Source organism: Elaeis guineensis, chromosome 12 (assembly GCF_000442705.2).
Source record: "Elaeis guineensis isolate ETL-2024a chromosome 12, EG11, whole genome shotgun sequence".
Taxonomy (NCBI): domain Eukaryota; kingdom Viridiplantae; phylum Streptophyta; class Magnoliopsida; order Arecales; family Arecaceae; genus Elaeis; species Elaeis guineensis.
In genome coordinates this window covers 2,254,859-2,397,350 of record NC_026004.2, presented here as the reverse complement: position 1 = coordinate 2,397,350, position 142,492 = coordinate 2,254,859, and the positions used below count along the sequence as shown (strand labels likewise).

Sequence of the window (142,492 nt, the reverse complement as noted above, 5' to 3'; positions counted from 1 at the left end):
ATTGGATCATTCGGATCTGGTCGGATCCATATATAATCCAGTCCCAATCCATGAAATGCGGATCCGGTTCGGATCTAATTTGGGTCGAATCGGATCATAAGTTTAAAAATCTACATAAAGTGGAATTAGAGGTCACATCGACAGCAAAATAGTATGGCCATATCTATCTTTTCATATAGATATTCTCTCATCTCCTCTATTCCCACATCTTCTCACTTCATCATTGATAGTGGATATTGTATACCATCCCTAAGGCAATAGTAATGTACAACAGTAAACAAGTAACTGGATATTTTAATTATGAACAATTATTGGTATGTCCCCAGTTTACTTTGTATTTGTGGAAGGACTTTTAGAAAAGTTTCAAGATTAGCTATAAGAATGATATTTCTTGTGCAGTGCATTAATGATCTTGTGATAGTGTGACAGTATTAAAGATTTTAGTAAGAGATTTAAGAAAGAATTGGGTGAGTCACTCTTTTGGCCCAAGTTCAAATTCTTATTTGGATGAGTCATTCTAACTGAGTTTGGGTCTTATATTTGGATTCGATTCGGACCGAATCGGATCGGATTATATATCTTGAGATTCAAATTAACCCAAAAGCCTCCACGGATCGGATCGGATCCAAATTTAAAAAATTCAAACCCGATCCGAAAAGATGAACGGATCTAATTTTTGAACCCGATCTGGCTCTATGAGTCTTTTAAATAGATTCGGATCGGATCTAATCGAATCAGATTGGGTTACATCATGGATCAATCCGATCTATTTTCAGTCTTAATTATTGATTAGAATAAATATATATAATGAGGAGGAGAAGAGGAACTACACAAAGTCTCAGCGCAACTCGATGAAGTGGAATTAATAGGGGATCCTGATGAGGTACCATGGCGTTGGAAATGGATGAGTTGGTCCATACTGGGGGAACGGTTACTTTGGGAGTTAAATAAAACAATCCAAAAACCTGCCATGTGATATACAACGGAACAAGAGTGGGGGGAGGCAATAAAGACACAAAATTTCTCTCCCAGAAGGCCATCCAAAGATCTCTTTCATCTTTTGATAAACTTAGCATTTAGATTGTAAAAATTAAATATTTTTCAGCTGAGTAATCACACTTAAATCCTGTGGAAGTACGTGATTTAATCTCGATAAATTTCAGTCCAGAAATTTTACTTGAGGTAATCCTAAACTCATCTATTTCATATTCTTCGCATTGAAATGGAGAAGAACCTTCTCAATAATTAAATCACAGCTACATGTTTTTTAGTCATGGAGGTGTGCTTTCTCAATTTGCTAAAATTTAACTGGAAGCTTCCCCTTCTCGAGAAAGTTAAGGTATTCAACAGGCTCTCCTACAACAACAAAATTCCCACAGCAGAAAATCCAAGATAAAAACATTGTCCAGCTCTACATCGTTGCATCGGAGAATAGCGCACAAATCATCTCGTCTGAAAATTTGTGTACACCCCTCTTCCGGAAAGAAATCTGGCAAAGCTTATCACTACCCCCTATCCCATCGTCAATTAAAGAGCTAGTGGTCAACCAGGAGAAAATAGTTACCCAGATCTTTTTCTATAAAAGGCAGCGTGGGACCTGTGCCTCATACGTATTAGCTGCTGCACAACGAGCTCCTGTTATTATATTTTCTTCTATTTTGGTCCACTCATTCACTATCTCAGAATTGCAAGATTACTGCAGTCCTGTGGCTTCGTTTGGGCTGGTTTCTTTTGCCCCTTCTGCTATTCACTCTTCATGTTTCTGTACGCAGGGTACCCTAGTTCTGATGTGCCTCTGTATATATGTGCCTTTATTTTGGGCGGGCGTGTGTATGCGGCATCATGTAAATAGCTACTGTATCACTTTTAAGTACAGCTATTTGCTCCTCACTTTACCTATAAAAAAAAAAAAAAAAGGTGGGAGGAGGGTGGGGGGGGAGGGGTGCTGCATGGGATTGATTAGTTCTGTTGGTGTCCTGGAGCCCTCAAGAACTCCGATGTGTATAATCTGAAGAGCCCTACAGTTAGTTAAAGTGAACCTCGACTTCTACTTTGGGTGCCATTGTTACGGATAAAAATTCGACCGTCACGTAAAATATTGTCTGCTCTAATTTATGAACCTCATGATTTTACCATTTAAAAGATGTCTCACATAGAAATTTTTTTTTTCTTTTTATAAACATGAATTTTTTTTTACTTACAATCAATGTGAAACTATTGGTACTCTCCATATTATTAGAATCACAGTAATTTTCATGAGACAGCTGCAGCAAAGCCTAGCATTAGTAAAAAGCTGGATCCCAGATAACGTATGCAACTTGCATGCATTCCTATAAACAATTGGATATCAGAGAGAGCCCATGAGCCTTTGGAAACGACGAAAGGTCCGTAGGAGACCAGCCATAACATCACAGGAGGCCGAGTCACCAACGTAGATGTTGATTGGGGGAACGCTAAGCTCTCATGTGGTCTGAGGAATTTGTTCATAATCGAGAGTAGTCAAGTCAAACTACATACGCTCTGCCATAAATAGATTGCGCATTTCACTGACTAATGAAGTTTGGGTGGCCAAACCCCATGTCACATCAAAATATAAACACGCGAGGAGGCGGAGAAGAAGGAACACATACTACAATTTATATGCAAGCCCAAGACTCCAAGAGTGACACTACAGGAACTCTTAGAATTGGTGAAGATTGTATGGCAACTACAACAAAAATTCTCGCCTATGATGCCATATACGGCAAGAATACAATCAAATCCTTGCCAAATATTTCCGACCCATGCACAAGAGAAAATTAAAACACACTCATCATCCGGAACACAAACTTAGACAGCACCACAGCCATCCCCCATCTGCACCGAGGCTTCTCCTCCATCGAACCACCTTGCTACAATAGCTGCGAGAATACGGACTGATGCAACAAGACAATTGGATAGCGATTGCGATCGTCTTCGAAACAATGGTATCGCTGGGATCATGCAGATAATATAGGCAAACCACCGGAAATGCTCATCATGGATAAGGACCGAAACAAGTGAAGCAAAGGCCGAACCCAAGAAGACAACGGGAAGATCCTCGAGGACATGAGCAATTGCTGGCAGGCTCGGGCGGAACGTGAAACTAGAAAGAGCAGAAGCAAAGGCACCAACCATGGAGAAGGCAAAGACGTCCATATGGATGAAATGACGGGATGCATTCTTTATCACCACCCGGTCACTCTCGATGGTGATGCATGGCGAAACTATCGTCAACACAAAACTGAAAACGACTGTTGGCATGCAATCGATCAAGCTACGGAGCACCGGTGAGTTGCTTTCTCTCCCATGTGCATCTCTAGTATTACTTGGACTTGTCTGATCACATTCCATCGACGGTGTTGAAAGAAAAAAAAAGGGAAAAAAAAAATCACAGGAGAAGAAGTAGGAGGAGTCTGATTGGAACTCAGCGGGGCCCAGCGACCTGCAATCTTAAGGAGGGGGGAGAACACCTTGTTTATAATATATATATGTACAAGGGGGTGGGCTCTTCCACATTGTAAGAGGAAAGCGAGGAGAAGAAATTATATATTAGCTGACAAAAAAAAAGGGAGATAAAGCAAAGCTGCTCCCGTTCCCCAAGGGAGGAGGAAGGGTGGAAAGAAAGGGGAAGGCTTACATCGTCCCTTTTGGTACAAACAAAACGAGCCACCTCAAGATCCTCCCCTTCCCTCTGTTGTTGGTTGAAAGAAAAGGATGCTTATCCACCACGAAAGAGAACAGAGGATGCTTTTGGGGTTCTGCTGGAGGCGGTACGATGACTTGGGGGAAGCAGGGAGGGCAGGGGAAGGCTTCGGGTCGGCTGTCTTATTTCATACAGGATACAGCTTTCAGAGCTCACATGGCAGGATTCCGTGACCTTGAGCCCAAGGGCCACAAGAGGTAGGGAATAAGCTTTCTTGATGCGTCAATATTTTGCTGTCTCGTAAAGTTGTATGCTGTAGGAGTGGGCACACAAAAAAAATGGCAACCGGCGTGCCCCGTCCTCGGGAGAAGGGTGACGCCAAAAAGTGATCAGTATGGAGAAAAAAAAAAAAAACTTCCAGGTCTCTTATCGTCTCCTCACTCGTTGGGCATCCCCTTCAAATGTGCCCAGAAAGGAAAGAGAATGAATTTATTCTCTCTCCTAATCTTTCTACCAAAAACACAAAAAGGTTTTTGGAGAACATCTCCCCTCTCATACTAGCATACTTCTTCACAACAAAACCAAAATCACATCAAAACAAAGTAAACATTCGGTTGATGAGGGAGTGAACAAAATTTGGAAGTAAAGAAAATAAACATAACTAGGACATGTGGATATTTGTTATTAGAGTAAATTTTAAAAAAAAATCTTGAGATTAGAGATAATTTACACTAATATCCAATAATTTTAAAAATTTAAACTTATCTTTTTTTAAGATTTATTTTTATGTAATACTTTAATCCATAAATTAACAAAATATTAATCAAATCGTTAACTATAAATAAAATCCAAATACGTTCACAACAACAAAACAAGTTATTAGCGATGAAAATTTTTCATCGTTAATAACCTATTTTCGTCGCTAATAGTTATTAGCGATTGAATTTTCGTCGCTAATTTTTCATCGCAAATAATCGCATTGTTGATAATATTTTATGATAAAAAAATTATTTTATCGCTAATAATATTTATTTATGATGAATAATTTTTATTATTAAAATTTTTTTAATGAAATATTTTAATCGTAAAAAAAATATTTACGATGAATTATAATATCGCTAATAAATAAAAAATTAATAGTGATAAAAATTTTTCATCGCTATTAATTTAATTAAATTTTTTTTTAAAATAAAATATTTAAAAACTTTTAGCGATAAAAAATTTATATCACAAATAATTTTTTTTGCAATGAAAATTTTTCATCATTATTAATTTAATAATAAATTTTTTAAAAATTAAATTTAAATAATATTAGCAATGAAAAATTTACGTTGTAAATACGATAATTTCTGATGAAAATTTTTGTCGCTAATAATTATTTACGATGAATAATTTTTTATCGTTATTAATTATATATAAAATTTCAATAATTTTATATTTATTAAAAAATTAAATTATCGTACTAAAATATTTTTGGCAATGAATATTTCATCAAGAATAATTCCATCGCTAATAATTTAAATATATTTTTTAAAAAAAATAATTTATGAATATATATTTTTAATTTATAACTATAATATTTTTATTAATTAAAAAAATTAAAATAAAAAATTTACACAATAAATTGATAAATAAATTTTATTATTTTATTATATTAAATTAAATTTATAAAAAATTTGAAATAAGAATAAAAAAGTACATGAAGAAGCCGTCAAGTGTCGACATTTGGAGAACGATTTGGAGAAGAAAAGCACTCGAAAGAGCTCGAACCAGCAATCTGCTGCCTCATCAGTTGTATCGTCTGCTCTATCTGCGCCATCCGCTCTATCATCTGGATCTGAAGTTGCTAATACTCATCGACGCATGCAGCCAACTCCTGAGCTCGCTGTTCAGCCTGCTGTCAATCCACGGCAGCTTATTGTCAATCCTCGATAGCCTGCTTCTGCACCTCCGTCAGCCGAGCCTCGCATGCAGAATGGATGCTAGCTATAAATGAGCATGAGAGAGCAATGATCCCATACCCTAGACCCCTAACATAACAGGATCTCGTACCAAACATCTTATCACAGATCTCATCATCTGTGGGTGCGGTCGAGCCCTCAGAGGTACGTTGGGATCTCATGTCTGTCATATGGTCCTGAAAATTAAAGTTATAGCTATTTTAATTTTGTAATAAAAATCATACTGCGAATGAAAAAATAATTAAAAAAACTTACAAAGAGCTCCTGGCTCCTTGTCGTCCACTCTTCTGACTGTCGCTGGTGGGTCCACTGGTAGATATCGATCCTATCAGGAAGTTCGTCACTCTCAGCATCTCTCTATAATTTAAAAGTTAATTAAAAAAATTTTAAATAACTAAAAAATTATATATTAATTAAAAATTAAAAATTACATACCATGTGCTCTATGTGATGAGCGAACGACCTCAACTCCTATAATGCGGTACGGTTTATCTCATCTGATTCGCGGTATTCTGGGCACATCTTTTCTATACAATTATTAATCAAATTAGTAGATAATAAATTTAATTTAAGAATAAATGATTCAATCATTAGATTCTAAAAAAAGAAAAAGTGGATGTGTAACTTGATATGCCGGATTTTCGTAATGCCGGCATATGACAGTCCAATTATCCATAGTGATGCTGTCATAGGGCTGCTGCCGCGCTGCCTCCTCTCCATGATCCTACACCACATGGAACCAATGGTGATGCATGTGATGGCGATAATTCTTGAAATGCAATGATAAATGAGTGTCCACGGCTCGCCTGACATGATCCTTCTCAAAATCAATGATGTCGAATATACCTTGCCAATAACAAATATTAGAAGAATACTATGTAAATTAAATATTCATAATATAATTTATTTTACTTGTAAGTGGGTGTAGAAAATCTCTCTCTTAGCTGGTAGAACATGACGCCAAACGAAGAGCATCACAGGGGCATAGCTGCAGCATATGATGCCCAGCTCAGTTGCCATGGCTCGCACCATCTCCTAATGGGCCTGGTATAGCCGACTGGTATCTCGATACGGAGATGCCGTCCTGGATGCTCACGTCTCCAATATTTTAGAGTGAGGTTCTTCGATGAACCTCACCCTCGCCTCATTATCGATGAAGACTGGCCTGAAACAACAATAAATAAATCATTAGTATGATAGCTATCCAAATAAAAAAATTAAATTTTATTATATAAAAAATATAATAATACCACTCAGACTCGTCTCACTCAGATCTGCCTCACTGAGACCCACCTCACAAAGACCTGCCAGTGCAGGATCCTCTGACAATAGAGCCGGTGCGACAATGAAGATCGGTGAAGGCACCTCAACCTTCGGGATAGACTGTGAATGCGAACGTCGTCGTCTGTCTCCTGGTGCTATATCTGCAATAATTGACATATAAATAAATATAATATTAAATAATAATAATAATAAATAAATTACATTCTAATCAATACAATTATACCGCATACCATTATTGCAAGAGAAGATTGAACGAAGAATATAGATCTACTCATCAATATTTGTATCTTTCTCAATGTGTAGATCCTCCTCCGAATCACAATAATCGATATATGTGTCGTCTTCTATCTCATCGTCATTTATCAACTGATCGTCGCCCTCGACTCATCAAGATTAAATACAAAATCAGCTTCAACTTCATTGGACGGCAGATCAGCCCTATTCAAAGATGCCATTACAAGTTCTTTATCAACAAAAAGCTCGGCTAATGTTTGTTCTTCTTACTGAAAAGCTTTCTCTTCATGTAAATCTAAATTTTCATCCATCTCTAATTAGGTTGGTATGTCATATACACTTTTAGGTATTATTTTTTGTACAACATATCAATTATCTCGATACTTTAGATCCTTCAAATATATTATTTATTTCACTTGAATTACTAATAATACGGCTCATTCTGGTACCATATTCGTGCAAAATTTATACTGATAAAGTGTGAATCGATATGAATATCGATCTTTTTATTACTAAGATCCCACCATTCACACTGAAATAAAAATACAGAATTACTGAATCCATATTTCAGTTCTATAATATCTACCAGTACACCATAATATTCAATCTCTTCTTCTCCTTCATATCCTATTGTAGCAATCCTACTATTCTGGGTCCATCGTTGTATCTCAAGCTCCCTTATATGAAATCTCATTCCTCCAATGATACAGAATGCATAGTGATTAACTCTTCAATCGAAACCACATGCTAAATCATATAACTTATCAGTCGCACCCACTTCTTTATTGAAATACTTATGTTTTATCTACATCATAACATAAAAAATTATGTTGGTTTAAATAATATTATTTATAATTAAATAAATAATATATCACTAATGTAACTTACAAGATCACCAAATTATTTTATAAATTTTCTCTTATGTCGATATCAGCATCCATATTATTCTCTCTACATAGTATACTCTTGTACTTACTATAACAAGTTATGATTTTTGCAGTTACATCGACATGAAAAAATTACTTAAAATATTAAATAGTATGCTAAGATGGTACTTACTCAATGAAATCTTCAATTTTTTCACAATTATTTAGAACGTAAAAGTGTGCCTTAGATAGCTCGTTCAAGTTCATAAATTCATATCTCCTTGCACCAATAGGTCGAACCGTTTGTTTAAATATAGACAATGTCAGTTCATTGTCACGCCATTCATGGTCTGTATTACGATCTATATGATTGAATCTTATTTCGATATCATCAAGATATATCGAGCAGAATGTGACACATTCCGTAGCTACATATACTTCCACTATAGATCCTTCAGGCTTTACTTTATTACGTACATATTTTTTTAAGGTACATAAAAATCTATAAATAAAAATAAATTTAAATTTTAGAAATATATTCACATCTTATAATTGATATGACAAAGTGCATATAATTTTTTTATCTTTTAATAGGATACATCCATCGATAATGTACCGGTCTGGTCAAAAAAACTTCTTTTGGAACATAAACAGCCAGATGCACCATAACATTGAAACATGGTGGTGAAAAAAATTTTTTTAACTTACAAAGAATAAGTACGATATTCTTCACAGATCTCTCAAGTAAGTTAATCTTCAATTTTTGATAACACAGTTCTCGAAAGAATACTTCCAGCACAATCAATACAGTTAGAACATCACTACCCAAATAGCCACGCATGACCATAGGAAGTAAATATTGCATCATCACATGGGAGTCATGACTTTTCATGCCAAAGATATTACCATCGTTGTTCCAAACACACCGTGATACGTTTGAAGCGTATGCATCAGAAAATTTTATGATTTTGAACCATCGACAGAAATTCTTCTTTTTCTCACCAAACAATGAATAACATGCAGGTGGCATAAAAAATCTCTCACCTCGACGAACTAAATGTAACTCCGATCAGATTCTCATTTTCTGTAAATCAAGATGAGTTTTTGTACCATCTTTTATTTTTTCTGAAATGTTCAATATAGTACCGATGATATTATCACAAATAATTTTTTTAATGTGCATTACATCCAGATTATGATGTAGTAGCTGCTTCCAATATAGGAGTTCGAAAAAGATGCTTCGCTTCGTCTAATTCAGCTCAGCTTCAGTACACTTCTACTTGTGAGTATCCGATGTTTTTTCAAATTGGACGTTTTCAATGATTTCAAGTTGTTCTAAAATTTCTGCTCAACTTAACTCTTTAGGTGGCAGACGTCGGTCGGACTTACCATCAAAATATTGATTATAACCGGTCATCCAAGAATGATTACTAGGGAGAAACAGTCGATGACCCATGAAATATATTTTTCGTCCGTGCTTTAAATGTAAGGAGGATGCATCCCTATTGTATATTGGATATGTAAGATATCTTTTGGTGCTCCATTCAGATAAGTTTTCATATACAGAAAAATTATTTACAATCCATAGAATCGAAACATACAACTTAAAATTACTTCGACTCACAGAATCATATGTCTATACCCCATTTTTTCATAGCTCCTTCAGATCATCAATTAAAGGTCGTAGATATATATCATTTCATTACCTAATACTTTCGGACCCAGAATCAACAGTGACATAAAAATAAATGGTCCTTTCATATACTTCCAAGGTGACACATTATATACAACTAACATCACAGGCCACATGCTGTAAGAGGTACTCAGATTGCCAAAGGGATTAAATCCATCTGACATTAGACCAAGCCGGATATTGCGTGGGTCACTCACAAAATACGGATGCTTTGCATTGAAGTCTTTTCATACTAAAGGGTCGGTCGGGTGGCTAAGTATGTTCTCCTCTGGAACCCGCTGCTCATAATGCCATCTCATTTTTTCAGCTGTCCTTGTAGATATATACAACCTTTGAAGTTTTGGAATCAATGAAAAATATCTCAAAATCTTTTGAGGTATCTTCTTTGCTTTCCTATTATCGATTTTATATCTAGGCTCACCGTATTTCGGACATTCAGTTGCCTGTTCGTTATCCTTATAAAATAATATACAGTTATTTTTCCAGGCATGTATAGGAATATAGTCAAGTTTCAATTCTCGCATGTATATTTTTGCTTCAAAATATGATTTCAAAAGTCTCTCTCCATCGAGAAGACCTGCTCAGTGTCAAAATTTGATCAAATAACTTCTGACTCCATCGGTTCACGGTCTTAATATGAAGTAATTTTATCAAAAATTCTAACTTGAAAAACTTTATACAATTTGTATAGAGTGGCTCTTGTGCTTTCCTTACAAGCTTTGCAAACTGTTCAGAAATTTCTTTCACTTAAAGTCGGATATGATGTTCACGATCAGAATTGCTTTCAGATGCAGTAGTACTCATACGTATATTTGAACAAGCATCCTGATATAAATTATCTAATAATTCTCCTAGATCACTATGTTCGACAAGTCCAGCAGCATCACTATCATCTTCAGTATCATCATCGTCGTGCATCACTTTATTCGAATCACCCTCCTCATACCATATCTAACAAGTATACTTCTTATCTATACTATAATGTAGCAGATGCTCCTCAACAAGTATTATGTAACGATATACCATATTGACACATCTCTTGCATGGACATTTTATCCGATTAGCATTGTCAGCCTTATGCCGTGCAAACTCAATAAAATCTCGAACTTCTTTTCAATATTCAGATAAAAAAATATCTCTAGCATTCATCTAATTTTTGTTGATATCCATCTAACAATAAACAAAAAATTAATAATAATAAAAAAAAGATTCAGTGGTATTCTGGATCCTGATCCGAATTTCGGATTGAATCACGATCCAAATTTCGATCAAAATCTCGATCCAGATCCAGACACATATCACTTTATACAAAACAACACAAATTAAAAAATACAGATTGAAAAATAACACAAAAAATATCCTTCCATCAATTTAATGAAGTAAAAATGCATGATCCTATCGATTTCAAATTATTAATAACAGGTATGGCCCTATCCCTTTCAAAAAAATAATAATCTTATTATTATTAGTAGTAGATATTTTATCTCATTATTATAAAAATTTCGACAGCATCTTTCCATGATTCTCCAAGTACACGATGTGAAAATGGTGCCTACGCACCCTATCCACCGTATACCCAGAGAATAATAGACAGATAACTACTGAATACTACATAATGAAATAAAATATCAACTATTAACAATAATAAGATTATTTTTTTTCAATAAATCTGAATACAGGACATCCAAGAGTCGATCTCGATGAAAATTGACTCTTGAACGAGAATCTACGACTCAATACAATTTAACTACCATCTTGAAACATACATTCGAAGAAAGATTTCTAATTTATCAAAAAAGTATAACTCTGCATTAAAATTTTTTCATCAAAAATTTTAATAGAGTTTTCTCTAAAATAAAAATACTTTTTATATTTAATTATAATAAATAAAAGCATACAAAATAACACATAAAATAATTAAATCATAATAAATAACAGCAATGTGCATTGTGTTAGTGGAATAAAAAAATAATTAATCAAATAATTAAATAATTTCAACGATAATATTAAAAAATTTATGCAACAAATATAATTAATCAAATAATTTTTTCGACTCCGTCTCCACTGGCCGACACCCTCTCCGACACCATCTCCTCCGGCCGTGCCCTCCCCGATCCCATCTCCACCGACCGACACCCTCTCTAGCCCCATCTCCCCTGACCGCCCCCTCCCCCACCCCGTCTTCACCGGCCGACACCCTCCCCGACCCCGTCTCCCCCAACCGCCAGCGGCCCGCTCTCCGGCCCCATCTCCTTCGGTCGTCGGCAGGCCCCCTCCCCCGCCCTGTCTCCCCCAACCGCCGGCCACCCCCTCCCCAACCCCATCTCCACCGGCCGACACCCTCCCCGATCCCGTCTCTCCCGACCACCAGCGGTCCTGTCCCCGACCTTGTCTCCTTCGGCCGCCGGCAGGCCCCCTCCCCGGCTCCGTCTCCCCCGGCCGCCAGCCGCCCCCTCTCCGACCTCGTCTCCGCCGGCCGACACCCTCCTCGGCCCCGTCTCCCCCGACCGCCAGTAGCCCTATCCCCGGCCCCATCTCCTTCGACCACCGGCAGGCCCCTTCCCTAGCCCGTCTCCCCCGACCGTCGGCCGCCCCCTCCCCGACCCCATCTCCGCCAGCCGACATCCTCTCTGATCCCATCTCCGTCGCCGCCGGCAGCCCCCTCCCCGGCCTCGTCTTCTCTTTTTCTTTTTTTTTTCTTTTTTTTTTCTCCTTTTTTTCTTGCTTTTTTTCTTTTTTTTCTTTTTTTTTCTTTTCTTTTTTTCTTTTCTCCCTCCTTTCTCTCTTCCCTTCCTCCCTCCCCGCCGCCCCCTCCCTAGCCTTGTCTCCCCCGATCGCCGACCGCCCCCTCCCCGGCCCCGTCTCCGCCGACCGACACCCTCCCCAGTGATGGAGACAAGGCTGCCGACTGCCCCCTCCCTGGCCCATCCCCCACCGGCCACATCTCGCCCCAAACCCTCCCCGGCCCCCATCTCCAGCCCCAGACCCCATCCCCGCCGGTCCAGTCTCAGTCACCGCCAGCCCATCCCCGCCGGTCCATCTCCAACCCCATCCCCGCTGACTCCCCAGTGGCCTAAGAAAACACCCAAAAAAAAAGAAAAAGAAATCGTTACCTCCAACGACGGACGAGAAGCGACGGGACAGCGGATGGTGATGGACTGTGACGGCGAATGGTGGATGGATGCAGACAGCGGCGGATAAAGTGGTGGGAAGTTACGGAGGGGAGAGGGGGGAGAGCAAAGAGGGGGAGGGGGAAAAAATTGATTTTGCATGAAATGGGGGGAAGAAGAAGGGTTTCGCGCGATGGGACGTGATGGGATATGAACTATTAGCGACGAAAATTTTTATCGCTAATAATTAATTTTCGTCGCTAATAATTCAGAAAAAAAATTCAATAAAAAAAATTTGGCACCAAAAAAATTATTTACAATGAAAAAAAATATTTCATCGTTAATAACTCTATTAACGATAAAAAATAATTTTTATCGTTAATAATTTCTACTAAAAAAACTTATTTTTCTGCTAAAAAATTTTTTTCACCAAAAAAAATTATTTACGATGAAAATCTTTGCATCGTTAATTAGGTTATTAGCGATGGAAAAAGATTTTCGTCGCTAATAATTCCTGATGAAAAAAATTGCTCTAATTTTTTAAAAAATTTACAATGAAAATAAAATATTTCATCATTAATTATCTTATTAGCAACAAAAAATAATTTTCATCGCTAATTATTTTCATAAAAAAAATTGAATAGATATTATTTTACTATTTATATTTTTATATATATATATAATAATCTATTATATGATCTAGAACCCACACACAATGCAAGGGCTCAAAATTAGTTAATAAATATATTGGATCTCAATCAAGTTTTCTCCAATCTCTATTCTTGAAACTTTTTAAAATAAATGGTAATGATAAATAATATTTATTGTAGTTGGACATATACAGAGAAGGTATTATTTTTGTAATTTGAAAAAATTACGTGATTTCATGGGATACAAGCTTTTTTTTCCTAAGTTATACAACACATATCCACCCCATACAGTCATATTCTATTACTTTTATTTTTTTATTACTGAAATTTGTTCCATTTAATACTATAAAAAATATGCTTTAGTAGTATTAATTATAGTTTGAGTTAAGAGTATTTGATTACTTGAGTAGAACTCATTTCAGTTCTTATCAGTCCAAGTCATTATAAATATTTTTGAATCTGGATCCTCAGGTTGAGAACTGACTTTGATCCTTTGAGATAACCAAATGCGCAAAATTACTTTTCATGCCTTCTAATTAAACTTAAAATAATTTATGGATAACTAAATATTTTAAAAAATATTAATTTATTATGAAAAATTATGATAAATATTATTATTTTGTATGATATTAATTATGCTCTATTTTTTTCTTTATTAAAGTAATTTAGATAGAGACACCATAATTAATATGATTTATCATAAAAGATATTTTGCTATTTAGACATGATCAATCAATATTATAAAATTTGAACTTGATGAATATTACACCTATTATGCATGACTTAATTACATCATCATGCAAATGACTTATACAACTACTAAAAAATTTAGAAGAACTTTTATTTAAAAAAGTTTAGAAGTTTGGTATACATTCGAGAATCTTCGAATAATTTTTTTGTGGATCATGTTTTAATATATAAAGATCCAGTATCATCTCCTTTCTATGTTCTTGGGCAGATACAAGGCCTTTGTACTTTATGACATTTGATCAGTCCATGGAACCAACAACCTATGCAAAATTGAGTAATGAGACAGATTCAAAGAAACTTAAAAATAAAAATTATTATCATAAATAATTTTAATATTTTTTAAATTTTTTCTAAAATATTGACGACGAAAATATTTTTATCTCAAATAATCAACTATTTATGATGAAAAAAATCTTTTGTCACTAATAACCCAAAATTTTAAAATTTTTTATTTTTTAATATATTAGTGATAAATTTTTTTATCATAAATAGATGACTATTTATGACGAAAAGCAAATTTTCGTCGCAAATATCTATTATTTATGACATAATTTTTTATCGCAACTACTTTATAACTTTTAATTTTCTTTAAAAATATTAACGATGAAAATTTTTCATCATAAATATTAGAGTATTAGCGACGGAACGTTGATATTCGTCGTAAATACATAATTATTTACAATAAAAAAATTTTGATCGCTAATAATCTATAGTTTTTGAATTTTTAAATTTTTTTATTTTTTCACATATTAGTGACGAAAAATTTTCATCGTAAATTATTTTCTATTTTACGATAGAAATCAACATTCCATCATAAATACTTGATTATTTATGACATAATATTTTCATCATAAATAATCTATAATTTTTAAATTTTTAAATTTTTTTAAATATTAGCGATAAAAATTTTTCATCATAAATATTAGAGTATTAACGACAGAAAATTAGTATTCATCCTAAATATATAATTATTTATGATGAAAAAATTTTCATCACTAGTAAAATATAATTTTTGAATTTTTAAATTTTTTTATTTTTTTCACATATTAACAACGAAAAATTTTCATCATAAATTATCTCATATTTTGCAATGAAAATCAGCATTCCATTGTAAATACTCGATTATTTACGACGTAATATTTTTATCATAAATAATCTATAATTTTTAAATTTTTAAATTTTTTATTTTTTTTAAATATTAGTGACAAAAATTTTTCATCGTAAATATTAGAGTATTGACGACGAAAAATTGATATTCATCACAAATACATAATTATTTATGATGAAAAAATTTTCATCGCTAATAAGATATAATTTTTAAATTTTTAAAATTTTTTATTTTTTTCACGTATTAGCGATAAAAAATTTTCGTCATAAATCATCTCATACTTTATGATGAAAATTAAAATTTCATCGTAAATACTCAATTATTTATAATATAATATTTTCATCATAAATAATCTATAATTTTTTAATTTTTTTAAATATTAGCGATGAAAATTTTTATCATCAATAATCAAGTATTTGAAATGAAAAATTTATTTTCATCGTCAATACTTTAGTATTTATGATGTAACTTTTGCATCACGAATAATTTATAATTTTTAAATTTTTTAAATTTTTTATTTTTCTTCAAATATTAGTGATGAAAATTTTTGATCGTAAATAACAAATATTTGCGATGAAAAGTGGGTTTTCGTCGCAAATACTTATATTATTTATGACGAAACTATTTTTATTGCTAATATTTAAAAATTTAAAATTAAAATAAATATTTTATTATTTATGATAAAAATAATCATCGTAAATAATTCATATTTGCGACGAAATTTTTTTCATCACTAATATGATTTATTTATATGAAAAAAAATTATTGTAAATATTTTATTATTAGCGACGAAAATAATTTTTCATCATAAATAATCTTATTTACGATGAAAATACAATCCGTCGTAAATAAATTCATCGTAAAAACTCTCTTTTCTTGTAATGGTTGTAGAAAAAAATTCAAAAATATGTTCAATTACTAAGTAAGTTACATAATTTGTGACCAATGAGTAATTGGATATTGCTTGGGAGAATCTATCCTCGGCACCTACTTAGCTTCGGGATAACTTATACTCAAGCATTTACTCACATCATCTTTGATCATCTCATATCAAATACCCCTTTAAGGTAATAGTTTTATAGATCATAGTTCAAATTCCTAACACTTTATTTCAATCTAAATTTAATTATCTCTTACTAAAATTAGGCAAGCTTGACATACATATGGCACCATTCAAAATTCTTAAGGCTTATTACATTGCATTTTAAAATTTAGATACCATAATATCAATGTTAATTATTTCTTACCAATACTGGCACATACAATAACGCGTCAGATGGGGATGAATAGATGTAATTTCTTTTCCATAGGATTTTTTATATGCATACCCTCCCAAATATTCAAATTTACACAAATATCTTTGTAAAATTGATATCTATATGTATACCCTCATAAAATATTTTTTTTGTATATGTACCCATATCATCTAATATCATTAAAAATTAACGGTTTAAAATTAAAATGACTAAAATATCTTCATGGATAGATGTGTAAAAGAAAAATTTATAAGGATATATATGTAAATAGTAATTTTATCAGGATATTCATATAAATTTGAATATTTGAAAGGGTGTATATGTAAAAAATTCTTAAATATATCTCTCTTAGTTTGTTAATTTTTTTCTTATTCTAATAGAGAAAAAATTAACATATACAACTAAAATAATAAATTTACTTAATTTATTAACTTGCATAGATAAAATGATCTTTTTATCAAATGATAGATTAAAATTATTTTACCTAAAAAATAAATAAATCGTAACCATACATGTTTTCTCTAATATATAGTCATATACTTTTACGAAAAGTATCTAAACCTGATATTAGATGAATAGCTTGTACATTTGTATAGAATTGACATAATTATGAATTTGTACATTATGTAATAATAAAAATTTATAATCTTATTATATTTTATTTTAAAAATTTTTATCAAAAATATCTTTATGAAGTGTATAAAGTATATCATATTGTTATAAAATAGACATAATCATTCCATCTTACATAAAAATAAAATATAATATAGTATTCTAATATATAAAATATTATATAATATCATCGTCGTATTGTTATATTATGTAATATGTTACTACATTGTAGAGTAAGAGGGTCTGAATCCATCCAGATGAAATAGATAACAATTAAATTATAATTTTTTACTTATATATCCTTCTAAATATTCAAATTTACATGAATATCCTTATGGAATTGCTATTTATATATATACCCTTATAATTTTTTTTTTTATACATTTATCCATAAAGATATTTTAGTCATTTAAATTTTAAATCATTAATTTTTTAACGACGTTAAATGATGTAGGTACATATGTAAAAATATAAGAAAAAAAAGATATACATGCAAAATAAGTATTTTATAAGAATATACATATAAATATCAATTTTGAAAAGATATTCACGTAAATTTGAATATTTAGAAAGATATATATACAGAAAATCTATATTGATAAGCATGTATTTATTTCTTTTGCATTACATTTTAGAGCGAGAAAGAACTGACCAAAGGAAAGCATGCCTAATAAATTGAGAAGCCTTAGGGCTTATCTTACCATGCGTGAGACAATGGAAATTCAGTAATCATCGTATCAATGACAAATGTACCATACCAGTCCTGCTACAAGCTATGCACATAGAGCAGCGAGATGATAGATGGATTTTTCTTTATTGATACATGCAATGTGCGTACGCTCTCTATTTTACATCTCAATAAGATATCTGTCTAGATTTACTTGATCGATTTTTTTATTACATAATTTCTGAGAAATAATGTTTTTAAGTAATTCACGTCAACAGAAATATCACTCATGGTATGTACAAAAATAGAACGGTAAGACTTGTTAATCTATATATCAAACAAGGGGCGGCCAACGTACGATTAGAGTTTTTAAGTTTTAGATTTAGTGTTTCCACTCCCACTTTCTTCTTTTTATTTTTCATAAGAGTTTATGATGCGCGACGCAAGCGCATGCGCAGATAATTAATATGATTAAAAAAAAAAAAAAGTTTATGATAGGTTCCATTTTGCCGAGCCAAGGAGTAAGGTTCCTTTTCTGTTAGCATGGAACTTAGCAAGCAAGCTCCTTTTCATGTGGGAGTAGATAAAGTATTTTTAGGGTTTCCACTCGTTTTTTTTTAGAAAAAAAAAATCATTAGAGTTTAGCATGCATGATACACATGTGTATACAGATGATTAACATTATACAAAAAGGAATATTTATGATAGGTTCCAGATGGGTGATAAAAGAAGTAAGATTTTTTTCTTACCAAAAAAAAAAAAGTAAGATTTCTTTTTTCTCAGAATGAGACTCAATGAGCAGTTTTCACATGGGCATAGATAGGTGTATTTAGGGTTTCTGCTCTCACTTTTCTTCTTCTTATTTTTCATCATGGTTTAGCATGCATGATGCACATACGATGATCATCATTATATAGAAAAGGAAGATATATGATAAATTACATGTGGAGGGTCTACGAAAGTGAAAGGTTTTGATGTGGGAGTAGGTAAACAAAACATATTTCAAGGGCTAAGCATGTTAGGTTAATTTTATAGGATCTATCTAAGATGCTTGTGATCTGGGATGTAGGGTGGCCAAAGATTGATATATGCATGCTTGTGCAAAATTCAATTTTATGTTTAAAAAAAAAATGTTCCAATGAAGTTGATGTAGACCAAGTAGACTAATAAATAGTATAAATTGTTCCAACTAGTAATTAGAATTCATGCTCAAAACTCTAACGATGAACAATGAAATTTGTTCATCATTGAACTTGAGAATTTTGTTCTCTAACCAATCTCACAAAATAAAATGCTAATGTCAACTTATGAAAGCCAAAATTTAAACCTTAATCCTGATTTAAAAAATGATTTTTAATAAACGACATATACATGATAGAATTTAAGAGGGATCGAACCGTGGCCCTCAGATAGCTGTGGGTAATATAGTTGCTAGTTAAAAGAATTATTGAAAAATAATTGGAGAGATAAGTCACTACAAGAAATTTGATTTTTTGCGACAAAATTTTAGCGACGAAATATTTTTCGTCGCAAAAAAGTAGGCTTTTGCAACGAAATTTAAATTTCGTCCCCAAAAATTAGGTATTTGCGACGAAAAAAATTGCGTTGCAAAAAGTTATATCTTTTGCAACGAAATTTTTTTTTTTGTTGCTAGAAGTTCATTTTTAGCGACGAAATTTTTTTTCGTTGCAAAAAATAGTTTTTTTGGCGACGAAATTTTTTTTTCGTAGTTAAAAATTTATTTTTTACGACGAAATTTATTTTTCGTTTCTAAAAAAAAGACTTTTGTGACCAATTTTATTTATATTTAGCGACGAAACTATTGCGTTGCTAAATTTTATTTTATTAAAAAAATTTTAAATATTTTGCGACGAAAATTTAAATTTCGTTGCTAGAATTGATTTTTAGCGACGAAAGTTTTTTCATCGCAAAAAAATTTTTTTTTTGGCGACGGAAAAATTTTTCGTTGCTAAAATTTTTTTTTGCGACGAAAATAATTACGTCGCCAAAAATTTAATTTTTAGCGACGAAATATTTGTTTCGTTGCGAGAAACTTGATTTCCCGATCATTTGCGACGAAATTAAATTTTCGTTGCCAAAAATTAATCATTTGCGACGAAAAATTTTTCGTTGCTAAAATTTTTTTTTGCGACGAAAATAATTACGTCGCCAAAAATTTAATTTGTAGCGACGAAATATTTGTTTCGTTGCGAGAAACTTGATTCCCCGATCATTTGCGACGAAATTAAATTTTCGTTGCCAAAAATTAATCATTTGCAACGAAAATATTTTTGTTGCAAAAAATTAAATTTTTTGGCGACAGAAAATTTATTTTTTGCAACGAATTTAATTCGTCGCTAAATATGCATTGCTTAAAAATAAAACTGAAGGTATATTCTGCCCTAATTTGATTTTTTGCGTTATCTCCCTCCCGGCCCGATCTCCGCCGCGCTCATCCAAATCTGCTCCCTCCCCGATCTCCGGCGACAGTCGTCGTTCCCCGGTCGCCGGTCGTCTTCCCGGTAAGTCCTCTCCCTCCCCGCCACCATCCTCTCTCTCTCTCCCTCCCCACCGCCGTCGAGCCCTTCCTCCCCGCCACCGTCGTCGCTCGAGCCCACCTCCCAGCTTGCCGGCCATCTCCCTCCCGCCTCGCCACCCTCTCTCCCGCCTCCCTCCAATCCCTCTTCTCTGGCCTCTCCCTCCCTTTCTCAGTCTGTGTTTTTTTTTTTCGTAGGGCCACCGCAGCCGCCGCACCGTCGCCGCCGGGGCGCCACCGCCGCGTCGCCGCCGGGCCGGCACCGCCGCGCGATCGCGAGGGTTCTGGACGAGTGCCGGCTCTCCCACGCCGTGCACACCCGGAAGCTGAGAGAGCTCTCCGCCCTCCGCCCCTCCCGGCCTCTTCTTCCCTTCCTTCGCCCGAGCCCTGACCCCTGTCTTCGACTGCGCCCGCCGCTCCCTCGCCGCCGAGCGCACCATCTGATTCGTCTCTGCCTTCGCCGCCCTTCCCGACGCCAAGGACGCGGCCGCCTCTGGTGCCTTCCTGGAGGAGTTCCTCCTGTTCCTCCTCGTCGCCTCCGGTGCTGCGAACCGGACCGCCAGGTTCCGATCGTTCCAGATCATCTCCGAGGTTTTGTGCCCTTCCACGATTCTGGATCTAGGGTTTTAAATTTTTTTTAAAATATTTTGATCCTTCATAGTTTATCTTCTTATCTTGTGGGATTGGGATTAATTCGGTAGATAGTTTATCACTAGCACATGATAGTCGGAAGCTTGAGCTGAAGGGGTTGCAAAGCACTCAGGCATGGGATCTAATGAGACGTTGGAAATTTCCTTAAGACCGTTATCAGGGAAAGTAGAAAAGGGAATAAAAAAAGATAACTTGGACTTTTTTTTTTTTTTTTTTGATGGAAATGTTGGGAGGTTGAGAGTAACCACCCAAAGTTTATTGATAAAAGCAGCTCAGTACAGAGGTTTTCAGATTTTGGTGAGGTTCACAGCTGACGATGCCTGTTCGTCCCCACAATCGACTGCCTCACGGAGACCATAACCCATTGTTAAATCTAAAGTGGTAAGTACAGTAATTTGGAGAAGAGAGAGATTGGAATATATGGTGGGTTTGTGAGGCTGTTACTGTAAAGGTTCGTCATTGAAGCTTCATGTTGTTTTGTTAATTGCTGAGCGTCTGAGTAAGTTTCTGAATGTTTAGTTTCAGTTCTCCATTATGAGCTTCAGTCCAGCTTTCCAATAGGTTGATTGCTTTCTTCAGAATTTGCCAAGGCGAATTTGCTTCCCATCTAAAAATTCTGACGTTTCTTTCCTTCCATATCAACCATATCAATGTTGTAAATAAGCAGTCCAATTCATTCGGTCTTGTGGTGTTCTTTCTTGATCTCCATGAATTCCACATGTGAAGCATGGTGTCTGGTAGTGTATGAATAGATAACTGCCTTTGTATTTGAGACCATATTATTTTCGTGTAAGCACATGTAAAGAAGATATGGTCTGCTGTCTCATCCGCTTCTCCACACATCACACATGCCGTTGATTGAACCCAGTTCTTCTTTCTCATGTTTACTTTTGTTAGTAATTTAGTATTCTGTCGTGAACAGCTAACCAGTTGAAGACTTTGGTTTTTTCTGGGAAAGAGAAAGTGAGAGAATGTCCTAAAGAGCTGGAGGAGTTGGGGGAGAAAATTGTATCAAAATGTCAAGGGTTGCCACTAGCTGTCGTCTCTTTAGGCAGCCTGCTGTCCCTGAGAGAGAAAACCAAGTCAGAATGGGGGAAAGTTTATGATCGGCTGAGCTGGGAGTTGAATAACAACCCAAATTTGGACAATGTGAAGCATGTTTTGAAACTCAGCTACAACTATCTACCGAGATATCTTAAGAACTGCTTCTTGCATTGCAGCATGTTCCCGGAGGATCATGTGCTTCGGAGAATCTTTATCTACCTTGTTTTATTTTATTTATATATATATATATTTTTGTTCATGTTGGTAGTGTAACTGTAGAAATTAGCTGTTTTTAAACTGTGTTGCATCCTCTGTCTGCAAGCTTGTTATCTTCCTTGCCATATGTGCACGATATACACCTATACTTCTTTTCTATACGGTTTACTACATTTACAGCGCTACCTGATACTAAAGCTTGTCTTTCTTTCAAAGCTCTCTAAATTTATAAGCCTTAGAATTTTCGTTCGAGGATAGCGTGCAAAAACCAATATTTTTTTTTATGAAAAAAATATTGGTGCTTTACACACTATTCTCGAATTGTCCTCGTGGACAGTTTGGGCACGTGAATGAATTTAATATTGCAACACATGTGCTTGTATATCGCAGAGTTTTGTCGGTATTTTCGATCATGTTCTCTGGATACATAGCACAATTTTAATGCTTGTGTATCTGGAGAACTGCGTCGAAATGCTGCCGAAATTTTTTTGGTATACAAGACATGTATTGCAATATTAAATTCTTACGTTCCTGAATGGAATAGGACCATCACCCTATAGGTAGGAGATATAAGGCATTAGTCAACTATTATTACATAAAATTGATTGTATAGTTTGCATCATAAATATGTAGGTATGGATCGTGGTTGGATGTCTTTGCGTGATAAGTTCTGTCCCGAGTATATTACGGGTGTGACGACTTTTATGAATGTGGCGTCCAATCATACTAGAGAAGATGGGAAAGCTCGTTGTCCATGTCGTCGATGTAAGAATTTATTTTGGTGTACCTTATCGGACATTCAGAATCATTTATACGAACACGGTATAGATGTGACTTACAAGAGATGGACTTGTCATGGTGAAGATTTGCCGACTAGCTCGAACATGTTGTCCAGGAGTCCCATAAATCCGTCGTCAGTCGGTGGATCATGCAGTCGTGAAAGACAAACACTTGGTGAAGAAGATAGAGAAATTTTAGAGGATCTTCATCCGGAATTATTTGAAGTAAATGTAGAAGCGAGAGCAGAACATCAGCATTCCATTCCGAGACAAGAAGCTGAAGAGGACATTAATATATCTATAAATGATAGATTCGAGCGTCTATTAAGAGATGCACAAAGTGATGTTTATCCTGGTTGTAAGAAGTACTCTCTGTTGTCCGCCGTAATAAAGTTATTACACATGAAGACACTTGGTAAGTGGTCAAACAACTCGTTTAATTGGTTGCTCAAATTTTTGAAGGACTTACTGCCAGAGGGAGAGTTACTTCCGTCAAGTCATTATGAAGCCAAAAAATTATTGAAAGGACTCGGTTTGGGAGTCGATGACTTGGGCCTACGCTGTGAAAAGATACATGCATGTCCGAATGATTGTGTTCTATTTCGGAAGGATAAACAAGATCTACAAGCATGTCCAATTTGTCATTCAAGCAGATGGAAAGAAAGTCGTGGTAAGGATAAGAAGAAAAAGAAAATACCATGTAAGATTCTGCGGTACTTTCCGATTACACCACGATTGCGTCGATTGTTCATGTCGAGGCATACTGCTTGTGACATGCGGTGGCATAAGGAGGTAAATAATATGGACAATGATGTCATGAGACATCCATCAGATGGAGATGCATGGAAACATTTTGATCGTGAACATCCATGGTTTGCAGCTGATTCACGAAATGTCAGGCTAGGGTTGGCAACAGACGGATTTAATCCATATGGTAATCTTAGTACTGCTTATAGTATGTGGCCTGTTATGGTATTTCCTTATAATTTACCACCATGGAAGTGCATGAAATCACCTTTTAATCTATTGGCCTTGTTGATCCCGGGTCCCCGTGCCCCTGGAAGAGACATAGACATATTTTTAGAGCCATTGATCGAAGAGTTACAATATTTGTGGGAAGAAGGATGCGAAACATATGATCATGTTGTAGGAGGCATCTTTCGTATGCATGCAGCATTGCTTTGGACAGTTAACGATTTTCCTGCATATGGCGATATTTCTGGATGGTGTACAAAAGGGTATAAAGCATGCCCAACTTGTAACGATGATATTACATCGGACCGTATTCGCGGAAAGATTTGTTTTACCGGCCATCGACGTTTCTTGCCAGATGATCATAGATGGAGGAGAAGTCTTAAGTTCAATGGCAAGCATGAACGACGTGCGCAGCCAAGATTCTGGTCTACGGACAATATTTTAAATCAGTTACCAAACCCACAGGATGTCATATTTGGTAAGGGTCTGGCCAGCCAAGTAGGGGTGCGAACAAGTATCGAAAATTGGAGAAAAAAGAGCAAGTTGTTTGATCTTCCATATTGGAAAACGCTTCTTCTTCGACATAATCTTGACGTCATGCATATTGAAAAGAATATATTTGATAATGTATTTTATACCATTCTCAATATCGAAGGAAGAACAAAGGATACCGTGAAGGCTCGTCTTGACTTAGAGGATATGCGGATTAGAAAGGAATTACATTTGATTCGACGAGGGAATAGGCTGGTGAAGCCATTGGCATGTTATACACTGAATCGAAGAGAGAGAAATCAATTTCTTTCATATTTGAGATCGGTGAGGTTTCCTGATGGATATGCCTCAAACTTGAAACGGTGCATCAAGTCGAAAGATGGGAAGATCGTCGGGATGAAAAGTCATGATTGTCATGTACTTCTACAGCATGTGCTCCCAGTTGGTTTGCGCGGATTGTTGCCGGATAATGTGTGTGATGCGTTACTTGATCTGGGAACTTATTTTTGAGACTTATGTGCGAAGACATTGAGACGAAGTCAGATCGACATATTGGAGAAGAAGATTATCATTACTCTCTGTAAGCTCGAGATGATATTCCCTCCCGCCTTCTTTGATATCATGGTGCATCTTTCTGTTCATCTTCCACATGAGGCTAGATTGGGTGGGCCAGTACATACAAGATGGATGTACCCAATTGAAAGGTAATTGCATGATATTGTAATATTTATTATTCATTATTGTATTCTTATTATATGTGATATCAATTGATAATTTATTGAATAGGGAGATGCGTGAATACAAGAGTGCCGTCACTAACAAAGCACGGCCTGAAGGTTCAATAGCAGAGGCACATGTTATGAATGAATGTCTGACGTTCTGCTCTATGTACCTTCGACGAGTGGAGACCAAATTTACAAGGCCACAGCGGAATATTGATGTTGACGAGATTCTGACCGATGGATTGTCTGTGTTCTCCAATGTTGCCCGACCATATGGTAAAAAAGATTTTCGAATGTTGACACCACAAGAAACGGATGACATGCATTGGTATGTGCTAAACAATTGCGAGGAGGTAGAAGCCTACATGATGTGAGTATATACATTTAATTTTTATTTGTTGATATATCAATGAATGCACGTGGACTCTAAATTAAAATATACATGGTATTACTGTATCACTTCAGAGAACACGAAAGTGAGCTCAGAAGAAGTAATCCTACATTAGCAGCGGCACGACATAGGAATCAATTCGCATCATGGTTTGACGAACGGGTAAGTTATGTTCATGTTCATCCATGATTAAAAGTTTGTTTATATAGTATTTATCTTATCAAATTTAACCTGCTTATTGTTCTTTTAATTGTAGATAGCTCAGCTACGTATAGACAATCCTAACTGTATCAGTAATGACTTAGCTGCACTTGCACGAAAACCTGACAGACGTGTATCAGTATATTCAGCATGCATAGTCAATGGTGTGCGATTCTTAACGGAAGATCGCGATCGTGATCGAACCACACAGAATTGTGGAATAAGCGTGGAGGGCGAGCACAAGGGTGAAATAATAGATTTTTTTGGTGTTCTGCATGAGGTTATAGAGTTGAGATATAGTGGTCTTCGACGGATTGTGTTATTCAAGTGTCGATGGTATGACTTAGGACGACACAGGCCAATTGTTATAGATCCTCAACTCGTCAGTGTCCACACTGGTCATGTATGGTATGAAAGTGATCCTTATATTTTTGCAAAGCAAGCAAGACTAGTGTGGTATATTGATGATAACAAAATGAAAGAGCCTTGGCGAGTTGCAATAAGGGCTCAGCATAGGCATTTGTTTGATCCTGCACTATTCACATGCCCGAACGATGAACATCTTGAGAATGAAGTCTGTGCAATTATTGAAAACGAAGCATATCAAATGCAAGCACCAGATAACATATTAGTGCCAGATGATACGATTGACATAGGACAATTACAAAGAGACGACTATGAACCTGAGGATGTTTCTGTTGTTGGATCGTCCATAAGGGCACGGACACGAGCACGATCCAATAATGACTTCGTTAACGACAATGATGATAGTACTTTAGGGTCGAAGTCTTCTATGACTCCCGTCGAAGATGACTATATGGACACGAGTTCAGAATCTGAGAACAATAATTAATATGAATAAGTAATTCAATTTATTTTTTTTATTATATCATGTAATACTTTTATTTTGTTGATTACTTACTGATTTAAATTATTTTAATCATTGCAGCATCATGACTGGTCCTGGACGTAGACATTCACGGGGTAGGCAGCAGGCTCCGCTTGATGATACACATCCTCACTTTAGCATTTTGCATGATGACTCAGAGGATTTAGATGAGACTCAGTTGCCCGAGTCCACAGAGCCGCCTAGTGCTCAGCCAGAGCTTGCCCAGCCGGAGGCCATGGTACCGCAGCATCATCCCCTTACAGGTACATCTCTATCAATTTATAAACCATATATATTTTTTTGTTATATGCATTTAGTGATACATGATATATGTTCATTTCATCAATTTTTACATGTAGGAACACAGCATCGACGTGCAGTGCGTGGTCCTAGCAGGGGTCTTGTTTTGGAAAAATATGTGCATACACACAATGAAAAACCGAAGGTACATATATTTCGAGATCATCCGGTTGGCACAGAGGCCAGTATTGTCGCAAATGAGATCAGTTTGTATATGTGAAATCATTTTCCGTGGGCTGCTGAAAGTTTCAAGCATGTAGCTCTTCGATACCGTGATGCTCTAGTCTCTCACATCAGGGTAAGAATTAAATTTGGATGTCTTGCATATCATTACATGATCCATATTATTTTTGGTTATATAAATAAATTTTTTATTATATGAATAATTTCATGTATTTGCCTTTTGGTATGATTACTGTGTAGGATAATATTGACTTCGAGGATTGCACTGACGAAGAAGTGACGGCATGTATTCTCAAAATGGCTGCAAATAGATACAGAGATCGGCGATGTAGGCTTCATAAATACTGCAATGAGCTGCAGGCGAAGGGGATTGATCCTGTGACCCAGCCATACAGAAATTGGGCTGGGTCTAGTGACGATTGGCAGTGGTTATGTGAGCATTTTGGAACTGAGGCATTTCAGGTATGTCTAGTGTTCCAAGTTTTTTAATTATGTTATGTCCTTTATTGGTTATAATTGTATGTATTTTGTAGCGACGATCGGAGGCGAATAAGGTGAATAGGAGCAAGATTGATTCTATTCACACGCAAGGAAGTGCCTCTTTTGCACAGGGAATGAAGAGGATGGTATGTAACTACATTTGCAATCATACTTTGTAACTTTTTATTAAATATTTACATTATTTTGATTTCTTTTTTTTTGTTTGAACAGGGACTATCCGGAGTCGATGCCTATGCTAAATTCTATCAAAACAAGAGTGGCGAGTTCGTGACCGAGGAGGCGAGGCAGCGTCATGTAAGTATCATTACTCTACATTTTGAATACTTTTAAAGAGTTTGAAAAAAATTTATGATTTTATTTTGTTTATTGTGAAGGAAAAAATGTTAGAATTGAGAGAGCAGGCGACGAGGGAGGTGGGATCTGATGGTGATACTGGATCGCAGCAGGTTTGTTTGATGACAGATGATACGATTTTGGATACCGTCCTCGGGCGGCAGTTAGGATCTGGTCATAGCATGCGGTCCAAAAAATCACGCAGTTCGTCATCCGGCCGGTCTGATGATACATCGGTGCCAGAGGCAGTTAGGACATCCATGAGCATGATGCAAGATCAGATTAGTTACTGGATGAATCGTAGTCAGACGCTCGAGAGGATCGTAGCTGCGGTGGCGGGACGGCTCGGTATTGATGCTTCTGAGTTAGCACCTCTACAGCCACATGATGCCGCCTCTGCACCACCATCGCGACACGTATCGGGTCAGGGATCGACGCCTGGAGGAGGGAACGAGGCCAATGAGTCAGATCATACTTAGTTTGTACTTATTTTAAATTTAAAATGGTGTATGGACTTATATTTTTGTATATGACAAAGATGGTTATGAAACTTTTTGTTATTTGAAATTGGTCTTTTGACTTAGAATATTTTTATTGTGTTAACATACTGTTTATTTAAAATATGGTTGATCAGATAATTTGTATTTGAGCAGATTTTTTTGAAAAATTAATAAAAATTTTATTTTTTATCCAAAATTTATTTTAGCGACGAAATATTAATTTCGTCGCAAAAAATTTGTGAACCCAAAAAATAAAACATTTATTATTCATAGCGACGAAATTTTTTATTTCGTTGCTATTTTTGCGACGAAAGTCTTAGTTTCGTCGCTAAAAATTATAACTTTTGCGACGAAATTTTTATTTCGTCGCAATTATGCCAGAGAATATTTTTATTTCGTCATCCTTATAGCGACGAAATTATTATTTCGTCGCCATTATAGCGATGAAATTTTTTTTTCGTCGCAACTTTTGCGACGAAATTATTTCGTTGCTATTTTAGCGACGAAAAAAAATTTCGTCGCTAAAAATTTAAATTTTTTGCGACGAAAAAAAATTTCGTCGCTAAAAATTTAAACTTTTTGCGACGAAATTTTTATTTCGTCGCCATTTTAGCGACGAAATTATTATTTCGTCGCCATTATAGCGACGAAATTTTTTATTTTCGTCGCCATTTTAGCGACGAAAATTTTATTTCGTTGCCATTATAGCGACGAAATTTTTTTTCGTCGCAATTATAGCGACGAAAATTTTTTTTTCGTCGCAATTTTTGCGACGAATTTTTTGCGACAAAATATTTTGCGACGAAATCCGTCGCTAAGTTTTGCGACGAAACTAATTTTCGTCGCAAAAAATAAGAAAAAATTTTTTTTAATCAAAATAGCGACGAAATTTTTTTTCGTTGCAATTTTAGCGACAAAAATTTAAGCTCTTGCGACAAAATATTTTTGTCGCTAATACAGTATATAACTTCGTCGTCTGGGTTTACTATTTTTTGCGACGAAATAAAATATTTTCGTTGCTAAGGTCTTTTGCTACGAGGCTTTCTCTACAAATTTTTAGCGACGATATATTTCGTTGCAAATATTATTAGCGACGAAAATAAGATTTTTAGCGACGAAAAAATTTCGTCGCAAAAAATCAAATTTTTTGTAGTGAGTTAAAAAAAGAATATAGAAATATATTAATAAAAAAAAAGGACAATAATGATTTGTTTTCGTGTACGTGTTTGTGTCTAGCCATGGAAACGTATGAATCAAAATATGCCTTGATATGTTTCAAGAGGTAGAACAAGAGAGAGAAGACAAAATCATATATAAAACTATATCATCTTTTATCTGGATCTGGGTGCAGGAACATACATAGCCAAAAGGTTTTAAAAGTTGCGTGAGACAGAGAAATGAAAATAAAAGTGTTGTTCCGTTTCCCACAAAAACTTCCGGAAAACGAATAGAACTGGCCAATTAGGGTGTTAATTCTGGACCACAAGGCCGATTTTGCCTGTAATGTAACTGTTCAGGGGTTCACAATCTTTTCAAGGAGCTTTTGGGAGTGACATATTATTTTCCAAATCACAGATTTAGATGTGGATTATTGCGAAAGATTTCCGACCGCACATAGATATGGTTGAAATAGGTGTGTGCCCATCATACATATCATGCAGGTGTCCTTTTATAATTTTCTCTCTTTCTCCTCGATTACGTTAGATTTCAGATTTGATCGTTGGAGAATTCTCATCGGAACCAATTTTGATTTGAACTTGTTTTATAAAAAATCTGCTCCGATGGTCCCCAACCAATTTCCAATCAATCCCAGTCATGTCCGTACATGATCGAAAATCTTTCATAATACAAATATTATATATATCTGTACATGATTGAAAATTTTTCATAATACGAATAATTATAATATATATCCTGTATCTACCTTTAGATATGATAATTATAATATATGTCCTATATCTACCTCTAGATATGCAAGTGTCAACGGACCTCTAGATATGCAAGTGTCAACGGATAATGCTTTTGCAAAGTAGAGAAAAAGAGAAATGATAGAATTTCATCAATCCCTCCATCTATTCATTTGTGAATCGTGGATCCTATAATCCTCTAATTGAATCATGATCCTCACCAAATTGCACATTTCATCCTTGTGTGCAATTTATCATGCAATTCGCAAGGACTATTAAACCATAATTTATGGACATCAATTAAAGTTACAATCAAAGCTAACTGTGATCAAAACTGTACCTTCAATTTAAAACTTATTTTGGCTTTTATAGACGCAAGTCTTATTCTTTTTTTTTTAATAAATTTTATTATTCTCTTTCACTTTTTTTTTTTTTTTTGTCCTTCCTTTGCATGAAAGGAAATTTTTTTTTTTTTTTTTTTTTTTTGTAATCTTCGAATGCGCAACATGACAGCTTATAAATTACCAAACCCAACAATGAAATTCTTGATCAATATTTTTTTTTTTTTTGTAATCTTCGAATGCGCAACATGACAGCTTATAAATTACCAAACCCAACAATGAAATTCTTGATCAATATTCCAATATCAGATTGCAAAATAGTAATGTAGCACTCTACCAAATTATACACCTAAATCATACCAAAAAAGTAACACCCCAAAAAGAACTCTACAACTTAGAGTAGAAATTAAATAATAAATTAGCAGAGCAGAATAAGAGGTCATGGATTGAAGTACTAGGGTTTCTGGCGCTCGGGCCCAAGAATTCCATTGACGACGGAGACGCCCACCAGAACTCCGACGGCCTCCGCCCCCGCCACCGCCCCAGCCTGGAGCAGATCCCCAGCGACCCCGACCCCGGCCTCCGCGGCGATCCCCTCCTCCGCCGCTTGGATCTCCTTCTCCGCCGCAACGAAGCCCTCCTCCACCGCCTTCTCCCCCTCCTTCACGATCTCCTCTGCCTCCTCCTCGATCTTCTTCAACCTCTTCCGCAGCCCGAAGAGGGGGATGTCCTGCGCCCTCGCGGGGGCGGTTCCGGCCAGAAGGGGGGCAGGCGAGGAGAGGACGAGGAGGAGGAGGCACCGCCGCCGGCCGGTGAAAGGCTGCGGCGAAGAGGCGGGACCGGCGAGGCAGCGGACAGTGGCAGGGCGAGGGGCGCGGACGAGGGGGTGGAGGAGCGAGGTTGCTGACGAAGCCATGTCGGGAGGATTGGGTTTGTGGTCGTAATGGGATTAGGGTAGCGGAAAACAATCGATGGTGGTTGACGGATGTACCCTCATCTCCTCATTGTCATGTGCACCAACCATAACCAACGGCCATAGAAAATTAAAAATTAAATATAAAATTTTAGTAGAAATAAAATGTGCAGTGGCAATCACCCCAGGGGGCAGATCTTAGTGACACCCTCTGGTGAATTGGATTCTCGTTTGTCTTTTACAAAGGCAAGAATCTCCACCATAACCTTCGAATCTGATACGTTGTAACCGCTTTGCCAGGTTTTTTCAGTTTCGTTTAAAGATGCAGCCATGAGGGGTTCGCCATTGACTTGCAACATTTCTAGCTCTGTTTCTCACGCAATTAAACAAATCTCATATGCATGCTAATCTCTACTCGGAAAACCAAACACATCTTGGAATTACCACTTCCTTCCAACCTTTCACTAGTCCACAAGGGCATATCATGGATAAATCTAGCATAGTATGTTTTACGAAACAAGTTAAAATCAGTTATTTAGCATTCCATGGGTCTGATGCGTACTCCCTCTCCAACCAACGCTAGTTCTCTTGAGCTGGTGGTATATCTTCAGTGCACCTTCCTTCTTCTATATCTTCTGTTCTGCGAAGATCCCGAAGGAAAGTTATCATACTGTAACTGCTTGTGTGATCTTGCTAGGAATTACTGCTCGATAAACTTACTGCTAATCTTCCCAAACTTAACATTTCCACTTCAAGAAAAGGCACCGATACAAACATAATGAGGTCTTCAGGCCTACCCATCTCTCTTCGCAAAACAACCAGAATAAATATCATATATCCGCTCAAAATCTACTGCACTCACGGTCCAAACATGACCCGGCGATGCCGATGGAAGTCCTGTTTGAACCTCCTCGCACCTCTCCTCCACCAATGCCGCCTCCCGAAGCTTCCCTTCCTTCCACAAGCTCTTGACAAGCAAAGCTTTGGTATGACCATCCGGCAACATACGCGAGCTCCTCATTTCCTCGAACATCCTCAGCGCAAGCGCCGCCCTCTCCTGCTTGCAGTACGCCCGAATCAACACCCGATACATATAAGAATCCGGCTCGAGTCTGCACTGCCTCACCATCCCAAACAGCCTATGGACGCTCTTCAAATCCCCATTGCCGGCGAAATACTGCATCAAACCCGTAAATGTTTGTATATCCGGAAGCACTCCCTCTAACATCATCTCTTCCAACAGCTCCATAGCCTCATTTCTCCTCCTACACTTAGCCATCGTCCGCAGCAAAGAAGAACATAACAGCAAGCGGTTAGATTCCGACAGCGAGCCGCATATCGAATTGGCATCGCGAAAGACCTTCACGGCGGCATCAGCTTTCTTCGAGAGACCGTAGAAGTCGACAACCAATCGAACAGTGTCAAAGGGGAGCAGAATCCCCTCGGACTTGACCTTGGAGAGAAGGCGTTCGACCAATTCAACATGCCCGTTTCGAGCGAGGATGGCAATCATTCTCGCAACTGTGTCGCGGTCATGGGCGAACCCTCCAGGTTGGTATGCCACCCAGCAGAAGAACTCCCACGCCGTCTCGGCCTTCTTGAAGGCCCTCAGTAGCTTGCACACCAGCCGGGAGGTCCACACAAGCTTCGCCGCCTCCAATTCAGATACCTCTGCCGGATCCCAGTCCTCCAAAGCTTTGGCCAGAGCGATTGGGTCCAGCCATGGCTTCAATTTGACCTGATCACTGCCGTCATTCTTGGGATTATCGTCGCTGTCTTCCTCTTTATCCGGCTCCTCGTCCGTCTCCTCCTCGCTCTCTTCTTCCTCGACAGCGATCCCAATTCGAGCATCAGGGAATAATATCTTCACGAACTCCTCGGTCCCTGTAGTGTGCCCAGCCTCCCTCATTCTTGATATCGCCTCCCTCATCGATCGCCCCGGGAGAATTCCATCAGAATTCATTGCTTTGATTAGCTTTTCCAGGTCAACGAACCGGCCAGATGACGAGAGGGCCTCGGCAAGCACATTGTACTGTTTTGATGTTCGGCGAATCCTCATGGAAGGGAGTAGATGGAAGACTTCAATGGCATGATCGAGGTTTCCGGATCGAATGAGGTGGTCTATGATGATGGTGTATGTCCGAGAGTTGGGATTCGCACCTTCCTGGATCATCTGGTTGAAGGTGGCAACGGCGGCGGAGTGGTCGCAGGTGGAGGCGTAGAGGTTCATGATGAGGTTGTAGGCTTCGGTGCAGGGGTGGCTTCGGCCACGGCGGCCGGAGGAGGAGGCGGAGGATCGAAGGGAGGCCCAGGCGTGGAGAGCCGAGGGGAGGTCGCCGGCAGCAGCGAGCCAGCGGAGGCGGTCCATGGGGGAAGGGGGGAGGGCGGAGGGGAAGACGCCAGCATCTAGGTCGGCGAGGAGTTGATGGAGGTCCGGGAGGCGGCGGGCGAGAGCGAGGCGCTTGGCGAGGGCGTGGAGAGCGGGCGCGGGGCGACGGGCGACGGCGGGGTGGGAGAGGAAGGAGTGGAAAAGGGCGAGGGCGTGGGCCGGGGAGGGGGCGGCACGGAGGGCATTGGCAGCGACAAAGGGGTCGAGGGCGGGGGAGGAGGGGAGGGGGAAGGAGGCGGAGGGATCGTGGGAGCGGAGGCGGAGGCGGAGGCGGAGCGTGTCGATGAGGCGGGCGCGACGGAAGTAGAGGGAGACGCGGGTTTCGCCGGCGGCAGCGGAGGGTTTCGCCGAGTAGGAGAAGGAGCGGAGGAGCGCGGCGGAGATGCTTAGGGTTAGGGTTTGGCGCTTGGCAATGGACGAGAGGAAGGGATGGAGGGACGGCATCTCGGCTTTCTCATTGCCGGCGATGGTCCGTTTAGTTTGGGAGTGCGGATATGGAGGAAGGACTGCTTGAGCAAATTGAAACGGAGTCCAAAGACTAGCTTTTGCTAGCGCTGCCCTGTTTTGAGTTGGACAAAAGAGAAAAAGGAGATGATGGGGGGAAATGGATCCAATATTTGGAGATTTTCCAATAGAAAATGCCTTTTACTGCATTTCCTCTTATCTTCCCTGATTCTACCAATCAAGGATCATCCCTCATATTGTGACAGAATTTTTGCTCGCGCAATCGTTTCTTCCCAGAATTACAGGAAATTAAACGCCATGACATCGAGGGGCACGTGTTTCCAAGAGCCGTAGCATGTTTGAATCAAAACCAGTCCAATCCCTAAGTAATGCAGAGATAAGCCATACCGAGAAATATTTAGCAAGCTACGAATGGAGTTAACTCTAGAAGACGTAGAGAGACTAAACATAATATACGGTTTAGAATAATTAATCATCTAATTAGAAAAATGGCAATAAACATCTATCAGGACGGTCGCACATCTTACACTAACATAATCATTGATATAGAAAATATGAGATATAATGGGACCATGATGAAAAAGATAAGTTTGAAAAAGATGATTTTGAACAGTGCAATGTAAAATGATTGAAACATATTCCAAACATATACAGAAAAAATAAAGGGATAAAAAGCAACCTTGATGAAGCCCATGAAAAATAGAAAATCAAGTAGTTGGAAAATCATTAAGAAGCAAAAAATATTATGGATTTACAAAGCAAGTCTATATCCATTTCACAAATAAAAGATGAAATCCATGATAAGAGAGAATAAGGGACAAGGAATGCGAATTTAATCAATTATAAATTTTTTTCATATCAAGTTTAAGCATCATAAGACATTTAGATCTAGAGGCCTTAGAAAGAGAATGAGTAAGCTCACGAGCTAATAGAATGTTGGTAGAGATACTATGTCTATGTATAAACGCTCTTGCCCATCAAAGATTACTCTAGGTAATACCATTTTTAGTTTGTTGAGTAGAATCTTGGCAATCAACTTATAGGCAGTATTACATAGATTAATTGGACAATAATCATTTGGAGAGGATGGATTTGATTTCTTGGATAACAACATGATGAAAATTTATTTCCAATCATTAGGCATACAAGAGGTTGAAAAGAAATAATGAACAGCTTGAAAGACTTTAGCCTTAATATGTAGCCAATAATATTAAAAGAAGAAAGCAGAAAAACCATCTGAAATTTTGATGTAACCACAAGGTCTTAGAATTTTGATGCCAAAATATTTCCTATCCATAAAGAGTCCTCTAATATTCAGCAAAAAGAGAGAGTAAGATTTGATGCAAGTGAAAAGACAAGCTACCCATTCATGTTATTATTAAGCTCCCAACAACTAAGTGGGATTTGTGAAATAAATGACAAATGCAAATTTGAAAACAAATGATCTGCCTTCCAATGCTTTTGAGCATATCCAACCTCCCCTACATGTGAATGTTGTAAGCTTGTTTCAAATATCGACTCAATCTTTCCTTCTAAGATTCCTTGCCTAGAGCCAAGCTAATTCCCATCGATCGGCCTCGTAACTCCTGCAAATTAGTGAGTAATCCATCATCAACTTTGAGTTGCATTTGATACACTAAGCATTAAAACACGTACCAAAATAATTTTCTCTCAGATCCTGACAAGATCATAAAGAACCAGATGACGCGTGAGTATATATGTTTGTATTGCATTTTGTGTACTCAAGCTGTAAAAGGATGATTTTATACTTATGGATACAGAATCTTGCGCTAGCAAGAAAGGTCGATACGCATATTGCTCCATTGAGATATTATGGAGCAGCATCTATCTCTTCCTTGGTTGAGCAGCATATAAAGTCAAAATCATGAGATTGACCAGTGTCTCCATAATAAAGAACCAGAGATCCTAACACATCACCAAATCCCCGAAACACTTGGGTCAGGTTTTCAAATGCATCTGGCCAAAATAGATTATTCATGGGGAGCTTGTAGTCGCCTCCAGGGTACAAGGGCTCTCTGGCCTTGGGTTTGTCTAAAAAGTTTGTCCTGATGCATCGTCCACAATATAACTGACATAGGAATTTATTTTTATGACAAGATGGATCAAAAGAACCAAGTACTTATCATTCATTGCAACAGGTACATTCATTTGAGGCTAAATCTAAATTTTCACGTAAAATAACGCAATATAGGCATGATATTTGAAAATGCATTGTATCTCTTACTTCAAAATGTGCCTGTGCGCTTGTGCGTGTTGGAAATTATATCTTAGGCTGAGCTCCTCTGAGCCGGTCCGGTCCCGCCCGTGAATTGATCTAGTTTTGCCTTTCGTTTGATGTGGTACCTTCAAATAGGATATTTTTCCAGGCCCCCATGGAATAGATCGCATTTGGTTCATTAAAACGTTTAACCATTTTCTGTACCAGAGGAAAAAATAAACCATTTCCTTGCGTGAAAATCGATTGCGATAATTTTAAGTTGTCTTGGATGTTTCCTTTGCGGCCAACGAGGCCTCTTGCCTGCCTGCCACGTCTCTGTGTCCCTAGTCAAGCGACATGTTCCTTTTTTTGGTCCTTTATTATGGATTCAAGATTAAGATACCATCCTGTTTTTAATAATGAAAAATTTGCACATATCCCACCCGGAAGTAGTTAAAAATTAGGATGAAGCTTCCCATCAAAATTTATTGTTCAGGAGTTCATGCGAGAAGAAAAACATTTTCTTTTTCTTAAGAGTAGTAGTCCAATATAAAAATTGATAAATATGCTACTAAACGACCGTGACCATAGTAAGAATTGATTATTTTATGATACGGGAATAAAATTGACGGTTACTACCTTAGAGAGGCATGATTCTAAAATTATTTTTAAAAAAATTATTTTTAATAAAATAATCAATGGGCCAATAAACTTTGCGCAAGAGGCCCATTTAATGATTCTTCGATGTTGTTAATTAATGCTATCATAAGATATTTTATTTTTTAATTTGTTAGACTGTATTTATATTAAAATGATGTGTTTATCTATTTATATCAAAAAAAATTAATTTTTTTTTTTAAGCTGAAGATATATACATATTTTCTGAAGGTGCCCGATGAATTTTAGGCTACGAAGATGTCACCATGGTAAAATTACGTCCCTGACTTCAGTTTTCGTCCGGCGCAGAGGACGGGATCTGAAGGCGCCGTCCGTGGTCCCGATGTGTGATGTCACCATGGTAAAATTACGTCCCTGACTTCAGTTTTCGTCCGGGATCTGAAGGCGCCGTCCGTGGTCCAGACCACATCTGTTTGACCTCCTCCGTAATCAAGTCCACTGACCCTATATACCCACAGTAAATTCTGAACAAGACGGACGGTCCAGATTCGTCGCACTTTGCTTTCCACTTATCTCAGTCTTCCGACGAAAGCTCCACTGTCCTCCGCCCCCGATATCTCAGGCCACGCCAGACTTCCAGAAGGGGTGACGACCTCATCAATCAGACGGCGGAGATCGCTTGCGGCGCTATCAGGGTATCCTTTTTTGAACCCCGCCGAGAGAGAGAGAGAGAGAGAGAGAGAGAGAGAAGGGATAAATAGGAAAGGGAGCGCTCCAAAAGCAGGAGAGGAGAACAGAAAGGGAAGGAGCTGGGGAGAGATCTTTTGGAGAGATCCTAGGTTTCTTCAAGGCTCGCATCTCCTCTCTTTCGATCTCTTTCTCTTCTTTGCTCGCCGCCTCGGAAATCCAAGATCGGAACTCGAGCGGCGAATCTCTCGACGGATCCTGGTTCTTGATCGCGAGGTTTCACCCTTGCCCTTCTCTCTCTTTCTCCCCGATACTCGGTCTCTGCAGATCTAGGGTTTCGCGGGGAAGTTTTCTAGGTTTAAGGTTTTGGAATCCTAGACGCTGTATGCTCGTCGAGACCAGCAATGGCGACCGCATTTCCGGGTCAAGTCAGTGCCATCCAGGTAATCTAATCGAGAAAAGAAATGCAGTGCGTAACAAGGTTTCGTTCTAATTAGCTTTGTCTATAACCATTTTTACCTTGATTTTTGCATTATTTTTCTTTCCTGTTTGGACCTTTTCTATGACTCAATAGAACTAACTATGTTTTTCATCATTTTATGTTAGATTTTTGTTTTCTTGGTTGCAGGTTGGGTCCTTTTTCGTGGGGCAGTACTATCATATTCTGCAGCAGCAGCCAAATCTGGTCTACCAGTTCTATAATGATGCAAGCACTGTGATGCGGGTCGATGGTGACAGAACCGAGACTGCCACCACAATGATGGTAGTTTCAATTAACGTCTAAATTAGCCAAATGTTCTTGATAGTTATTCTTAAGGTTTTCTTTGTCTCAGATGGTGATTTGGAATTGTAGGAAACAAATGTTTGTTTTTTGCCCTTCTCAACAGCTGAGGTTTGCTGAATGTTTGAGTGGTAACAATGCCTGTCTTTTTGTCAGGCTTTTTGGTTTCTCTGAAAGAAGTGATTCACCTTGTCTCCGTTCATGATATGTGAAGGAAACCTAAAGTTTAGTAATATCTTTGTTTTTTATGTAGTGATTACTGCTATAGGCCACATTAGGTCTTGGTATTGTACTTTCTGTTCTGCTTTGTTTGCTGTGTTCTGGGAGGTGATTAGACAACGTATGTTAGGAGTGGGGGGCGGGGTCCAGATTATGGTCAGTTAATATATGTCACAAGCTGTGTGTTGGTCAACATGTAGCACATTGGATAAGACACCATCTGTTTGGCTGTTCCACAAAGAATCTGCTGCAATTCATCAGATTTCCTTATTAAGTTAAGGTAGTCTAAATTTTTAAATTGATGATCCATTGTCTTTTGTATAACGGTTTTGTTTAAGTAGCTGCATAGTTTGAACTACTAAGCCCTCTTTGACTTCATTTTGAAATCCATCTTTCCGATTTGTATATACGTACATGTGTTGCACTATTGGGAAGAGCTATTTAAATTAAGTCAAAGGGGGGAGGTTTTTCTTTTTGTTTCTTTCCTCTTCTTCTTTTCCTTTATTTATTTTTACTTTCTTGACTTAACTGATTTATTTATGCTGGAATCATCATATGTCACGTTTATATGGTCTAAAGCATGACCTCTTGATTAAGTGGAAAGTCAAGAATCCGTACCAAGCTTTCCATATGGGTTCCCATGCATCAAAATCCACCTGTTCCAGTTCCTAAATTGTAGTGATTTGATATCTCACAACTGCTTGCTTATAATAATTATCCATCTCTTCCTACCCTCTATTCCTTTCTCTAGAACCATGTTGATGGCTAGACTTCTTTGCTTATCCTCTGCCATGTATCCCTTTGTTTCTTCACTGGGCAAATGGGCCACTGCAAATCTGTACCCCTTCCGCTTCTTGCTATTTATCTCCTAACCTTGTTTTGCTCTTTATCACTAAACCCTTCTTTGTTCTTTCTGTAATTCTTCCGTTTTTCTTTGCTAACTCTTTTATACTTGTAACAACCAATTCCTACCATTCTGTCAAACCTTTTCTAATTAAAAGAATAAATTTTATCATTTTATGAGAGGATGAAGAGATATGGGATGTAGATATAAGAATGGGAAGAATGGGTTCTTGGCAAGGGAAGCAATGTGAAAATAGAATGGGAGTGGGGACAGGGTCTAGGTTGCTGTGGTCAAACAGGCAGAAACAAAGAAGAGAAGGGTATAAGGAGACCACAGGACAATGAAGGTCAAGATTTTGAAAACTTAATTATAAAATGGATGTGTTAAAGGGGCTGGGGACTTGAGAGATATGGAAAAACAGAGAAGGCAGTGGGAGAGAATGAGAGCTCAGATGTAGAACTAATGGGAGAGGAGATGAGTGAGGGGCATTGTTTGGGATGTGGGCTTTAGATATATTTTGAATAATATTGTTTTATTGCCTCGAAGTTAGAATGGTTGGTTTCAACTCAATCTCACTCGACTTTCATGTGTACATCCACCTATCATAGGGCATAGGGAGGAGTGGCAAAACTAGGTGTTGCTTCCTAGTTTCATCCTAGGTATATTTGGAATAATATTGTTTTGTTGCCTAGGAGTTGGAATAGCTAGTTCTGTCTCAATTGCTTCCAACTTTCATGTGGATATTGACCTATCACAAGGAACGAGGAGAAGTGGCAAAACGAGGCATGACTTTCTAGTTTCGCCTGTTGACTAATGTAGGTCTACAACTTAATAAGAGCATGTGCTGGCAAGGGGGAAAAATGATTGAACAAATTACAGTACTTATCTTAATACTTTTTAATGAAATATGACCATTTTAATGTGAATCTTTCTAGCACAAGCTCTACAAGTCTTGCAAAGAAGGAAAATTTTTGCTAGCTATAAATGTTTAAACTAATAGATGCTGATTCATAATTTTATGAAAGTACCATCCGCTTGTGACAAAGATTGAAATAGGCCAAGGTGGAGAATGAAGTAAATGATTTATTTCTTTAACATGTGGTTTATTACAGAGAAGGTCTTGAAACTGCTTTACAAAGCCTGAAAATTTTTCTAGAGGAAGTTCTTTCAACATCCAAGATTCTTGTCGATTGAGGAAGGAACCTAATTGAAGGCCATTGTTTTGATACTGTGATCACTCATACTGGATCCAATGATGATGAGTGAACTAAGATTGCATCTACATCATCTTTGCCCCAAGGGCATGTTTGGTTGGGGGAAGTGGTGGAAGTTGAAGTGACCCACCTTGGGTGATTTCGGTTCGTCCCTTTTAAGTCATTGAAGTGGGTTTATAATTACAATTTATTGAAAGAAAGAGACTTCTCAAACATTCCAAACTACACTGCAACAACCATTTCAGGCAACCAAACAACATGAATTTCTGGCTTCTGGGGAAACCTACTTCGAGATGCCCACTTCTAGGGGTTACACATGCCCAAGTAGAAATATGTTTTTTGAGAGTTTTAAACACATGCCCAAGTAGAAATATGTTTTTTGAGAGTTTTACATTGTATAATCACACATAATATTTGAATTGTCATCCTGCCACATTTTCCATCCTATTCACCTGTAGAGGTAGTATTAGTGTATCAATAAATTAATTATAGATTGATCATCTTTGTGCTTTATGCACTTGGATTACAATGGATCAAACTAATTTGTTCGAGTCAACACAAATGTTTTAAAAGCTTGTAAGCGACAAAGGAATGATCGAGGGGCCACCCAATGCCAAGGTGTTTGCGTAGAAGTCAAGGTGGCCTGAGATCATTTTTTTAACTAATGAATAAAAATGAAAAAAATTGCATTTATCTTCCAACAAATGGAAAATAATGTTTGGTAAGTCATTAGGAAATATCAATGAACAACTTCTGGTGCTAATTTATGTAACTCATTCTTATCCTTGGTACTTAAACATGATACAAAATGTTAAGGCAGGTGCCTAGGCGGCTTGTCTAGACAATCAAGATAGGCCCACCTAGGAGTAGGGGTGAAAATGAGCCAAGCCAAGTATGAGGCTGCTTGGGCTTTGCCTGCTATATAAAAAGGATGCTTAAGCTTGGTTCAAGCTCAAGATGAGCTTCACACAAGTTGTTCAAGCTCACTCATAAAAGTTTTGACATGAATATTTATTGAGCCAAGCCAACCTTCTTTCCATTTTTTGCAAGCTATTTAATTAACTCTTGCCTAGAATAACACAAATAAAGGGTTACATTGCCACAAAAGGGAGGTGCTCCTATTAAGACTATAGAGAGAATCTTTAATTAAGATTTTTCTCCTTTGGTCTCCTCCCTTTGCCCCTCTCTTGCTGTCCATCTTCAACTCTCATCTATTGGAGCCTGGTTCCTACAAATTTTCTTTCTTTCACAGTTCAGATTTTGGAGCAAGTTTTTTGAAAGAAATACATTGGTTTTCCAATTCTAATTCTCGGGAAGCTCTTACTAAACTGGGAAACCTATCCTAGTAACTACATAGGGACATAAAGGATTTGAGCTATTTGTGAATATCTTAAAATTAGCTCGGTAATGGGCTTACTTGTCCTATCTAGGAAATTAGTCGATCCTGAACAGAGATTAGAGCTAGGTTCAAAAATGAGCAAAGCTTAAAAAGCAGCGGCTTGCGAAATAATAGAGGGAAGCTTGATCGGCTTGGTAAGAAGCTTAGCTTATATGAGGCTAGTTTGAATTGCTGATTTTTAGTTTGGCTTGAGCTTGAGTGAATCTTGAATAGCTCTCTTCTATGGTGAACCAAGCCTAAGTGGTTGAGTACTTGAGTCGAGCCAGTTTGGCTCAGCTCATCGGCATGCCTATAGCTGTTTGTGTATTTTAGGTATATTTGTGAAGTTAGAAACTAATTTAATGCTTTATAATTTGGCAATTTATGAAATTTGTTGTCTAATACCAGAGTTTACGGTCATCAAGAGTCAATTATGAGCACATGGTTTAGCATGTCAAATATTGTCATAAGCCCAGTCAGGGAATTTTTTTTTAAAAAAAATTTTAACGTTTTATGATTTTGAAGTTGCTTAGGTGTTTCTGAATGTGGGCTATGTGGGTTAATATAAATGGAAAAAAAGATGTGGAAAATCTTTTGAATTATTTTTTCTTGCATTGCATGTGACTGTACTTAGGCTTGATGAGAGTCAACCTCATGAACTGTCCCTATGATATCTAGGGCATCAAATATTGCTATTATTTACTTCTTCCATGAAAATCAGGTCTGACATCAAATGAGGTTTTAATTATAGAGTTCAATTTTTTGTCCTTTGAATCACATCAATTGTAAACCAAAATGCGGTAAAATTTGGAACTTGGGTAAGCAAGACATGCCCACATGTATTGTATGTGTTAGAATAAAATTTAACTAAAAATTAGCAAACTTAAGTGGATTTCACATAGTTGAAAGTTTTCATTTTCAATTTATTAAAAATTGAAACAAGTTTCTCTTGTCTCCGAAAGCCAAAAATTTGCAACTTTTCTGGTGATACGGTGACAGTGGTGGAGATGGTGGTTGTGTGGCAATTGGTGGTACTAGGAGGTGGGCTGTGGTGATGGCTGATGGTGATTGGTGCCGGTGGCTGTGGGCAGGATGTGGTGGGGATGTGCAGCCAGTGGTGGCAAGCGATGGCTTGCAGCAGTGGCTGTTGGTGACTGCGATGGCCTTTGGCAAGCATAGGTGGCGCCAGCGATGGTGGTGGTGAGTGGTGGGGTTGTTGGTAGGCTGTTGCAGTTTTGAAGAAAGTTAAAACCATATTTTCTGGTTTCCACAATTCCCAGAAACTTGCTGCTAGTTTTGAAAAACTGAAAATGGAATCCGGGTTACCAAACACCTGTTCTGCCATGGTTTCTATGTCTTAGAAAAAGAAAATGAAAATTGGAATTAGGCAGCCATGCAAAACAGAGCCTTAGTTCGAGATGGATGTATAATTGGATTTGGAAAATGATCAAACCTAGTTACCTTACTGAGCTTGCCTCTTTAGAAATGATCTCGAGATTTGAGTTTTAATATTAGTAATCTAATGGAACACAAGGAAATTATAAGTAGTTGATGTAGAGGTGGTAACTAGTAATATATCTTTATGACACCACTTTCTCATTAAAGAAATGAAGACGCATGCTCTTTATTGGAGTTTCTAAAATCCTTATGTTGTTATTTAATAAGGAAAAAGAAACTTAGGCTATTGGCTTGTATAGTTCAAAATATTCTTAAATGCTCACAACTTCACAATATGGGCTCTTTTAAGTTCAATACTTATCAAGAGCTTCTGATCTACTCTGAAATGGTGTATGGATATATAGAATGTTCTATCATATGGAAAACAGTAAGGACCATGTTAGATAAGTTAATACTAAAGAGTTGCAACTGTATGGATCAGACTTTTTTTCTTTTGTAATGAAAATGTGCTAACACAGCCTCAATGAGCCAGGTATAAGAAAATCGAGGTCGATTATGTTAGAATTATAGGTGTTGTGCAAATTTGGTAAGCATCTAAATCACCAAAACCTGATATGCTATATGTCAATTCGAACTTGCTCGATCTGTGCAACTGCGAAGTATCACGGTATCATATCTGCTTGCTGATGCCTGAGGGTCTGTTCAAGATGTCTTTATTAATATAGTTTTCATAGTTTTCATTGTGACTAGAAGCTTTATCTCCAACTTCAAGAAGAGTGATAGAAACATTGAGAGCAGAATTGCTGAAATGTGAAGAGATGCCACTGACAAAACCAAGAAGTTGGATCAATTTATAGGGCAGCCCAATGGGCTTGTGAAGATCTTGAGATATGTCAAGAATCATCTTCTTCCTCTGTTCTGGAAAGTAAACGAATTGTTTGTTGCCACCATGTTTGAATAGTTAAACTGAAGATCCTGGTAGACCAAGTGATCAATTAGTTCAGCACAATAAAAGATGATGACTATTTGCTTCTGGTTTTCTGAATCCTTGTCAATGGGTCGCTGATTTGAGACTTCCAGATGACTTGCTAACTTGTTTGTCAAGGTTATGTTGCCTTGATGGTTTTGGCATTAGAATATATCCTAAGCTGATCTTTGGTTTATGGGATAAGCTGATCTTTGGTTTATGGGTTAACTATTGCTGGTTCATATACACCATATGACAACTAAAAGAAAATTGTAGGTAGAAAACAGCAACATTCTTCTGACAATGCTTATATAGGACATCCTGAGGACCAAGACGATTATATAGCTTAATTTTGTTGGCTAAAACTTCCTGACATGGCAACCATTATTAAACTGTTGCGAAAAGTGCAAGGCTAGAAAAACCAGACTGATTTTGGGCATTAGTTGGATGTTTCCTACTCTGTTATTGGTTTGTCACCTATTAACATAGAATTTGAAATGGGTTACTAGCTTGCATAAATATGATTGGCTTTATGCGAAATGTACGCTCACTTTTGGTGGAACATACAAAAGTTAGATAACAGGTGCTAAATCAACATTGGTGCATTGCTTTGTTTTTAAAAAATTCTCCAAGACCAAGAGATTCTTGGATAGGATAATCATCTAATATGATTAGGTTAATCGCTGCTTATGTCTTGAGGTGCCTTGGTGCTGAAAGTCTGAGATTGATTCTTTAAGGAGAAGGAAATTGAGTTGGTTGTTCATCAGAGCAGAGTGTATTGTTTGAACTTTTTTTTTTTATTAAAGATCCGGAATGGCAATTTTATAAAAAATTGGTCATATGCTCTGAGCTGCATATGCCTACAAATACTACTAAGAGGTGTCTTGCTATTTCCAGAATTAATTTTGCGGTTCTTTGTTTTCTGGTAAGCTTCGTATGTGCATTCTTTCTTATCTGCTCTAGTTAATAATGCTTTTATGTTTCAGACTAGGGCATTACTTGGTGGTGTAAATATTTATATTCTTGATTGCACTGATGGTTAATTGATAGCATCAGCATCGCTTTTTTTGCCTTTTCCTTTTTAAATGTAATGGTTGCCCATGTGAATAACTGTGTTAGAACATTTTTTAGCGTTTATTATGTTAGCAACATCTGCAACATCAACATTATGTAGGCTGGCATGTAACTATGCATCTGTCTGTCAGCAAAATCTGCTATTTCCCCCACAATACATGTGGGGGTCATTTCCTCCAAATTTTAACCTTAAAGCCTGGTTAACGTGAGTTTGTTTTGATTAATGGTGTCTTCACATAGGCACATGCATGTACATACATATATTTGTAAAATTATTAATATATGTTCATTCATATGTATATAGGTGTATATGTTAAAATTTCACCGAGCAGTATCTGCATTTGCATTACCAATTTGTATAATGTGACATTATCTTGTGCAGCAAATCCATTCTCTAATCATGTCTTTGAAGTTTACTGGGATTGAGATCAAGACAGCCAATTCTCTGAATTCTTGGAATGGAGGTGTCCTCTTGATGGTTTCTGGTTTTGTACAAACTGGGGCCTATAATGCTAGAAGGGAATTCGTTCAGACATTTTTCCTTGCTCCACAGGAGAAAGGATATTTTGTTCTGAATGACATCTTTCACTTCCTTGATGAGGAACAATTGCATCAGCATCCATCAGCCATATTAGCCCCTAACAATTATGAGAAGAATTCAAATATGTCCAGTTCAGTTCCTGAGGCAGGTATGGTTCCATGATAGAACATTGTCTCATTGTTTAATTTTGGATCTATCTTATTTTAGTTTGCTATATGACAGTGGATGCATTATTAATATAACCTGTGTTGAACTGAAAATTAACAATTGACTTGGAACCCATTTTTTTTGGCCTACCTATGAAAGTACTGTTTACTTCGAGGTGTTGTTAGTTTGTTCTCTCCTGTATCTTTAGTCTAAAGCTTGAGGGTTATATTTCTTGATCATTCTTTGGATTGAATTGCAACATTTTTTTGTACTTAACTTTTAGATATTTTCTGTACCATTTATTTGATATATCAATAGGTTTTGTTTATTTATTCACTTCAATGATTCATAATTTGATCCAGCATATCCTCAAAGAGGAATCAGTTTTTAATTTATGCATTTTTATTTGTACTCCAGCTTAGCACTGTTTAAGTCTTTTTGCAATTAACACCATCAAAGTTTTTGCAGATCAATACTGTAAATATATTATTTATCAATTGTATAAGATTTTCTTTTCCATGCAAATGCTGCATGCTTTCACTACCTATAAGGTTCCTGCAGTTGCTTGGATGCTATTTCAGTTTGGGCTTTTGTGATCAACTGGTAATTTTTTAGGCATCACTGGTGAAATTATTCTGTTGGAGGATTGCTTATAAATTGCTTTGAGCCTAACAACCTATAAGTTCCTAAAATACTGAAGGGTCAGTAATCAGTGCAAAGGCCTGATAGCGAAATAGTCTTGGCATGCAATAAACAAGGATTTAGGTTATCTCTTGTTGATGGTGCTGGACCTGTCATTGGCATGGTACAAACCATGCCGTGCCTTTGCTTTGCCCTAACTGGCATGGCAGCATACCAAGCACTTTTTTAAAGCTAATATCGTGGCATTGCCATATGCCAACGAGGCATTGGCATGGTATGTACTGTGCATGCTGCACTGTGCCATGCCTTGCCTGCTGTTATAGATGCATGACACTCAAAATTCATACTACTAGAAAATTGAATCTTTAATTATTTCAATATTGGCAAGACATTCAGAATCTTCTCCTACTTATATTGATGAGATTGGTTTCTGCTGTCATTACACCACTCAATTTGTTGTCTTTGACATTTCATTTGCAAGCCAGTCTCTTAGACACTAGAAAATGATGGCTTTTGCAGTTTCTGACTTCATGTTGGGAGGAGAAATTCAAAGCAAGGAATTTGTGGCTCCAGTTCAGGCAGGAGAAGCTGATATAATTGATAACTACAGCATCGTTGATTCACAGCACCAAGTTGGTTCGCCTGATGACCGAGTAGACGATACACCTGCGGAAGACCCTGTTCTTTCATTACCAAATGCAATGAACGTTGTGCGTGACCCATCTCCTGCCTCTGCAGCGGAGCATGTGGGAGAATTACGAAAGCATACCTATGCTTCTATTGTACTTAGTTCTCCTCTTATTATATTACTATTATTTCTATATTATTTCTCAGGGTTGATTTTGCTTACATCTCTTTATTGTTTGGCATTTATAATGCTGTGATATTGGCAGCTGCGAATTTCAAAACACCAACCCAGCAACTCTGCATCTCAACGGGCTTCTTTAAGCAAGCCTACTGTGGTGGCTTCCGAGTGGCATCAAACACCTCAAGCAACTCCCCAACAAGCCCATCCTTCACTGTCAACAGGACCTGAGAAGTCCAGTCCAGAGATAGTGGATGAAGCTATTACACCAGAAGGTGCTGGTTCCTTTTCCCCTAGACACTCGTATCTTCGTACCAAGCACATGTATGGTGGTATTAAATTTTCCTATGTTGGGTGTGTCCTTCTTCATCACAGGTGAAGAGAAGTCTGTTTATGTCGGAAACCTGCCCTCTTCTGTATCTGCATTTGATCTTGAGAATGAATTCAAGAACTTCGGTAGACTCAAGCCTGATGGTGTTGCTGTCAGGAGCCGCAAGGTACTTGATGATTGCTTTATTTACTCTACTTCTGTCTTACCTAGAAAGGAATCTATCATCCAGTTGACTGCATTTATGTGAGATTACCAGGATTCGGGTGGTCACTATGCCTTTGTCGAATTTGAGGATGCTGCAGCTGTTCAAAATGCACTCAAGGTTGGTCGCATGTATTTCTAATGGGATTGGAGGCACATACTTTTCACCAAGTGCATAATATTCCTGGGATTAATTCCCCATGAAAAACCTTGCAGATATTTGCTCTATTCCATGCATGACCTAAAAATAGTTATTTTTTAAAACAATCAAGTTAATTGAAGGGTGTTTACTGGAGATATTCTGTAGTTAATATCGTTGCCTTTGTGAAGATTCCTATAGTTGGGTAATACTGCATGTTGGTTGTTGTGTGCTAGGAGTCTGATGTAAATGCCTTGGACCTCATGCTGAATGGACTTTCTCAATGTTTTCTTTTATATTTCAAAAACTTTATTATTGTTTGTTTCAAATAATGGGCATCCATGTGTGATTTTTCATTAAATATGTAGCTAAGATCCTGATGTTTCCAACAATTTTTTTTGGCACATGTGTCAGGAGAATATGAAATTCCACTGTATACCTTCATCTGTTATAGATTTGTCTTCAGCCTAAATGTCCATATTCATTATCTTTTGACTTCAGTCTGTCATCATCCAGGCATCTCCAATACAGTTAAATGGGTGGCAAATATATGTGGAGGAGCGGAGACCCAACAGTGGAATATCGCGGGGAAGTAAGTAACTTTTTATCTGATCCATTTTACTCTTGCTGTTCAAAAAAATCTGTTTAGGCTATCATCATTAGTGCTATCTCACAGGGTTTTATAATGAAAATTATTTTAGTTCTGGGACATCAACTTTGATCTGTCTTCACCAAAATGCAATTTTAGGTGATGGAATACCTTTCCTTTCATCCTTTTTGACATTTCCACAGTTTTTTCTGGAATCCCACTTGATTGGGAATACTAAGAAATAATTTCTTATGGTTTTGTTTCACCAAAAAAATTGTTGTGACATCATAAAATATATTTGTGAAGCTGTGCAGATCAACATGTTGAAATACGGCAAGATAGTGCAAGTTTCAAAAGCTTTGTAGCATGAACTGCAAATACATGGGATTCTAGTTTATCTACTGCTGATCACTGATAAATGTTATATATTTTTTGTATCATGCAAGAAGTATTTTATGCCATAAAAACACTAAAGCGCACTTTGTACGTATGAATAATGGATGCTTTTAAATTTCTGTATATCAATTATGATCAACTCGGTTTGATGGTTCCTTTGTTGTTATTTGTCACTTTTGGGCAGGAAGGGGTAGAGGTAGGGGTGGATACCAGTCGGGTGCTCCAAGGGGACGCTTTGGTGCTAGGAGCTTGGGGAGGAAGGGTGGAGCAGACAACAATGAGAGGGACTACATTGGTAGGCCGAGGGGAAATGGGTTCCATCAGCGAGGTCCACGCCAAGAAAGGGGCATATTGGGAAGTCAAGATATGAGGAATGGGCAGCAGCAATCATCAGTTGCGGCAGCTTAGATATCAAGAGTTCTTGGGTACCTGTAAGATGTTGAAGCTTGGCCTCTTTTCCCTGCATGCTCGTGGTTGTCCTTGGCTTGCAAGATGTGATCCTCATTTTTCGTATCACATTTACTTCCCTGCAAAAGGCCCCAGTCACTTATTCCTGTTTTTCTTATTTTATTTTGGATGGATAGAAATTCATGAGTAAAGTTGGAAATATATGGTTTAAATTTTGACTTTGAGATGTTCTTTTAAATTTGTTTCGGGTTTTTGAAAGCTATAGAAAAAATTCATTTGGTTACTTTAGTTTTGTTGCTGCCTTCTTGATGCATGATGTTCTGTTTGATCGAGCGGAAAAATGGGAGATTGATCTGTTTTTACGATAACCAGTATTATTTGCTGATCGTTGGGCTAGGAGCCCATCATCTTTTTTTGCATCTAATGTCATAATCATGGATTCTTAACTAGCGAACCTAGAGGACATTCACTGGGGGACTTCCTGGGTGGACATGGGGGCATCTTCCCTGGTGGTGTAAGTTTTGGTGCCGGGTTAAAAATGATCGGCCTGTGCATATTATTTCTACGCCCTTGTATGCCCATTCAAGCTGATGGCTATGGTTTAGTCTTGGTATCCGATTGATGTGTATAGCATGTGCGGACGCTCTCGGTCTTCATCCTACCAGGGTGAGAAGCGATAAGAGTTGCGCGTCCATCAACTGACTGAAAAACGAACTAGGAAACGATTTTTAAGGTATCTCGAGAATCATTCCGTCGACAGCGGGATCCCAAACGACAACAGTAATTGTGCAATTTTGCTGACGAAATGTATTGTGGAACTGCAGGAAAATTATGGACCGCTCAAAAACGGAGAGGGGCGTCAGGGAGCTGCAACAGCTTAAACCACCTTACCAGCCCGACCAAAATTTAGCCCATCATTTTGGAGGGTGAATAAAGGGAGAGAGGGAAAATCCCAGCTCCGTCCTTGGCTGTAAAATCCCTCAGCTTTCCACGCCCAAAGCCCCCGAATGATATCCTCCTCTTCGTTTCGCTCTCTCCTCCGCGAAGGGGTCTCCAAGGTCCCCCACAGCCACCATGCCTTGGGGCGGTAGCAGCGAGGTTCACGAGGAACCCTCCGCTTCCGCCGTCCCGTGCCACCTCCTTGAGCTGACGGTGATCTCGGCCCAGGACCTTTTCCCTGCGACGGCCCGGGCCATGCGGGCCTACGCGACTGCGTGGGTCCACCCGGACAAAAAGTTGTCGACGCGGACGGACCGGGCCGGCCACACCGAGCCCACCTGGAACGACAAGCTCGTCTTCCGCGTGGACGACGCCTTCCTCCTCTCAGTCACCTCCGCCATCACCGTCGACATCTTCGCCGTCCGCCACCGGCTCAGCCCCCGCCTCCAAGACCCCCACCTCGGCACCGTCCGCGTCCTCCTCTCCGCACTCCGCCCCGACCCCGGCGCCCGCCGCTTCGCCGCCCTCCAGGTTCGACGCCCGAACTCGCTCCGCCCGCAGGGCATCCTCAACGTCGGCGTCGCCCTCCTCGACGACTTCGCCTACGTCGACCGGATGGTTCCCCTCCACGACGACATCGGCGAGCCCTACGCCTTCGCCTACAAGGACCTCGAGGCCCTCTCCATGGAGCGCCGGGGATGGGAGGGAAGCTGCCCAAGGCGGTCGATTTCGACGTATGTCGGCGGCGGCGGCGACGGAGCCGAAGAGTGGATGGTGGAGAAGAGCGGGTCGGTGGAGAGCTGGGTAGGGGAGAAGGAGCAGGAGGCGCTGGAGTCGAAGCTGGAGTTATGGAAGTCGGAGCTGTCACCGGACCACCACGAGATCGGCGACCGGTCCCTCAGAGGCCGGAGGAAGAGGCGGCGACGGGGGTCGGGCGGCTTCCGGAGCCTGTCCTGCTTTTGCGGTGGGTGGGCATAACAATAATGACGACCAATAGCAAGAGAGGAAGGAGAGGTGAAGCCGCCTGCACTCGGTTTGACCTATGGATCTTCATGTTAAGCGTAACTCGATCAACGGGTCATAGAATCATATAAATCAACCTCAGCTTCAGAGCTCCGGGTTTTCATGAACTTCTGAATGAAAAGAGGATCGATACCTCCAACCTCACCTGCTCATCTTATTCTCCTGAACACTCCATTCCAAGTGATATCATCCTAGTATTCGTTTTTCTTTCCCCCCCCTGAATTAGCAACCAGATTTTAGTGTTACTAGCTTTCTTATAGTTGTAATTAACATGAAATTTTTTATTCCTACAATCTTGATCTCCTACCTACAATATCAGCTTTTCAATATCCGGTTTGCGTTCCGGCTTATGTGCTAATTTTCAGCAAGGTCCTCTAAATCCATTTCATTTTTTGAGATGCAATGCCATGTATTCCCCTGTTTGATGCTATGAATTAAATTTTCGTTTACTTCCATGGCTTTGATCTAATCTTCTTTATCTCATAAGCACAAGTTGATGAAGATCAACCAGTAACGATTACCATCTTAGCAAATATATGCGGTAAATTTATGATTGTGCGGCATATCGTGCTGTAAATAGCTTCTACTAATTGATGTATCGTTGGAGGAAGTTAGCTGGCGGCCAGTGTAGTGTCATTATTTGATGATATCAACCACTAATTTGGCATCTAGATGGATTCTGAAATTGTGAGTAAAATGTCCTGCGCTTGATTGGCCTGAAAGCAACCAATCATATGCGACAATTGTTATATTGATCCTAAGATATTAAGTATATGCTGCAAAGGAGGCCATTTTCCTTTATTTCTTTCTGTCTTTGAGCAGAATAGATTTAATAATCCTCATGCTGAGTCATGGCATGGGAATGGAAGCACAGAATTTTAAGCTCGCCAGCCCAACAAATCCAGTTTTCGCTTCCTAGGTGAATCGCATTGAGATCTTGATCTTAGAAGCCCGAGCGGCAACAGGAACTTGTGCGAGCCGGCAATCTTTGCTCGCGGTGCAGAGTGGCATGAAGAGTAGTTGGAGTGTGGTTTGGTACCATATTGAGTGCATTTATCTGTCTGGTACCTTAATTTAGCAAAACATGCTTTCCTTGTATTGGATATCACAAAATCATAGGCATGAATGTAGATTATGCCTGAGCGTCTCACAGGTGTACTAAATTTGTAGTCTAATCAACAGGAAAAAAATAATAAGAAAGGACAACCATGGAATAAAAGTATAATTTAGTAATAAATAAAGAGTTATTTATTATGCGTATTATAATGCTTAAAGTTAAAGGTAGTTTTTAGGATCTAGATTTGGTAGAATTATGGGATATTACCATCTTAAATAATTTCTAACAGAATATTTGAAAAGATATATATTTCTTTAATATTCAGAAGATTTTTTTTTAGAAAAAATATGAGATTATGTTGTTGAGATCTGGCTGGAGAAAAAAAGTCATCTCTGTAGTGAATTATATCGAAGGTAAAACTTAATAGACCCAAAGAATCCTTAGTGCTCTTTTTATTATAATACAAATTATCAAGTTGTTTTGAAGGTTTATCTGGTGTCATCAATTGGTTCAGGAACTTGTGTGCTGGGTCGGCCCACAAGCATTGCCTCCATGAGAAAGCTCAATGTGCCAGCCGAGCCCACATCTTATTTGTTTCAGATCACCCGGTTCGAAATTAGAGCGGGCCCCCGTCTGGCTAACCGAACGTCGACATATCCGTAACCGAGAGGCCGCCAGCACTACAGACGGTGTCGCGATCTCGGGCCCCAGCACGAAGCCGTTCAAAAAGAGCTCGTTTCAACTGTTCCTTCTGACCTCATTTTTATCAAGTTTCCCGCAACGGGATGCTCTTGAATGCTCCCGTTGTCGTCTTCTCATTATGGAGCACCGTTTATTAAAAGTATTCACCAAGAACACCAAAGAATGCCAATGGAGCACGGCGAGAGAGAGAAAAAAGACCCCCCCTTTTTTTTTGCTTTGTGTTGAAGACAAGAAAGAAAGATGAGTGCATTTCGATTCGATCCTCTTCTCTGTTCCACTGTGGTGCGATTCCTTGGCTTGGGTTTGACTCCAAAAGCGATCGAAACCCATCGGCCATCTCTCTTTTAATGTTTCCCATTCGGTTCTTCCTCCTCTCCATTTCATTGACTTTGGAACACGGGCGTGCCCCCCATATCCTCGAAGGAGACCAAGGAAAGAGGTTACGAACGAGCTCCATCGCCTCAAAACAGTATCTTTCAATCTCCTCCTCTGTTTCTCTCAATAGAATTGGATGTCGGGTCCTGTTTTGATGGTCTTCAAAGTGTTTTTGGGTGACCTTTTTATGGTCGGAATTGTTATGGCTTGTTTATGATTTAGGTTTTGTGGATTCATGGATTGTTTTTGATAAATCTGAACGGGTTTAAACGTTTGCATATTGGTAGCTGACGAAACAGTTAGAAGTTATTCTTTCATAGATTTTTTTTTTTTTTTTTTAAAGCTTTGTGTTGCATATGGTGATAAGGATAGGTTTCTGTTTGTCTATATTTTGTTGGATTTTTTAAGAATCAAAGCCACTGGAATTTTGTGAACTGAAAGCAGACGTGTTTTGCTTTTTGGTTTAATAAATCTCCACCCTACACAGAGAAAATCTTATTGAGGCCCCAACAATAAAAAAGGAAAGAATCTTTGCAGCTATTATGAGCTTTTCTAATGCTTCGCTACTATTTTTAGATCAAAATGGTTTCAGCCAATTGTTAAGCCTAAATTCCAATCACAAGTCATCTGACTCCAACTGACTACTCCTTTAGACATCTACTCTTTGTAAAACTATTATTAGGTACGAGATTTTATTCAGAATTTCGGGTTTGTATTCTGGAGTTGTTGCTGGAGAACTCTTACGTAAATAGTGCAGGAATGATACAGAGTACCAGGAATGTCCAAGGCAAGCAGAAAACCGGACACAGTCGCTAAAAGTTAAGAGTTGGTTTTTACTTATTATAAACATTCCTCAGAGCTCCAACACTTGGACAGCCCCAACTTTTATTCGTTTTACAATTTTAAATTAAACTGGTTTCTCTTGGATGAAACTTATCAGGGGAAAGCAATATGTTTGCTGAAGTGAGATTTTAATATAAGGACTTGAACAAAAGAAATTGACAAAATTAGTAGAGATAAGAACTTATAATAGATCATTACATGCAAATTGCAAAGCACAAATATGATTGCAAAGTCATGTGCGCTAGGATATACATGCTACATGAGATTTTCTTTTTTCCTCTTTTATCTGTTGCATGTTAATGACAACATATTCATGCTTGCTATAAGCCTGACAAATCAAATGGTAAGTCTTATGCATAATAATTATTTTACTTGTAAAATAAATTTGTGGGAAATGTGCATCTATGATGGTACAATTAGATGAGCATGATCTGGATACATGAAGAAGACACGTTATGATCTTAATGTTGTCTATTTTAGGTTATAAAGTGTAACTAGGTCAAAAGGCAAAGTAGACTTTATGTTTATATGATGATTCATTTTTTGTTTTATGATCACAAGTGTACCCTCAGTTAAAAGTGAGAGAGCAAGAAGATACAAATACGATGCAAGAAGACAGACAGCAAGAAGATACAAATACGATGCAAGAAGAGGCAACATCCTATCTACCAAGAGTTATTGAATCTTTTTCTGTAGAAGTTCTTTCTTTGTCTAGAGCTCCGACTTCAAATCATGGTAAATCTATTTGTTTGGATTGACTGCATTAATGATTAAGCACTTTATCAGCACTATCTGATTGAAATGTTATTTTGAACGTTAAATTTATAAGTAGTATTTCCTTCTGGATTCTTTATTTAGCATGTACAGTGTTTAAATTTTTTCCTTAGAAAATTATCAACCTTTCCTTGTTTTGTCTTTTTATTTCTAGCACTATGCTCATGAGATCTTTACCTGGATATTTGTACATGTTCAGTATCTTCACCCAGACACTTATATCAGCGCCTACACTTTGTAGATATTGTTTAGCAGATCCATTTTTATGTGCTCTACTTTTTCAAAGAAAACTTGTGCATCTGCAGGTTCAGCCTATGCATGTATTAATTAATATAGGAGATTTTATATAATATAAACAAACCACTGAGAAATAAACTTTTGGGTTATATACTAGTATATTATCGTGTTGCATTGGATGCCCTAATCAGTATTTGTGTCCTTACTGTTGAAGAAGCTTTTGCTGCATCCCTCATAATCTAAACAGTTGCCACATGTCATTTGTGAGGGGTGAGCTTTTCGGTTTGCTCAGTGACTTGGAAGATTTACTCTGTTGATGCTCTTGATTAATAACCATCTATCCATACTAATCAGGAATATCTGTTCTTGCATCACTTGGTCCCATGGAACAAGAATTTCTTCTGAGTTGAGGTCCTGCAAAATTCATCTTGCACTTCTGTTTTGTTTATGGAACATATGTAAATCATCTTGGCAAAAGCAAGAGATAAATGCTGCCTCCAGAAACATGCCGCCTTAAAGCAACATCAATTTCTTAAAAACACTACCGCTGAGTGGATTTTAGTCACGTGAATTGCAGTTGCAACTTAAAGTTTTCATTTTAGCAATAAAATTTTTTTGGTGGGTTTGCATCCTCCTTGAACCCTAAACAAAAAGGTTTTCCTTGTAGCATGTTAAATATCTTGGACAACCTTTTCACGTTGACCACTTGAACCGTTTGGTCTCATACAAGGGCATTTCCTCTAGTAATATTCAAGGTTCTGGAGCCCATTCCACTTACCTTGGGGCCCAAACCAATGCATCTCAGCAGAAGTGAAAATTTGTCTGAAACTTGTAATGCTTGTTTAGAGAGACTTAATATTAGATTATGGAAAATCCAAACATCATTTTTTGTAAAATTGAACTGTGCACTGCATCCATTTATAGGTTTATTCTCAAATGAGTGTAAGTTCTGAAGAATTCTCATCTTTCATTTTTGAACTTTTATGGATCATTGAAGGTCTCTATTAGTTCTATCATGCTATGAAAAATGAAAATAATGTTCTATATACTGCAATTTCTTAGAAATTGAAAACTGGAAGTTTATATTGTTTGTATTTTTTGACGACACGTTTGCTAGGTTTTAAGTCAATGTTGTTCATGTGGTATTATCTTGCTATGCTGCTTTAACAAGCTCTGGCAGATCAGAATCTGTAGAGCACAACAACAAAGGAGAAAGCATACCTAAATACTAAAAGACCATTATATGACAAAGGCAATTTCTTATTAGTTTTGTATGGCAACAGAAGGGTTGACTAAAAGGAAAAATAGAGATCTCAAACCTCTGTTCTTTCAAAAGAATTGGCCTCATTTTTTTCTTTGAATGGTGCCTAATGGAAATGCATAAGCACTGACAAATCTATCTTTGTCTGACCATCAGAACAAGACTAATTTTGAAGAATAATGTTACTCAATAATCAAGAAAACCTAGTAATTCATAGTATTTTGGGAAGATCTAAAATTGGAAACAATTTGAAGACTGGACCATTGACTCAACAGGAGCAACAAAAATCCAAAAAAAAAAAAAAATCTTATTACAAAAGAACAGTAGGACAAATTAAAGTGATGTGAGATTCTTGGATCCAATAAGTCTGCTAAGAACCGGTTTCACTCCACTCTTCTTGCTGATTACGCCAAAAGAAAGTTGTGGTATGCTAAATGATCAATAAACATCTAAAAACAAGTTATCAAGAAAACACTGGTATAAATTAATGTGATGTGACATTTTTGGCGATCCAATGTGGTTCCAGTCCACTCTTAAAAATCTTTTTGAGGCACACCAAAAGGGAACTGTACCATACTATATAGACCTGCTTATCTCAGGCAAAAGCCCTTAATAATTGAACTTAAATAATTTTTTTTAATCTACTTTTGATTCTGTAGTCAATCATGCCAAAACTCCTCAATCCAAATCCAGCAGGCCTTAGACTTGGGTTTTACCTAGGTGCTCCTCTTTTTACACACACAGTGATAACATAGTCTTGTGACCACTTTTGGGAGCTCAATTTGATCGTTGATAGGATGGCAAAATTTATGGGCCGCCTATGTGCTTTTGCAACAAAGGTTTGTACAGGAGTTCCCTTTGTAAGCATTATTTTTACCAAATATATGTACTTAACATTGGTCAACAAGATATCATGTAAGCTCCATCCTGCAATTCCTTTGTGTTGCAAAAGCATGGAGTAAAAGACTTTGAAAATTATTATTCTTCCTTGATGATATTTATGTTTAGCTTTGATAACTAGACATGGAGTTTCATTACTACAAGTGCTCATGTAGATCTTATCCCCACCAAATGATGACTTTGAAGATCTGCTTATTTCCTCTGTAACTCTTAAATTATATCTCTATGGATCTTATCCATTAAGTTTTGCTATTAAGTGAATACAATAATTACATATCATCTATATTCTCTTATTGGCATATTTTCTACCCTCACCAAAAATTATTATCTTTCAGGAAAAATGTCTGAGAATGATCATTCTTTATCACATGCAAAGATTTCCAAGTCTCAACCTAAGAATTTGCCAGCATCTTCTAGATATACATCCAAAGGTTAGATAGTATTTCAAGTTTGCTCAGGTTACAATATTTGCATTACTATAGCAAATTTTAGTCATATATAAGATAAGTTTACATTACAGGGAAGAACAGCCAAAGCGCCGTTGAGGATAATAGAACCAACATTAGAGCTAGTTCTATTCCACGGCCTCGAGCAGTCTTGTCAAGTCCAGGTGTCCATTTTATCTGTTATATTTATTAGTTTATTTTAAAGTTCATATACTTTGTTCTTGTTATATGGGTCAATGCTGCAAGCTGTTTGGTTTCTTGTGTTATGGGCAAGTTGATTGGTCATTTCCATATTACGTTGATAGTAGAGTTCTACTGATATATATTAAAGGTTTCAAAAGCTTTCACACAGTTTATAATAGATGTCAACTATTCACCAAAGAATAATAGGAATATAAAATATAACGAATTGTTTTTTTTCCTCCCTTATGGGCATGATTCCATGAAGAACACCTTAAAGTCAACTGGTCACCTTCTCTTTGTATGAATGCTTTAATTTATTTAAGAACCATGTGTGCCTGTTCAAACCCAATCTGTATACTTCCGACATATAAGACCAAACCCTCAGTTCTATCTCCTTGTATTGGCTTTGGCAAGAGATCTTATGTGTACTTTCACTACTGTGATGGCAACACTGTGAAGTCTTCCCCCCTCCGTGGCTGCATATGGAAAGTTGCATTTTAAAAATGCATCAAACATGATTTTCATGTCTTTGTGTCCATGTCATAGCATGTATCACCCTTATTTGAATTGCCATTTTCAGAAAACCAAACACCTTAAACAAAAAACAATGAAAGCCTAATGCATTCAAGTACACTCAGTAAACAAGTGATGTTCTCAAAGTGAGTGCAGTGAAAAATCATAAAAAAATTCTTTCATACACTACACAGAAGTTTATATTTACTTTTGAACGTTGTTTTATGTTAACAATCTTCTGTATATGTGTGCATTTGTTGTGTTTGGTTTCACCGGCTTTCCAACAGTATCTGCAGCACCTCGCAGAAAATTGAATTCCACCTGCTTCTCCCAAGGGCGCTTCTATATGTGCCTCAGCCATTGTGCTTAGAAGCTGGGGCCCATACATAATAATGATAAATACAAGTAGCTAATAAAGTCTTATGTATCATTCATCAATTGAATACCCCACTACTCTAAGGAGGTGTTTGGTTCACGACCAGAATCAGAATCGGATTTGGAATGAAAATTTGAATCCTTAGGGTGGGGGGAGAGGGGATTGGTTTTAGGGACATTGGGCCATTGTTATTCCGTCCTGAAATCAAAATCGGAGTTTGACTCCCCCTAACTAAATAGTTGGAATGAGAGTCGTCCATTCCCATTTCCATTCTAGACCCCAATTCCCCCCAACCAAACACCTCCTAAGACTAATGATTCCCAATCCTACAGCATTTTAGTGTAGTTTGTTATATAAAAAAGATCTATGAGCTCTACATCCCTATAATATGACCATTTGCAGAGTTGCTTTGAGAAAGCTAATGTACATGACAAGAAAAATATCTTCAGGTGAGTTTTCATTGAAGATCATCTCACTGAATGCACTATAGCTTGATTTGTGGAGCTGAATGTAGATCTCTCTCGATCATTCTTCATTTAAGAATTACAGCTTGAGCAAATATGAAATGGTTATGTATTTGCTTTCAGATAATGATGATATAATTGGAAACCAGAATCGGCTGATTAAAGAGAGGCATACACTTCTGAAAAGGCAGAGCCTGTACCAAAACATTCAAGCCCAGGGAAAGCTCGGTCACAGGAACGCTAGAGTTGCAAGTCCCCTTGGCACAAGAAAAGTCGCCAAGGAATCTGGTGACAATAGTCATACAAAGGAAAGGAAGCTTGGGTCTGAGGTAGATGCACCGAAGCAGAGATCAACTATTAGAAGAGGATAATCAAACACGGCATATATGGAGCCTGATGTCAGAGGTGGTCTGCACTTTATTAGTTATTTTGCAATCATATGGCGATGTTTGAACTCCCTCAATGCTTTTAAGCTCAATAGGTTCTGGTTTGGATTCATTGAATTTGCTCCCTGTAATTTTCTTTGATAAGAGAGCATATTCTCTTACTCTACCACAAGTTTCAGAGATGGCCTCCATAATTTTCTGTCCTGGCATTAAGAAAAAATTTCCTTGTATATCACATGTACCGACAATCTGCTGCTCGGTGTTCCGGCGTTTACTTAAATGCGGGCCAGTATCTGAGAGAGAAATCATCTTTTAACTCAAGCTGGGTGTGGCAATTGATCTGAAATCTGGACATTGTGTTTTGGGAATAATTAAAACTAGCGTGCAACCTACACGATGTGAGGGGTACAGTAATAATTAGAACTCATCTATATGCGAAGGATATATAGATCACCTGTTCAATCCCAATCCAACCAAAACCCATACGACCGTGTTCAACCTTCTGGTTGCTAAAGAACATCACAAAAATTAGCCAATAAAAAACTAGACCAAGCTACAAAAACAGATCCGCCATATCAAGCAGCTGTCCAGTTTCCAATGTCGCAGTGATAGTTCTTCAAGGGACATGACATAAACCCTCGTACATTCCAATACATGTTGTTTCGCTCCAAAATTATAGTTCCCTAAGCACCGACATTGTCACCGATGCCAATAAAAAGGTAATTGGTAGCGACCCCTCTTACTGATATCATGTTCATATAGAAATTACAAGATCAGGCCCTTATAGAAACCCCCGGCACTCTCAATTAATCATACTAATATATCAAGCATAAAGGGGCCATCGTATTCCTGAACTCTGAACTCTTGGCCACTCGACATTAGAGAGCTTCGCTATTGTGTTAAAGATACACACGAGAAAAAGTGGAACCTTGAACTTTCTGAAGAAGCAAACAAAAATAAAACAGCATCTAAAAGACCTAAATTGAAAATCTATAAATTTAGATAACGCAAACAAAAACAAATCCTTCTTGATGCTTGTCCCAAATTAACGCAGTTTTCTACCCAGGCGGCAGCAGCGGAAGCGAAGCAATCTGACAACCCGGCGGTTACATTACTTGAAACAGTGTGTACGGAGGGCGAAGTGGCATGAGTTACGCAGTGATCCAAGTCCGGCATCTAAACACCAATTTGTTTCCCAATATTACCCTTTTAACAATGAACGGCCAGGATTATCACTTGATTTCCATTTAAAACATTATAGAGAAACACCACTGCGAGACCTTCCTCCCCGACCGCTGCCTCTGTTCTTCGATTCCCTTTGGAAGCTTCCGCCTCTCCCTTCTCATCTCTAATCTCTCGCTCCTACCTATTTCATCAGATCCCTCCAAGAGCCTAATTAAGCTCCTGCCTCCCGGCCTTGTTCGAGGACCAGCAAGAAAGAAGAGGAGGACATCGAAAGCTTGCATCCTTTTGGGAAGGGAAGTTTCTCCGATCAATCCAAGAAGGTACGCTTGATCCAGAACACCTGATACTAGGGTTTCGAACTGCATATTGGAGAACCAATGTCGTGATCTTTTCTTTGGTACCAGGATCTGAGCATGGATTCGTTCGTTGATGTTCCTCTTCCCATGGATAAGCTTTCTTTGGGGGCTTTAGGTGAAGCCGGCGCCTCTGAAACCGGGAAAAGGTGCGCCCGAACAGATTGCTATTGCTTTGCGATAAAGAATGTCTTGATATTATTATTATTATTTGATACATAACGTCCTTGATATTATTTTTTTAAGCGCGTTAGAATTCAAGAAAAGGCATATCTAGGGTTATTATCTTTACTGTAATAACATGTACTCTTCTAAGCTACTCGTCTGTAACGTGTTGATGTCTTGAGTTCTGTCACTTGATTCTTTTTTTCCAAAAAAATGTAAGCCCTTATCATGAAATTATGTAAATTATATAAAAACGGATCCTCTTTTGCAGTTGAAGGTAGTTGATAATTTGTTTTGATTTAAGATCAAGGGACTTATTAGTCGCTATCTGATGTGCTGCTAATTCTAAGTGACCTACATAGGTGAGCTCCACTTTGAATATGGGTGCATGTTAGACTGTGCGATTACTCATTGCCATGTTGTCAATGTTGTTGGACATCCAGGACTGCATATGCTGGACTTGTTATAGTATTTTGCTACATATGTTATCAGCAAGAAAAAGGCTTTTTGGAGTTTTTTTTTTTTCAGGTTTATGTGTAATACCCATGATAAACTCAAATATAGTAGTGGAACTGCTTTATTTTGTATATGTGTAAGTGTTGTTCATGTTTTGGAGTTTGCCCTACTTGGTTCTTTTGTATTTTGACCTTGAGTATCTGATTGACTAACCTTTTGCACTGCACGTAGTTGTTATCTTGCATATCTCTTGAAAATGAATGATTATGGACTTCCCAGAAACTAAAAAACTTATGATTACTTTCTATGTCTTGTGCCTGCTACTTTCAGGAATCAGATTTTTGTTGTTCTGGTAGCAACAGGAAGCTTCAATCCTCCAACTTATATGCACTTACGCATGTTTGGTATGTTTCAGCACAATGTTATTGTATCCATTTCTATAGTTATTGAAACTCTATTTGATTGTGTTTGTGGCTTCTTATAATTTTACACAGAATTATCTTATTGGATCAAATGCACCTTGGACATTTAAACATCATTTACTATTATTAATAGTTATCAGAACATGAGGATGGTACTGAGCTATATTGTCATAACTTTAATTGACTAGTTGTATTAAATGAAAGTAGAGAAGCTTCACATCTGAATTGGAGGACATAACTGATTTTATTATTGTTTGTTTGTACTTGCGAGTTCCTCTGATACAAGATGTATGCTTTTGATGCTTTTCAAACAAGTGATGACCATTTTTGCTAGTAGGTCTCTCAAGTTAAAAGCTGAAGAAATATCTAGGTGTGCTAGCGAGTCTAATTTTTGTATGTGAATCAACATATTTGGGTATGCATGAGAAACAGTGGAGATCCTGATTAGGCACCTTCCTTTTGATTCTGGCCCAAGACTACCATTTTCCTTTATTTTTAAGGACATAGCAGGTGCTTCCTCTTGGTTTATCATGATAAGTAATACAAAAGTATATAAACATGATAAATAATGGGGATTATATGCTTTTTCTTGCAAAGTACATTCTTCAGTATTACTTTGCATGGTAAGTTCATTGGCATATCGTATGTGTTGTTAAAATTTGCAACTGCCATCTAACAAATAGTGAAATTTGATCATATATAAGAGCTAGCAAAAGATGCATTGAAGGCACAAGGCTGTTCTGTCATAGGAGGCTATATGTCACCTGCAAATGATGCATACAGGAAAAAGGTTTGTAGCTTTTTACAGTATCTCATGAGCATATATAGATGGTGAAAATAATTGATTGTTTGAATGCATAGCAACACAAATTTCATTATAAATCAAAAATAGTACCCAAGGCTTAATGAATTCTTCATGAGTTTACTTATATATATTTCTGGTAGGGTATTACAGGAAGTGGACATACTTTAAGGTGAACTAGAAATTGATTAGGGACATCTATTCCCTATGTACATGTGCAGGTATTTTCTATATGCTTAATGGCCAAGACTTGATTGGTCTGAGAATGACATGCTATTTTTGATAAAAAGTTAGAGATTGATAGCTCGTTATCACTAATGAGAGATTCTTCTTGAAAACACAAGCATTTTAAGTTTCAAAAATGTTGATTTAGCAGGATCCAAACTAATTACAGCTGCTGTGTAGAAATAATATGCTACCATATAATATAGAGAAAATCCTTTTAATCACTAGTCTTTACATATACAACTCTTTTGACAGCAGTTTAATGAATTGATTTGTGTTTGTTTGTCTTCTGAAGGTTTTTTGGCTTGTATGCTGCCACACAATTTGGTGATTCATCCTTTAAGACGTATATAATGTTCATGTAGACAACTCTTATTTTTAGGTTACATAAAAGGATTTTTTTTTTAATTAAATCTTAATATTGTTATACTTGTATCCTTTCCTCAAAAGCACATCATCTCCATATATTTATGCATAAACAAGCTTTCTTCTCTCGAAAAGAAATAGTTCTTTAATTCTTGTATTGTATTTAAGAGTAATAAAATAATGGCTACATATCAAATAGTTACTAATAGTTTAGTTGTTGTGGATGATTGTCGCATATGTCAGTGCTTTATATGATTTTGGCATCGTACAATAATCATAGCATGTTATCTTTTTCCTAGGACCTTTTGTCAGCCAACCATCGAATTCAGTTGTGTGAGCTAGCTTGCAAAAGCTCGTCCTTCGTGATGGTAGATCCATGGGAGGTAATTCAAATTGGAATATAGACTCCACATTTTGTTTATTTTATCTGTTGTCTTCTTTTTTCTTTTTTATTTGCCACACTTGGTTGAGTGATTGTTTTCAACATTTTCCATATTTTATTTTCTGTTAGTAAATAACATTCATAGCAGTAGAAAACTTGTGTATTGCATAAACCATACATTTCAAGCTTTCCCTATACTAGTAGCGCAACAATGAACTAATAAACAAAGACTTATAAGTGAAGCTGTAACAACTCAATATGGAGCATTCTTCAAAGATATTCTTCTTGACTAGTATGCAGGTTTATACCTACAGCCAAATTCTAGTTGCCTTCAGTTGTAATGTTCTTTTAATACAATTAGTACTCCCTTCATGTATGCTTGCTCTTGCCAAATTACTGTGAGAAATTTATTTTGATTGTTTGGAATTTCTATTTGTTGGACTTGAGGCTACTTAGCTCTTCAGGATTCATTTGTATGCAGTCATGTTTTTGTATTATCCACATCATTGTGGGGGAAGTCTGCATTTCGACTTCTGGTATCTTTGCACTGCTGGCTAGAATGTAACCAGAGATCATATGGAACCCTGTTTCACTCAATTTCAGAAGCATTCTCTCATGATCATAAGAGATGATTAATACCCCCATATAAGGGAAAACAAAATTCTTTCCCAAATGCCAAAAGTTGACTTTTTAATAATATCTTTGCTGTAAATAGACCTATAGTTAGTGTCTTACACCTTGCTTTGATGGATCAACATAATCTCCATACAATGGTAAAAGTTATTGTTGACTAATGATTATAAACTTCATTCACCTTTTTATGCTTGGCCTTGTGCATCATGTACATGATATGAAGCTCTGTTATATGCTTTCTTGGTATTAGTAGTTACCAAGTAGTGTCTGTAGATGTTCTTGTTAAGAATGCACTATAATATTCTATGAGATGGAAGGCACAAACCACATTGAATCATGAGATAGTACCCAATCATATGAACTGGCTTTTGATATGAAGATGATAGGTGGTATATATTCATGCGGGCAATGTCAATAGACAACATACGTGCTGCATTAGGTATTTGATGGTTGAAAAGGTGTACCTTTTTCTTTAAAAATTCCAACAACCAGTTGAATCCAGATCCTAGGGCATAGAAGCTCCAATAGTTTTGAGAGTCAGAGTGCACATTATAGTGGTTCGCCGAATCGGACAATTTGGGCATGCCAAACCATATCGGCGGCTAATTGATGATGTTCGGGCATCCGATTTGGAATGTCGGCGAAAACGGAGCAAGAAAAAAGGAAAAAGATGAAGAGAGAGAGGGGAGGGAAGGAGAAGGGAAGGCCGACGGTGGCCCGTCAAGGCTGTCGGAGCACCGTTAAGCCTTCAGATCTCTATAGTCTTTCACAAGATGCGAGAAGAGAGAGAGATACAGAGGGAGAGGGGAAGGAAGGGGAGAGGAGGGAGGGGAAGATGGTGAGGAGGCCGCTGGAGGGCTATAGGGTGGCTGCCGAGCGGCCCAAAATATCCCCATGGCCGTCGCTGTTCGAAACAAGGGCTTCATCCCTATTTTGTCGGATTTTTTAAAAAAATTCGATATACAGGGAAGCCGGCAATGGGTCTACGTATCGGAATTTTTAAAAAATCCACAGTCATGGGGGTGTTTTGAGCTCTCCAGCAGTCTTTCGGCGGCCTTCCCGCTGCCTCCCCCTCCCTTTCCCTCTCTCTTTTCTCGTTTCTCTCGCGGAGGACCACGGAGTCCGGGAGGCCTCGGCGGCCTTCGTAGCTCTCCAGTGGCCTCCATCGGCCTCTCTTTCTTTCCCTCCCCCCTCTCTCTTTCTCTCTTTTTCTTTCCGATTCGCCTCTTTTTTCCGTGTCGGTCGGGCTTGGTATGGGGGTGTACCACTGGCCAACACGGTGTCTGCTTTCGAGTCGGCGATCCTCGCATTATACTTTCAGTCATCCCTCATTTTGGATGATTAGTTGAAAATTATTGAAGAGCATTTTTCATGTTGCTTTCTTCAGCTATGGAGCAAACTATTTCAAAAATTTTGTTGTTGTTTGCTCATCCTTGGCAAGCTACATTGGTATGTCACAATTCTACAATACATGCTCATTTACAACAGTGTTTTGGAAAGCCTTTATAGAACGTGTGACTCAAATTCCTCCTTTGTATCAATTACATCTTGGAAAGAACATAAACTTTGAGTATTGAAAAAAGAAATATACACACACATACACATACATATATATGACAATATCTAGTGCTGCTCCTTGTTGCTAAAGTTCTTTCCGTCTCTTCACCTGTCTGTTGGGAATCAATTCAAATCTTCACTCTGCAGTGATTTCCTAAGATTTTGTTTTTGTCCATGTGGTGCATCTTAGACAATCTTTATTCACTTGTATATGCTTATCTTTATCTCTTTAAACCATTCGATGATCAATTAATTTTTGTTGAGCTCTTACTATAGGCAAAGCAAAACAGCTACCAGCGTACACTAACTGTTTTGTCTAGAATTAAGAGCTCCTTGTGCAAGACTGGATTGGTCAGTGAAGGTAAATAATGGAAAGTTTTTCCTTGCGCAGTTAGTTCCATATTTATAGCAATTTTTGATTCTTTAGACCATCCATCTGGACATCTACAGCTTCTTCAGGTTTTTGTAGTTTAGGATGTCTTTTGAATTTCATGTTCAAATTTGTGTTTTCAAATGAACTGTAGTGCTGTACTTTCTTGGTGGTAAGTTAATCAAAGTGTTTGTCTTTTTCAATGCTGTACAACTTTTTAGTCTTCTATTTATCATCTGCAATTTCCGATTTGTAATATCATGCTAGTAAGTCCAACTTAAAAATGCAAAATCATATCTTATATGCATGTTTACTGTTGTCATCATACATTCATATAGGTTAATGGATATTTATGTTGAGACCATTTTTTCTGTACATGAATTGTGTTATTATTTTTCACCATTTTTTTCTTTTTGAGGAGATTTTTATTCTTTTTTTTTTTTTATGTAGAATCACTCAAAATAATGCTTTTATGCGGTTCTGATCTGCTTGAATCTTTCAGCATTCCTGGATTCTGGAAACTTGATCAGGTATATTTCCTGCATCAGCTTTGTGATTTAATTTTCTTGGAAGAAACAAAAGGAAATTACAGCAGATTAGCTTCATGATTGTTCAATTGGGCTTATTCATGATGTGCTTAACCATGATTACAACATGAGAATGTTTGACTTCTATAAAGGATGTGATTATGAAATAGAAATGCTGGTTATGATGTAGAGGAAGAACGGACAACAACTGGACTGACTTAAAAGATGATATAAAAAGTTATGGCCACAAGGATGGTGTAACCATCATGGCTGGCAGTTCTAAGAATGGAATTCCAGAGTTATTAGGTGTCATCACTAATGACTAGTGTGCATGGGTGTTGAATAGCCCGATATTCCAGCATCTGACAGGGAAACCTTACAGTTGGACATTTCCACATGGTACAACTTCATAAAAATCTAACACACTAATTTGTCAAAATGCATGGTTTTTTAGAATGAGTTGACTTTTCAATAACACTTCTTATCTAAAATTGCCTGCCATGTCATATAACACTAGAAAGATGAAGAAAAATAGGTGGGTACTTCATTAGAAATATCTTGATACTCTTAGCCATTTGTGTTTAGCACTTAAAACAGCTGAGATAGAGGTGTTGTTACTTGCTTAACATGGACTCTTCCCAAGTAAACAACATTCAATAGATAAATAAGTTTCAGTTCTACTTTTAAACTGGAAATGAAAAAATGAAGCTGGCTCTTGTGGTACCATGCTATCCATGCAGAGAATTACCCTTGAGACACATCATGGAAGTATGATCCTTGTTCTTCATTTCTTTAGCATAAAACATAATGTACTTAGGGGTGTCGATAAAGTTGAGGTTACAGACGTCCTGCATATAGAATAATTTAGCTTTACTCTTGATAAACATGAAGAGGAGAGAGTAGCATGCACTTAGACTATGAAGTGTTGTTATGTAAGGAATATTTGCAGCAGACTGAAATGTCAAATTTTGGCCGTATCTGCTCTCTTTGATAGACAACGACTGAGCAATTAAAAGGTTGGCTTCAAATATTCAGGAACAAAATTTTATCTCTTTAGTTGTTCTGTGTTGAAGTTGGAAAGCTTATTGAAGCACAGAAAGCAAGAGAAATTAATTTTTCCTACCAAAATGTAAACTTGATTGCACGCTTTTTTTTTCAGTTTTTGAAAGGAAACACCATGTACTGATGTTCTTGCTAATGTTCGTTTGATCACAGTTTGCAAAAAGAGAAAAATGCTAATGATACTTAACATTACTTTCCAGGTCAGGACAATATGTAGAGACTTTGGTGTCGTCTGCGTACGCAGAGAAGGGAAGGACATTGAGAAAATAATATCCAGTAATGAAATATTAAATGAAAATATGGTATATAGCGATTCAAAATTTTCACTCTGATTGTGCTTATTATTTTACTTGGTTTATCAGTTCTTATAAACATTTGAAACATAATATATATATATATATATATATATATATAGAGAGAGAGAGAGAGAGAGAGACTTGGGTAAGATCGACTGGATCTAGGTTTGGATCTAGTCAGGTAAAAACTGGACAATGGAGGTCCTATATTGATGATTCAAGCCGTTGGATGTGACTTACTACTTCAAAACTGCTTACACACAAAAAATCATATGATTTGAAGATCCCTAGGCTGTGCATCAAGTGATTAAAAAATATATTTAATTCAATTTTATTTAGACTGTCCAATTTTTGACTACTTGATGAATAGACTAGGGGTTTCCAAATCATATAATTTTTTGTGTGCAAGCAGATTTGAGGTAATAGATCATATTCAACGGCTTGGATCATTGATATAGGATCCCTATTATAGAGTTTTGATCTGATCGAATTTGAGTCCAAATTCGATCGATCTGATTCTAGCCTGGCGCTCTCTCTCTATATATATATATATGTATATATATATATATATATATATATATATACAAAATTTTCACTCTGGCTGTGCTTATTATTTTACTTGGTTTATCAATTCTTGTAAACATTTGAAACATAATACACACACACACACACACATATATACACATATATATATACACACACATATATATAGACACACACACACACACACACACACATATATATTCTTAATACTGTCCCTTTAATATTTGCAGAGTAATATCATCTCATACTGTCCCTTTAATATTTGCAGAGTAATATCATCTCAGTGGATGAGATAGTACCAAACCAGATCAGCGCAACAAGAGTGAGGTAATGATTTTGGTGTATTCCCTCCCAAGTGGCATGGCCCTTTGGAATTGAGGGGTCAATATGTTAATTCCATTTGGCCCCTAGCGTACAGTTCATGTGACCTGACGACCCAACCTAGTCTCTTTAATGCTTGAGCCCATACGTAAGAGCTCATATGAGATTCAGTTGTTTGTAGTCTTTGCCTATGTTGTCTTGATCCCCAGTTAACCACCAGAATACCAAAACACTGCAGGTTTTTATTAGCAAATGTTCTTGAAGATTTCATAAATCTTTGCTTTTCAACTCTTTTACTTGCAAATAAAAGAGAAATAAAGGATTGTTAAATAAAGGTATAGGGGGAATGTGAAAAGCATTGGTGAGTTATCCAAAAAATTTCAAATAATCAAGCATCACCATGATATCATTGTAATATGGTAAACAAATCCTTTTCATTCCATTACTGTGACAAGATATCATGGTGATAATGCGGTAGCATTCACAACAAATATGATGCAAATTTTTTTCAGAAATCCTTTTCCATGAAACCCCAGAAGATGTCAAATGAACTTGAGATGAGCAAAGAAATCTCTGATGATGATAATCACATGCTTATGTAAGCTCAACCAAACAGAACCTACTGTTGGCCTGATGATCATCTTGAACACAAGAGAGCACGAAAACGAGCAACTTTTGTCCATAGTCTTGAGCTTTACCTGACCCATTCACAGGTGGGTGTGGAGTGGTTGCAAGCTTTAAGTTCCTGGCTACTTGACAGCCTTGTTTTATCCTGTTTTCTCTAATTATAACTTCAGACTTAGCCTTTTATTTTGCTTTATATTTCAGGGAATGCATAAGGAGGGGGTTGTCAATTAAATATCTGACGCCCGACGAAGTCATTGAGTACATCGAGGATCAAAAACTCTACCTGAAGTCAAATGATGATTGATGCTGTTAGATCGACGTGATTCAAATGTTAGGTGGGGTTTATCCCCTTCCTTTCAGTCAAAAAAAAAAAAAAGAGTTAAATTTTATTAAAAGACAAACTGTGAAAAATATTTATGTTTCCAGCGCCTGGATGCATTCTATTCTCTCTTTTTCTGTATCATATCGTTCTACCAGTGGCATAGACTTTAATAAGTTAATTTTCGTTTATGAGCGTAGATATGAGCTTTGTGTTGCCATGAATGGGTGACGGGGGTAGACACTGATAATTGGAGCCGTTGGTCATCAACTATTTTTGAACTGCTTGTTATTAAAAGAATTATGTAATTTGGAAGTTCAAAAAAAAAAAAAAAAGCCTATTAAAAGGACAACATGAGAAAAGAAAAATATCAATATTTTGGCATGTGGCCCTTCAATTCTTAGCACAGTGCTCTAACCAAGTGAACTAATTGGTCATTTTATATATTTATGAAAGTTATCAAATTCTATTGTTAGTTTATGTGGTTCAGCTGTTTTATGTTAAAACTCAATGTCCGGCCTATAGAAAAAGAAACGAAACAAAGTAAAAGAAGTATTAAATTCCTTGGTTAGCTTTGTTACGGACGGCTAGTTAGATCCAGCCGTACGATAACATTGAACTATATGCTGATGTTGGATCATGTTAAAGCTCCTTTTATAACCCATTATTATTGAAAGTTTCATCTGGATAAAGCTTTGTTAGACGATTTGTGCATGCCAGACCATTGGACAGGGCAATGTTTTGAGTGGTATTTGGTCATTCGCGTTGCTTGTGCATCAAGCTCAGATTTCTTGAATGGGAAAGGGTGAATCAGCAGTTGGTATTGAAACTTATCTTTAGTGCATGTCGGCTTGTGGAATCTCTGTTGTATTTGAGTTGCTTGTGCACGCGAATCTTTTCAAAGGATGCCAAAAAGAAAGTGTTCCTGGTTTACCAAAACACATAATTGATTTGCATTTGATCACTGCCCACTTGAAACTCTGACGGGCACCTACGTACACCAACAGTCCTGCAATTGTCCTTCGTTGATCTCAATTTGGCATCGATGCCATCATGTGAAAGTATGTCTTAATTGCACGCAAGAGGCCAAGAAAAATTTTGCCCTGATCTCAGATCACGTCATCCTGATCGAATATGTCCCCAGCCAAGAACATATCCAAAGTTCAAAGGGGAAGGATTTTGTGTCTCTGATCGATCAACTCCCTATGATGGCTCCTGTGGTTAACCATAAGAGAAAGGTAGCGGCTTACTGAAGAATGGGAATTTGTGACAGTTTTAGGCACTCCAACACACACAGATTTGGACCATGCAAGGAGCGGGAAAGGCCTAAACTTTGCAAGATCTTGAAACTTAAAGATGATGTTCTTGTAAGCAGAGAGGGCATCTGGGTTATCGCTGGGGCAAGACAAGACGGAGAAGATTTTTGTCGCGTTCGGCTTTTGACTTTTTCGGTATTTGGGGGTCACATGTATTAGATCGCAAAGAAATAGCAGTGATATGGTCAGATTCTAATCATCGACTGTTGATGGTCAAGTTGTGCAAACAAAGGCCAGGGTTTAAGATCCTTTCGAGGGATTGACGGGCATTGGTTCCTCATGTGGGAGCTGCATTGGCTTGCGTTTGGGCTCCTGGACCTGGAGTTCGGTGCAAGAGCTTTCGAAAAGCATGAAAAGATCAGCTTTGGCCTTAGATAAGAATAAGGGCATTCTTGGTAAGTTCTGCCGCGGTCTAGCCTTGGAAACTTTCACCTTGGTGCATAAGGTTTTATGCATTACAAGCTTGATAGATTTTCTTGTCTCAAAAAGGATTTAGCAGGACCGTGCTGCTATGCTCTATGCTGTCGCAAGATTCGTCCAATGAGAATCTTCTCGCATTCAAGAGAGAGGAGGGGAAAAAAGAAAAACCAAGAGAGAGGAGTGAAAAAAAAAAAATTAAAAAAAAAAAAAAAGACCTTCCATGCATGGTCGGAAACGTTGGAGGAATAATTAAGGCTTGATTAGTCCGTGAAAGGTTGTTTCGGATTCTTCTTGACTAGAAACATGCGGTCGTGCTCATCATATATATATATTTTTAATACGTAATATTGAATGAAAAATACTTTATGTTGGCAAATCAGCGTCGGATACGTGGATACTTGACAGAAACGGTGGTCAAGCCAAGCCAAGGACCAATGGTACAACGGTCGCTCCAACGCTGGGCCGGCGCGGCGCGGCGCTGCCGTTGGAAACCAACTGCGGTCCGAAAAAGGAAATGCATTTAGGACGCGAAACGGAACGAGAAACGTTCCCATGAGTATTTCTAGCATTGGGAAACGTAGTTCCAGAAAGATCGTCGCTGCCACGTCGGATATATGACGCGCGGCAAACGGCCGTGGGAACCCTCACGCCGAGCTGGACGAGGATTGAGCGGTTCCCCTTCAACCGCGGGGCTTAACGGCTGACGGCGAGGCCCCGTTTGTTGGACAGACGACTGTTTACTGTCTTCCTTCCCCGAACCTGAGGGGTTATATATAGGGGTCCAACACTCGACAGCTTTCTCCACGAGGCTTTTAAGCGTTTTTTTTTTTTTTTTTTTCTAATTTCTCTGTCTTTGGCTTGGATTAGTGAATTTAGAGAGTGGTATTTAGAGAATTAGGTTTGTCTTCTTTCCCATCTGAATTTCGATTTGTCAGAGCTCGAAGAAAGAGATGCTGCAGGCCATGTTCCAACCGCAGGAAGAGCTTGCAATGGTAATCCTCTGAATCTCTTTTCTCTAATCTTGCTTTTATGTCTTTAATTCTTCATCATCATGGATTTAGAACTTACTTCGTTCTGCAATGTGAGGGAAGGCTTCTCTCAAAATATTTCATAAAGTTAATTCTCAGAAGTTTGTTCTTTTATGAGCTTCCATAAAACAGCATTTGGATCATATTGTCCTTTAGAATTGTCTTAATTTAAAAGCTTGCATAAGCCGCATTCTTTGATAGTATTAATCAAAAGGTCTCTGCTTTGGATTAGTTCTATGAAGCATGAGCTACTACTCCCTGGAAGCTCGTTCAAAGTTATTGAGGAAAATGCAAGGTTTTATTAGGATGCACTGGCTTTTTATTAAAAAAATGATCCGTGCTTCAAGTTCACCAAGTACCTGCATTTTTAACATTATATATTCATATATTTTTCTTTAGCAGACCACAGCATTCATCAGAATCCATTAAATTTCAGTATGAGAAACATATTTTTCTTCTTTTGATCAATTCAACGATTATGATTTTAGAAATTTACTAATCCCAGAATGTCATCATTTATTTCTGAACATCTTTCTCGGGCATTATAACCATCTAATTTGTTACTCAGGACGTTCTCAGTAGTAAATAACTGCTTGGACCATTAACCATTTTGATGTGTTTGCTAGAAAATTAATTCCAAGATGTCCAGCTTTTCAATACTACTTTTTTGAGTTTTTTTTTTTTTTCTTATTTGAGGTAAAGTTCTTGCCACTCAAAATCCTTCTCGAAGAGATTTCTTCCACCAGCATCATGTGCATTTGGTAGATTTTTTTTTTTTCCTTTTCAAATTACTGTCGTTCTCCACTAGTGGATATGAGATATAAAAAAAGTACTTCATAAAAACAATTTTTTTCCACATGAGACTAAGACTTCTATTTTAATGTTTTCTCAGTTGTTTCTCAACAGCTAAACATGATGCACCATGTGAGAATTTGAACGATCTCAAATACCGATTAACATACAAAGCATGTCTACATCCGCTCTGTAAACTTAAACATGCATGCTGATGGTAGCCAAATGAATCCTCCTAGAATCAGACAAGATTTTGTTTGTTTGTTTTTCTTTTTTTTTTTTTTTTTTTTTTTTGAGAAAAGAAATGATACACCACATTCCATCATGCTTCCCTTTCAAGCATTGGACTTCTCCCATGCTCATCATTTCTGAGTTGATTCATAGAAATACCAACTTCTTTCATTTTCTATTATTAAAAAAATAAGTTCTACCGCATGTGAAGTTTCTCCTGCTATCACTTTAGTGTCAGACATTAACCTTATGTTTGCTATAAATCTACCCTAAATTTTTTGTAGAAGAAAAGATTTTTATGATATTAACTTTATTTTACAGGAAATTTGTTTTATCTAAGAAATAAGTATCTTTACTCAAATTTGAACAATTAGCAACCATATTGTAGACAGAGCATGGTAGGTTTTACTGGATCCCACTTCGGCTGTCCCAGGCCCACCCAGCCAAATCCCACAATCTCAACCCCACCGACCACCGCCCTCAGAAAGAAGAAGATAACGTCAATCCTGTGGTTGACTTTTTAAAATCACAAGTCAACGCGCCCAAACAGTGAGGCCCTTCCAACCCTTCATGCATCCACCTCATCATACTCAAACTAGCCTTCAAATTTCTTTTGTTTTTTATATAAAATAAGCTTGTTCTGTCCTACTTATAAATCTATACAGCTGCGCCCTTAAAAATACTCATTCCAAATTAATGTTTCGTCTCCAAACCTACAGGAGGGCCTCTGCTGCTCCATTGCCTTCCAAATCCTTGACTTCGACGACGATGTCACCAAGCTGTTTCCTGACACCCTGAGGACCTCTGAAGTTTCTTCCGGCTCTGCCGCTGGCGGTGGCAGCTGCATCGACCCCTCCCCCTGCTACGACGACGACAACTCGTTCGTTGCCCCCGCTGCCTTCTCCCCCCTACCTTCCATGGACCCTTCCACCTTCTCTGCCCTTCTCGACTCTTCCCAACCACCACCTGACGATATTGCCGCCGTCATCTCCAGCTACGCGCCCCCTCCGCCGTTCCCTGTGCCGCCGACAAAGCTCGCAGACCAGCCCGACCAATGCGACATGTCAGTGACATCGCAGAACTCCGCTTTCCAGCTTCTGGAAGGGCCGCTGCTACAGCCGCCACCGCCATTGGTGTACGAGGAGGAGTGCTTGCCATCAGCCATGTCAACGGCGTCGGCCTATGTGGGGTGGAACCCGTCACCGTTTATGGATGCCGGCGTCATAGAGGGTGGCGGCGGGCTTTACTCGGGAGGAGGTATGAGGCTTTGGGAGGGTCAGCAAAGCTTGTATCAAGGAGGGATGAATCTGGGCCCGGAGGAGACAGGGATGGCTCCAATGGAAATGGTCGCGGGAAGGGGAGGCATAGGGTTCTACGGACAGTGCCACCGCTCTACCGATCTCCAGGTATCTTGGAATTTACTGGCACCAGTGAATTTATTAAATTAAAAGAAGCTCACGCGGAGGCTGGCTTGTCGAGAAAATAAAATAAGGTTTTTGCTGTCGCAATTAGGACAGATTTTATGCAATCACATTAATAAATAAAAAAGAAACCACACCATATTATGTATCCGTCTCCCGGTGATGGAACATGGGCTACTACCGACTGGAATGTTCCAGAGATCTTTGGCCAAATACTGGCTCGGAATTTATTGCCTCCCGTTCGACAACATGATAAATCCTAGTTTGATGAATCTCTACAGACTACCACCAACTTCCTCTGAAAGTACCGATTTCTTGATACTGTCATTCGACATCATACGCTCAAAATAACAGTTAAAGATTTATTGCTCAATGTGAAAGCAAGCTATATAGGTTTTTATGAGAAATTTGATTGCGGAGGCTCTTTAATTTGATTATTTGTGTCTTGTTCTCTCTCAAGGTGCTCGGAGATAGCCACCAACATCTGGTGGGCAGTTGTAGCAGCACCAAGCCACTGGTAGTGTCTGACGTATCTGCTGCATTGGACGAGTCCTGCTACAGAGTAGGCCGCCTCTCTGTTGAGGAAAGGAAGGAAAAGATCCACAGATACATGAAGAAAAGGAACGAGAGAAACTTCCATAAGAAGATCAAGGTAAGAAAGACCTGATGGTCCCTTCTCTGTTAACCGCCTCTCTCTCATGGAAGGGGGAAGATTGGGGAGGGGGCAGGGGGAGGTCTGATTTTTATGTAACCTTGTTGCAAAAGTATCCGTTCGATTTCTCTCTATCTCCCCGCGAAGCAAAAAGAAGTAATCCATTTGATAAATCATCTTTGATGCGTTTATTAGAGTTTTTCAAATTGTTTATGCTAATGGTAATATATTGACGAACAAATAATGCAGTATGCATGCCGGAAGACATTGGCGGACAACCGACCTCGGGTCCGAGGAAGATTTGCAAAGAATGATGAGTTTGGAGAGGCAGCAAGACCAAGTAGCTCCACCAATCATGAATATGATGACCATGAAGAAGTGAGTTCCTTGATCTTGCTCTTTCCTTGTCCCTTAGTTTAATATGCTTGCACTCCAAATTCAGCGTTGCTTTACCGCATAAAATGCAAAGACATTTGAGAGATGGAGACAAGATAAGCAACCAGAACTAACATAAGAGACAGATAATGATCTTTCGGATGAGGGCAAATAAAACTTAGAATCAACAAAGAATAAGGTTGCTAAATTTAATCAATATTCACACATTTCACACATTTGAGACATCCTGAGATTTGAGTGTACAGAGAATTAACAAAACTCATAATAACCGAGTTCAGAAAATTATATCAGGTTGGCAAGCCCAAAATGAATCATGCATATATAAATCTAGGGGGTGTTTGATCCGTAACCGAAATCGAAATAGGAATGGAAATTGGAATGGTTTGGAATTAAAATCGGAATAGCTAAATTCTTTGAAGCATTTGGTTCGTGATCGAAATCGAAATCGGAATAAAAATTTGAATCCATAGAGAAGAGTAGGGATTGAGTACTATATAAATTGAGCCATTTCTATTTCATTTTGGAATCGAAATCGGAATGGGACTCCTTCCAATCAAATGGTTGGAATGGGAGCCATCTATTCTGATTTTGATTTCAGACCTCCACTCTCTCCAATTAAGCATCTTTTTACTTCTTTGACGTATTCTGCACTTGAATAGTTGCGATTGCTGTAATTTATCGTGATCAATCAAAAATTATAAAAAAATCACCGGGCATATACCCAAAATTTTAAAGTAGCTGCCTAGGTTAGATGGGTACTAATAACAATGTTCCCATCAACCGTTCCTCATTTAATTTTCATAATCATTAAAAAAACAAAAAGAAAAAAGAATTGTCTTATGGCTAGTCATTCACCATTTCCCTCTTTTAATTTTTGCTTTCTCCATGATCGGTGCATACACTGGCATTGATACCTTTATCCAGTCAGGGACAGGTTTGACCCTGATGAGGTTTGACTTGTACCACACAATGTGAGATTAAGCCACGATAGCAAGCAGACAAACAAATCGCAATTTCCTCTCAGCATTCAAAACCATCCACTTTCAGCCGGGATCATCACTAGTGTCACTTGTTTGCTGCTTTCTTCTGGCCCATATGGTTCTCGCCAACAGAGTATAACTTGCTGCATTCAAGAGAAAGGAGAGATGGTACTAGAATATGAAAATGGTTCACCAGTTTAAGAACAAAATTAATTAATAAAACCTACAGTGATAAAGATGCATTGTTTTGAGTACATTTACAGTATATGAATATGCTATGCCGACATGTACCAAATATATCATACCATTTTATATTATCTGGCTACTCTTTTTTGCAGGAAATGGTGAAGGACAATGTCACATTTGACCCCTCGGATATTATCGCAAATATCAGTGATGTTAATTCCTTTCAATATAACTACACAATAGGGTCATGGAAATGACCATCTTCGTGATAATTTAAAGTCAGTGTAATAATTTTTTTGCAAGGTCATTTGCTAACATATGGGACCAATGGCATGTCTGACAAGTTGAATGGCATCATAATTTATTTTCGATGTAGTGCCTATTATATATTTTGGAACTAATAATTTAGTTGTTTTTTTTACTTCTCTTTTTCTTCATATTTGAACCAAGTCCCTCCAGCTGATTTAGACATCTTATTGAGCAATGTAAAACTGTAGGTGGGATTATACTAAGAATGATGGCAAGGTTAAGAACATTAAACAAATATAACCAGCAAACAAGCCGTGTACTTTTCAATTTTATCCAATGCACGTTTATTTTAATTTGCATATAATTTCATCAAACATTTGATGCTTTGGGAAGTTATCAAATGCAACTGGACTTCTCCAAAGAATGGTATGGAATTTACGTACAATTTTATCAAACACTTGATGTTTTTGGAACGTATCAAATTCAACTGGGCTTCTCAAAAGAATGGTGAGTGTGGAGGCCGTTGTGAGATGGGATGGTACAGAGAAAACTATACAATCCAATGAAGTACATGGATATATAAGTATCCAATATTTTTTTGACAGACAAATTCATACTTATATATAAGCTTATCATGAGTTGAACATAACAGTTCGCTCAAGCAGCTGCCAATTTTATCGAACACGTGATGTTTTCGGAACGCATCAAATGCAAGTGGGCTTCTCAAAAAAATGATGGAGAAAGTTTCGTGCACCGCATACTCCATCCGTAACGATTGGCTCATGCATGAAACCGAAAGAAAATTTTTTTTTTTCATATACTGTATCTTGACCAAAGTGTGAGTCAATCACTGTGGATGTAGGCGTATCATGAGTTCAACATAGCAGTTCTCTCAAGCAGCTGCGAAATCCAAAGCCCAAGGTGAACATTTGATACGGAAGAGCGGGAAATATGTTGATGATGCCAAAGATCTTGTACTTTTCTAGTGCAAAGGTTCATCGTCTGACTAAGTTTTAACTAATTTAATCAAACAGAAATTAACTCAAATATAGCTAAGCAATGTAAAGGATACCGAAAAATTTAAAGGGAAAAGTCTACATATCTTTTCCATCAAAAACTAGAGATACCAGACCAATATTCTATTTTTTTCCATCTAGAAACAGCCATAGATCGTGTAGAACTATAAACACTACAAATGTATATAATGAAAGTTCTAGAGTTAGACAAGAAAATCAACCTGCGGTGGCTGTTCATATGAACCAATATCAGGAAAAAAAAAATCCAGAAAACCCTTAGATTTTTCAACATGCGGAACCCTAAAAACACCCAAAAACATTCTTTTATTAAGAACGAAGGAGAAATGTAAAGAAACTCCATATCTCGAATCAATGGCATTAACAGATGCTAGACCAAAAAGGCCTTTTTTCCAATCTCTGCTCACAGTCGAATGTCTTAGCTCTCTCTCTCTCTCATTGCGAACCTAACCTTAATAAAAAATTCAATACATCCAGGCCGATCCAGAGTGCAGAATCCAACCGAATTCTTGACAAATCCTCTCAAAACTCTCAAGAAAATTCTCTAGAACTTGTAACCTCAAGCCATAAACCATCGCCCCAACCCAATCCATAGCATCTCGAAGGCACAGGAGAGGGGTGAGGTCTATAGTGTTGAAGTTGTTGAGAGTGAGTGGGGATTTGTAGGAGAGGGATGGGAGGGAGGGCCGGCGAAGGTATCTTTGAGATTCTAGATATCGATGGAGAAGTGGACGGTGATGGCAGGAGCTCTGATGGTCATCACCAAGGGATGCGCTTGGCCACAGAACAAAGCTCCACAGTCGAGTGGAGTCTTGTCAAAGCTAAGAACTTTGATGCTGATAGTACAGTGCTTTACCTAATTAAATTTTTAAAAAAATTATTTATAAAAATAATTTAATTTTTAATTTATCTATTAGATTGATGCAAACAGAATAAAATGTTATTTTGAAAATTTTTTTATGATGGCCACGTCACCCATCTTTTTTCTCATTTTCCACGTAGATGATTAAAAAAAATTAAAATCACCAAATCAAATGGCATTTTTGAAAACGCCATTCCAAATGGCATTTTAAAAAATATCATTTTATTTGACGATTTTAATTTTTTCTCAAAAAAAATAAAAAAATAAAAATTTTAATTTTAAATTTATAAAAAATAAAACTTATAATTTTGATTAAAATAAAAATTATCATTTCAAATTAGTATCCTCATTTAAAAATACCATAAAAAAGAATTGAAAAAAATAAAAATTATAATTTTAAATTTTAAAAAAATAAAAATTTTAATTTTAATTCAAATAAAAATCATGATTTTAAATTACAATCTTTTTTTCAAATTAATTTTTTTAAAAAATATCATAAAAAAATAAAAAAAATAAAAATTATAATTCTGAATGAATTTTAAAAAATAAAAATTTTAATTTTAATTCAAATAAAAAAATTATTTTAAATATTTTTTTTCCATTTAAAATTTATTTTTATAAAAAAATCTTAAAAAATTAAAAAAATAAAAAAATACCATAAAAAAAAAAAATGAGAAAAAAATAAAAAAAATAAAAATCATAATTTTGAATGAATTTTAAAAAATAAAAATTTTAATTTTAATTCGAATAAAAAACATCATTCCAAATTACTTTTCCCAATTCAAATTAATTTTTTTTAAAAAAATATAAAAAAAATAAAAAGTACCATAAAAAATAAAAATTTAACAAAATAAAAAATAAAAATTATAATTTTAAATTTAAAAAAATAAAATTTTTAATTTTAATTAAAATAAAAAATATCGTTTCAAATTACTTTCCTCATTTCAAATTAATTTATTTAAAAAATATTCCAAACAAATGAAAAAAATACCTAAAAAAATTTAATAAAAATATACAAAAATGGTAAAAATAGGAAAAAATTAAAATTAAAATTTTAAATTATAAAAAAAATTAAAATTTTAATTTAAATTCAAAAAAATAAAAGATATAAAAAATGCCATAAAAAAGAAAAAAAAGGGAAAAAAATAAAAATTATAAATTAAAATTTAAAAAAATAAAAATTTTAACTTTAATTCAAATAAAAAATATCATTTCAAATTACTTTCCTCATTTCAAATTATTTTTTAAAAAAATATTAGAGAAAAAGAAAAAAATTGGTGTAAAAAATAAAAAACACCATAAAAAAAAGAAAAAAGAGAAAAGAATTGAATTGAAAAAAATAAAAATTCTAATTCTAATTCAAAAATAAAAATTATAATTTTAAATTTAAAAAAATAAAAATTTTAATTATAATTCAAATAAAAAACATCATTTCAAATTACTAAATTAATTTAAATTTAATTTTTTAAAAAATATTCTAAACAAAGGAAAAAAATACCTAAAAAAATACCAAAAAGGATAAAAATAGAAGAAAATTATAATTATAATTTTAAATTATAAAATTTTTAATTTGAATTCTAAAAATAAAAAAAATGCATTAAAAGAAGTGAATAAAAGGAGAAAAAATGGTAAAAAATAAAAATTATAATTATAAATTTAAAAAAAAATTAACTTTAATTCAAATAAAAAATTTATCATTTCAAATTACTATCTTTATTTTAAATTAATTTTTTTATTAAAAACTTAAATAAAAATAACTAAAAAAATTAAAAATATCATTAAAAAAAAATTAAAAGAAAATGCCAAAGGGAACGGCGTTTTTGAAAACATCATCTTTTTGGCATTTTTGAACCATAAAATCCCAAAAAAAAACCCCTCTCTCCCTCTTCTCCCTCTTCTCCGACGTTTTTCCGACATTTTCTCTTCTCCGGTGGCACTGCATATAATTTCTTTTAAATTTAAAATTATAATTTTTATTTTTCAATTTTTTTACTTTTTTATGATTTTTTTTATTTTTTTGACATATTTTTTAAAAAAATTAATTTAAAATGGGGAAAGTAATTTGAAATGATGTTTTTTATTTCAATTAAAATTAAAATTTTTATTTTTTAAATTTAAAATTATAATTTTTATTTTTTTTCCTCATTTCTTTCTCATTTTTTCTTTTTTATGGTATTTTTTATTTTTTTTAATTTTTTAAGATTTTTTTGAGATATTTTTTAAAAAAATTAATTTTAAATGAAGAAAATAATTTAAAATGATATTTTTTATTTAAATTAAAATTAAATTTTTTTTAAAAAAATTCATTCAAAATTATAATTTTTATTTTTTTCTCTTTTTTTTTTCTTTTATAATAATTTTTAAAAAAAAAATAATTTGAAAAGGAGATTGTAATTTGAAATGATGATTTTTATTTGAATTAAAATTAAAATTTTTATTTTCTTAAAATTTAGAATTATAATTTCTATTTTTTTTTCAATTTTTTTTTTATGATATTTTTTATTTTTTTACACCAATTTTTTTCAGATATTTCTTTAAAAAGATAATTTAAAATGATAATTTTTATTTTAATCAAAAAATTATAATTTTTATTTTTTTATAAATTTAAAATTATAATTTTTATTTTTTTTTATTTTTTTGAGAGAAAAATTAAAATCGTCAAATAAAATGATGTTTTTTAAAACGTCATTTGGAATGATATTTTCAAAAATACCATTTCAAATGGTGTTTTAAAAAATGTCATTTGATTTGGTGATTTTAATTTTTTTTTCGTCGTTTATATGGAAAATGGAGAAAAAAAGTGAGTGACGTGGTCATCATAAAACATCATTCAAAATGGTATTTTATTCTGTTTGCATCAATTTGATAAATAAATTAAAAATTAAATTATTTTTATAAATAATTTTTTTTAAAATTAATTAGGTAAAGCACTCGCTGACAGTAGGTCCTATGAAAAATTGCTCTGTAATCCCATCATGCCGCATGGCATGATTTGTTGAACTTGCTCTAAATTTATAATTAATTTTTTTAATAAAATAAAATATTTATATATATTTTATGTGAATATATCTAAAAAAGTCGGGAAGCAAAATATCTTAAGTGGTCTAAGACCAAGAACCTTCCCCACATCCATCCATAAGATATCCTCGTGTAGTTCACAATATAGACGGCCACCAAAACGGCTTCAATGTTCATCTTTCGAAAGACGTTCATGATGGTAAGATTGTTGACAATCCGTCCAATGTCAATAAATATTCAATTTGTATGTATATCATTTATAAATGAAAGTATATATCAGGCTTATACGAACTGTTAAAAAAATAAAATCATAGCAACTTGTATGTATATCATTTATAAGATTTTTCTCATGTGTGTGGAGCCACGTGTACATACTAATTGCACATTTATCCTCCTATATACAGCTTTTCATATAAAAATAAAATAATTATTGCAAATGAGAATTATACACAATGATTGTTGTATGGAATTGTTCACATTTTTCTCATGCAACAGTAACATCAATAGAGAAGTTAAATCATCTAATGATAATAAAAATTACACAACTAACTATAAAAAATATAAGAAAAATAAATATCATGAGTGACCAAAGCTCTTATTTATTCAGTGACTGGTTCATTCTCTGTAAGCAGAGAGAATTGATAGGCATAGCATCTATGACTGTACATCTTCTCGAAGGCATTGGAAGTCATGGTGCTGACCTTCTTTCCAAACAGAAGGACCATATTTAGCTGGCTGCAATTCAGCTTATTTTATCGTGCTTTCTATTGTTTTTTTTTTTTTTGGAGTTCAAAAAACTCCTCTCTTGATGCGAGCAATCCACATGTAGGCAGTTATTCCGCGAGTTGTTCACGCGCATACGGTTGTTTATCCTATAAAAAGATCTCTATCTTTAGCTTTTTAAAAGCACCCTTGAAAGTTTTTTTTTTTTTTCTTTCTAAAATCTCTCAACACACATTCTTTCTCACTCATCTTTTTTTCTTCTTCATTTGTTCATTTGGGCTGAAGATGAGTTTGATCGGCCTCCAATCAAGATCATGCCACCGATGGATGTTGGAGTTCTTAGCTTTCAAATTGCACCTTGGAGGAGGATGTGCGTTCCAAATCTTTGCATGAGAAGGGACCGAAATTTTCTTTAGAACAGTAATTTAATCGCCTCCCAAGCCGGGCTCTATTTTTTTTTATTTATCATATCAATATATATTGTTTCACACACATCACGAGAAAAAAAAATCAATATATATATATATATATATATATATATATATATATATATATATATATTATTTCATATAAATTCTACATTAGTCTAAAGGAGACTTTGGAGATATTTTTATAGTGCATGCATATAATTTTATATTAAATATAATTATTTACATATAATTATAGTTTATATTCCTTATATATTTTATATTTATATAATTTTTTTAATTAACTATAGCATCATTTCTATAGTTTTGTGCTGTGTAAAATTAATCAAAGATCCTCACAAAATTTATATTGATGCATGCTAGATTATTTCAATTCAACTTTAATAAATGTTATTAAGTGACACTAGTTAATTAAGCAAAGCACTAATAAATTTTCTTCAAATTCCAGTTTTCTCTTCTGAATCATACTTGGAACAAATGGCTACCCTTAAAGATGAAACCATTAGTTTTAAACCCGATAAATTTGATAGAATCAACTTTAGAAGGTGGCAAAGTCAAATAAAATTTTGACTAACCACATTGGGGCTTTAGCCGATTATTGACCAATCCTCTACCTCCTCTAATTCAACTACTCCTGCCACCCCTGAAGAAGACTATCTTTATAAAGATAGAATTCTAAATGCCCTTTCTTATTCACTCTATGATGTTTATTTATTTGCAAAGAATGCAAAAAAATTATGGGATAACCTAGAGTCTGAATATGACCTTGATGATGCTAGGGTTGAATGGTTCAACATCGCATCATTTCTTAGATATGTTATGGTAGACGACAAACCTATAAATGACCAACTCTATCAATTCCAAGAATACCTTAAGAAGCTTCAAACCAATGGAACCATTTTCGCTGAAGAATTTAAGATCTCAAACCTTCTTAATAAGATGCCTCTTTCTTGGGATGGTTTTGTCAAAGGTCAGCTCGATAAGCAAGGAGAGCTAATCCTAACTTAACTTCTAAATTCAATCACGATAGAAGACTAACATAGGTTCAAAATCCAGCAAACCAGAATCCTAGATGCCCAAGCTAACTTGACCCTTACCAAATCCAAATCAAAATCTAGACTTCAACCAAACTAACAACACCAGTCAAACCAACCTAACCAATCTAACTCAAATAAGTTCAAACCTAATGGTAAAAACTTCAAGATCAATAACACTAGATCCAACAAGCCTGCCTAAGGTCCAAGTGATAAGTTCTGCTTTATATGCGGAAGAACAAACCATCTTGTGAGAGACTATTTTTATTGGAAGAAGAAACTCTTTCGCAAACCTTCTGGTTCCTCTGGACCTCAAGCTCATATATCTGAAGGTCCAGAAGACACCACTTTTAGGTCAGTAAGTTTTGATCCTGAAGTTAATGTTACTTCTTCTAACCTTGATTGATGGTTGGATTCAGGAGCTAATATTTATATTTGTTTTGACCGCTCTTGGTTCACTACTATTCAGGATTCAAGCGGAGGAGGTATAATCTTTGGAAACAATACAGCCGCCAGAATCAAGGAACAAGGACGAATTAATTTGAAGATGACTTTTGAAAAAGTTCTTATCCTGACGGATGTATTGTATGTTCCAAACCTTAAAATGAATCTAGTTAGTGGATCTCAGCTGGTTCAGAGAGGATATAAAATTATCTTTGATTGTAATAAAGTTATAATAACTAAGTATAATACTTTCATATGAAGAAGATATGTAAGTGAAGGCTTATTCAAATTGAATATAATAAATTATTTTATTAATAAAATTGAGAATCAAGTTTATTTTGTGAATAAATCTAATTAAAATTTGTGGCATGATAGATTGGGTCATGTACACTTAGGAAAAATCAAACATATGATAGATTTAAAGCTAATTTTCAAATCAATCTTAGATATGTCTAAGTGTAAAATATGTGTTGAATCTAAACAACTAAGAAAACTATTTAAATCAGTTGAAAGAAATTCTTAATCTTGGAGTTAATATATAGTGATATATGTGACTCTATCAAAACTGTAACTCGTGATGGTAATAGGTATATAGTAACTTTTATAGATAATTTTTCAGATACTATTATTGTTACCTAATTAAGTCTAAGGATGAAACCTTCAATAAATTCAAAATTTATAAGAGTGAAATAGAAAATCAACAAGAAAAGAAAATTAAGATTCTTAGGACTGATAGAGAAGGAAAGTATACTTCAAATGATTTTTTTCATATTCTATCAAAAATATAGAATAATTCATGAAGTAACTGCTCCTTACTTTCTATAGTCCAATGGTGTGACTGAGCATAAAAATCATATCCTCTTGGATATGGTGAATGCTATGTTGATTAGTTCAGGCCTACCTGAGAATTTATGGGGAGAAGCTCTTCTATTTTCTTGTTTTATCCTAAATAGGATTCTTGTTAAGGATAATAGTATGACCCCTTATGAATTTGGAAAAGCAGAGCTTCTAACTTGAATTTGCTCAAAGTATGGAAGTGTGTAGCTAAGATGAATATTCCTGAATCCAAAAAGAGAAAGCTAGGATCTAAAACTATAGATACTATCTTTATAGGCTATATCCAAAATAGTAATGCCTATAGATTCTTAGTGATTAAATTAGATATTAGTGATATAAGTTATAATTTAATCCTTGAAGCTAGAGATGCTTCTTTCTTTGAGGACATATTTCTTTTTAAGACTAAAATTTTTAGATCCCTAGAACGTAAACCATCTTTTTCTAGATCTATAGAACTAGAATTTGAAACTAAAACTGAATTAAGGAGAAGTAAGAGAAACAGAATTGAAAGAAATTTTAGAGAAAATTTCTTTATATACCTTATAGAGGGTGATCTTTGCACATATGATGAAGCTATATCATCATCAGATTCATCATATTGGAAGGAATTCATAAATAGTGAAATTCAATCAATCCTAGAGAATAAAACATAGATTTTATTAAATTTACTTCCAAGAAATAAAGTAATAGAAACTAAATGAGTTTTAAAAAAAATTAAGACCAGATAGAATAGTAGAGAGATATAAAACTAGGTTAGTAGCTAAAAGATGCAGTCAAAGAAAAGACAGATTATTTTGATACCTATACTCTTGTAGCTAAGATAACCATCTTAAGAACCTTAATAACATTAGCATCAGTTCGTAAATTAATGATTCATCAAATGGATGCAAAAACTATATTCTTAAATAGAGAATTAGAAAAAAAAATCTATATAAACCAGTCTCACGATTTTATAGTCAAAAGACAAGAACATAAGATATGTAAACTAATTAAATCACTTTATGGAATAAAATAAGTTCTTAGACAATGGCATATTAAATTTGATAAAATTATCCTAGGTGATAACTTTAGGATTAACGAACATGATGAATGTGTGTATTATAAAAGGAATAACTCATATTTTATCATTTTATACCTATATATACGTAGATGATATTCTATTATTTGAAACATCACTAAAAATAATATAAGAAATCAAAGATTATTTGTCAAGTAATTTGATATGAAAGACTTAGGAGAAGCTGATATAATCTTAAGAATGAAACTTAAAAGAACAAATAATGAAATAGTAATAAATCTAATAAATTCAATAAAAAAAATACTTAAAAAATTTAAATATTTTGATCTAAATCCTGTCTCTATCCCATATGATCATAGTTCTCACTTAACTAAGAATTTATGAGAACCTATAAGACAATTAGAGTATTTTCAGAGGATAGGACCGCTGTTATATGTAGCAAATAGAATCCGTCCTGATATAGCTTATGCAGTAGACAGACTAAGTCGGTATACTAGCAATCCTAGTAAAGAATATTGGAAAGCTCTTGAAAGAGTCTTTAGATATCTGAAAGAAACTTTAGATTATTCTCTTTTGTTCTCTAATTATCCAGAAGTACTAGCAGAATATAGTGATGCTAATTGGGTGACAGATAATTTAGATGTTAAGTCCACCATAGGATATTTCTTCATATTTGGAGGAGGTACAGTATCTTAGGGATCATATAAACAAACAATAATAACAAGAAGCACGTTAGAATCTGAATTAACTGCTCTTGACTCCACTTGCATTGAAGCATAGTGGTTAAAAGACTTAATTAATGATATTGAAATTCTTCCATTCAAAATATCTGTAATACCAACAAATTATGATTGTAGAGTTCTAATAGATCTGTTAAATCAACAGACATCAAATAAAAAGATGAACAATCATATCTTGATTAAATATAAAACTGTGAGAAATAAAATAAAAGATGTGATATCACTTCAATTTATAAGATCAAAAAATAATCTGTCTGATCTTTTAATCAAAGGTCTTTCACAAGCTTCGGTATTTGAGACATCGAGGAGATGGGGCTTAAGCCCATATATTAGTTACCAGAGTGGATCTCTACCTTTACGATTAGAGATCCCAGGGTCAAGGTTCAAAGGAAAACGATATCTAAGGTGATGTTTGGGAGCATCATTTCTTGGAGTTCGTCTCCAACCCATCCCTGTAGTGTAGTACTCTATGTGTAACAATTAGGTTGAGCATAGCTCTTAATAGATCCAAGACTGAAAGTTCAGCGAAATACGATTCCATTACATATACCCTTAGAGGATCTATCTTAGCGAGAGTAGTCGTGAGGCTGCGACTATGGGATTAGGGCGAATCCCAAGCTTATGAAAATCAAGCCAAGCATGTAGTCTAAATGGCACTACCCCGTGTTACCATCAGTTCGTCTTTATATTGTGTATATTTTTATTCTAAATGCAAGTTCAAACTTAGAAGGTACTTCTACTAAGCATAGTAAATCCCCTAATTTTTTTTTTAATATTTACTGAATTTAAATATTTTATCATGAGTTTTTGAAACTTATGGGGGATTATTGTTTTTCTTTTTGGAGTTTCAAAAACTCCTCTCTGAACTTGTGCAGCCGTTCTGCAAGAGCTTTGCGCACGAGTGGCCATTCCGTGAGTCGTTCTTGCACACGAAGATTCCACACATGACCGTTTTGAGCCTATAAAAAGGCCTATATCCTTAGCTTTTTAAAATCACCCTCGAATGTTCTTCTTTTCCTCTTTCTAAAATCTCTTAACACACACTTTTGCTCTCACTCTTTTTTTTCTTCTTCATTTGATCATATGGATTGAGGATGAGTTTGATCGACATCCGATCGAGATCATACCACCAATGAGCATTGAAGTACTTGGTTTTCGGGTTGTATCTTGGAGAAGGATGTGCGGTCCAAATTTTTGCACGAGAATGAGCCGAAGTCTCCTTAGGGCAGTGGTTTCACCACCTCCTAAGTCAGGTTCTATTTTTTTTATTTGTCACATCAATATATATTATTTTACGTATATCACGAGAAAAAAAAATGATTATATATATATATAATTTCATATAAATTCTATATCACTTCCTTCTTGGATGCCGAGAGTCATTTTTGAGATGACAACGAAGAATTTTCATAGCTGTGAACTCTGTGATTACTTGTTGCATCTATGCCCAACGATTTCTTCTGAGTCTATTTTTGACTTTTTCTTTCTAAATGTTTTTTCTCCTAAACTGTAGCAATCCTCTCTTTCGAAGTCTTTGTATAACTTTATCTTTAGTCTCCTTTGTTACATTGCACAGTTACATTAGTCGAATAAATTTCTGATGGTTAATAGAATCCTTTCAGCCTCCAGCTTCCTAAAAAAAAAAAAAATAAAGAAGAAAAGAAAGATGATCAAAGCTCTTCTCTCTCTCGCGCACGTGCATTATAGATTGGGTAGTAAAATTAAAATATTTGCTGCTAGTAATTGTCCATGATACTTTTTTCACGTCGGACATCTGTCTCATTTTTTGATGATGTACAACCACCAATTTCTTGCTTTCCAATGACCGCCATATTAACATGACAAACCAATTAATAACCGATAGACATGTCATAGGGCCAACCTAAGCAGCAAACCTACTGCCCTGCATCGAACCGGGCTATTTCATCCTTTAGTAACTGATGGCTTCAACCAAGTTGTTTAGGCTAATAACTTCTTACGAACAGAGATATGAAAACTTGTCAATATGGAATTAAGGGAAAAAAATGTGACTTCTATTTTGCAATGTTTCTACCAAGAGCGTGAGATCTACTAATTCATATGATCTTTGGCCAAGAAAAATATTTAGATAAATGAGTTGGTGGAATTTTTCTTTATTTTCGCTTTCCTCTTTTCCACTAGCTGGCAAAGCAACACCAAGTGCCTATCTTTATGATAGCTCCAAGATCTCTCTGCTTGGAAACTTTGGACTCCACGTGAACAACAAAAGGTGCGGATGGGATTGGCGAGGGACAACACGAAGCCATGGCAGCAGCTGTGACGTGCCGATTGCACTGTTTCTATTCCATCCATTGTCCACTTATTCAATTATTTTTGGCCATATCCAGAAATGACTAAATTCCAAATGAAAATATGGATTTTTTCGATCAAATGTATGTTAGAGTTTTTGCTTTCAAAGGGACCAGCTAAGATACATGATGCAATAAAATAGCTTGATCTTTGTGGATAATTTTGTCTCCTCCATGGGTCAGATAAACAATTAGCCTTCTTTTCGGTGGTGCAACCTTTAACATTCATCCCGGTACAAGCGAACAAATAGTGGACGAAAGTCTATAATATGGACCACTTTTTCATAGGATGTAGTCAAATTTGCTAGCCCATCAATTGATTTATTCTGAAGATAGATATCGGAGGACAGGAATTCTTTGCGAGCTCCTTGTATTATTGGGCTGCTCAGATCCCGGATTCACCATTATAACATAAGCAATCTCAATGGTCGGTAGAATTCTCGGAAACCCCTTTTGTGCTGCAGTCAATGGGTTTTATCAGTGAAAGACTACCACTACAAAAGGCTGCACATTTTCGCATCAAACGTCGAGTAACTTTTCAAATCTATAATAAAATCATCAAAGGCTAATTGAGTATGTACAACATACCATTCCCGTTCATTAGTGCAATAATAATATAATTTCTTTTTTTGGTAAAATAATAATAATAATATAATTTCTGATGACAACGACAACAAGAAGTTCTCCTTCGTGCTACCTAGTGGGTCATAAATCATGGAGAGCAGAGACCACGAGTGGATGGATGCTCCCCAAACTCGCACGGATTGATCGGATTGGATGACTGAGCTAGCTTGATTACTTTCATAAAACTCATCAAAAGATCCACGGATCATAGTAATCATGTGCTTCTATGAAGTGGAAACTGGCATAGTAGATCTTGAGTACTTTTCCTGGCACATCGAAGATGAGGATTTTTTTTAGCAGCTACTTCCCTGTGAATGGAAAGTAAGTTGTGGTCTCTCAACAATTAGGTTCTCCATTAAAGAAGTATTTTAATCGCTTGCATAGCCATGGAGTCAGTTGTCAACATGATTGCTGGTTTTCCACCGCAACTGCTACGAGTTTGTGTTCAAAAGGAACACCACTGGCTCGGGTCAACTGACAGAACCGGATGGACCTTGCAAGGCTTTGCCCCCTCGTTTCCACGTTAGGTGGTTCCACGAGCCCAAGATTTTGACCAGAAGTGGATGGAGGAAAGCGTGGAGCCCACCACCAATCTCTCCCCGAAGAGGCGGCACCGTGGTCCGGGCAACGACGAAGCCCAAAGAGAGAGATAGAGGGACGTCAGGGAGACCGGAGACCCACTCCTTTCTCTTTTTTTTTTGCTCTTTAAATTTTTTCAGTAACAAAGAGAAATCAAGGGGGTCGGTTTTCGATTGCCGAACACACACTCTCTCTCCTCCGTTCTTCGATTCACATGGGCGACGAGCACATGTAATACGACGCGGTCTCGTTTGTTTGCTTCTCTCCCGTCTTCCCTCCTCTTCTGCTGCTGCCACTGCCAACAGTGGGAGTGAGACGACGTTTTCTGCTGGGATGCTTAAAGGCAGCTCTGGTCACGCTTCTGTGAGAATCCCGAGAGAGAAACAACGGGGAACGGCGACGAAGGAAGAGGAAAGGACTCGTCTTTCCTTATAACAGCGAAGGAAGAAGAGGAAAGATATCGCCTTTCCCTTCGTTTAATGTTTAATCCCCTGTTCCTGCCTGCCACTGTGAAATAAATCAAGAAGGAAGGAAGAACAACCAGAGGAAAAGAAAGGTGTCTCCATCCGTCTCCTTCTCCCTTCTGTATCTCTCCTGTCGTACACAAAGTCACTTCTTCCCTTCCTTCCTCTTCCCTGCCGATTTAGGAAGAAAAGATCTCTTCTTTTTCTTCATCGCTTTTCTCGCTTGGTCGTTGGTGTTGTTGACGGTTCCTTTCTTAATACCAGGAACTCGTATGACCTCTCTATCGGATGGTTGCAGAATTGGGGGAGCTTTGGAGCGGAGGTAAGGAGTACGGTTCCTTTTGTTTTAATTCTGCTTTTAATTTGCCCCACTTTTTCTTTAACAAGTTTTCACTCATGCTTTCTTCTTCTTCTAAATAGAGAAATAATAATTTAAAAAAAAAACTCTAAGTATCCAATTTTGCAGCAGGAATTCACGTTTTTTTTAAAAAAATTTTAGTCGGACCATATCTTGTTATATTGAAGTCTTATGCTGTTTTTCTCTTCGACCTTTTTTCTTTTTGGCTATGTTATATCTCCTTTTCCCGTTTCAAGGGAAGAAATGATAGTAGAATTTGGAAGAAGAATAATTGATATGCAGAATTTCTTGACTATTGATTTATTTGCCTAACGACTAAATTAGCTTCAAATTATTTTGAAGGAAAAAAAAAAGCTATTATTTAAGTTAAATTCTAGGACAGTACACTGAATAATCTGTATTGAGTTAATGAAAGGGGTGGACCACCGAAACAGGATAGCAATGGCATAACATACCTAATCTGTTCAATTTTAAGTTAGTGCCAGCCTAAGAGGCGGCACAGTGCAATAATTTCATGTTTTTATTACCAAAAAGCCTCCAAGTTGGACGTTGGGTGAAGGCCTTGGATATACGTGCATTTTACTAGAGAAAGTTATGGCGTTTTTCATTATTGTTTTATAATAGGCATGCTGTTTGGGGTGATGGGTGGGATCAATGAACCAAAATTTATTCATATGTGTTGTCTGATGTAAAGAGCATTTTTGTCTGTGGAGCACTGGGCCACCAGTCTTCCATGTGGATTGCAAAGCATAAAATAAGGCCAACAGGCACAGGCAATGGCATATTCTTTGTTCTATGGTGATGAAGATTTTTGGTTTCTTTGGTATCATAATCCCTGTCAAATGGCCCTATGCAGCTTTTCAAGCCTTGTTTTTATATTCTCTATAGACAATCCTATAGGGTCTGGTTGGTGGGGCATGCACCTCAGGAATCTTCATTTAGGTATGCTTGCTAGCCTCCAATACTGTTCTCCAATAAATAATCCAAAATTTAAGTTTCTGAAGCAGTTGCCTTGTTGAAATCCTTGATTTCTGTACTTTGTAGTTCTTCGAAGTTTGATCAAATGCCAATGAAATTCTGGTTTTATTTTTTAAATGTAATGCCCTGTAGCTCGATGTTGTACACATGCACACAAACCATGTGTTAAGTTTCTTGATTATGTCATGAGGGATACTTAGTTTCCATGTGATCCTATGCAGATCCATGTCATGAGATGAAAGGGAAGGGAAGAAGTTCATCACGCATGGATTGCAATTGAGAGTACCCCATTGGAGTGTGACAATGGGCCAGATATATATGGATGATCAGGATGTGCTTCAAGATGAAAAAGCTACACCTGTTAACTCAAATAATGATGTTGGACTCGAAGAAGATGATCTTTCAGGTACCACAGCATCAAAGCACAAGGAGTTTGAGAAGGTGATTGGTAAGCATTCTTTGATTCTTGATGTAAGAAGGCCAGATAATAGTCGAAGATGCAGCCAAAATGCACGTTCATGCAGCAACGAACTGACCATTCTAGATCATATCAATTTTTCTAGTCTTGATACGGACCTCACCCAATATTGTGGTGCCACCGAGTATGGAGCATCTGATTCACCAAATATTTTCCATAGGACAGCATCCTTTTTTAAGATCCCTGTTAATCTGAGGTCCATGGAGTTTTTCATAAAAAGCTTAAAACGCCATAGAAGAATAAAAAGTGCAAATTATACGGTAGAATGCACATTGGAACCTGGGACAGGAAATCTAATCGTTAGTCCTTTGGGACAATGGGTATCTGATTCAATGGAGAGGACAGGCGAGACAAGGTCCCTAATGAAAAGCTCACATGTTTCCCATTTGGGTGCTGCAGTTTGTAGCACAAGCACAGGTAGAGCAATTTCATTCAATCTCACACAGACCAATTCTTCAGAATTGACTAGCTCTCCTTCTGGCCTCTGTAGAAATTTAGCCCAAGAGCCTGAAACCAATATAATACACCTTGAAAAATGGAACTCTGAGTTGAAAATTTCTGATAAAATACTTGTTTCTTGCGCACATACAAAGCCGGCATGTTCCCACGAGTATACTTCAGCTGCAAAGCATTTTGGTTCCAAAGCGCAACTACAATGTAAATGGAAGAATGAGACTCCTCATTTTGTATTCACAGTGGGTGATGATTTCTGCGAGATATATATGGCCAATCCTCATAAGATAAAATCTTCTATTGGTGAGGCCTTGGATTACATCTACTTGTTTCATTCAATGGCAGGTAGCAAAACTGAATTCAGAAACTGTGGGGCTAATGCATCGGACTTTGTTGGTAAGATGAAAGTATCAAGCTCTCTAATTCTTAATGCGAATTGGTCTAAAATCATGGAGACAAAGTTTGTTTTATTTGCTGCCAACAGTGACCATTCTAGGGAAATGCAAAATTCAGCTTCTGCTCTCATGAAGCACAAGGGGTTGCCTAAGAAGGAGGGAGGCATATTTAGACCGAGTCATTCGCCCAAACATAAATCTACCTGCAGTAATGAAATCAGGCCTCAGTCTAAGGGCTTGTCAGGGGAACTATGTCCTAATGAAGTTAGCAATTATGACAAATCAGATCTGGTCAATCACCTTGAAAGTAACTGCACACCTGATCTTGAGTTGGCTGCAATCATCATAAAAGATTATCTGCATGATAACAGTATAGAGACTGCAACTGGTGGGTGGGGCCTTAAATTTCTTGAGAAGGCTACAGTCAGTCATGCTGACGCATCTCTGGAGCCCTCACTTTCATTTCAAAGCAGCGAAGAAAACCATGGCAGGAATGGAGGGGAACCTGCAAAACGTTTGAATGTTCTAGTCCCAGCAGGTTTTCATGGTGGTCCAATCACCAGAATTGGTGGCCCATCTAGTCTTATTGAAAGATGGAGATCTGGTGGGCATTGTGATTGTGGTGGGTGGGATATTGGCTGTCCTCTCACAATACTTAACAATAACAGCAACAGCAACAACTCCATCCATTCGAAATCTTTGCCCTTGGAGGAGCAACAAGAGGACTGCAACTCAGTCAATCTATTCATAGAGGTGAGTTTAAACCTTTTAGTTTTTTCCTTTTGGTTCCCGACTTTAAATGTCTTCTTTCTTCCTCGACAAATTGATTCAATGACAAAAATGATTACACAAACATCATATTTTTCCTACCAGCTCATGCTTGCAGACTGAATATTTCTCATCCTGTCAGATTCTTGATGTCTTGAATTTGTAAAGGCTTTGTAGCATTTTAGCTTGTACTGTTACTAAGCCTAGGGCAATCTCAAAGGATTGCTTAAAAGAAAAGGCTGCACATTCTGTTCTCCCTTTGTCTGTTTTATTTCATTTTGATTCTCTACAGAAATCTTTATCGTGAGAAAAGGAGGAAGACCTAGCCGGAACTCAAATTACCCAGGTCCAGATTTTTGGGATGCATCGCCCAAGAATCGAAACCAGAACTTCCGGTTGCTAAGCAAAGGAGCGTGACGTTTCATAAATAAAGAAGAACTAGTTTGCAATTTAACTTTCACATTAGAGACTTATTCTAATTGATTAATATGATGAAGACAATTATTCTGCCGATGTTCTTTTCTTGCACCTTTTACATTGCTATACACAACAATCTCGAATCTGGATCTAATTAATGCTCTAATACATACAACTGTGAAATCTAAGATGTTGTCATAATATCTAACCGAGATTGATTGAATATGTTTTTTCATTTTCATAGAGATAACAAGTCAATGTTGAATCACGTTATGTTATATCTCAGATATTTCGATGCCATTTTTCTGCTTATCCTTTTTGCTTGCTGACTGATGGATAATTGGAAGGCCACCTGGTAATGATTAGACTAGTGGTGGTAGTTTCAAGATGATGTATCCTACTGGTATTTCTGTTCGCTTTTTGTCGAAATATCGTATAGAATTGCTCAAAATTTTCCGGCATTACTTTGATTTTCTCAATATATTTGATCTGCCATTTGTTTAGCTGACTTTGATTTTGCTTTATTGGTTCTTAAAGAAAGTGATAGTTTGTATCATAAATTGAAGAAACACTTACGATTACCCTTGAATGATAAAAATAGCACTTCCCTGACCAAAGACATCCATGCTACACTCATAGTCCTACAGCAATCCTATAGCGGTTGTTGTTCAGTCTCATTTCCTTCAACATATCTTTTTTACTTTCCATTGGATCCGGTCATCTGATGTGAAATGTGATGGAGCAAAGGGCACCTCTGAATGACCTTAGGAGATATCTAGACCTCGAGCAAGTTCACTTCCAATGACATGCCTCATGTTTTCACATATTGTGTTATCAGACAGACAATTGATGCTTCTTTTTGGGAAAATTAATGCTTTTCCTTAGAAAGCCACATCTTAATGTTCTAGTGTGAATCAGTTGATTTATGAAAGGCACTCTAGTGGAAATATCTCATAATGGCAGATATACAGACTGAGTATGCACACCAGTGGATAAATAATCAATTACATGTGTGTGTACAATCTTTGGTGGAAACTTTGGTGGACCAACAAAGGGAGAAAGAGATGATGTGGAGTATGTAATCATGAGAAACATTATATCTCCAACTTCTCCACTCAAATGGCAATACAACATGATGCCTCAGAATTTACCTTAAACTTTGTAACTCACCTGCACCTTGGACTTATTCTAAGAATAAACTAAGAAACAGTTGTGGTGGGGGGTCCCATATTGGTGATATGGAGACATTTTGCCCTTTTTCTTTTGGTTATTGTAGTTTCATACAATGAAAACAAATGAAATAGTGTCTCTAAGATGTGGACTTATGTGCTGCATCAGACTGAACTGATACTAATGTTACTAAAGATCTGCTTGTAAATTTTCAGGGCACAAGACAGAGAAAACCAGTTTTGAAGATGGTGGATATGAACAATGGCCAGTACTTTATCTACTTCCAGTCTACTCTTTCGGCTTTGCAATCTTTCTCCATTGCATTGTCAATCATCCACTCTCAGATACCTGCTCTCTATCAATAACCGTAAACATCATCTTGGCTGAGGTTTATGCATTTTTACCCATCCAATCTTTTGGTTTAGCTGTTACTATACTAAATGGAAGAAAATCTACAATATACATACTTCAATGTATATGTGTACCATTCTTCATTCTCTTTTTTTTTTTTTTTTTTAGCGGTTGCTATATGCTTGATGTATAGAGGGACTAATCTGTTGTCCCTTGCTTGGACGTCTCTTACAATTTTTTTGATCTTATTTAGTAAATTGAGACAGGCTCATCTGCATACAGTAACTGCTTTCAAATAATTGGACTCGTGTGCACTGTGTTCTGCGGTTTTAGCCATATTATGATATTCCTGAGCTTGTGCACTATTTTTGTATGAGATGAACCTATGTTAGAGGTAAATTGGAGCACAAAATTGTTAAGAGCGAGTCTATCATCAATATGTTTTTCAGTTTTGAAGTTGTTATCACTTGGCTTCCTTTCAATGTTGCCTGTTACGTTTGTGTCGCACTCAGGTTCTCCTAATTTGTGGCCAAAGCAAGCCTCTCGAAAGCCACACCATTTATTCATGTTGATGCACACAGATTCTACTGATGGAAGGGGTCGTGTTCGATTCACAATCGAAATTCAAATGAATTAAAATTAAAATTAAAATAATTAAATTTTTTAAAATATTTGATTCTTGATCGAAATCAGAATAAAAATTTAAATTTTTATAAAAAATTAAAAATTAATTTTTAAATAAATTTGATCATTCTCATCTCATTAAATCAAAATCAGAATAAAAATATTTTCAATCAATTAATTAAAATAAAAATTATTTATTTTTATTTTGATTTCAGATTTCAACTCTTTTCAATTAAATATTTTTAAAAAATATATTTACATGATAAAATATGGGTGTTAAAAATCTCTTAAAGAGGAAACTCTTGTATAAATTGTTGCTTTGTAATTTATATGTTTGTGTGCTTTTCCATCATGAATTTCACTTCACTTGCTGTGCATGAAAAAAAAAAAAACAATCTGATAACTCTTGAGGACAATTCTATCGTCTAAAATTAATGAAAAAATTATTTTAATAAAAATTTTTGTGCACCACACGATTTTGCACCGCTCACAATATTTGACTCGTATGTAAAATTAAAAAAAATAAAATAAAAATAAATTTTCGTATGTCATATTTTATTTCTGCACGTGAACCAATCAACGGGGCGGTGCGTGCATTTTGCACCGCCCGCGGTGCACAAAGAATTTCTGGTTGTTTTAATGCCTGTCGACGACGTCCGGGCTTCCCGGAGGTCAGCTTGGTTTCAAGAGCGGTTCTGATGCTCCTGAGGAACAGTTAAAGGTGGAAAGAATAACTGATTATAAACCTCAAGAATGTTCCGGAATCTCGAGTCGCGAAGCGGCTACTTAAACCAAACCGCGAGGCACTAGAATCGAAGGGCGACACGTAACCCGTCTTCTTTTTCCCGTTTCCCTCCTTCGTTCAGGACGCTCCCACAGCGTGGAGAGAGAGAACACGACGGAGGGGTTGAGGGGGACTTGGAGCCCTCTTCTCCCAAACCCTAACCCTCGATCGATCTCTGAGTAGCATGCAAATGTGGCCAAGATTCCCTTGGGATCGAGGTTAGGGAGAGGGTTTCGAGCTCGCCCTAGGGTTTATCGAGCGAAATCGCTTCAAGAATCGCAGGCTTTTCTTTGTTTCCACTTCGAATCGCTCGAGGTAAATTGCAGAAGTCCGAGATCTCGATTTCGTTTTCCTTCCTAAGTTATTAGATGCTTGGGGTCCCCCACCAGGGTCCCTGCTTCTTTTCTTGAATCTTTCTCCCCTTATCCCTTATCTTTATGCTTCGATCGGAGAATCTTTACTTTTTTCTTGATTTATTGCGTCATTGAAGTCGAATCTTGAATCTGCATGTGTTAATCTATTGGAAGCTATGATTTCTGATCTCTTTCTTGAATACGTTTCCTGTTGGTGTATTTAGTTGCGGTATCGCCAAATTTGTGCTGCTTGTTTGAGGTTTGATATCGCTGATTTAAAAATGGCCCCAATTCCGGAAAGAGCGCTCGTGGCATTGAAGGCGATGAAAGCCATTGGGTTTCCGATGCATGTAGCGAAGCCCGTGCTAAAAAATCTTCTCAAGTTGTATGATAACAACTGGGAATACATTGAAGCCGAGAATTATAGAGTCCTCGCGGATGCCATACTTGATGCGCAGGAATCTAAGGTGCATATTTCATTATCAGTATGAGTTTCAACTCTGATGTATAAGGTTCTATCTTGTTTATTTGATGGCGTTTTTAAATTGATTTTATCTTTTCAGGATGTTGCTCCGAAGAACAAGATAATTGACGATGTATGAAACCCATCTTTTGCTTTTTGTCCTTTGAGTTTTTATCATGATACTTAGTGTTAGAGTAATGATCAATTGAACCAGGACTCGAGTGGTAGGCACAATGATGTTTTGGCAAGTGATGAGCCTGGGCCTTACAGAACGAGTCTAAGGATTAGACAAGATGACGACCAGCTAACGCCATCGATGTATCATTCTGATGTGACTGGTGAAAGTTTGCTCAAAAGACAGAAGTTAGAAGCATATGCTTCGCCAGAAATACATTCTGAACGGAGAAGAGCAGAGCTCTGTTCTTCTCAAAGTAATCTTAGAAGCAAGGCAGTTCAACCTATATCACCTCAACCTTCTTTAAGACAGGATATGACTGAGGACATATCACCTCAGCCTTCTCATCCGTCTGAAAGAGGTGGACCAATTTCACCTCAAATAAATTGCAGAGAAACAAGAGTGTCCAGTCATGCTCATCAAGCTGCTCCCGTGCAAGCTGATTCTGGTTCACTTTTGAAGACCTATCGATTAGGTAGACAGCCAGCTCATGAGAATCCAGGAAATGCTGTCCATTTCAAAGAGCCAAAGATTGAACCAGGCACTGAGGTTCTGCAGAAGAATGACACGGCTGACCAATGCATGGCTTTTATCAGGCCCAAAGATGAGCCATATGATGATGATTCTGTTGGGTTTGAGACTCCTATTGCAATGATATATCCCTCTCACCCGATTTCTAACCCAATTCCTACCGAAAACAAAGGTAAATCTTTCTTCTTGGTGTTTTTTATATATTAATTCAAATTTATGCAGATCTGGAGGTTGATTTTTACTGATGTACTGGTAAGTTTATGCACTTGCAAGTGCAAGCCTTGAGATGGGCTGGTTCTTGTTCAAGAGCTTTTTTCCCTTGGGAATAAATAAGACTCAGCCACTCCCATAATTCCAAAATGTGTGCTTGGGGTGCATAATGGCATTTTTCAGCTTGTATGGTTTGTCACGACCAGTGATAAAACTCTTCTCAATGGGATTTTTACCGGTGAAATTTCAAGTTGGATTACCTTAACTTCTATAGCCGATCAGAAGATTTATTTGTATTTATTGATTCGGGATTATAGGAGAACCACACTTCTTACTATCGCATTGATTAGTCTTCAGCACTGACTCTTTTCTAATCGAGTTTGCTTGGCCTTTTTTAACTGACCAAGATGAGACTAGCCAAGAAGATTCTACGATGAATGCCTCTACTTCGCAAGCAAATGTGGCTGAAGCCTCTGCAGTACAGCATGATGATAGGGAGCATGGAAAAGAACAACTTCCAGTTGCTGCACATGAAAATGGGAAAACATCTGAGCTTGTAAGTGTTCAGGAAGCATCTTCTCCTAGCATCGATATAGCTTCCTCAGCTTCAGGAGAAGTGAAACTTTCATTGACCTGCAGTCCTGATCATCCAGATTTCCGAATGCCGAGCCTAGAAGCTCTTTTTAAAATGGTAGAGGATAGATGTCTAAAGTCCTACAAGATTCTACAACCCGACTTTTCTCTTATGAATGTCATGAAAGAAATGTGTCAATGTGCTTTGGAATTGGGTTCAGAATCTGCTGAAGATAAACAGGAAAACTTTGTAAAGATTACTCCTGCACTGGAATCATTGAAAAAATGTGGTGTGCATGACATACTTGGTGGCATGCCATGCTCTTCTAGTGCTTCACTGAATTTGATGAGACCAGAGGGTTCAGGGTTCACAGCCATGAATGGTATTTATCCTAATCAAAACCTTGGTGGAAATAATGAAAGTGGGAGAAGCAAGAAAATAGAGGGGCACAAAGTTCCAGAAGCCTCAGATATCACACCTCATAGCCTGGTGGTTGTTCGGCAGCCACAACTTGTGCTTGGTGATATTAGGCCACTTCATGATATCAATGACATATCAAAAGGTGAAGAAAGAGTAAGAATCTCAGTAGTAAATGAATTCAGCAGTGAGAAGTACCCATCATCTTTTCAGTACATACCACGGAATATTGTTTACCAGAATGCATTTGTTGATGTTTCACTCGCTAGAATCGGTGATGAAGACTGTTGTGCAGATTGTTTTGGTGATTGTGTGGCTGCAGCAATACCTTGTGCCTGTGCACGAGAAACTGGAGGCGAATTTGCCTATACATCAGATGGCCTGCTTAAGAAGAAACTTTTGGATGAGTGTATTTCGATGAACCGTGATCCACAAAAGCATCACCATTTTTATTGTAAACATTGCCCCATTGAGAGGTCAAAGAATGAAGTTACGCCTGATCCATGCAAGGGTCATCTGGTCAGAAAATTTGTTAAGGAGTGCTGGAGTAAATGTGGGTGCAGTAAGCAATGTGGAAATCGTGTGGTGCAGCGAGGCATAACATGCCATTTGCAGGTTAGTTCCTCCCTTAAATGTGAGTGAATAATATTATAGTGTTTTTGCAGTTTGCAGATACCATAGAATTCTTTCATGTTTTAGTATGCATACATCCTATGAAACCACTCTTAAATGCAATTTCTTTCACCATGTGGACCTTGAACCTTTCAGTCATCAAGAGGATAGTTTCAATCATCTACCTTATTATCAGGCTCTCTATCTTCTTTAAATTGCAGGGTTTTTTTTTTTTTCATGGTGTGTTTGTGTGTTCCAGGTGTTTTTTACTGCTGAAGGAAAGGGGTGGGGATTGCGCACGCTTGAGGAATTACCTAGAGGTGCTTTTGTGTGTGAATATGTTGGGGAGATTTTGACAAACATGGAACTATATGATCGCACAATGCAAACAACGGGCAATGCGAAGCATACGTACCCAGTGCTACTTGATGCTGATTGGGGTTCAGAAGGGGTCTTGAAGGATGAAGAAGCCCTGTGTTTGGATGCAACATTTTATGGGAATGTCGCACGGTTTATTAACCATAGGTAATGTACTTTAAAAGAATTTTTCCATGGTATCTAGTGGTGATATATGATCATGATATCTAGTGGTGGTGAAGAAGCCCTGTGTTTGGATGCAACATTTTATAAGAATGTCGCACGGTTTATTAACCATAGGTAATGTACTTTAAAAGAATTTTTCCATGATATATAGTGGTGATATGTGATCATGATATGTTGTTGTTTTAATTATAATATACCACTATGATCATGATATGTTGTTGTTTTAATTATAATATATATTATAATTAAAACACCAATATATCCTGACCATATATCACCACTAGATATCATGTAAAACGTCTTATTATAGTGTGTTTGACTCCAGCTGTGAAAACAGCCTCTCTGCATACGGGGGTAAGGCTGCATACATCGGGCCCTCTCTAGACCGTGCAATGGCAAGAGCCTCGCACACCGGGATGCCCTTTTATATTTGACTCCTGCAACTTCCCTATGTCATGAAAGATTTATGGCTTATTAGTCTCTAGGTTGCTAGGAAGCATTGGAGGTTCTAGTGGTTTAAAAGAAAAAGTCTTTTATGACCAGCAATACTTGTATTGACTTGTATTACTAGGATAATATATGATACTTGTAGGTAGATCTGCATGATGTTGATTTTTTTTTTTTCCAGTCTTTGGGGTTGTTGATCATGCACTAAACATTCGAAAATAATGCATTTTGGTAAAAATCCAAACATGATGTCAATTGTTTTTTAGTTTTTGGAGTTGTCAATTGTGCGTTAATTTTACATGTATGTGTTGGCTCTAGATATGAAAGTTATGTGTTGAGCTTAGATTTTGTAACTACATCTAAAGAAATAACCACTTGGAACTTTCTGAACCACAACTTACTGAAAATGAGGCTCGTAGAATGTTGAAGCTTTGGATGGTGAGACCTGAGAGTGTACTAGTTTGGTATGTCTTTCACCTGATACTATGGGGACACTTTGAAAGGTCTATGCACTTGTACCTGGTACAAAAGGGTTTCCTTTGTTGTGAAAACTAAATCAATGATTAAGGTAAGGTTCCTAACGGCCAAATTCACTATAAAAGCTTTTCATGAATTTCATCGAGATATTTAGAACCACTTTTCCTGACTGCATGTTTGCGTGTCTAAATGACTCATGTACAACCTTTTCCTCATTGGAATATTCACTGGTTCATCTTATGACAGGAGAAATGAACTTCTTGTCTACTCTCTTTATATTATTTGGAGTCTATTTGACACAAACTGACCTTTTATGTACCTGCTTTATCTGTTGCCGAGAGTTCTCTAATGTGGTCTCCATTGTTTTCTTTATTGTGTTATAATTTTTCATTCTTCTTGCAAACCATTGGAGTATAATTGCTGTTATGCTATTTGGGTATAAATGATACCTCCCATTCTTCACAATCTTTAAGTTTTGGCCTATGCATCCTATATTGCAACTGCTACAAAGTATTGGAATTTAATTCTTTGTTTCATTTTCTAGATGCTTTGATGCAAATTTGGTTGAGGTTCCAGTTGAAGTGGAGACGCCGGACCATCACTACTATCATGTGCGCAACATGAACTAAAGCAGAATTTATATGCTTTTATATTCAGAAGTAGCAGCAAAGTGTTGTGCATATTGGACTCATATCTTCCTGTTTATTGTGATATGCAGCTTGCCTTTTTTACAACTAGAAAAATAGAAGCTTTAGAGGAACTGACATGGGTAAGCAGCCTTGCTGTGATTGATGCTCATATTTGTGAAATGGCAAATGTTGTTTTCCATCTAATATCTCAAGTACAGGTTTTTGAGCTTTGGTTCATTGTTTATTTGCAACTACACTATGCTTCATTGTCATGTTTTTTTAAGGCAAACTTAGCAGTATTACATGAACACATCAAGTATGTCATTGCATTTTATCTTCTGGTCTTTTTTGTTTTCTTGTTTTCTGCTAGCTTTCATAAATATGTTTTTGTTTGCCCTCTCCTATGGTGGATGGAAGTGATATGCTGACTTTCTGGATTTATTCACTTATTCTGAAGAAGGTGATAAATACAACCCGGGAAGTCAACTTAAATTTTAACTGGTCTGACTCTATGTGGACTCGATGAGGTAGAATTTTATAGATTCTTTCTGTTGAAACTCGCGTAGTCTTGGCCAATCATGGTCATCCACTATGACTGTGTCTATTAATCCTTATGCAGAACTTTTTGCATATATTTATGTCATAATCAGTACAAATAGAATAGAGAAAGCATAATGTGTAACATTTGAAATAGAATTGAATGTGAGGGCTCTTTCAGAATTGATGGCTAAATGCATGATTTGGAGACAATTGTGTTGAGAAGGTGAACATATTGCATTATTTAAAAATGATCCCTTTCAGCAAATCATCTCGTGATTTTGCATTTGGTGAAGTTGCTCAGGCTTTTGAGTAGTAGAGTCATTACCATGTTTAGTGGGTGTCTGTGGCATGTGCAAGATTGCTTCTGCTTCTTCAAAAGGACTTATAATTAAGCACTTTCAGTGAAATTGGTTTAAAGGAAGGCACTTGTTTATTTTTTCTGATATGTGGTAACCATTAATGTGGTAGCACATTCTAATTCTTCGTTTTAGTGGGGTTGGATCTAACTTTGTTAGTCTCTCTTGCTGCTGCTTAGTTTGTTTCTTTATTTTTTTTTTTTCTGATATAAGAATTAGTACTGAAGGAAGCCCCACCAAAACTGGACTTTAGGCGGGATGAAACCCAGTAGGTATTCAACATCTGACTTTACAACTTAACCAGTTGGCAACCTCCTAATTCTGGGAGACTTAAACCCAACTTTGTTGAGATTCATTTAAATTATGGACCACCAAAAGACCCTCAAAATCATATTAACTTTGGACCGAGTCTATGATGAGCAGACTAATTTCAAGTCTGCGCAAGACATTTGGACTTTCAGTTTGTCAGTTTTTAAATGAGGCAAACTCTCTGTCCTTTGTTTCTTTTTTTTTTTTTTTGAGTGGATGCTTCGTTTAAGCGTTAAGTCCTAAAATAGTTTCTTTAGATTATCGTAAAAGCAGCCTTTTGACTTATATGAGAGGCACTCTATTTGGAGCAATTGCAAATACTTTGTCTTCATCATCAGGAAGTGCTTATTTTACTCTAAAGCCGTAGTATTGGTTTCTTTAAGCAACTCCATTCACTCCTGTGGCATTTTAACCATTAACCACAAGATATTTGGAATCAAAACTGATTAAAATACAAGGCATGGTTATGTTCTGTAAGCATACGTATTAACCTCAGCACAAAGATTAACCTGGGATGTCTTTTGCCATGTTCAGCAATGTGTTTTGCTTTACCAGAAGTTGTTCATTTGGCATTCTTCGGTTGCAGGATTATGGTATTGATTTTGATGATCATGCCCACCCAATCAAGGCATTTCAATGTCGATGTGGAAGTAGGTTGTGCCGAAACATGAAGCGCACCAGTATGTGTTTCTTTCTTCCTTGAGCCACTAGAAGATCTCTGACTTCTTAATTATAAATGGCTGGAAATGACCTCCTCGAATTTTTCTTTTTACAAATCTTCATGCTAAACTATTGTTTATTGTCTCAGAAACCAGAGCAAGATCTTCAGTTTCAAAATGACCTTCCAGAGAATTTCAGGTGGAGGAAGAATGCCAGCTAGAAGTTGCTTTTATGAAGCTGCACGGGTAATCTTGAGGATTTTCACATGTCATCTGGTCAGAAGTGATTGGTTACCTCTTGTAGATACCATGAGTTCATAAGGTCTGTATTTAAGGTTCTGGACGCTTTACCGCACTGCTTTGTTTGGATCATGGAGGCGCATTTTCGAAACAACTATGTTTTTCCCTAAATTTTGGATGGGTAACCAAATGGGTGAGTTAATATGATACAGGGATTGCCCCAACATGGCAACATCTGTGCAGCGGCAATTAAAATGTGAGGAACACATTAGTGCATGTTATGTTTTCTGCAGTAACAAATATCATAATCATTTCATCAAAAAGAAAAAAAAAAATCACATTCATGTATCAACTTATATTCTTCTACCAGCAATAACCAAAGAGCAGGTGCAGATTACATTCATCTTTGGAAGTAGGTGCTGATTATGGTTACCATGGGTGAGTTCTGGTTCATAGTGAGTTGGTTGGCAGACATGGTAGGTGTGCTACCAGCTCTGAAATAGCCGCGCATGCCATCTTTGATGAGTTTCTTAAAAGGCTTTTGCAAGATGTGGAGCATCAGTTCTTGTTGTGTCGGAATTTCCTGATGCTGCAAAATTTATTTACTCAGAGCCAAGTGCATACGCAAGGAAGATGGAAAAAACGTATTCTTGGTTCCATGATCTGCTCTTCTTCCAATAATGTCTTCGTTTCAGTAAGTGATGTGAACCTCTCGAATCTTTCTGTACCTGTTTGCTGAGGTCTTTTAGGAAAGGAGAAGCATTTTGTATCACATTGGCAGCAACATGCTGCCACCCAGCGTTTAACATAAATAGGCTTCGTTATACTTGCTCATATTTTGGTGAGGGTTTTTAATTTCATTTTTATGTATATCATCTTGTGCTGCCAAAGACGTGGACGACTTTGTCCTGACATCTAATGGCGGATGTTAGGTTCCAGGTTCATTCATTTTATCGCAAGAAATTTCTGTTCACGAGGCTACGCAGGACGTAGTTCTCGTGCCAGGCGGGCTTTGGAGGAACGAACTTTGCATGCTGGATTAAAAGGGCAGAGAGGATGAATTGAAAGGGCAATGGTCCATTTTGTTGCTGATGGCAGCAGGTGAAAAACTTGTTTCCACCTGGGAAAGAAAAAGGGGCTTTCTGATTGTTTTGCGAAAAAATAGCAAAGCAAAAAGGTTGCACTGGTTGGAAAACGTCACTTCCTATTGTAAGATGAAGTGTCAAAAAAAAGCAAGGAAAAAGCTCAATATTTTCGAAGGGGTAAATATTCGCTTTCTTTAATCATCAACTTTTCTAATGAACCAAGATAAAGTTTAAATTTTTTCAATATAAGAATATAGCTTTATTCAGAGTATGGATGGTGATCTTTTGTTCGCTTAAATTGTTTGTGATTTCTTGTTCGCTTAAATTGTTTAATTCTCCAGCATCCAAGCAAATAGAAAATTAAAAGAAAAATTAATTTACTTTTCCTGAGAAAAAAGATCTTTCTCTTCTCTTTGTTTTATCGCAACCGATCAGACCATGAAATTGTTCATGGTACGTAGGTAACTCATACAAAATTTGTGTCCAAGATTGTTGACGCCAAGTTCAGTTGGTAAAGACACAAAAATTTGTATAATTAACTTATATTAATTTAAAATCTATTAAGTCAACAGATTAAATGGGAATTCCAGACCCTATCCGGTAATCTCCAAAAAACAAACAAAAAAGATGGATATCAATTCGGCGAGTAAAATTGAAAATTGAATCTCAATTTGATTGTGCGCAGCTTTCTTTGCTGCAGTTTTTATTGTTACTCAGCCATAAATGTGAAACATGGTCATCTAGAATATTACAAGGGGAATAGATAATCATATTTCTGGAAACCATCTAGGCTGCGGGAACACTTTTGAAGGCTTTCACAGCATGCTGAAGTCAATCTCAAATTTATGATACTTATTCTGCATTTTTGCACCTGCTATTTATTTGAAGATATAAGTTGAAACTACTAATGGGTCCACCTACAGGCATCTATCACCACTTGTTAGCGGTTCAATAATTTCTGCAGTCCAGTTCAGAGCCTTTTTTCGATTAAGTGAATTTCTGCGCCTTGGAATTGCCCAGCAAATGAATATAGAAAGACAGGCCAAGTCACCTGTTGTAAATAAACAATAAGGCGGGCATCCATGCGAGGTTTTGAATCTTTTGTTGCAGCAATGAGTTAGTTGTGGAACTCCAAGTCACCTTGTTATTTATTTGTTTGAGAAAGCAACTGCCATATTCATCTCCCATTGACTTGTTGCCTTCATTTTAGATCACAAGTGCGTTTGATCAGTTGGAATGGTTTTGCTCGTGTCCACCAATCAGCTGAAGCTTAGTTGTAGGAAATGATCTGCAAAAACAAATTTCATTACTTCTACCAATCAAGCATTCGGAACATCAGCATAAATTGATAGTGGGTGGGCTTACCAAACTAAGATGTTTCCACTCAAAGCATGCAATTATTCTGAAACATGGATCTGCCTATGTTTGCCATTCGAAGACAAGGATTCTCTATTATGGGGTTCAGACAGGGACTGATTCTCGCAAACAGAGGGCATGACAGGCCGAATGTTACCAGGATTTAGTGGGAATAATGTATGATAGTATCCGTCCATGATGGCTTCAAGATTGCAAGTTTCTGCTACCTTTGGAATCTGATATATGTCGCGTGTATAACCATGAAGATTGGGGCATTCAAGCAGCTTCTTCTTGGTGCATTTGAAGAGAACATTGTACACAAGGTCAAAACGTATCAAAGTAGTAAAAAGGCAGACATCAGCTAAAGTCAATACATCTCCACAAAGGTAACGAGAAGTTGACAAATGAGATTCTAGCATATCCAGTGCCGTGAATAACTCATTAACTGCAACATCATAGGCCTCTTGGCTCTGCGCGAATCCACATCTGCAAAAGAGATGTCAAATATAGTTCATGGCTTTCAATTTCATGATCGGAGGTAAACTTTCATTTTGTGGCATTCAATACTTGACATGACAATATCAAGCTGCCCCAGTTAAACTCCCCTCACTTGATTTTTAAAGTTCTGGGCAGTATTAGGTGGTCACTGGTAACTTGGCATCAACTTTTCCTCAGAATGGCCATCAACAAGGACAATAGCAACGACCACACCATATTAATATGGATAGCAAGTATTTATGACCAGTTTACCAAATTACGTCTACCTTTGCTACTTTATTGTTGTCTAAATTCGAGAGTTTTTTTTATCATTCTTTTTTCCCAGATGAAGACATACGTCCCACATTCATCGACAGAAAGAATTATAGGCATTTCCGTGCACATATATATATATATATATATATATATATATATATATATATATATATATATATATATATATATATATATATATATATATATTATTTGATACGAACTGCTATTCTAGAAAATAAGAAAGAAAAAAAAAAAATGTCAGTCCACTAGCATCCTTGGGAAAATTATTAGATTTTGAAGAATAAGGACTTACAAAATATTCCAGAGAGAGAGAGATTTACCTATAGACTCCATTGTTAACATTGGAGTAAATAACTCGATTCCATTCTTCGATCTCTCTCTTGAGCTCCGGCGGCGACAGGTCCAACCCGGAGGAGCCATCGAACGCGGCGGAATTGAAGAACTCGATGATGTCGTAGCTTTCGTTGCAGACGACCTCCCTCCTCTCCACATCCCACAGCATCGGCACGGTCGCCCTCCCGTCGTACCCCCCTCTCCTCATCCCGTACACCTCCCTCAGCGTCCGCCGCCCGTTCGCCCGGTCCGGCCCAGGGATCAGATCTCCGCCGTCGATCCCCCGACCGCCGGGGAACTCCCAGGAACCATCGGAGCCGGGGGCAGCGACGGATACCGGGATTTGGGGCTCGAGGTTTCTGAGGGCGCGGACGATGAGGGTGCGGTGGGCCCAAGGGCAGGGGAGACCGACGTAGAGGTGGAGGCGTGCGGTGCTAGGGTTCCGGAGGTAGCGGTCGGGGACGGAGCGAAAGGCGCCTGAGGGGCGGGAATAGGAACCGGCGGGGTCGGAGGGGGCGAGCTGGCGCATCATGAAGTGCCAGGCGGCGGACCAGCTGAATCGGACGGCGCAGACGAGGGGCCCCGGCGGGAGGGAGCGTCCCCAGAGGAGGCGGCCGACGGTGGTGAGGGGATCGGTGGCGGAAGAGGAGGAAGACATCCTAGGGCGGAGGAGCACGCGGCCTTTGGGACGGCCGCAGGGCAGAGGGAGTGTTGTTCCGAGGAAGAGGGAGGACGCTGATGTCCACATGATATCGAGGCGCGGAAACTCTTCCACCGCTCAGATGGGAAGCGGTCGGCTTATAACTCTCTAGCGTCGTCTTATTATTCTTTTCTTTTTTAAATAAAAAGGAAACATTCCACCACCAAGAAAAAATGGGGGAAAAAATTCAAGATTGCTATTCTTATTATGCTTTTCTTTTTTAAATAAAAAGAAAAGATTCCACCACCAAGAAAAATTGGGCAAAAAATATTCAAGATTGTTATTATTATTATTATTCTTTTCTTTTTTAAATAAAAAGGGAAAGATTCCCCCAAGAAAGATTGGGAAAATTTTTAAGATTTACAATCTGTTCAAGCTTGCTTTATGAGAAGACAAAAATGTGACCTAGCTTAGATTACCACATTTCTTTGTCTCTGGTAGAATATGCTTATAAATGCATGTTAATTTGGCATGCAGAACGGCTTGCCATCCACAACCCTGCAACAAAGATAATGGCTGGGAGAAGAACCTTTCGATTAGACCACACACAATTTAGACATGATCTCACATGATAGTCGGCTGCCTATGGTTTATATGTCAAATTGTCAATGAATATTATAACGGAACAAGACAGCGCCCGTCCCATTACAATATTAGCTCTGCTAATGAGAATAACAAAAGTAGCTGACTACATTACCATGAAGACCACATCACCATGGGACCCCAAAATGGGTAGGCATTCAACAGATATAGGGGCACTTGCATTCCATGCATAAAGAGTAATTCAACCAACATAGCATCCACAATATCAGAATCGGAGATAACTTGTTGAGGATCAATAAACATCACTTTCCAATCACATGTCCGTTATCCTGCAACACGCCAAGAATCATAAGCCAACTTATCCATGATAACAACTTGAGAGTGTCATCAGGTGATTCAAACACAAAATATCTCTGTCAAAAACACTCTTTCCTGTCAAAAACTAGGTCCCCTCATCAAAATAACGGTAGTAAAACAAATTCCCTCTAGTAGGGCCAAACTTAAATTCTTTTCATAACAAGCAAGTCAAAAAACTACATACTTAATATGGCTAGCCTCATCATTACACAATAGCATTGGCTGCACTGGCAATCCTGGGCCACAGATCAGCACATTCCTTCCCAATAGGTCCTGTGATGGCAGAACCTGCAAAACCAGAATAATAATACCCATTCAGCTAAACATAATTCTGAGGAAAATGATATGTCAGTTTCTAACAAGTACACTAGGCTTCAAGAGAAATCCGGTCAGATGTTAGAAGAAGATCCTAGAGAGAGAGAGAGAGAGAGAGAGAGAGAGAGAGAGAGAGCACAATAATTAAATGAGATGATTTCTTTTTTTAATTTTACCTTTCATTTCCCCCTTTGGATTAACAATTACTCCAGCATTATCTACATGATTGACAGTCAAACAAGATATTAGAAATTTGCTTACTTTGATATCACAAGAACATGTAAAACACGAATTGTACAAGAGCTTCATTCTGAACAGTATTTGAAACATCAAAAAAAAAAAAAGAATAGCTGAACATCATTTGTTTCGTGATCATGCAGTTAGAGCAATATGATGAACAGTAGCTGTAACTACATAACTACAATTCTCCTATGAATGATAGATTGACAATTGATAATATAATGCGGCTAGTTCTCAATGCTCAGTAATTTAGTGGGCAGCATCCTCAAGAATCTAGAACCCAGGGGCGGCACAATGAGGTCCCAACAATTGCAACTAGGTGATGCAACTAAAAGCAACTATCATGATGGGTAACACTATATCTAGCTAAAAGTATGTGCATATTTGTGCACCAGCGGACACAAGATACAAGCATGAAATATTCAAAGTGCTCTACAGCAATCAAGTAAAACAGCCCGCATATATATGCTTCTTTAATTCAACATTTACCAGGAGACAGGTAACCTAATGCAACAAAGAAAAGCATCATGCTGTTTAATAATTATTTGATAGAGGCCACTCTTCCGGTATGAGAAGCAACTTCAAAAATGTTATGGGAAGCAATTGCAGAATGTGATGACCTACAATACAAGCTCTTACTGCATGCTATAGGAAGGCTTTGAATGTTGTTATGACATACTGAGAGGAAAAAAATTAAAAATACCAGTGACCCTACTCAAAATTGCTATACAAGTTTTCTTTTCTTTTCTTTTTTTTTTTTGACAGAGAGAAAGTGGCTCTTAAAGGAAATTTTGCTGATAATTAAAAATGATGACTGAAGTGAAATGCTGTGTAGGGTCAGGTTCATATTAGATAACAAATGTACAATAACAAAAACAGAATGCAGATGAAATACAGGGACTAGAGAATGATTCTCAAAGGGAAATGATAAGCTTAAAATAAATACATCCTATCATCTAACACAATGAAAAGCGAAGGAAGATAAGATATAATAATGTAATATGCACTTCCAGTTCCTGAAATATGAATGATAATCACCAACATTTGTGACACTATGGAGAACAGGCAACTGAATACAGTAAACACCAACACGAGATCATGCATCAAAGATGTTTGCATGCACATTAACCTGAACAATAATTCCTAGTTCTATGACCATAACATACTTAGCTTGCATAAATATTATGGTTCTGATGAACCCCACACAACAAAGCTATCTACACCAACCACCATTAATAAACTTATATGTACAGTAAGATAGAAAAGAACTATGCAATTTGCAAATCATTTTTTATGATGCTCAGTTAGAAGGACAGAAAAAGTACAGGACTTTGATGGCAAATCCAGAAAGGTAATTGCAGCAATGCTGCTCCTCCAGGAGGTGGAATAAGACTATTGCCAGACAGAGAACCAATGCACAATAACCTTCTACATAAGCGACATAGGATACACAGGCATTATTGGTTTGCTCCAACAAGGTAAGCAGACTGTTAACCCCCCTTCCCTGCCCAACCCAACCCACCAAACAAATAAAATAAAATAAAATCTCCTCAGTTTCGGGACATTAACCATTCCTCATAGAATGAGGCAAGTAAAAAGGATGGGGGAAAAAGCTGCATGCCTTGATTAAAAAACTGATATATATGCCTCTTTTGATATTTTTCTTTAATTAAAAAACCAAAAGAAAAAGGTGCATGAGTGTCACAAAGCCAGTCCCCAAAGGTAATGGCAGCAAGCACAGCTCCACCAGGCAATGAATATGAAACCACACCTTCATGCGGAAGAAATTCCTGGAAGGATTGAAACTTTTGAGAGGAACCATCAACACCCAGCAACTTCCTATCTGCTATTTACTTAGAAATATACAAACATGATCGGTTTGCTACTTCAAGTTTAGAAGATCTTCACCTAGAAGAATTGCTTTCATCACACTTGACATTACACATTCCACGTGGAAGGAGGCCATCAGGTAAAGAACAAGATACATCTATACTGATGATAAGTTTAAATAAAAAAAAAAACAAAAGAAATGTATGTCTGTCTCATGGCCAGTCCCAAAAGGTAATTGCAACAATGCTGCTCCTCCAGGCAATGGAATATGAGACTGCCTTCAGGTGGAGGATCTTCCTGGAAGGGCTTGAACTTTCAAGAAGAATCATCAACACCCGCGGAGGTTTACTTAGAAATATATGAACATGATTGGTTTGCTCCAAAAAGTTAAGGAGACTTCCACCCAGAAAAATCCCCTTTGTCATGCTTGACATTACCCATCCATTGTGGAAAGAGAAATTTGGTCTGAAACAGCACATTTCTATCCTGATGCTAAGTTTAAATTAAAAAAGAACGAAAGAAAAATGTGTATGTCTGTCTCATGGCCAGTCCCAAAAGGTAATGGCAGCGATGCTGCTCCTCCAGGAGCTGGAATATGAGACCGCCTTCGGGTGGAGGAGCTTCTTGAAAGGATTGAACTTTCAAGAAGAACCATCAACACCCAACGACTTTCTATGTGACGTTTACTTAGGAATATACAAACATGATTGGTTTGCTCCCAGCAAGTTAAGGAGATTTTCACCCAGAAAAATCTCCCCGTCACCAAAACATTGATCAAAACTCTCTTGCAATAGTAGAAAGAAAAAACAGTGGAGTACCAAAAAAAAAAAAAATCTTTTCTCTACTGCTTTGATGGAAATAACAAATGATTTGACAATACCAGCTGAAAACCTTCACAATCTCAAACAACAAAATAGTAAACGATTTGACAGTATCAGCCACAAGCAGTCACGATTTCAGGCAAATTTAATCATGGGGAACACATAGGTGTTAGCATGCTTGAAACACATAACAGATAGTCAAGTCTATCAAAACAATTGAAAGAGTTCCAATTGCAGTTAGGCAAAAGCATCACTCACCAACTAAATACTTGTAATTAGTACAGACATCATAATCGACACAATGAAAGCAACTTTTAGTGGACTAGATGAGTCTTTCTTAAAAATGCAATTGCATGCCACCAAATCTACAGTATCGACTATCAGATCCATGGGGGTGCCATTGATAACAGATGCAGTAAGGGTAAAAAAGCATCACTAGATACAAATATTCAAGTACCATCATAAAAACGATACAAGCAGGGTTGACGATGAAAGAGATACCTTCAAAGTACATATAGACGCCATCCTTTCTGCGCCATGGCTTCCGCTGCCTCACAATGACGGCAGGCATGACCTTCTTTCTGAGATCAGGTTTCCCCTTCTTGACAGTGGCCATCACCATGTCCCCGACACAAGCAGAGGGAAGACGGTTGAGGCGGCCCTTAATACCCTTAACAGAGATTATGTAGAGGTTCTTCGCACCAGTGTTGTCTGCACAGTTGACTGTCGCTGCCACTGGGAGACCCAGCGACATCCGGAATTTATTTCCAGCAGAACCTCCTCGTCCTATGAATTGCAACAACAAAGATAAATCAGAGAAATACAACAATAAATGAATTATAACATAAAACATACACCAACAACAAATAATTGCAATTCACGAATATAAAACGGATAAATTCAATAAAAAGTCCTTTTGGTTTAAATAGGAACTTGAATACGGAATTAGAAAATGCAAGATCACAGGTTTCACTCCGTAGAATGCTTATACTACCAAAAAAAAAAAAATCATAAACCAATAGAAACCTAACAGTCTTGACAGCAACTAGCCTCCCATGAGTATCCAAATAACATCGTAAACTCTGAAAAAAATAAATTTTCTAATAAGAAACAAACCTAAGATTGATAGGATGATATCTAGAAAATCTAACAAAACAAAAACTTTTCACGAGAAAGGTGGAATACAACGGATCAAAATTTCAATGACAATTAAAAAAAAAAGAAAAGAAAATTGATTGACTCGACAAAGGATCAAGCCTTACAACGGTCCCAAAAAAGGACACATTTGTCCAGCAAAGATTGGACTTGTTCAGGCTTTTACATCTGTCTATCTGGTTTCTCTAAAGCTACAGGAAATTAAAGACCCAAAACAATAAAGTCAGTACCGCGACAATCTGTAGTCATCTTCGACCAGACAAACAAGATCCGACGACATGACCGCGATTCATGTGGCTAGAAGAATCGAATCCTAAAACCCTAATCAGATTGCAATAGATGGAAGAAAAGGAGATAAAAAACTTAGCGGCCTGAGAGGTGGAGAGAGAGAGAGAGAGAGAGAGGGGGGCGTTACCTCGCTTCGACATCTTGGAGGAGACAGGATCTGCGACGCCGGAAGCTCAAGAAGGCCGAGTGCGAGGTTTTATAGAACGCTTTCTAGGGTTTCACTGGTTCGGCTTCAAAATTTACCGTTTTGACCTTGCCGTACCAGAACTTCTATGCGGACATGGGCCAGCACGCGACTCAAATCAGAATCCGAGCAGATATGTAACCCTTCACATATTTTCTCCTCACTTTTTATCATAATCGTTTTGCTCTTGAGAAAAAACGAATATTATAATATTTAGTTATTTATTTTTTAATTTATTATTTGTTTTAATTTAAGAAATATTTGACTTCTTAAAAACAAAAATTTTCTTTGCTATATTTCCGTTGTTGTTGAAAAATGTTTGTCAAAACTTAAGTAAAAAATAATGAACCTTTTTCATGAAAATTCAAAAATTTTGGTGAACTAATATCTATATTTCTTAAAATAATAATCAATAATATCAGGCTTAGTCTACTAATAATATCATCCATGTGCATATGCACCATTAACCTACCTAGATATCATCTATTGCTATTTAGTTTTTATTTTTATTTTTGTGGCTAAAGGTTCATGTAGAATTTTATAAACAGATTTTTAAATGAAACAAACAATAAACAATTCATCTATAGAGATAAAAGAATCATATTTTCTAAATTTTTTTTTTCATATAGAAGATGCAAATAAGTTGTCGTGCTTACTTGGAACTTAAAATAGAGGCCTTAAAATAATTCATAACCCACTCAAAGCTTGCAAATATTTTTTCATTGGAACATTTCATGTGAAGATTGCAAATAGATAGCCACATTATGAAACTTATAGCAACAAAATTAAAATAATTTTTATTTTTATTTTGGGATTAGAAATAATTTTTATTAGCACATTTCAATATTTAAAATTTATAATCAAAAAATAATCAATGGTACTTTAGATAGGAACATAAAATTATTTTTCTTTGGTATAGTAGGATTAGCTATGAAGGTCTTAAGTATTAATGGTCTCTATACCTATATCTCGTAAACAGCTCAAAACTTGCGAATATTTTTTCATTGGACTATTTCACATGAAGATTGCAAATAGATAGTCACATTATGAAATTTGCAGCAAGGAACATAAAATAATTTATATTTTTATTTTGGGATTGGAAATAATTTTTAATAGACATTCCAATATTTGGAATTTGTAATCAAAAAATAATCGATAGTGCTTTAGATAAAGACATGAAATTATTTTTCTTTGGCACGGTGGTATTAGCTATGAAGGTTTTAAATATTTATGGTCTCTATATCTATATTTGATAAATGAAATTAGTGAGAGGATATCGACCCCATATATCAAAAGCATCGAGAGTATGATTGATCTGGGAGGGGTGAAGCTTTAACATGGGAGTGAAAATGAGTAATTTTTATTTTAACAATTTGATTATAAAAAATTTTATTTCTATGTCAATACTAAGAAATAGGAATATTTCAACCATCTAAAATTCAACCTTGATTTTTTTTTAATATTCAAATCCTTTTCAATTTTGAGTTTGGATTCAGCTATAAACCAGACACATTAAGAAATATGGCTATTTTAATTTTTATTCCAATCCATTTCAATTTTAATCCCAATCAAATATCAAAGGCACCCCAAATGGTGTTATCATGCAGAAAATTTATCTTTTTTGTTTACTATTTTGTCTATCAAATACAGTCTATCAGCTAGTTTTATGCATACTTGTGAAAGCTGGTGCATGTGTGCAGGTGTGTATTTGGTGATTTCTGAATTCGTAGCCGTTGGAAAGTTAGCTTCAATACATGTAATGTTTTTTCATGCATCTCTGATTTCATGCGCTTCGTCGCCTTAAATTCATGGATGCTAGCAATTTTTCTAGATCGAGATTATCATGTCAAAGGATCATCCTTAAGAGATTGAGGTCTTCTCCTCCTCCTCCCTCTGTGCTGCTTCACCTCCACTCTTCTCAAATTTCATTCTCCGACCGTAACCCCTTGACCTAAACAAACCCTAATCCCCTCATAACCCCTACCTTCACAATATACAGCGCTAGATCGAGAAAGACCTCTTCTAGAATGCCAAATCTCCTCGCAAAACCCTAGTTCGATTGGGACCTCGCTCCGCAGAACGCTGCAGTAGGGGCAGCAGATAGGCGCGATCTTTGCATAGCTGCATCTCCCTTACAATTTGGCGAGACATCCTATTGATTGAGTGAAGCTTGCAAATTTTACAAGTTGGTAGTTCTTCATTTGTTCCGGCGGCGTAGTTTCCGATGGACTGGAGTCGATGGTTCGAATCGTTTTCTTGATGTGTGGATGGTGGTAGAAGCGGAGGCGTTGCAATAGGAATCTCTCACTCTTGGGGAGATGGGTTGGTCTCATCCGGATATTTCTTTGGACGATCTCTTGGTCCTGATCAAAGGATTTGTGGATATACTAATTCTTGCGTCCGGGTATCAGTCTTCCGGTCTTCCTGCCTCCTGGGACGTGGAGAACATCAAGAAAGCCGTGAGATGGGGCATATTCTTCGAAGATGTGAGAACCCTCTTTCATTTCTTATGTAGTTAAGTTTAGCTGATATTGTTTGTCAGCTGTACTGATTTCAGAAAATTAACGTTTGACGTAATTCAATAGTGCCCCAGAACATAAGAAAGTAATGTTGAAGTTGGTTGGTTAATCTTTTGTGTTTTCCTTGGCAATTTTCAATGACCGCTTATCAGTTGATTTATATAATCCTGTCCTAAAATAGGATGGTGGCGTATTTTGTAGAAGTCAAGAGATCAGAGAGAAGAATTGATGGACATCCTACCTCTGATGAAAAAATTGAATTTTGTTTCTCATGATTTTAAGCCTGCTTACTCTTTAGTGATTTGTTGTTGAATAAGATAGACTGGGTTTGCCCTAAGCGATGTCGTTTTATTGAATTTAATCTAACCTAAAGTATCAGTATGTATCTGGTGATTTGAATTTGTTAATAACAAATGTATTATGCTATTGTATTTTGTGAATGCTGATTGGTTTTTAGATAATTGACTAGCTGGGTGACAAGGAATATCTTACTTTTCATTCCTTCTCTTGAAATGTATGTGTTGTACACAGGTACTCAAGCAACTTTTGATTGTTAATTTATCCTACTATTGTTTGTTGGCTTTGTAAAGAAGGAGAAGCGAAGATTTTGAGGCTCCTAACTCCTAAGTTGGAGTTGTTGGTCACTTGTGAGATTGTTTAATCAGTGATACTCCATCCTTCCATTCTTTATCTGTATCTTGCATGTCATGCTCACATTAACTTTATCTAGACTTGCTCAAGAAATTGAACTGCTTTGGTTTTTTTTTTTTACCAAGTTTACCTGTAATTTAATCAATGTGCTGTCTATCTTTGTGTCCTTATGTGCAATCATGCAAGATTGCTTCATAATTTAACTGCAATAACAAGTTAGTCCTGTATAATATAGGTGCTTAGACGTCTACAGGACTCTGTTGATTATGAGGATTCCATGAAGGAACTTGATGCAGCTTTACTTCATCTGACCTCCAGTCCAAATTTCCCTCAGGTTATAATGTTTTACCATGGGTAGTATGAAAACCAAGAATTTAAAGTATGCTTTTGGTTGTTTGTTATTAATTAGTGTCTATTGGTTGCTGGAATTGTTAGGGAAGATATAAAATGAGTCCATTTTCCTTGATTTTAAAATGCAGGGCCTTGTACATATTTCTTCTGCAACTCTTTCGAAGGGAAGAGACTTGATTTTAGAACATTTACTTCAAACTCACCCATTAGAAGCTGCACATATTACTTCTCTTTTGACGGCAACTGTTGAGCTGGATATTGACAACCTTACCAACACGGATAATGATGGACTAAATATGTATATGGACAGGCTGATGTTGCATTTGGAATCACATAATTTGATTTCCATACCGAAGGACATGTTCAAGAAATCTTTAGCTTCATCAGCAACAGCAGATTTGAAGATTTCTGATAGTGTTTGCAATACTGGATCTCCTAGAAAGTCTTACATCGGATCAGAGGAATGCAATTTTACCGATCATTCATACTTTCTCATCGAAGAACTCTTAAAGAGGCAAGCTTTGATTTCACGTGTATCTTCAGCTGAGAGAGGACTAGATACTCTTTTAAAGATTGTTGCAAGGGACAACATAGTTAGATCTCAAAAAAACGCATTGGAAGAGACACTGTCTGTTGATATGTCTTTGAAGTAAGCGAATTGTTTATTTAGATACTATGGGCATCTTACGTTCTACATTTTTCCACCTATTTTTGTTTTTTAATTGCTTGATTCCATGTGATACCATTTGGAGATTGTCGTAGTGATTTACCATGTCTGATCTACTGTATAGTTCCTTAAAACATGTATAGTAGAATTTTCCATACCACAAAAATCTTACCATTTATGACCTGACATGATTTGTGGTATATCTGAAAGCAATGGTCAATGAAACCAAATATCTTGAACAGTAACTGTTATAGCCCAAAACCCGTTTCAGCCCAGCAGAGATCAAAGCCCAAAACGAAAAAAAAAAAAAAACAGAAAACAGAGGAATTCAGAACCGGGAAGAAGACTCCCGATAGGAGTCTCCTTCTCCGGCTAAATCCGAGCAAGAATCGAACTCCTAAGACCCCTCGGAGTCCTAGGAGTTCCTATAAGAAGACCCCCTCTCTTTAGAATCGATCCATCGACTCTTTTCCCCTCTTTTTCTCTCCGATTTTCCCGAAGAAGAGCCGCGGGCACAGTTGGATTCTCGCCGTGTTTTCTCTCCGACGATGACCCAAGAGGCCGAGGTTCAGAGAAGGATTTTCGAGACCCTTAGAATTTCTAGTTTGGATTTTTTTTTGAGGTAAGTAGTGTTTACTTTTACTGAATTTATCTGGTATATTATGAATTAAATAAATTTATGCATGCTTGTGATTGAAATTATTTATTGAAATAATTGTTGAAAATTATTTATGATTAAAGTTAATTGTAGAAAATTATTTATGATTGAAGTTATTTGTTGAGCAATTATTATGATGATATATGATCTCAAAGAATGTTATAATTGATTTGAATCGAATATTAATTAATTTTATTATTCTTGAAAATAATATATGAATTGGAAGACAATATGAAATTGACAACCTGACTGTGTTGAGGATCCCGCCAATGGGGGCATATACGTTGGCAATTAACTGTCCTGAGGATTTATGTCGCCAGTGAGACCAGCGACATGTCGCCAGATAGACCAGCGACAAAACCGCCAGTTAGACCAGCGGTTCCAAAGGACTTGGCTGCCAGATGATTCGCAGCCCACCGCAAGCAGATACGCGGTATTATGACCCTGCCACAGGGATAATGTGGTCATAGTCATGGTTGGTAAGAAGAATTTAAGAAATTGATGAATTTAAGAAGAAAAGCATAATTAGAAATTATGATGATTTGATTTTTATATATGATTGATAGTATGAATATGATTTCATGAAATTACATATTGATTTGTTATGCATAGTATTATTTGCCTGATTATTCAGTTAAAGGTATACACTGCTTACTGGGCTATTTAGCTCATGATAAGTTTTATGTTTTTCTTACAGATCCAGAAAATTAGCATGATGCGGGATTTCGGTTGGGAGAGCGATTAGAGATGGAGTTAACTCATTGATTTAGGATTTTTCTCAGAATTGATTCAAGACCTTTAGTTTTGTTTTTAGTATTGACTTTGTCAGACAGTTACTTTCTTTTGAACACTTAGTTTTGATTTGTTATTTGAACCAAAGTTTGATTATTGAATAAAGAAAAATTTATTTAACTATTTGTGAAGATATCATGATGAGATGCCTTGCATGCTTATGGGAAAAGTATTCTATAAGTATGCGGCGGTTGCCATGACCCTCGATTCACAATCTCGGGTCGGGGGCGTGATAATTAATATGGTATCAGAGCATAAGTAGATAGATAGAAAAGGTAGAATAAAGTGAGCGAGTGATGGGTAGACATTAGGAAATTGAAAGGTTAGTTATGATGATTATGATTTGACCTGTCACAAGTTATAACCTTATTAAGGATAAATTATTATCTCAAATCTAACATAGGTCAATATGCCTCCACGACGAGCGAGGAATACTCAAGGAACGGTAGGAGGGACATCAAATCTACTTGGCGATAATACTCCCCAATTAAACAGCGGTACAACTCAGCAGGAGGGAATCCATGATCCTACCGGAAATACTCCGACAGTACAGGAGCCGAACATGACTCAACTAATGCAAACTCTGATTGGAGTAGTTCAAACACAGCAACAGTTACTTCAACAACAACATGCACAGCCACGTCAGCAATTTCCACCGATACCTGGACATGGAGAACATCCGATGCAGAGAAACAATATCGTCGAATTTAAGAAGCTAGCTCCTCCAGCCTTCAAAGGGACCATCGAGCCACTAGAAGCAGATAACTGGATTATGAAAATGGAGAAGGCCTTCGCCGTGCAAGAATGCCAAGATGAAGAGAAGATCCGCTATACAGCATATCTGTTACAAGGCGAGGCATACAACTGGTGGCGTATACTGGAACAAAAATATGAGCACGATGGGATACCACTCACTTGGGAGAGATTTCGAGATGAATTCTTTGACAAGTATTTTCTCCGAAGTGTCAGAATACAGAAAGAACAGGAGTTCATTCACCTGAGACAGGGTAACAGATCCGTTGCAGAATATGAAGCCAAATTCACAGAGTTAGCCAAATTTGTTCCGAGACTAGTTGAGATTGAGCAAGACAGAGTACACAAATTTGAAATGGGACTGAAGACAGAAATCAGGAGACAGGTTGTACCCTATGAGCTAACTACCTATGCCTCAGTTGTGAACAAAGCTCTAATAATTGAGAGAGAAGCTAATGAAGCTCATGCGGAGCGTGAACGGAATCAGAAGAAGAGAAATAGGTTTAGTGGAACTCAAGGACGAAACCAGAACAATAAGGTTCCAGCAAAGAAGCCAGCAACTGATAAGAATCGTGAGAATGAGGCAGCTAGATGTTCGAGATGCGGCCGAAGAGAGCATGAGACTTCTAATTGCCCATGGAATACTGGTTCGTGTTTTAGATGTGGTCAGAAAGAACACAAGATTGCAGATTGCCCCCAGATGGACGAAAATAGATCAATACAAGCAAAGGACGGAGGTCAAAGGCCGAAAACTCAAGGAAGAATCTATGCTCTCACACAACAGGATGCTCAGGCCTCCAATGCTGTGGTGACAGGTACCATTCCTGTATCTGGTATTCATGCTTTAGTTTTGTTTGATTCTGGTGCTACACACTCCTTTATATCCACTACTTTTATTAGACAGCATGATATAGGTTGTGAACCCATGAAAACCAAATTATATGTTGAGACACCAGTTGGTGGTATTTTGAGTACCGAAAGTGTGTGCAAGTCCTGTAGTATTAAGATAGGAGAAAGAGAATTACCAGTAGATTTGGTGGTCCTGGATATGCATGATTTCGATGTCATTCTAGGAATGGATTGGCTGGCTACCTATCATGCCTCTGTGGATTGTCATGGAAAGAGAGTGAACTTTCACATACCAGGAGAATTAACTTTTAGTTTTGATGGAAGTACAGGAACCACCCCTCCACGTATTATTTCACCTGAACAAGCTAGACAGATGATAAGAAAGGGATGTAGAGGTTACCTAGTATCAATAAAGAATAAAGAACATGATGAATTGAAGTTACAGGATATTCTTATCGTAAATGAATTTTCGGATGTATTCATTGATGATTTAGTCGGACTACCCCCAGATAGAGAACTTGAATTTACTATTGAGTTGGCACCTAATACCAATCCGATTTCTAAAGCTCCTTACAGAATGGCCCCTATGGAATTAAAGGAGTTAAAAGATCAATTACAAGATTTATTGGATAAAGGTTTTATAAGGCCTAGTGTATCTCCTTGGGGAGCTCCAGTCTTATTTGTGAAGAAGAAAGATGGTAGTATGAGACTCTGTATCGACTATAGAGAGTTGAATAAAAATACTATCAGAAATAAGTATCCTCTACCTCGAATTAATGATTTGTTTGATCAGCTGCAAGGTGCACAAGTCTTTTCTAAAATTGATCTTCGTTCAGGGTATCATCAGTTAAAAATTAAAATAGAGGACATACCAAAGACGGCATTTAGAACTCGTTATGGACATTATGAATTTTTAGTGATGCCTTTTGGATTAACCAATGCTCCAGCAGCCTTTATGGATTTAATGAACAGAATATTCAGATCTTATCTTGATAAATTTGTTGTCGTATTTATTGATGATATCTTGATATATTCTAGAAGTAAATTGGAGCATGCAAAACATTTACGGTGTGTACTACAAATATTGAGGAAAGAAAAACTTTATGCCAAATTTAAGAAGTGTGAATTTTGGTTGGACAAAATAGCCTTTTTAGGACACATCGTATCTAAGGATGGAATTTCTGTGGATCCAGCAAAAGTGGAAGCTGTGATGCAGTGGAACAGACCTACAAATATTTCTGAGATTCGAAGTTTTCTGGGAATGGCAGGATATTACAGACGATTTGTAGAAGGATTTTCTCGCATAGCTGCCCCTTTGACTCGTCTTACTCAAAAAGGGGTTAAATTCGAGTGGTCTGAAGATTGTGAACAGAGTTTCCAAGAATTAAAACAACGATTAGTGTCAGCCTCTATCCTTACTATACCAACAGGAGATGAAGGTTTTACAATATATAGTGATGCATCTAAAAAGGGACTCGGATGTGTATTGATGCAACATGGTAAGGTAGTAGCCTATGCCTCAAGACAATTGAAACCATATGAACAAAATTATCCGACACATGATTTGGAATTAGCTGCAGTGATTTTTGCCCTAAAAATTTGGAGACATCACTTATATGGTGCGCAGTGTGAAGTGTTTACAGATCATAAGAGTTTGAAGTATATCTTTACACAGAAAGAATTAAACATGAGACAGAGAAGGTGGTTAGAACTATTAAAGGATTATGATTTAACAATCCATTATCATCCGGGAAAAGCTAATGTTGTTGCTGATGCCCTTAGTAGGAAATCTGTGGGAAATTTGGCGATTTTAATCACACACCAAAGTCAATTGTTAAAGGATATAAGAAAATTGGAATTAGACATCCGAAAATATGACTCAACAGTACGGTTAGCCAATATGAGGGTTCAGCCAACACTCATTGAAAGAATTTCAGTTGCTCAGAATAATGATCCACAACTAATAAAAATAAGAAATTCAGTGGAAGCTAGTGTTCAATCTGAATTCAAGATACATGAAGACGGTTCGTTAAGGTTCGACAACAGGATTTGCGTACCCAATGATTCAGCACTCAAGCATGAAATACTTCAGGAAGCACACCAGACCGGTTATACAGTTCATCCGGGAGGTACCAAGATGTATAGAGACTTAAAAGAAATGTACTGGTGGAATGATATGAAGAGAGAGATCGCTCAATTTGTGGCTCAATGTTTGGTGTGTCAACAAGTTAAAGCTGAACATCAGAGACCTGCGGGACTACTTCAACCTCTTGATATTCCAGTTTGGAAGTGGGAACATATCACTATGGATTTTGTAACTGGACTACCGAAGACTCCCAGTAAAAATGATGCAGCCTGGGTGATTGTGGACCGATTGACAAAGTCTGCACACTTTCTTCCAATTAGAGTTGGATTTACCTTGGAAAGACTAGCAAAGCTGTATATGAAAGAAATTGTAAGGCTACATGAAATTCCAGTGACCATCGTATCGGATCGAGATACCAGATTTGTATCACAGTTTTGGAAGAGCTTACACAAGGCATTAGGAACAAAATTGAACTTCAGTACAGCTTTTCATCCACAGACTGATGGTCAGTCAGAGAGAACTATTCAGATCTTAGAAGATATGTTGAGAACCAGTATTTTGGATATGAAGAGTTCATGGGATGAGCATCTACCTTTGATTGAGTTCGCTTACAATAACAGTTATCAAGCTAGCATTGGTATGGCACCTTACGAAGCTTTATATGGTAGAAGATGTCGATCACCGATTCACTAGGATGATGTCGGTGAGCGAAGAATATTGGGTCCCGAACTTGTTCAACAAGCAGTCGAGAAGATTCAATTAATTAAAGATCGACTTCGGGCAGCACAAAGCAGAAAGAAAAGCTATGCAGACAACAGGAGACGAAAATTAGAATTTCAAGTCGGTGACCATGTGTTTCTCAAAGTATCTCCTTCAAAAGGAATCTCAAGATTTGGCATTCGTGGCAAATTGAATCCTAGATATGTGGGTCCGTTTGAGATTTTGGAAAGAATTGGTAAGGTGGCTTATCGACTTGCCTTACCCCCTTCACTTGCAGGAGTACATAATGTTTTTCATGTTTCTATGTTAAAGAAATATTTACCAGATCCAAGTCACATCGTGGAACTTGAACCAGTACAAGCCAGGAAGGATCTAACATATGAAGAATACCCGATACGGATCGTAGACCGTAAAGAACAGGTGCTGAGACGTCGCAACATTCCTTATGTCAAGGTACAGTGGAGTCGACATTCAGAAAGAGAAGCTACTTGGGAGCTAGAGGAAGAAATGAAGCAAAAATATCCCCAGCTCTTCGAGACTACAGATATGAAAAATTTCGAGGACGAAATTTCTTTTTAGGGGTGAAGAATGTTATAGCCCAAAACCCGTTTCAGCCCAGCAGATCAAAGCTCAAAACGAAAAAAAAAAAAAATAGAAAACAGAGGAATTCAGAACCGGGAAGAAGACTCCCGATAGGAGTCTCCTTCTCCGGCTAAATCCGAGCAAGAATCGAACTCCTAAGACCCCTCGGAGTCCTAGGAGTTCCTATAAGAAGACCCCCTCTCTTTAGAATCGATCCATCGACTCTTTTCCCCTCTTTTTCTCTCCGATTTTTCCGAAGAAGAGCCGCGGGCACAGTTGGGTTCTCGCCGTGTTTTCTCTCCGACGAGGTCCCAAGAGGTCGAGGTTCAGAGAAGGATTTTCGAGACCCTTAGAATTTTTAGTTTGGATTTTCTTTTGAGGTAAGTAGTGTTTACTTTTACTGAATTTATCTGGTATATTATGAATTAAATAAATTTATGCATGCTTGTGATTGAAATTATTTATTGAAATAATTGTTGGAAATTATTTATGATTAAAGTTAATTGTAGAAAATTATTTATGATTGAAGTTATTTGTTGAGCAATTATTATGATGATATATGATCTCAAAGAATGTTATAATTGATTTGACTCGAATATTAATTAATTTTATTATTCTTGAAAATAATATATGAATTGGAAGACAATATGAAATTGACAACCTGACTGTGTTGAGGATCCCGCCAATGGGGGCATATACGTTCGCAATTGACTGTCCTGAGGATTTATGTCGCCAGTGAGACCAGCGACATGTCGCTAGATAGACCAGCGACAAAACCGCCAGTTAGACCAGCGGTTCCAAAGGACTTGGCTGCCAGATGATTCGCAGCCCACCGCAAGCAGATACGCGGTATTATGACCCTGCCACAGGGATAATGTGGTCATAGTCATGGTTGGTAAGAAGAATTTAAGAAATTGATGAATTTAAGAAGAAAAGCATAATTAGAAATTATGATGATTTGATTTTTATATATGATTGATAGTATGAATATGATTTCATGAAATTACATATTGATTTGTTATGCATAGTATTATTTGCCTGATTATTCAGTTAAAGGTATACACTGCTTACTGGGCTATTTAGCTCATGATAAGTTTTATGTTTTTCTTACAGATCCAGAAAATTAGCATGATGCGGAATTTCGATTGGGAGAGCAATTAGAGATGGAGTTAACTCATTGATTTAGGATTTTTCTCAGAATTGATTCAAGACTTTTAGTTTTGTTTTTAGTATTGACTTTGTCAGACAGTTACTTTCTTTTGAACACTTAGTTTTGATTTGTTATTTGAACCAAGGTTTGATTATTGAATAAAGAAAAATTTATTTAACTATTTGTGAAGATATCACGATGAGATGCCTTGCATGCTTATGGGAAAAGTATTCTATAAGTATGCAGCGGTTGCCATGACCCTCGATTCACAATCTCGGGTCGGGGGCGTGACAGTAACCATGCTGTTGTCTTGGATCTTATGCTCTTTTTTTCTAGTGGCACCGGCCATCTGAAAGCATGCATGCTACCAAATGTTATTGACTCCAATCTTTTTAGAGAGAGAGAGAGAGAGAGAGAGAGAACAGGATAGGGTTTCTTCTCCCCACCCAGGTCATTGAAACTTGAACTGGTTTAGGTGGGACTTGAACCCACATCACTGGTAACAACTCCTAGCAACTTTACAAACTGAACCAGTTTATACATTGGACTCTAATCTTAGAGTTTTTTTTTTTTTTGTTGAATAAAGACTCCAATGTTAGAGTTATCTTGGATTTGGTGCATTTTATCCAAAAACTGACTCTATCCACTTTGTATTGCAGAAGAATGACTAAGTTAATTTAGTGAAAAAAGTGACTTTGTTTTGGACCTAATAGGAATCTAGGATGATATAAGAACATTTAGATAGATTTGGTTGCTTAAATGCCATTTACCTGTTTTATTAGTTATACTGGTCTAATTCTTAAAGGTTTTGACCAATACATGTCAGTCCATGTGTTCATTGTGATGTCATAGTGAAGGTGCATTTTGATATACATAACATTTTACATTATTGGATGAACTGCGATATCTCACATCTTGATCCATTATTATGTAAGGGTCTGCTTTTGTCTATTTGCTTTTCTTATGCCGTCCCCCCCCCCACCTTTTTTTTTTGGTTGGGGGGGGATTGTGGGGGGGGGTATAACATGCTGTTTTTCATTTGGGGATAATGTTTGTTACTACTGGATCAATTTCTCAAAAAATACTGATGAAAATAATTCGTATTTCTAAATACATGTATGTGATGTATATTATTCTTTCATTGGAAATTGATATCTGATAGGCATCTTCAGGCACCTTTTTTTCACACTTACATGATTATAGGTAGAACTTTTAGGCTGTTTTAACATGCTAGGCAGTACCATAGGGGGGCTGCAATGAAGTTTGGTTCTGATGGGAGCGGTCTTGTCTCAATGTTACTTATTTGTATTCACAGTTCTTTCTGGAAAAGAAATGGTATGTGATTTATTGTTTATAATTATCTCCTTGTAGCTTCACTGATTTCTATTGCCTATCGCACATAGTGCTATGTTTTATTGTAATAAAACTAAGGAAGAAAAAAGAGAACATGAAGTCCATTAGGATGTAGTGATGCATATATATATATATATATATATATATATATATATATATATATATATATATATATGTATGTATGTATGTATGTATGTATGTATGTATACGTATATATATGTATACATATATATATATGTATGTTTATATGTATGTATGTATATATAGACACACATGCAACCTTCTGCTCTATCTGTTTAGATTACTGCTATTCCCTTCCCACTCTGCTCCCTGCTTAGCTCCTTGGTCCTCTTTGGGAATCGGGGGTTGGTGCTGTACATGTTGAGTACATGGGTTTCAGTCAGGGCCCAAAGTACCGTTCAGCCAATCACCGCTTCCACATTGGACCAGTGTGCTGAGCGGTAAGTGGAGTGGGAGATAAGTCTTTAACATCTGTCTAATATTTTACATTATCTGTTTGTTTACTTGATTCAAAATAAAATTGATATCATTTTCAAATGTGCGGTACTAATATGTATTTTTGGTCCTTTGAATAAGGAGCACAGAAATGTTGAGTGAGTTTTCTTTGTGGGACCAGTGGAGATCAAGGTGTCTGTCATATCTACTGGACAAAAGAACTATTAGAATGCTCTCTGGTGCCAACTTGATTTTCAGTGCCTCTAAGGTTCAATGGATTCGGGTCTTTGAGCCACTCAAAGTTTCATTGGATGTTAAAAATGACAATCTTCTTGAAATTATGGTAATTCTTACTAGTACTCAGATTTTGTGATGTTCCTGGTTTCATTATTCGTCCGTGATTTTAGTTTTTTTTTTTTCCATTTTTGGCATACAACGGATAAAATACTTAAAGTTAATTGTTTATAAAGAAAGATATGAAAAATTGCTGATAATGTAAATGATTTATATTGATGAAACAATTTGTTGTCCTGAAGCAAATAAAAAAAAAGCTAACCTTTGGGACATAAATTAAGATATTCATATTTAACCTGCTGAGCTGACTTCTAATGATGTATTTTGATTTGCAATCACATACACTTAAATTAGATAATTGGTCATTATTATCATATATTTCAAGGTTCTGACTTATTCATGTTCATGGTACAACAGGAAATATCATTGTTAGGCTTTATCTCAAGCAGATGGAATTCTCTGATTGAATGCTTCATTTCGCAGACTTATAATTTCCTTCCCATATCTAAGCAGTACTCTGACCTTCAATACTTGCTTCAAGGAAATTCTCTGTGTGTACATTCTAAAAAGGAAGCTATGAACTCCAAGGTACTGAAGCAAATACTTAATTGAATTAGATCACTACTTCAGGCTGAGTTGAAGTTCCAAGAGGAAAGTGAAGTAATTTCTTCGATTGCTTCTGAATATGAAGTTCTTTTGGAAGCTGGTTGAATGCTATCAATTTGCTGAAAATCATTATACTGGTCAATTCATCCGTCCTTTCATATTCAGCTATTTTACTGCATGATTGTTCTAAACTTGTTTACTTGTTATTTAGTCGCTATAAAGTTGAGGAGAAGCTATAGTTGTTGAAAACTTTAGGAAATATCTTTCTCTCTCTTTTTTTTTTTTTGTAGCAGTTTATCTCAACCAATTGCTAGAACTTAAATTTAAGTCTAATGGATTTCGAGGACAATTTATCAATTAGTATTTGCGATTAAATAAGTCGATCTCCATTCAGCATACTGGAAGGTGTATATAGTTGCCAGCTTGGTTTATGCAGATGCATACTTTGATATAGAGGCGTTGTCGTTTGGCATGATTTTAGAGCTAGAAAAAGGTTTGGTTGCACAATTTGTTGAACATTGGTCCTACACATTTTGAAAAGCTTACTGGGTCATGTCAATACATTGCTCGATATTGATATGGTAATCTCATTGTTGCCATGTAGCTTTTGCACATTGACTTTTCCTATTTTTCCTAGGGTTTTCTGTTTTCCCAACTATTAGTAATTTTGCTTTAGATTTCATTGTTCTAGATATAGTCAAAAAACACCTGAAAAATTGAAGTTTTTATATGTTCCCAAACATTGGTATTCCAATTTTGTAACCTCAATTTTTGTAATTCTTTCTTTCTGTAATTTATTCTAAATTCAGTAAGCTTCGATCCAATTCATGGTTTACGGTCTACTAGTTGATGTACTGTCCAGTAACTGTAGGGTACCATGTCTCTGTCAAGACTGGTAGGATGCATGATACATATCTGAATCTTGGCTAGGTTGCTTGGGAAAAAGCTACTGGAACAAATGTTGAGAAAAAGCTACTGGAACAAATGGTTGAAAGATTTAATATGGTGGAGTCATCATTCCTTTTTCATCTCTAAAGCTGCACACTTTTTATGGAATAAGAAATGCTATTTGAGGGCCAAGATATCTAATCTCTAGTATAAAGTTTCTTATATGGTATAATATGCTTAATTATCCTTTTAAATAGAAATCATAGAGTTTTCTCTTCTTGTATATCACAACATCTGGAAAAGTTTTTTCCATGAGCCAATATTATGTAGATTGAAGGTCCTGATGTTCAACTTGCTTCATAAATGATCTGATGTAAATTTGTGCCTACATTTTATTCTTTTATTTTTTTCCTCTTGTTGTTGTTCACAATCCCCTTTTTTATTTTTTAATCACAGCCTCGCCTCAATTTTTGATGTGGAACAGGAAAGAGATATTCTTGAGTATGTGACACCATTATTAAGCAGTCAACCTCATAAATTATGGCTACTGCCTCCCGTCCTTGCAGCTGCAGCAATTCCTTCGTGGTAATTTTATCCTTGTTTGACAACTGCTATTGTTTAAAAAAAAGGTCAAATGTTGATTTCATGATTTTGTTGTATTATTTTTGAATCTGTTGCTCCATGTCTATTAGCAATAGCATGGTAAATGACTCATTTATAAGGGCAGCCAAGTCCACTCTAAAATTCACAAAGATATATATTGCTTACAACTAAACTACCTATTCTACCATTTACTTTGGTCTCAATTGTCGATTGCATGGCTCATGTTAACTTTATTGTGGGGATAAGATCGGTGGTCATTGGAAAGAGCATTTTCTGAAAAACAGAAGCCAGCAAGCAAGGAAATATTGTGCTATATTTTAGAATATTACAGAATGCCCTTGTTCCTGGCTGGTGGAAAGAATATTTTGAGTAAAAAACAGGAAGAGAAAGTACCATATGATTTTATTGTTTACGTATATTGAAAGCTTACTATGACCAGCAATTATGGGCAACTTGATCTGATTCATATCCAGGTTGTAAATTTCTGGAATAATCTTTATGCAGTCTTTCAAACTTTGCAGACTGCAGAGGCACCAAAACTATTTAAGCTGGAAATGATTATTATTTTGGCCAAGATTTGTGATCTTGGTACCAGACCCCTACAAGTATCATGTTGGTACAGTGTCGATATGCCCGGTAGAGGGTCGGTTTAATGTTCGGACACTTGGTACGCCTGTACTGAGTATTGTTTGGTATTGGTATTGTATGGTACATTGGTTCTGCAAACCTTAGTTTTAGTTAATAACAGATAACTCAATATTGTAAAACTGCTTTTGGAGAATCTTTTATATCAGTTTCTCAAGAAAAAGATTCTGTTATGTGATAGGGATTTGATAATTTCGAAGTGGTTTTTCAGGTCAATCTTGTTCAGGATTTACTTGAATGAAATAGAAAAGCAGTTTTCTGGAGCTTGTTCTCAGATCAGGTCTTGCCTTCTTATTATGTTAGAGCAATTCAATGTACATGATACGTCTGTAATACTGTGACTGTTCTAATCATTTAATCTTATTGTCTCCTGTAGATACTGTGGTTGCAATCAAGATGGAAAGGAGCATCGAGCCTGTAAGTTAATTACACAAAGAAACATGGATATTTAAAGATGACAAAAAAATTACTTTCAGAAAAAAAAAATCATTACTGAAATTTTTCTTCTTAAAAAATAGTTTATTTCTAGGCAGTCCTTTGATGACTTTTGGAGGCATGACATATGCTGGACAATGAACAAAATGTTTAATTGTTGCCCTCGTATATGCACCTGAATCTCTGACAATAATGTGATAGTGATTGGATTTTCTGCGAGTTTGGCAATTTCATTCTCAACATTTTTAATATTATTATTCTGTAACTTTATCTGCTTTACAGGACACTCAATTCTACTTAATCATTATGGCAAGCTTCTAGTTCTGATCTCTGCTATCTTTTGGTTTGGTGGAAAAACTGGCTCTCATCGGATGAGCACTAATTTTCTCATTTGATATACCTCGACTTATAAAGATTTGACGTCTACTTGTCCTGTTTTCTGTCTTCAACAACAATAAGAATTTGATAAGTTTTTAACATCGTGATACCTAGAAAAGTTGAAATGGCTTTAGAGTTCATTCGTCCTTCATGAGTGGGTGAGATTACCTATACTATAAAATATTAAACATCGCATAGATGTCTACATAACATCCTTACATCCACAAGGAAAAAAGGTAACTCTCCCAATTGCAAGGCCTTCTGATATCTCAAAAGCAACAAGTTCCAAATTTTCTTTAAAGCTAACCATTAGATTCCCAGGTAATATGCAGCTGACCATGGGTAGATGGAGCCAAAGTAGCTTGAATGTTGCTAATCTTCCTGGCTATTTTCCCCAGACATATACACTTGCTTTTACAAATTCTCCATAAAATCCAACAAATTGTTGGTGGTTGCTCTTAACATTATGTCTCTTTGCAGTACTGCCAATGGTTTTGAGGCAATATACAAGTCCATGAATTGACTGATATTTCTGGTGGGGTTTTTGGTTGGGGGGATGGTGTTGTGGCGAAGAGTCTTCTCATAATTCCTAAGGTCACAGACAACTATATTAGGTGGCCAATGTTTTTCAGATAGTTGGCACACTATAGAAAAAACCAGACCACTAGTGTCAACAAGATACTTGTGCAACAGGGTTGGAAGCACACAGAAACAAAAAAAGCAATGCATGGTCTGAGATTTATTTTTCCCGTTTAGGCAGCTGAAACCTGTTAAAAACAAGTAAAGAAACCTGCACTTTGTTGTTTTTTTTTTAAGGATCTTCTTCTTTCCAAAATGCCTATAATACTTTGTTAAATATCTTTTTCCACATATTTTACTCATTTCTGGGCCCCCTTCAGTCCCAATCCTTGGTTATCTTTTGCATTTATCCTGAAAATATCCCTACATCTCTTTGACCATGAACTAGTTCGAAGCTCGACATGAATAATGACCTCTGATGAAGAACTGGCTGTTATTTTTCTTGTTGCTGTAAAATGTTGCAAACTGCTGATTGGTGATGACATGTGAAACCCAAATACCACTCTTAGAAATACAGTCTTGTATTGCCATGAACTTGTACTAACATGGCAAATGCAATTTAGCGTTGAGATTCCCTTCCTCTGGTAAGTCGATGGTTAGTTATCTGTAGTCCAGATATTATTCGATCAAATGCATGCTGCACTTTTCGAAATCATACCTAACTTGTCAAACAACATCTGGATTTGTATACAGTGTTATTATGTATGTATAATACATTGTACTCAAAATGTATTTTAATGCATCTTCTGCTATGTTACAGGTGAAGTTGCTGAAAGGATTCGGTGTCTCTATGTCGTTCATATTCAAAATTCTCATCTGATGTCTGATGATTTTAATGCTCGATCCTAATCCATGGTTTAAGATTGGTAAGGTAAGGTTTTGCCTTTTTCTTCCTCGCATTCCATGATATCATGCCAAATATGTAATTCTTGAATAGCTATTTAACTGTATGGCTTATTAATTATTGTCCATCAATTATCCACTTCAGTCTAGTTAAGAGCTACTACAATTTGATCTGAGATGATTAAGGCCCTGTGTACCTATATTTTTGAAATGCTATGAAACGTTAACATTTGATTGGTAATTAAAATGGGAAAGTACTTTTAGTATCAGGAAATGAAAGTAAAGTACATCGCATAGTGCTTTCAATCGTCTCATTATTCTTGGTATCAAAAACTGCTATTATAAACTAATCTTAATTTAAAAATATTTTTGATATTTTAATCTAAATAACATAGTAATATAATGGAAGGAATATCAACAAATCTGGAACCAAAGGACTATATTATTATATATATTATTATTAAATTATAATTATGATAATATGATTATACTATATCATTATAATAAATATATGGACCTTTCTCAACTTGAGTTGTGCTCTATAGTTGCCCTAAAAAATGTTCTGAAATGTCTTGGAGGAGGAGGATGAGACTTTGCTTATCTTTATGTGATCACCTGACCAGGGGCAACTTTAACCACTAAATTGAGTAAGAAAAGCCTCAAATTTGCCACCAGTATCCTGTTTTAATTTCTTTTTTCCTCCTGTCTCGCCTTGTACATGTTTCTCTCTAATTATTTCTATCCTGGCTCATCTCTTGGGATGCTGATTTTTACTGATTGAGCAGTTGGAGCTGAATCAAAATCACATTAAATTTGGCAACCGGCATGCGGACATTAACTGCAAGATTTATAACAGTTGCATGGCGTTTGGAACTTCCATTCATTCGCATCATACATGCTTTTCTTCATTTTATGTATATTTGAGCTGTTGTCATGCTCTTGGAACAGCAAATTCTTTTCATGTGATAATTTACTTCAGATCAGGCATTTATGCCAATGAGTCGCAGGGGGCCTTACAGCCTTAATTCTGTTTTGTAACAGGTCATCTTGCAGGATGGCAATGGTTAATATGCTCGTCGTCTTGAGTATCATTCAATGCTTGAATCCCATGCTTCTGGACAGTTTTAAGAAGATGAATAAAAAAGAAAATCAAGAACCATATGGTTTATATGTCATCTGAAGGTCATTATGGGTGGCAAGCTCGTTAATCTTTTGTTGGTTGTGGCACGACCAAATTGGAGTTTAATTGTTGCATGTCCTGTTGGACCAGTTATGGTGACGATTGCCGAGATTCCTCTTAATCAGCAATCTAGCATCTTCAGGTAAGGCTTTCGTTCTTTTATTTTATTTTATTTTGGCATCTTTCGTTGTACCTGTTTCCCAGCAAATTTTCGGACTAGTACTGATACTTACTGAGACACATCTTCAATACGTGGCCTATGGCTGCATGTCATATGGATTAAGCTCAGAAAAGCACAAGCAGAATAAAATCCGAAAGTTTTTATTTTATTTTTTTCTGTAGGAGAACCCAAGTGCGAATTGATCTCCACTATAGTCATGAGCCTTAGAAAGGACAGGCAAAGCTAGCTCCACGTCATAAAGATGACTAGCAAGTTGGGCAATCACTCGATTGCAAAAATTTCCACATACAATCTACAACAGCATTATCTACACAACCGTACGTGGATATTTGACATGTGAGAGATTGACTTTATTCACTAAGCATATTAGCTTTATCACAAAAAAAAAAAAAAAGGGTTAATAATCTGTCAGCACCGGTCATTGCTTTCCAAGCTGATTCGATGAATGATGGTATGTTTTGTGTTCTTACGTTTTTGCAAGTCATTAATCATCGGGAAAGTCCATGGGTAGAATTGACGCAGAAGATATGCAATCTAACTCGTGATGCCCCGAAGATCATTTCATGCCATTCAAACCTAACAACTACTGTGGAGCCATGATTCGAACGGACCTTTCTCATATGCAGTAGGATTCTAGACTTCTAGTACCTCTTGAGCCACAACTAATGCTAGGGGTTCTGAGATAGAATTGAGGGGTTGGAGATAGAGGGAATGAATGATGGAAGCATGATCTCACAAGGCACTGAGATTGCCACCGAAAGATATGGTCTTGGCCGACGAGGATTCTCTGCAAAAGATACAAGCCATCAAACTTCGTAGGCCATACTTTCCAAAACGTAATCCATTTGCTTTACGACTCCTTTAACTAAAGTGAAAAGAATTCCGCTGCCTCATGCCCCCCTACTTTTGATGATGCTCTGACTAGAAAAGTTGACGGAGATAAGAGAAACGTACATAAGCAAAGAAACTGCTGGTCCTTTTATCAATTCTCTTTTAGCAAAAGAGGGAATTACACGTTCATCATTGTCAGCATGCCGGTAATGATGGTTATAATTATGTTATCTGTGGCTGCCTTATGGTAGCTATATAAACGAGCTTCTACCTGGACGGTTGTATGCATTGGAGGAGCGAGGCGAAGAATCCACCATGATAGTTTTGAGCATTGGAAGCAAGAAGATTCATGCGATGGGTTGGGCGAAGAGATTTGGGAGGAGAGAAGATGGGATATCTCCCGAGAACGCTCAAGGGAGTCTGGTGACGGAGTGGTGGAGGAGGTCAACATCTGTGAGGCAGATGGTATGGAAGCTCAGGTCTCGATGGAGGCATGCGATGAGATCTTCAAGGAGGAATGGGATGAGATTTGGTTACGATCCCAAGAGCTATTCTCAGAACTTTGATGATGGTTTCCTCCACGATTATCTCGCACCTTGTACCCTCAGCTAAGCTATATTCGCTGAGAAAATTTTTGGATGGGGTCGTCCTTTTTCTTTCTTTTTTTTATTATTTTAAGAAAAAGGTTCCCCTGCTTCTTGGATGTGGGTTTTCCTTTATATGTATATGTATATGCCTTATAATTAGGGATAATTGTTGGCCAGGTCATTTGTCACTTGGCAACAAGGATGTTATGTGACATTTTGACATTGCAAGTATGTTTGTGGTTCATTACAATTTCATCGTCGAGAGGGCTTCTGGGTTCCTCAGTTTTCAGTGGGGAAGGATAGGATAACTCGTTCCAAGCGGCTGATGCCTAAAACACGGAAGAGGGCATCTTTTTATTCTTGGAATTAGGAAATTGTTTGCTAATTATATTCTGTGACGAGCTCGTGTTACCAGGCCTTCTGTGCCAAGCTTACCGCAATTGTTCTCTTGTTTAGTGTCTAAGTGAACATGCTTGAGGAACCGGGACGTTAGGGGCTAACGCGAAAGGACGTCAATGTGGAGATGTTACACCTTATACAAAGTAATATTAAAAAAAAAAAAAAAAAAAAAAAAAAAAAACCTCAAGTACCCATGTAATGCTGATCCTCATCGCCCTTATGATGTTTCTTGGAGCATCGACATACATTATTTTTTTTTTTCTTTTGAGTAAAATAGTCCAAGCCACCTCACATTTGTTTGAAGGATCACGATTCTGTATGAACAAAAGAAGCTTAACAATTTTTCCATTATTCCACTTTCTTGTAATGCAAATGCACAATTAGCTGGTTCTCTAGTTTTGTCTTTTTTTCATCAACGCCACGTTTTCTAATAAAAATGCATTTGAATTACTTTAGCACTTGCTAATGGAGAGAAACAGGAATGAGTTAGATAAACTGTGAGCTTACCTAGCTGACTGGGGAACATAATTATTAATTTCTTCTCTTATATGATTATATAATCATCCATGTGTTCTCTTCATGCGTTAGACATTGCAAGCACTAGCATACGGCTTGGAGACTGGACAGCTTCCCATTCCCTTTGCTTCGCCGTCACTAAATTTACATTTCATGAAACCTACCACCTCAATTTTCATCTTAACAAAATGTAGAGGTGCAAATACAAAAATTAAGTATCCAATAAAAGAAAACATATTTATGTGAGAATATAACTACTAATTAATATATCCAGTGAAAGCATAGCATCTGTTTGTCCATTTCTAATGTTGGAACAATTATTTTTATTTTTAGGAATGACAATAGATCGAATTGGTCCATGCACATGCCCATCCTGCATATCAAAATTTCTCATTCATATCCATCTCATATTCACTGCAGGTCGGATTAGATCGGATCAAGTAGAAATATAAGTCGAATAAAATCTATTAGATCAAAAAAAATTAAAGCAGATTGAATTAGATCATATACATATACATAAAATAAAATCATTATAATTTTAAAATAAAAATATATATTAAAATTATATTAGATCAAATTTGAATCAGAACATATTATTATGCATATTCGATTTAAATTTATTATAAATATATTTTTATTTTAAAATTTATATTTATTTTAAATTTTAATTAGATCAAATAAATTTTATCTCATTCAGATGGAATTGAATATCGATGGATTGACCAAAGGTACTGTCTCTCGGAGTGATCATATTTTTCAGATAAATAGAATACAGCAAGAGGATTATCCAGCTTCAGCATTGGTAGTCATAGACTGCACTTTTCCCACTCAAGAAAAAGGAGACCCGTTAAGCAAGAATCGGAGATTAAAATATATTATCATTTAAAATTTGAAGTGGTACTGAATTGTCATCATGTTAGTACCATATAAAAAATATTTGGCATTCCGGAGAAGCCACCGCTGCTCACTTTTGTAGTGGAGGTCGTGGTGCGCATGTCCTGCAACAATTATGCAATTCACATGACCTTCCACTTTCCAACTTAGTTGATCCCAATGCAATTGAATTCTCTCTGACTTGAAACAGCTGTTAAATATGCAACGAATGCTATTGCTTACAAGCATTATCTGAGGAACGGAAGTCCACTAGAAAAACTTTTCATAAATATGATATACTAATTAATTTTTTTGAAAAAGTCTTTTTAATATTTTGTATTATGGAATCAGAAATTACTAAAAAGTTAATTCTGATTACTCATTCATCACCAAGAACAATGTTCAGGAGACATAAGATCAGAATCACAAAATAATTTTATCATAATATTTTTGATCTCATCTACTAAAAGAAAATGGAAAAAAGGTAGGAAGGTTGATCCTATCCAATCACTACTGTTATGCCCATTATTTTCCCAGCCATAATTAAAAAATAAAATTAAAAAGTTAGGTTTTTTTTAATTAAATAAAATAAAGTCTGATGAACATCTGTTACAATATTGGTTGTCACTGATTGTGCTTTTTATTTTTATTTTTTTCATAAATAGATCATTTAATCAGAGAATAAAATAGGTTATCACTTTGAAATTTGATGCGATAATTGCCATCACCTCAGTACTAAATATTCCATTCTATCGCCGTATTAAAAATATTTGGAATGCTGAGGGAGCAAGAGCTGCTCACTTTCTTGGTGGACCGTGCAATGTGTGTCCTACAACATCTATGCAGCCCTTACGACCTTTTCACCTTTCACATTGCTGTTTCCTATACAATAAATTTCTCTCTGATCTCCAAATGCTGAAACACGAACAATGCATGCTTGCATTTCATTACCAATATAGTAACCGAAGTCCACTGGACAAATATTTTCCTAAAAATGATCTACTAATTAATTCTTTTGAGGAAAAAAATTCTATTTAACATTTCATAATATTAAATGTGACGGAATCAAAGATAATCCTAAAGTTATTTCTGGTTACTCAAACGATACTCAGAAGAATTAAGATCAGAATAATAATATTAATTTATCATGATTTATTAGAATATAACCCAATAGAAAAAAGCGTAAAAAAAGGGCAAAAAATAGTGGCCCCATCCATTCCCCACGGTGGTGCCAACCATGACTGGGAGACAGGACTGGAGAGGATCCGAACCCAATCTTAAATAATGTAACCCCCACCTCTCCAAGGCCCAAAACTTCATCCCTCATTAGAAATATCCCTCACGGCTATACCCTTGTAACTTGTTTAGAGAGAGAGAGAGAGAGAGAAAGGGGAAAATGAGGGCAGAAGCCCTGCTACTCTTCTTTAGCTTCTCCATAGGCATTGTGACCGGGGACTGGAACATCCTCAGCTACACAACCAAGAAAAGAGATCATCATCAGCATCATGCGGGCATCAGTCTGAAAAACTACTGCGAGAGCTGGCGGATAAATGTGGAGCTGAACAACATTCGGGGGTTCGACGTGGTGCCTGGCGAGTGCGTGGGCTACATCGGCAAGTACATGACCTCAACGCAGTACAAGGTCGACGTCCAGCGGGCTGCCGAGCAGACCACACTCTTCCTCACCAACAACTTTCGCCTG

The 142,492-nt window shown here is 36.8% G+C and overlaps 14 protein-coding genes across 37 annotated transcripts in view; 10 read left to right on the top strand and 4 right to left on the bottom strand.

Moving 5' to 3' along the window:
- The first annotated feature begins 27,723 nt into the window (after positions 1-27,723).
- LOC140852928 (uncharacterized) lies at positions 27,724-28,635 on the top strand. The gene is made up of 3 exons (XM_073246866.1): positions 27,724-27,860; positions 27,946-28,029; positions 28,110-28,635. Exons 1-3 carry the CDS (start codon positions 27,849-27,851, stop codon positions 28,545-28,547), a joined length of 534 nt encoding a protein of 177 aa, XP_073102967.1. The 5' UTR covers positions 27,724-27,848; the 3' UTR covers positions 28,548-28,635.
- Positions 28,636-31,100: 2,465 nt separating this feature from the next.
- Positions 31,101-31,821, bottom strand: LOC105055770 (uncharacterized). Its single transcript, XM_010937747.4, has one exon. It carries the CDS (start codon positions 31,730-31,732, stop codon positions 31,271-31,273), a length of 462 nt encoding a protein of 153 aa, XP_010936049.1. The 5' UTR covers positions 31,733-31,821; the 3' UTR covers positions 31,101-31,270.
- A 340-nt stretch (positions 31,822-32,161) lies between these two features.
- On the bottom strand, positions 32,162-34,813 carry LOC105055769 (pentatricopeptide repeat-containing protein At5g66631). The gene is made up of 2 exons (XM_073246635.1): positions 32,450-34,813; positions 32,162-32,369 (listed from the first exon to the last, which is right to left on the bottom strand). The coding sequence occupies exon 1, from the start codon at positions 34,560-34,562 to the stop codon at positions 32,523-32,525; it is 2,040 nt and encodes a 679-aa protein (XP_073102736.1). The 5' UTR covers positions 34,563-34,813; the 3' UTR covers positions 32,162-32,369; positions 32,450-32,522.
- A 3,366-nt stretch (positions 34,814-38,179) lies between these two features.
- On the top strand, positions 38,180-50,404 carry LOC105055768 (nuclear transport factor 2). Of its 2 annotated transcripts, none has more exons than XM_010937744.4 (9): positions 38,180-38,549; positions 38,713-38,869; positions 46,364-46,670; positions 47,831-48,093; positions 48,205-48,391; positions 48,492-48,613; positions 48,704-48,769; positions 49,304-49,379; positions 49,957-50,404. In XM_010937744.4, exons 2-9 carry the CDS (start codon positions 38,825-38,827, stop codon positions 50,178-50,180), a joined length of 1,290 nt encoding a protein of 429 aa, XP_010936046.1. In that variant the 5' UTR covers positions 38,180-38,549; positions 38,713-38,824; the 3' UTR covers positions 50,181-50,404. The 2 variants fall into 2 exon arrangements, with proteins under 2 accessions (XP_010936046.1, XP_010936044.1); XM_010937742.4 differs by having other exon boundaries at positions 38,286-38,549; positions 38,735-38,869.
- A 680-nt stretch (positions 50,405-51,084) lies between these two features.
- Positions 51,085-52,339, top strand: LOC105055767 (uncharacterized). Its single transcript, XM_010937741.3, has one exon. The coding sequence runs from the start codon at positions 51,255-51,257 to the stop codon at positions 52,095-52,097; it is 843 nt and encodes a 280-aa protein (XP_010936043.1). The 5' UTR covers positions 51,085-51,254; the 3' UTR covers positions 52,098-52,339.
- A 1,861-nt stretch (positions 52,340-54,200) lies between these two features.
- On the top strand, positions 54,201-60,849 carry LOC105055766 (uncharacterized). The gene is made up of 5 exons (XM_010937739.4): positions 54,201-54,370; positions 55,681-55,854; positions 58,627-58,722; positions 58,812-58,901; positions 60,397-60,849. Coding segments are annotated over exons 1-5 (609 nt in total). The 5' UTR covers positions 54,201-54,369; the 3' UTR covers positions 60,645-60,849.
- A 1,026-nt stretch (positions 60,850-61,875) lies between these two features.
- LOC105055765 (nicotinamide/nicotinic acid mononucleotide adenylyltransferase) lies at positions 61,876-71,469 on the top strand. Of its 6 annotated transcripts, none has more exons than XM_073246709.1 (11): positions 61,893-62,164; positions 62,249-62,346; positions 63,149-63,222; positions 63,945-64,030; positions 64,933-65,016; positions 67,482-67,566; positions 68,026-68,105; positions 69,365-69,466; positions 70,272-70,330; positions 70,941-71,037; positions 71,153-71,469. In XM_073246709.1, the coding sequence occupies exons 2-11, from the start codon at positions 62,258-62,260 to the stop codon at positions 71,180-71,182; spliced, it is 786 nt and encodes a 261-aa protein (XP_073102810.1). In that variant the 5' UTR covers positions 61,893-62,164; positions 62,249-62,257; the 3' UTR covers positions 71,183-71,469. The 6 variants fall into 6 exon arrangements, 5 of the variants coding, with proteins under 5 accessions (XP_073102811.1, XP_073102809.1, XP_010936040.1 ...); XR_833754.4 differs by having other exon boundaries at positions 61,900-62,164; positions 70,837-71,037; XM_073246708.1 differs by having other exon boundaries at positions 61,886-62,164; positions 70,941-71,469.
- Positions 71,470-73,846: 2,377 nt separating this feature from the next.
- On the top strand, positions 73,847-79,076 carry LOC105055764 (uncharacterized). Its single transcript, XM_010937735.4, has 5 exons — positions 73,847-73,998; positions 75,777-76,463; positions 76,939-77,130; positions 77,380-77,508; positions 78,845-79,076. The coding sequence occupies exons 1-5, from the start codon at positions 73,957-73,959 to the stop codon at positions 78,947-78,949; spliced, it is 1,155 nt and encodes a 384-aa protein (XP_010936037.2). The 5' UTR covers positions 73,847-73,956; the 3' UTR covers positions 78,950-79,076.
- Positions 79,077-92,687: 13,611 nt separating this feature from the next.
- LOC105055763 (uncharacterized) lies at positions 92,688-98,740 on the top strand. Of its 3 annotated transcripts, XM_073246876.1 has the most exons (5): positions 92,694-93,165; positions 93,338-93,395; positions 94,288-94,373; positions 94,631-96,488; positions 98,306-98,740. In XM_073246876.1, exons 4-5 carry the CDS (start codon positions 94,713-94,715, stop codon positions 98,453-98,455), a joined length of 1,926 nt encoding a protein of 641 aa, XP_073102977.1. In that variant the 5' UTR covers positions 92,694-93,165; positions 93,338-93,395; positions 94,288-94,373; positions 94,631-94,712; the 3' UTR covers positions 98,456-98,740. The 3 variants fall into 3 exon arrangements, with proteins under 3 accessions (XP_073102978.1, XP_073102977.1, XP_010936036.2); XM_073246877.1 differs by lacking the exons at positions 94,288-94,373; positions 98,306-98,740 and adding an exon at positions 96,796-97,016 and having other exon boundaries at positions 92,688-93,165; XM_010937734.4 differs by lacking the exon at positions 94,288-94,373 and having other exon boundaries at positions 92,695-93,165.
- Positions 98,741-99,533: 793 nt separating this feature from the next.
- On the top strand, positions 99,534-107,660 carry LOC105055761 (probable inactive histone-lysine N-methyltransferase SUVR2). The gene is made up of 10 exons (XM_010937733.4): positions 99,534-100,164; positions 100,427-100,669; positions 100,766-100,798; positions 100,880-101,543; positions 101,989-103,187; positions 103,444-103,709; positions 105,196-105,262; positions 105,370-105,420; positions 107,072-107,165; positions 107,294-107,660. The coding sequence occupies exons 2-10, from the start codon at positions 100,484-100,486 to the stop codon at positions 107,323-107,325; spliced, it is 2,592 nt and encodes an 863-aa protein (XP_010936035.1). The 5' UTR covers positions 99,534-100,164; positions 100,427-100,483; the 3' UTR covers positions 107,326-107,660.
- A 1,456-nt stretch (positions 107,661-109,116) lies between these two features.
- Positions 109,117-112,038, bottom strand: LOC105055760 (uncharacterized). Of its 2 annotated transcripts, XR_002165842.2 has the most exons (4): positions 110,920-112,038; positions 109,835-110,311; positions 109,610-109,757; positions 109,117-109,520 (listed from the first exon to the last, which is right to left on the bottom strand). XR_002165842.2 is itself a non-coding variant. In XM_010937732.2 (3 exons), the coding sequence occupies exons 1-2, from the start codon at positions 111,678-111,680 to the stop codon at positions 109,867-109,869; spliced, it is 1,206 nt and encodes a 401-aa protein (XP_010936034.1). In that variant the 5' UTR covers positions 111,681-112,038; the 3' UTR covers positions 109,117-109,757; positions 109,835-109,866. The 2 variants fall into 2 exon arrangements, 1 of the variants encoding a protein (XP_010936034.1); XM_010937732.2 differs by having other exon boundaries at positions 109,117-109,757.
- Positions 112,039-112,196: 158 nt separating this feature from the next.
- On the bottom strand, positions 112,197-117,465 carry LOC105055759 (large ribosomal subunit protein uL14). 4 transcript variants are annotated; one of them, XM_010937731.4, is made up of 5 exons: positions 117,309-117,465; positions 116,240-116,524; positions 113,024-113,065; positions 112,717-112,820; positions 112,197-112,504 (listed from the first exon to the last, which is right to left on the bottom strand). In XM_010937731.4, exons 1-4 carry the CDS (start codon positions 117,319-117,321, stop codon positions 112,738-112,740), a joined length of 423 nt encoding a protein of 140 aa, XP_010936033.1. In that variant the 5' UTR covers positions 117,322-117,465; the 3' UTR covers positions 112,197-112,504; positions 112,717-112,737. The 4 variants fall into 4 exon arrangements, with proteins under 4 accessions (XP_010936033.1, XP_073102980.1, XP_010936032.1 ...); XM_073246879.1 differs by lacking the exon at positions 117,309-117,465 and adding an exon at positions 117,124-117,157; XM_010937730.4 differs by lacking the exon at positions 112,197-112,504 and having other exon boundaries at positions 112,525-112,820.
- A 1,516-nt stretch (positions 117,466-118,981) lies between these two features.
- On the top strand, positions 118,982-139,233 carry LOC105055758 (uncharacterized). 6 transcript variants are annotated; one of them, XR_012135783.1, is made up of 13 exons: positions 118,985-119,851; positions 120,771-120,869; positions 121,015-121,535; positions 130,390-130,478; positions 131,102-131,295; positions 131,664-131,834; positions 132,783-132,857; positions 133,225-133,325; positions 134,200-134,268; positions 134,365-134,405; positions 136,141-136,251; positions 137,265-137,545; positions 138,066-139,233. XR_012135783.1 is itself a non-coding variant. In XM_073246504.1 (12 exons), the coding sequence occupies exons 1-11, from the start codon at positions 119,684-119,686 to the stop codon at positions 136,227-136,229; spliced, it is 1,617 nt and encodes a 538-aa protein (XP_073102605.1). In that variant the 5' UTR covers positions 118,982-119,683; the 3' UTR covers positions 136,230-136,246; positions 137,265-137,732. The 6 variants fall into 6 exon arrangements, 5 of the variants coding, with proteins under 5 accessions (XP_073102605.1, XP_073102604.1, XP_073102608.1 ...); XM_073246504.1 differs by lacking the exon at positions 138,066-139,233 and having other exon boundaries at positions 118,982-119,851; positions 136,141-136,246; positions 137,265-137,732; XM_073246503.1 differs by lacking the exon at positions 138,066-139,233 and having other exon boundaries at positions 137,265-137,732.
- A 2,846-nt stretch (positions 139,234-142,079) lies between these two features.
- LOC105055757 (acid phosphatase 1) overlaps positions 142,080-142,492 on the top strand; it is a 5,449-nt gene continuing 5,036 nt past the window's right edge. For 3 of the 7 annotated variants that reach the window (XR_003802304.2, XR_012136031.1, XM_073247094.1), the window contains exon 1: positions 142,086-142,492. This exon is cut by the window's right edge and continues 86 nt beyond it. Coding sequence is in view for 4 of the 7 variants with exons in the window: in XM_073247094.1 (XP_073103195.1) it covers positions 142,187-142,492 (306 nt within the window). In the remaining 3 variants the exon portion in view is untranslated. The other 4 variants (XR_003802305.2, XM_010937725.4, XM_073247095.1 and 1 more) reach the window with 4 other exon arrangements.

Coding starts and splice junctions, on each gene's coding strand:
- LOC105055766 (XM_010937739.4), top strand. Junction 55,855..58,626: donor AGCTCCGACTTCAAATCATG/GTAAATCTATTT, acceptor ATTATCTTTCAG/GAAAAATGTCTGAGAATGAT. Junction 58,723..58,811: donor TTCTAGATATACATCCAAAG/GTTAGATAGTAT, acceptor TTTACATTACAG/GGAAGAACAGCCAAAGCGCC.
- LOC105055758 (XM_073246504.1), top strand. CDS start 119,684: ATGGGTTGGTCTCATCCGGATATTTCTTTGGACGATCTCTTGGTCCTG. Junction 121,536..130,389: donor TCTGTTGATATGTCTTTGAA/GTAAGCGAATTG, acceptor GCAGTACCATAG/GGGGGCTGCAATGAAGTTTG. Junction 133,326..134,199: donor GCTGCAGCAATTCCTTCGTG/GTAATTTTATCC, acceptor GTGGTTTTTCAG/GTCAATCTTGTTCAGGATTT.
- LOC105055759 (XM_073246879.1), bottom strand. Junction 113,066..116,239: donor CGTCTATATGTACTTTGAAG/GTATCTCTTTCA, acceptor TCAATCATGTAG/ATAATGCTGGAGTAATTGTT. Junction 112,821..113,023: donor TCCAAAGGGGGAAATGAAAG/GTAAAATTAAAA, acceptor CTGGTTTTGCAG/GTTCTGCCATCACAGGACCT.
- LOC105055770 (XM_010937747.4), bottom strand. CDS start 31,732: ATGGCTTCGTCAGCAACCTCGCTCCTCCACCCCCTCGTCCGCGCCCCT.
- LOC105055767 (XM_010937741.3), top strand. CDS start 51,255: ATGCCTTGGGGCGGTAGCAGCGAGGTTCACGAGGAACCCTCCGCTTCC.
- LOC105055769 (XM_073246635.1), bottom strand. CDS start 34,562: ATGCCGTCCCTCCATCCCTTCCTCTCGTCCATTGCCAAGCGCCAAACC.
- LOC105055760 (XM_010937732.2), bottom strand. CDS start 111,680: ATGTGGACATCAGCGTCCTCCCTCTTCCTCGGAACAACACTCCCTCTG. Junction 110,312..110,919: donor GTTAACAATGGAGTCTATAG/GTAAATCTCTCT, acceptor TCTCTTTTGCAG/ATGTGGATTCGCGCAGAGCC.
- LOC105055768 (XM_010937742.4), top strand. CDS start 38,511: ATGGCGACCGCATTTCCGGGTCAAGTCAGTGCCATCCAG. Junction 46,671..47,830: donor CAGTTCAGTTCCTGAGGCAG/GTATGGTTCCAT, acceptor TGGCTTTTGCAG/TTTCTGACTTCATGTTGGGA. Junction 48,392..48,491: donor TGAAGCTATTACACCAGAAG/GTGCTGGTTCCT, acceptor TCTTCATCACAG/GTGAAGAGAAGTCTGTTTAT.
- LOC140852928 (XM_073246866.1), top strand. Junction 28,030..28,109: donor AGGAGGCGAGGCAGCGTCAT/GTAAGTATCATT, acceptor TTTATTGTGAAG/GAAAAAATGTTAGAATTGAG.
- LOC105055761 (XM_010937733.4), top strand. CDS start 100,484: ATGGCCCCAATTCCGGAAAGAGCGCTCGTGGCATTGAAGGCGATGAAA. Junction 105,263..105,369: donor CGGACCATCACTACTATCAT/GTGCGCAACATG, acceptor TGTGATATGCAG/CTTGCCTTTTTTACAACTAG. Junction 105,421..107,071: donor CTTTAGAGGAACTGACATGG/GTAAGCAGCCTT, acceptor CTTCGGTTGCAG/GATTATGGTATTGATTTTGA.
- LOC105055765 (XM_073246708.1), top strand. CDS start 62,258: ATGGATTCGTTCGTTGATGTTCCTCTTCCCATGGATAAGCTTTCTTTG. Junction 67,567..68,025: donor GACTGGATTGGTCAGTGAAG/GTAAATAATGGA, acceptor TTTTTTATGTAG/AATCACTCAAAATAATGCTT. Junction 70,331..70,940: donor ATCAGCGCAACAAGAGTGAG/GTAATGATTTTG, acceptor TCAACCAAACAG/AACCTACTGTTGGCCTGATG.
- LOC105055764 (XM_010937735.4), top strand. CDS start 73,957: ATGCTGCAGGCCATGTTCCAACCGCAGGAAGAGCTTGCAATG. Junction 73,999..75,776: donor CGCAGGAAGAGCTTGCAATG/GTAATCCTCTGA, acceptor CCAAACCTACAG/GAGGGCCTCTGCTGCTCCAT. Junction 77,131..77,379: donor ACTTCCATAAGAAGATCAAG/GTAAGAAAGACC, acceptor CAAATAATGCAG/TATGCATGCCGGAAGACATT.
- LOC105055763 (XM_073246876.1), top strand. CDS start 94,713: ATGGGCCAGATATATATGGATGATCAGGATGTGCTTCAAGATGAAAAA. Junction 96,489..98,305: donor CAGTCAATCTATTCATAGAG/GTGAGTTTAAAC, acceptor GTAAATTTTCAG/GGCACAAGACAGAGAAAACC.